Here is a 144179-nt window from a genome sequence, read left to right on the forward strand (position 1 = left end):
GGTGTGGGTGCATTTCCCCAAACAGACTTTGTTGTATCGGTGGGGGGAGGAAAGAAGACCACTGAGGGCCGGAACATCGCGGGGGGTGTGTGTGTGTGTGGTAGTGTGCGTGGGGGCTGTGCTTACAACTAGGCCCCCCCCACAATTGAAACCCCCCCCACCCCCCACATTTGCCTAGCCTGGGATAGCTGGAGCTACCAGGCTGAAGATTGTTATTAATCACCCTGTTAAAGATCGTTAGGAGTGCCTGGTGGCTCCAGCTACCCCAGGTGAAGACATCTTCTCCCCCCACCTGAAGACCACCTCAAAGACTTTTGTGTTTTGCCATCTGGGGAGTGCACCCACCCACAGCTGCGAGGGGAGACCTGCCCTCGCAGCCCCCCCCCCCTTCCCACCCCCTCTCTCTTTCTCCGTTACCCTCTGTTTCTCCCCCCTCTCTCTCTGAGGCCCCTTTTCTTCCTAATTTAAAAAAAAAAAACAAAACCCAATCAAGACAACTGAGCAGAGGGAGCAAGGCCTCTCCCCAATTGTCAACGAGGGGAGAGGTACCTCGTTAAGAGCTCCTCTGCTCAGTTAATTTACGAGGCCAATTAAGACCATTAAGGCCTGTGACTTTGGGGTGGGTGTAGCCCTTAAAGGGACCCCGTGATGGCGACCCCATCCACGCCGGTGGCAGGGCCAGCAAGGACGTATGCGCAGGTGGCAACCGCTTCCACGGCCCCTCCTGCGCCACCCGCTGCCCTGCCACCATTTAGATTAATTACTAGAAAACACGGGGTCAAGAGCTACACTCACCCCACAATGACCATCGAGGAGTGCGTGCGGGCGATGGCTGGGGTAGTCGGCCCCTCGGCCATTGTCGCAGCCTCCAAGATGTCTGGGAAGGCCGTGTTCTTCCTGGGGTCGGAGCGGGCGGTGTCCCTGGCCCTCGAAAGGGGGCTCACGGTGGGCGGGACGTTCCTGCCGGTGGATCCTCTCGAGGCCACCGCGCAGAGGGTCATCGTGTCGAACGTCCCGCCCTTTGTTCCCGCTGAGCTCCTCCTCCCTCACCTACAACAACTGGGGGAGGTAAGGTCGGGGATCAACCCCATACCGCTCGGCCTCAGGGAGAACAGCCTGCGCCACGTGTTCTCCTTCCGCCGCCAGCTCTTTGTCCGGCTGGCGCGGGAGGACACGACGGAGGGAGATTTTAATGTGGTGCACGAGGGGACTGCCTACCGCGTCTTCTGGACGTCGGACGGCGTGCGGTGCCATGCCTGCAGGGAGGTGGGGCACGTTCGCAAGAACTGCCCCGCCTCCAAGGCCGCCAAACCATCGAAGGCGGCCAAGGCTGGCGCCGCCGCCACCCCTCCCCCTAGTTGCGTCCGCGTGCCGGGAGCCGTAGGTGCGCGGGCATCGTCGGAGGCCTTTGTTTTCAGGGCCTCCGGCGGGGGGGAGGGAGAGCGTCCGAGCGGAAAGAAGGCGCGGAACAAGAAGAAACATCTAGAGGCGGGTCCCCTCAGTGCGCCAGAAGGATTGACCACCGCGCTCGGCCCAACCCAGCCACCGGCGAGCGCGGGGTGCCCCGAGCCCGTGCCCGAGCCCTTGACCAATACCGCAGAGGGGCCCGGGCGCGGGCAAGAAAAGGAAAAGGGGGGGGCGGAGCGGGAGGCCTCGGCAGACATGGAGGTCTCCCTGACTCCGCGCGCCCCCAGGAACAAAAAGAGGCACCGCCCCAATGACGCGGAGGGGGAACAACATCCCTCCGCGGAGGAGTCGGTGCCCGCCGCGTGTCCCGCGTCCCCCACCAGCGCCCCCAAATTGCGCTGCAGGCGCGAGGAGTCTTTCCCCGGGGAGGGTGAGACAGTTGAGGCTGCCCAGCCTCTGCCTCCCGGGGATGGAGTGGAAGATCTGCCTGTCGTGGGGGGCGTGGGGACCGCGGAGGAATGCGTAGCCGCCGGGCCGGGCGTCCCGGGGACTGAGGCGGGCGAGGCCGAAAAGGCCGAACCTGAGCCCGCCCAGCTATTACCCAACTTCCCCCGGGAGTTGCTCGACCCGGCAGAAACAAAATATATTGATTTTAATGAAACTGTAGATGCTGGGCCGGGGGGTGGCAGCGGGGAGGGGGAGGAACACCCACCCTCGCCCCTTACTTTGGAGCTGGAGCACTTGGAGGGCCTGGGGATTTCCTATGGCCGGGTCTCTCCTTGTTCTCCGGTTCCTGGGGCGGAGGGGGAACCCCTTCCGCTGTCATTTCCCGACCCAGCACCATTTTTAAAAGAGCCCAGTGGGGACTCCTCTGCCGACGATCCTGGGGGTGGGATCGGGGCAGTGCCAGGGCCGGTTGGAGCGGCCGGTTCATTTGCCGTACCTTGTGCGGTCGATGGGCCGGCTGCTGGCGGCCACCTCCCGGAGGAGGACGGGGACTCGGTGGGGGACGCGGGTGAAGACCTAGAGACCACCGCCAGTGAGGCGGTGGATCTGCTCGCGGCCGCCGCTGAGGCCCTCCTCGTTCCTGCAAAGGAACTCCGGGACTTTTTGGCCCAGAGCCGGGGTCGCCGCGACCAAGCCCGACTGGCCCTGGAAAAATGGTCCGAGCCGGAGCTGATCAAGGGGTCCGTCCGCGCCGCCGTTAAAACCTTGGCCGCGGGCGGGCCCTTGACAAAGGAGCAGCACCTTGAGCTGCGCGAGCTCGAGGGACTCCTCGCTGGGCTGCGGAGGGAGCGGAGTTCAACAAAAGACTCCGCTCCCTCCCCCACAATAGGTTAAGGTAGAGGTTGCACTATGCTTTTGCCATGAAGATAACCATAGCCAGCCTCAACATCAACGGCGGCAGAGGGGCACGCCGTAGATTTGACAATTTTTCGCTCCTGCGGGAGGGGAAATATGCGGTGTGCTTCCTGCAAGAAACCCACACCGTTCCGGGAGACGAAGCCACGTGGCTCCTGGAATGGCAAGGAGAGGTCCGCATGAGCCACCTCACCGCCATTTCTAGTGGGGTGGCCATCTTGCTGGGCCCGCATTTTCAGCCGGAGATCTTGGGGGTCGAGGAGCCCGTGCCAGGCCGCTTGCTGCACGTAACGGTTCGCCTGGGGGACGTGCCGCTCCATCTCGTGAACGTGTACGCCCCTCATCCCGGCCCGCAGCAAACGCGCTTCTTTGAAGAGGTGTCCGCTCTTCTTGGCTCCGTCGACGTCGGCGACTGCATTGTCCTCGGGGGGGATTTTAACTGCACCCTCGAGGCGAGGGACCGCTCCGGTGCCCCGCAGTGCATGACGGCGATGGAGAAGTTGAGGGACCTGGTCGGGTCCTTCGACTTGGTGGACGTCTGGCGAAATCTCCACCCCGACTCCAGCGCCTTTACTTGGGTGAGGCCTGGAGTTGGATGGTCTAGAGTCGACCGCCTTTACGTGTCTCGGGCGTACGTTTCCTGCGTCCCGGCGGCCTCCATGCGGCCGGTGCCGTGTTCGGACCACCACCTGGTGTGGGCGGAGCTCGCTTCGCTCCGCGCGAGGACGGGGTCCGCGTACTGGCACTTTAACAACCGGCTGCTGGAGGACGAGCGGTTCCAGGACTCGTTCCGTCGATTCTGGTCCGACTGGAGAAGGAAGCAGGGGGGCTTCCCCTCCTTGAGGCTATGGTGGGACGTGGGCAAGGCTCACGTCCGCGTCTTCTGTCAAGAGTACGCGAGGGGGTCGACCAAGAGGCGGGCGGCCAGAGTCGGGCGCCTAGAAAAAGAGGTGCTCGACCTGGAAGCCCGTCTCGGTCAAGTCGTCCAGGACCCGGCCCTGCGGACGGTGTACGAAGCGAAGAAGGCCGCGCTGAAGGACCTGCAGCTCGTCGGGTCCCGAGGCGCGTTCGTGAGGTCGCGGATCCGGTTCCTGCGGGATCTGGACCGCGGCTCCCCCTTCTTCTACTCGCTGGAAAAAAGGCAGAGTGTCCGTAAGCAGCTCTTGACGCTGCTGGCCGACGACGGCTCTCTCGTCTCGGATCCGGAGGGCGTCAACAACAGGGTCCGTGAATATTACGGGGCTCTGTTCTCTCCGGATCCGTCCAGCGAGGAAGCGCGTAGAGTTTTGTGGGAGGACCTGCCAAAGGTCGGCCCGGAGGGCGCCGAAAATCTGGAAGCTCCGCTAAGCTTGGCGGAGCTGACCGGTGCCCTCGCCCGGCTCTCGAGGGGAAAATCCCCGGGGCTGGACGGGCTGACCGTGGAGTTCCACAGGGCGTTCTGGGACGTCCTGGGGAGCGACTACGCGCGGGTCCTGGGGGAAAGTCTGGCGACCGGGGAGATGCCCCTCTCTTGGCGCAGGGCAGTCATCGTCCTGCTGCCTAAGAAGGGCGATCTCCGCCTCCTTAAGAACTGGCGCCCGGTCTCCCTCCTCAGCACGGACTACAAAATCTTCGCCAGGGCGATGTCTGCTCGCCTTGGTGCCGTGCTGGACCACATGATCCACCCCGACCAGTCATACACGGTCCCGGGCCGGACAATCCACGACAACATCCATCTGGTCCGGGACCTCATCCATTGTTCCCAGGAGGCTGGTCTGTCGGTCGCCTTCCTATCCCTCGACCAAGAGAAGGCGTTCGACAGGGTGGATCACGACTATCTGCTCGGAACTCTGCGCGCTTTCGGGTTCGGGACGCATTTCGTCGCCCGGATCCGACTTTTGTACGCCGCCGCGGAGTGTCTGATTAAGGTTAACGGGTCCTTGACGGCGCCCCTTCGCTTTAGGAGAGGGGTGCGCCAGGGATGCCCCATGTCCGGCCAGTTATACGCCGTTTGCGTGGAGCCTTTCCTGCGCCTCTTGCGGACGAGGTTGACGGGACTGGCTCTGCAAGGGCCGGGCGTGGAGGTCGTCCTCTCGGCTTACGCCGATGACGTGCTCCTCGCGGTAGAGGATCCCGCTGACCTGCGGAGGATGCGTGAGTGCCAGGAGATTTACTCGGCCGCGTCCTCCGCCAGGATCAACTGGGAGAAATGTTCCGGACTCCTGGTGGGTCAGTGGCGGGTGGACTCCCTGCCGGAGGAGCTCAGGCCTTTTGCCTGGAGCACGACCCATCTCCTCTATCTGGGAGTCTACCTTAGCCCCGACGAGGAAGCCTGGCCGGCGAACTGGCAGGAGCTGGAGGCCAAGGTCGCCGCTCGCCTAGGGCGCTGGACAGGACTGCTCCGAGTGCTGTCCTACAGGGGTCGAGCGCTAGTCATAAACCAGCTGGTGGCCGCAATGCTGTGGTACCGGCTGGTCACTTTGACCCCTCCCCCTGCGTTTGTCGCCAAGATACAGAAGAAGCTGGTGGACTTCTTCTGGAACAACAGGAAGCACTGGGTCTCTGTCGCGGTCTTGAGTCTCCCGCTTGAGGAGGGCGGTCAGTCGTTGGTGTGCGTCAGCGCCCAGCTCGCGACTTTCCGTCTTCAGACCCTGCAGAGATACCTTTACGTCGAGCCCCCTCCTAGGTGGTGTGCTCTGGCGAGGTATTTCTTCCGCCAGCAGCTCGACCTCAATTATGACACGCAGCTCCTGTTTGTGAACTTGGGGGGTGCCAGGACCGCCCTCCGGGAGCTGCCTGTCTTTTACAGGGAACTCATCAGGGTCTGGAACAAAGTCTCCACCAAGCGCAGCTCTCCGCCGGCTGGAGTGGCGGCCGTCCTGCAGGAGCCGCTGCTCGGGAATCCGTACCTCCACGGCCGAGGCTTCATGTGGCGGTCGGAAGAGAGAGCTGTGGCTGGTGAGGTGACCAGGGTCAGGGACCTGCTCGATGGCGGAGGAGCGGGCTGGATGGCGCCAGTCACGCTGGCGCGGCGCCTAAATTCTGCCAACGTCCGCCGCGCGGCCGATGCCATCGAGTCGCTAAAAACAGCTCTGGGCCCTGACTCCGTTAGGTGTATCGAGGAGGCTCAAGCACGTGGGGAGATCCCGTCCGAACTGACCCCCGTCCGGACGGAATTCCTCATCGGCGCCAAACCCCGGAACCTCCCTCGGGGACCGGCGCCTCACAACTTGAGCCACCTCGGGGAAATCCCCTCCGTGCCTTTCAGTTCCGCGCGGAGGGGTTTCCTGTACGGGCTGCTCCTGCACACCCTCAACTTTGCCATCCTCGCCGGCCGTCCGGACACGCCATGGCGCACCATCTTGCCGTCCGGAGGAGGCGGGGGTCCCCGATGGAGGGCACTCTACGCAGGGGTCCTCCCACTATTCATCGGGGACTTGGCCTGGAGGGTGGTGCACGGAGCAGTGCCGTGCAATAAATTTTTAAGCCGGTTCACGGACTCCCAGGCCGCCTGCAATTTCTGCGGTCTGGAGGAGTCCGTGTTCCATGTTTTTATTGAGTGTACGAGGTTGCAGCCCCTGTTCCATTATTTGAAGGGGCTGCTCCTGAAATTCTGGCTGCACTTCAGTCCCACACTCCTGATCTTTGGGCACCCTGAGCGGAGGGGAGCGGGTAGGTCCGAGGGCCTCCTCGTAGGACTGCTCCTGGGCACGGCCAAGGGTGCCATCAGCCGGTCCAGGCAGCGGGCGGTCGAGGGGGTCGTTCAACCTGACTGCCTGCCTCTCTTCCGCTCTTACATCCGGTCCAGGGTGTCCTTGGAGATGGAGCACGCGGTGTCCACCGGTACGCTCGCGGCCTTCCGCGAGAGGTGGGCACCGGAGGGACTGGAGTGCATCATCACGCCCGGCAACCAAATTTTAATTTGATTTTACGTTTTAAAGTTTAATTTGTTTTAATTGCCGGTGCTTTTAGTGTCCCCCTCTCCTTTTATAGGGGGCACTGGAAAAAGGAAAAATTTGATTTTAGTGCCCCCAAAAAAAAACACAAAAAAATAAATAAAAAAGGGGCCTTGTAAATGTCTTGTGTGTGTCATCCAGGTCGGGTGGCACGGATACATGTTTTATGTTTTTGCAGGTGAACTCCAAAAAGAGTTTCATGCACAAGGACCCCCAGGTCCCTCTGCACCGCAGCATGTTGTAATTTCTCCCCATTCAAATAATATTCCCTTTTACTGTTTTTTTTTCCAAGGTGGATGACCTCACATTTTCCGACATTGTATTCCATCTGCCAAACCTTAGCCCATTCGCTTAACCTATCTAAATCTCTTTGCAGCCTCTCTGTGTCCTCTACACAACCCGCTTTCCCACTAATCTTTGTGTCATCTGCAAATTTTGTTACACTACACTCTGTCCCCTCTTCCAGGTCATCTATTTTATATCGTAAACAGTTGTGGTCCCAGCACCGATCCCTGTGGCACACCACTAACCACCGATTTCTAACCCGAAAAGGACCCATTTATCCCGACTCTCTGCTTTCTGTTAGCCAGCCAATTCTCGATCCATGCTAATACATTTCCTCTGACTCCGCGTACCTTTATCTTCTGCAGTAACCTTTTGTGTGACACCTTATCGAATGCCTTTTGGAAATCTAAATACATCACATCCATCGGTACACCTCTATCCACCATGCTCGTTATATCCTCAAAGAATTCCAGTAAATTAGTTAAACATGATTTCCCCTTCACGAATCCATGTTGCGTCTGCTTGATTGCACTATTCCTATCTAGATGTCCCGCTATTTCTTCCTTAATGATAGCTTCAAGAATTTTCCCCACTACAGATGTTAAACTAACCGGCCTATAGTTACCTGCCTTTTGTCTGCCCCCTTTTTTAAACAGAGGCGTTACATTAGCTGCTTTCCAATCCACTGGTACCTCTCCAGAGTCCAGAGAATTTTGATAGATTATAATGAATGCATCTGCTATAACTTCCGCCATCTCTTTTAATACCCTGGGATGCATTTCATCAGGACCAGGGGACTTGTCTACCTTGAGTCCCATTAGCCTGTCCAGCACTACCCACCTAGTGATAGTGATTGTCTCAAGGTCTTCCCTTCCCACATTCCCGTGACCAGCAATTTTTGGCATGGTTTTTGTGTCTTCCACTGTGAAGACCGAAGCAAAATAATTGTTTAAGGTCTCAGCCATTTCCACATTTCCCATTATTTAATCCCCCTTCTCATCTTCTAAGGGACCAACATTTACTTCAGCCACTCTCTTCTGTTTTATATATCGGTAAAAGCTTTTACTATCTGTTTTTATGTTTTGTGCAAGTTTACTTTCGTACTCTATCTTTCCTTTCTTTATTGCTTTCTTAGTCATTCTTTGCTGTCGTTTAAAATTTTCCCAATCTTCTAGTTTCCCACTAATCTTGGCCACCTTATACGCATTGGTTTTTAATTTGATACTCTCCTTTATTTCCTTGGTTATCCATGGCTGGTTATCCCTTCTCTTACCGCCCTTCTTTTTCACTGGAATATATTTTTGTTGAGCACTATGAAAGAGCTCCTTAAAAGTCCTCCACTGTTCCTCAATTGTGCCACCGTTTAGTCTGTGTTTCCAGTCTACTTTAGCCAACTCTGCCCTCATCCCACTGTAGTCCCCTTTGTTTAAGCATAGTACGCTCGTTTGAGACACTACTTCCTCACCCTCAATCTGTATTACAAATTCAACCATACTGTGATCACTCATTCTGAGAGGATCTTTTACTAGGAGATCATTTATTATTCCTGACTCATTACACAGGACCAGATCTAAGATAGCTTGCTCCCTTGTAGATTCTGTTACATACTGTTCTAAGAAATAATCACGTATGCATTCTATGAATTCCTCCTCCAGGCTACCCCATGCGATTTGATTTGACCAATCGATATGTAGGTTAAAATCCCCCATGACTACTGCCGTTCCTTTTTCACATGCCTCCATTATTCCCTTGATTATTGTCCGCCCCACCGTGAAGTTATTATTTGGGGGCCTATAAACTACGCCACCAGTGGTTTTTTCCCCTTACTATCTCTAATCTCCACCCACAATGATTCAACATTTTGTTCATTAGAGCCAATATCGTCTCTCACAACTGCCCTGATATCATCTTTTATTTAACAGAGCTACCCCACCTCCTTTCCCTTCTTATCTATCCTTCCGAATTGTCAGATACCCGTATGTTTAATTCCCAGTCTTGGCCACCCTGCAACCACGTTTCTGTAATGGCCATCAAATCATACCCATTTGTAATGATTTGTGCCGTCAACTCATTTACTTTATTTTGAATGCTGCGTGCATTTAGGTAGAGTGTTTTCATCCTAGTTTTTAAACCATGATTTTTAGTTTTGACCCCTCCTGCAGCCCCTTTTTATTCATACATATTGTCCCTTCCTATCACCTTGTGCTTTACACTTACCCCAGTGCTACTCTGCTCTGTTGCCTCCTGCCTTTTGCATTCTTTCTTGGGGTCCTGTCATTCTGCGCTCTCACCCACTCTAACTAGCTCAGAGCCCTCTCCTGGGTTCCGAATACTCCTCGCGTTGAGGCACCGAGCTTTCAGGCTTGCCTTTTTATTACACTTTGAACTTTTGAATTTTGCTGTACAGTGGCCTTTTTTGTTTTTTGCCTTGGGTTTCCCTGCCCTCCACTTTTACTCATCTCCTTTCTGTCTTTTGCTTCTGTCCCCATTTTGTTTCCTTCTGTCTCCCTGCATTGGTTCCCATCCCCCTGCCATATTAGTTTAACTCCTCCCCAACAGCACTAACAAACACTCCCCCTAGGACATTGGTTCCGGTCCTGCCCAGGTGCAGACCGTCCGGTTTGTACTGGTCCCACCTCCCCCAGAACTGGTTCCAATGCCCCAGGAATTTGAATCCCTCCCTGCTGCACCACTGCTCAAGCCACGTATTCATCTGAGCTATCCTGCGATTCCTACTCTGACTAGCATATGGCACTGGTAGCATCCCGAGATTACTACTTTTGAGGTCCTACTTTTTAATTTAGCTCCTCGCTCCTTAAATTCGTCTCGTAAGACCTCATCCTGTTTTTTACCTATATCGTTGGTACCTATATGCCCCATGACAACTGGCTGTTCACCCTCCCTTTTCAGAATGTCCTGCACCCGCTCCGAAACATCCTTGACCCTTGCACCAGGGAGGCAACATACCATCCTGGAGTCTCGGTTGCAGCCACAGAAACGCCTATCTATTCCCCTCACCATCGAATCCCCTATCACTATCGCTCTCCCACTCTTTTTCCTGCCCTCCTGTGCAGCAGAGCCAGCCACGGTGCCATGAACCTGGCTGCTGCTGCTCTCCCCTGATGAGTCATCCCCCTCAACAGTACCCAAAGCGGTTTTTCTGTTTTGCAGGGGGATGACTGCAGGGGACCCCTGCACTACCTTCCTTGCACTGCTCTTTCTATTGGTCTTCCATTCCCTATTTGGCTGTGGACCCTTTACCTGCGGTAAGACCAACTCACTAAACGTGCTATTCACGTCATTCTCAACATCGTGGATGCTCCAGAGTGAATCGACCCGCAGCTCCAATTCCGCAACACGGACCGAAGGGAGCTGGAGGCGGATACACTTCCCGCGCACGTAGTCATCAGGGACACCGGAGGCGTCCCTGATTTCCCACATAGTACAGGAGGAGCATAACACGTGTCCGAGCTCTCCTGCCATGACTTAACCCCTAGATTAACTTAATTTGGCAACATCAATTTTAAATGTTACTTACTGATATAGAAAAGCAAAAAAAAAAACTACTCACCAATCACCAGCCAATCACTTACCCCCTTGGCTGTGACGTCACCTTTCGATTTCTTTTTACTTTTTTACCTTCTGTCCCCATTGCAGCTGCACCGGTACGCCTCTCGCCGACCCCGGACTCGTGCTGCTCCGAGCTCCCGCCTCCTCGACCGACTGCTCGAACTGCCCGACTCCCGCTGGCCTTTATAGGCCTCTCGCCGACCCCGGACTCGCGCTGCTCCGAGCTCCTGCCTCCTCGACCGACTGCCCATGTTTAAGATGACAATCGAGAGGTTGCAGGAGGGGGCTTTAATGAGTCAGTTGGGATACAAATACCCTAGGGTTGTCCTTCACCTCAAGAATTATGCTGAAGTAGTCGAGGGTTTTGGTTGGTAGCTGTGAAGCATGCTGAAACTTGATATGAGGTAGTGAGAATGGGATAAAAACCCATGGGGGCAACATGAGAGGAAGAGGTGACTGATTTTGACGGAACAAGGGCATCAATAACTGAGTGGGAGAATGGTTAAATAATACCAGATATTTCCTTCAAGGAACATCTGCTGTGAGAATAAGATCCGATGTTAAATAAAGCATTACAGATTTGTAGGGTGGCCAAAACCATAAGATTGATCTCAGTAGATCATGAAACGTTAGTCCAAAGCCACACTCAATCTCGTCCTGCTGTGCCTCTCATCACATCCCAATCACTCTGCCTTCCCTACCCTACTCCTGCACATCCTTACTGACACGAACTTACCTTGCACCTCCACTCATCCCTCTTTCTCTGTGCATTATCACATTCTCATCTCACTAGCCACCCCTCACACTCACCCTCATCCTTAGTGTAATCATACCAACTAACAACACATGAGGGTAGGCACTGGGGTCTTTTATGCAATGTTCATGTAAAGTTTATGTTAATTGATGTCAAACACTGACACCTTTATTTTCATTACTTTGCCTTTTTGAACAGATTTGTGTGCACCTTTGGAAGTAGCTTTGTGAGTTGCAATAAATGATGAGACGTGACGGTACCGCCCTCCGCATGTCAGGCACGCGAACAATATGGCCTGCCCAGCGGAGCTGATCGAGTGTGGTCAGTGCTTCAATGCTGGGGATGTTGGCCTGGTAAAGGACTCTAATGTTGGTGCGCCTGCCCTCCCAGGGGATTTGCCGATCTTGCGGAGATGTCGTTGGTGGTATTTCTCCAGTGACATTGTAGGGATGCTTTATGGTGTTGGTGTGGGGTGGTGCCAACTTGGCGCATCATGTGGCAGCCAGGGTGTACAGCATCAAGTGAAGTAAATCTGTCCATGGTAAGTCCATCCCTGGTCTCCCTGGCAGCAATGTGGTCGGGTGCTGATGCCCTGTTTCCGGTGCAGCATCAGTTGATTGCAGAGAAGGCTGGTGTTGTTGTTGGTGATGCTGGTGTGCCTGGTGCTGCGTGTGTTGGGGCTGATCGTGGTGGGATTCTGAGGACCAAGGTGAGAGAGTATAAAGGGCACCCATGCTGCTACAATAGATGGCAGGTGACGTAGAGATGACAGAAGCAATCTGTCAATGGTGAGAGAGGCAGTGAGGTCAGAGTGGATGGAGACTTGTGTAAAGGCTTGCAGCATGCTGACTCTGTTGTGGAAATGCAGTGAGGAAGAGCTTGTGGCTGGGGTAAGGTGGGAGCTTTTGCTGTACATCTGAAGCTGCCAACTCAATGGCCACTGAACTCCCACCTCAGCTTGACAGATGTGGTTCACAAGCAGTATGAGTCCCGTGGGCGAGAATGTAAAATCAAAATGTGAGCTCAAATGCATTCTTAATGATCTCTAAACAAGATCATAATTACCGGAATTGGTTTTCCTGCCGCTGTGTGTCAGGTTGGCTCAGCGCTGACAGACCCGACTTCAGGAAAGGCGTGTGGCGGCAGCTTCTCAGCGGGGTCCCGACCCACATGAAAAAAACTCACATTCCCACCCAACCCGACCAGCGCCCACTGACCCCCCGGGAAATTTCAGCCATGGAGACATTAGTCAAGAAAGAAATCGAGAAATATTAGAATGAAAAATGTAAATAAATATTTATTAATGCTAAAGGCATAAGAGGCAAAAGGAAATTACCCATGTTGCTCAGCGATTGGGACAATGTGCATAAATTGCAGCAAAATAACTTTGTACAAGATGTTAAAAATAATAGAACAGGTAAAATCAAACATACTCCGTAAGAAGAAGCTGAAGAAGCTTTATGTGGCTATTGCAGACAATGTTCCCTCTAATTTGTTTTAGGCTGCACGGTCCCTTTAAAGGGCTACATGGCCCATTCAAACTTCAGTGCATGCGTGGTTTTTCCATTTAAAGGCCGGCTGGGCAGGACCTCCAGACCATTGCGTGGCTGCGTAGCTTTAAGAGAACGTTGATTGTCGATGGTCCATGTGATCTCCTGGCCTGGCTTTGATCACCCGACGGGGTCAGAGAGGACGTTTACGGAGTATTTTTTCACTTTATTGGCCCTTGGTTTTCCTGTTTTTAATAGGAGCTCGATAGGGTTGTCATAGGGAAGATGTTGCCACTTGTGGGGGAGTCCGGCGAGACGGAGAGGCCGTTTAAAATGTCGGCCGGTGCATCAATGCCAGGACTAGAGGCCGTTCTGTTGCCAAAGGATGAAAGGTCAGTGACAATAGGTTCACCGATGTTCAGTTTAGGATCTGCCAGGACCACTCGGCTCCAGGACTCAGTACAGCCTTAGTCCAAACATGGACAAAAGAGCTGAATTCCAGAGGTGAGGTGAGAATGACTGCATCAAGGCAGCATTTGACCGAGTGTGGCATCAAGGACCCGAGTAAAATTCAAATCAATGGGAATCAGGGAGAAAAATCTTCACTGGCTAGAGTCATACCTAGCAAAAAGGAAGACGGTTGTGGTTGTTGGAGGCCAATCATCACAACCCCAGGACGTTGTTGCAGGAGTTCCTCAGGGCAGTGTCCTCAGCCCAACCATCTTCAGCTGCTTCATTATGTGTGTGTCAGCTATAGCTCAGTTGGTCACACCCTCGCCTCTGAAGGTTGTGGGTTCAAGTCCCATTCCAGTGACTCACGAGTGCCTCACCTCCTGACCCTCCAAATCCTTTCCACCATCTACAAGGCACAAGTCAGGAGTGTGATGGAATACTCTTCATTTGCCTGGATGGGTACAACTCCCACAACATCAAGAAGCTCGACACCATCCAGGACAAAGCAGCCCACCTGATTTGCACCCCATCCATCACCTAAAACATTCACTCCCTCCACCACCGGCGCACCGTGGCTGCAGTGTGTACCATCGACAAGACGCACTGCAGCAACTCGCCAAGGCTTCTTCGACAGCATCTCCCAAACCCGCGACCTCTACTGCCTAGAAAAACAAGGGCAGCAGGCGCATGGAAACACCATCACCTCCACGTTCCCCTCCAAGTCACACACCATCCTGACTTGGAAATATTTTGACGTTCCTTCATCGTCACTGGGTCCAAAACCACATGGATTGCAGCAGTTCAAGAAGGCGGCTCACCACCACCTTCTCAAGGGCAATCAGGGATTGCCAATAAATGCTGGTTTTGCCAGTGATACCCAAATCCCATGAATGAATATATTTTTTTTTAAGACTTACATAGTTACGATTGGCTCCAACAGTATCTGAGGCAGAAGTTGGAGTTGATCAGAACTCAAAGCGGAACAAGATGAGTCCTTTTTATAAAATATATTTGGATTCTGCAATTGCTGTGAGAAATTTACCTCAAAAGCACCAGACTTCCATCCTCAGTAACAGGGATTTATTGAGAGTAAATGATTGCACAGTAACCTGGATTATCCTGCAGTACAAGAATATGGGAGGAGGGCCTGAGAATATAGAGACAAAGTGGGAGCTGACCTGTCTGGCTATTTTCCATAGTTTTGCCTACTCTGGGTCTGTCTATGTCTGTTTGCAACTTCCTGCCCCCATCTGCACTACTTACTGTCCCATCTAATTTTGTGTCATCCGCAAATTATTCCTTCATCCAAGTCACTGATATATATATTAGATGAAGCATTGAGGCCCCAGAACAGATCCCTGGGGACACCACTTATCACATCCTGCCATCTGAGTACCAACCCTTTATCCCCACTCTCTGTCTCCCACCTCCAATTCTCTGCTAATAATCTTTCGTGTCGAACCTTATCGAATGCCCCTGGAAGTCCATATCGATAAAATCCCTTCTCTACCAAATTAGTGACCTTCTCAAAAAATTCAACTGGATTAGCCAGACGTGAATTACCCTCAGCCATGTCAGCTGTCTCTGATCATCTCATTTTATTAAAGTGCTCAGTCACTCTCTCCCAATGACAAATTCTAGTCGCTCCCCCACACTGACAAGTCTGTGGGCACCTGTGTAGTCAGAAATAGATCTCATACAGAATAAAATGAATAAAAAAGCTGCAACTAAAAAATCAAATCTAAAGTGTTTATGCTGTGAACTTATACATTGTTCTGTCACATAGTTAAATAGTTGTCAATTAATCAATCGCAACATCTGATCGATGTCACATGTTCAGAAGCCTCACCATGATGTTATTTCCCATGTTTTAGTTACTGTAATGAGAAGGGAAATTGAACGCAATCCTGTACTAGAGGGCCTTCGACTGGAGTGCTATGTGTCCAAAGCAGTTTAAGCTCGCGTGCCTCATTCGCCAGTCTCACTGTTTCCTGGTACTGTCATTAAACACAGTCAATGTCTGGAAAAATCCCAAATCCCATATTATCATCATCATAGGCAGTCCCTCAAAATCGAGGAAGACTTGCTTCCACTCCAAAAGTGAGTTCTCAGGTGACTGAAGAGTCTAACATGGGAATTACAGTCTCTGTCGCAGGTGGGGTAGACAATGGTTGGAGGAAGGGTGGGTGGGACTGGTTTGCCACACGCTCCTTCCGCTGCCTGCGCTTGGTTTCTGCATGTTCTCGGCGACGAGACTCGAGATGCTCAGTGCCTTCCCGGATGCTCTTCCTCCACTTAGGGCGGTCTTTGGCCAGGGATTCCCAGGTGTCAGTGGGGATGTTGCACTTTGTCAAGGAGGCTTTGAGAGTGTCCTTGTAACATTTCCTCTGCCCACCTGAGGCTTGCTTGCCGTGTAGGAGTTCCGAGTAGAGTGCTTGCTTTGGGAGTCTCGTGTCGGACAGGCGAACAATGTGGTCCGTTCAACAGAGCTGGTCGAGTGTGGTCAGTGCTTCGATGCTGGGGATAATGGCCTGATCGAGAACACTGACGTTGGTGTGTCTGTCCTTCCAGGGGATTTGCAGGATCTCGCGGAGGCAGCGCTGGTGGTATTTCTCCACCGATTTGAGGTGTCTACTGTAAATGGTCTACGTCCCTGAGCCAGAATGGTGGGTATCACTACAGCCCTGTAGACCATAAGCTTGGTGCCAAATTTGAGAACCTGATCTTCGAACACTCTCTTCCTCAGATGGCTGAAGGCTGCGCTGGCACACTGGAGGTGGTGTTGAACTTCGTCGTCGATGTCTGCCCTTGCTGATAATAGACTCCCGAGGTATGGAAAGTGGTCCTCGTTGTCCAGCGCCATGCCATGGATCTTGATGCTGTCCAGTAGGGTTAGGTTGGTGGAGGACCTGTGTCTTACAGATGTTTAGTGTAAGGCCCATGCTTTCGTACACCTCGATGAAGATGTTGACGATGTCTTGGAGTTGAGCCTCTGAACGTGCGCAGATGCAAGCGTCGTCCGCATACTGAAGTTCGACGACAGAGGATGGGACGGTCTTGGATCTGGCCTGGAGGCAATGGAAGTTAAATAGGTTCCCACTGGTTCTATAGTCTAGTTCCACTCCGGCGGGGAGCTTGTTGAGTGTGAGGTCGAGCATTGCAGCGAGGAAGATCGAGAAGAGGGCTGGCGCAATGACGCAGCACTGCTTGACCCCGGTCCAGATGTGGATTGGGTCTGTGGTGGATCCATTGGTCAGGATCTCTGTCTCAAAAACCATGAGTTCCAAATTCCTCTGTAATCTCGAAGCTCTTTGTAATCCAAAAATGCCTCTGTAATCCTAAATGCCTCTATAACCCTGAATCCATCTATAATTTTAAATCTATTTATATTCCCAAATCTCCCTATAATCACAAACACCTCAAACTCACAAGTAACTCCATTTCAGATGTCCATTATTCTCCATCCAAGGTATCTGCCATTCCACCAATCACACCCTATCTAGACTTATCTTTTTCTAACTTCTGCCATTACCATCATCCCTTTTGTCTCTCAAATCTCTCCTGCCTTCCACCCTATCACAGACCTTTCCTTTTGTTCCTTCCTCCCCTCCCCCTCCTCTTTAGGAATCTGTTAATTTCGAACACTCGCCAGTTCTGACGAAGGGTCACCGACCTGAAATCTTAACTTTGTTTCTCTCCATAGATGCTGCCTGACCCGCTGAGATTTCCAGCATTTTCTGTTTTTATATCTGTCATTGTCTGTCTTTCCTAGGTAGCCATTGCTATCCACGAAACTGGGTATCCACAAAAGCAACCTGCACTTCTACACCACCTTTAATGCAATAAAACATCCCAAGGGCATGCATTACTCTCTATGTGCAATGGCTCAACGCGTTAACCATTGGCTGCTGTGCTGTGGAGCCTGAAGGTACTGACTCCTTGCTGATGCTTTCACTGCCGTTGACTGCACTTTGGTACTTAGCTCAAGTTAATGGTTTGCATGTTGACGATAAGTGTCAGAAGTCTATTTGGCCATGAAGGGCATCACAGTCTGAACATGCCTTTGCCTGACACCCAGCAGGAGCTACTGGATATTCATCAAGGATGGGCTAACCCCAGTGTATTTACCCACTCAGGGTGAAAGAACTAACTTGCATTTACATAACGCCTTTCATAACCGTAGAATGTTACAAAGTGCTCCCGCTCCGCTAGCGTTACTTTGCTGAGGCGCGGCAGAAACCCCTATTTATGCTGAAAATAAGGAATTTCACACCCTTGCCTTTTTGCTTTTAAAATGGAACTATCTGTTGAAGTGTTCAGTAAGCCTTTTTCTGCTTGTTTATAAACAGATAAAAAAAGAAAGACTTTCATTTACATAGCGCCTGTCACAAACTCAGGATATCCCAAAAGGCTTTACAGTCAATGAAGTACTTTGGAAGAGTAATCACTGTTGAAATATAGGAAACGCGGCCGCTAATTTGTGCACAGCAAAGTCCCACGTACGTATAGATAATGGCCAGATAATCTGTTCTATTATTGACGCAGGTTAAGGGATTTGAACATGCTTGTTCATTATGCTGTACAGTACTTCGTAGAGTGACAGTGTGAGTGACCCGTTACGTGAGACTAATCCCATTCACACCCAGTCTAACTTTCTTATTCACCACACTGCAACTTGTTGAACAAAAAGTGCTGGGGGCAGACAAATAATTCGGTTTGGTCCCGCACAATGCATTGTTCACAGCACACTGCAGTGGAGGCTGGATAAACACACTGGGCTCAGCTTCTGGTGCATGCTGGAGGTTTCATTGCATCATTTTCCATCCACCCCTCATTGCATAAAGAGACATGCTCTTCAGCCAGTGGGCACAAATACAGTGCCACATAGGTTGCCTACTAGTTAACTCTTTGCTCACCTCAAGGACTCAAGGATCTCGAGGAGTGACAAGACACACAAATGAGGGCTGGCCTTTGTAACTGCACCTACATTCCAGGTGAGCGAGCGATTACAGGAAATTGTCCACTTGCCATTGGTGCCGGTGCGGGGAACGGAAAAATCGATGCAGACCGTATCTCTGGATGGTCACCCAGTCTGAGCCCCGCACAAACACCAAATCATAGCATCAAACCGCACAGAAGGAGGCCACTTGGCCCATCGTGCATGTGCTGGCTCTTTGAAAGAGCCATCCAATTAGTCCCACTTTCCCCACAGCCCTGCACATGTTTCCTATTCAAGTTATTATCCAATTCCCTTTTGCAAGTTACTACTCAATCTGTTTCCACCGCCCTTCCAGATCAGAACTACTCCCTGCGTAAAAACATTCTCTGCATCTTACCCTGGTTCTTTTGAAAATTATCATAAATCTATGTCCTTTGGATGGGCCTTAAGGAACTCAGTGAAAACCGACAACAGCTTCATTTTAAGAAGGCTCTGAGATGCATATGACCACATGCGCCATTTCACATCATCTCGCCAACAATGTGCTGCGAGTTAACTCGTTTAAAACTCGTTTCAATACTTCCTTGGGCACAGGCACATTCTGGGTCAGCAGGAGGTCAGCATTCAAAATGGAGCCCACTGTTCATAAGAACATAAGAACATAAGAATTAGGAACAGGAGTAGGCCATCTAGCCCCTCGAGCCTGCTCCGCCATTCAATAAGATCATGGCTGATCTGGTCGTGGACTCAGCTCCACTTACCCGCCCTTTCCCCATAACCCTTAATTCTCTTATTAGTTAAAAATCTATCTATCTTTGACTTGAAAACATTTAATGAGCTAGCCTCAACTGCTTCCTTGGGCAGAGAATTCCACAGATTCACAACCCTCTGGGAGAAGAAATTCTTTCTCAACTCAGTTTTAAATTGGCTACCGCGTCTTTTGAGGCTGTGCCCCCTAGTTCTAGTCTCCCCTACCAATGGAAACAACCTCTCTGCCTCTATCTTGTCTATCCCTTTCATGATTTTAAATGTTTCTATAAGATCACCCCTCATCCTTCTGAACTCCAAGGAGTAAAGACCCAGTCTACTCAATCTATCATCATAAGGTAACCCCCTCATTTCTGGAATCAGCCTAGTGAATCGTCTCTGTACCCCCTCCAAAGCTAGTATATCCTTCCTTAAGTAAGGTGACCAAAACTGCATGCAGTACTCCAGGTGCGGCCTCACCAATACCTTATACAGTTGCAGCAAGACCTCCCTGCTTTTGTACTCCATCCCTCTCGCAATGAAGGCCAACATTCCATTCGCCTTCCTGATTACCTGCTGCACCTGCAAACTATCCTTCTGTCATTCATGCACAAGGACGCCACGCGGCCGATGCCATCGAGTCGCTAAAAACAGCTCTGGGCCCTGACTCCGTTAGGTGCATCGAGGAGGCTCAAGCACGTGGGGAGATCCCGTCCGAACTGACCCCGTCCGGACGGAATTCCTCATCGGCGCCAAACCCCGGAACCTCCCTCGGGGGCCGGCGCCTCACAACTTGAGCCGCCTCGGGGAAATCCCCTCCGTGCCTTTCAGTTCCGCGCGGAGGGGTTTCCTGTACGGGCTGCTCCTGCACACCCTCAACTTTGCCATCCTCGCCGGCCGTCCGGACACGCCATGGCGTACCATCTTGCCGTCCGGAGGAGGCGGGGGTCCCCGATGGAGGGCACTCTACGCAGGGGTCCTCCCACTATTCATCGGGGACTTGGCCTGGAGGGTGGTGCACGGAGCAGTGCCGTGCAACAAATTTTTAAGCCGGTTCACGGACTCCCAGGCCGCCTGCAATTTCTGCGGTCTGGAGGAGTCCGTGTTCCATGTTTTTATTGAATGCACAAGGTTGCAGCCCCTGTTTCACTATTTGAAGGGGCTGCTCCTGAAATTCTGGCTGCACTTCAGTCCCACTCTCCTGATCTTTGGGCACCCTGTGTGGAGGGGAGCGGGTAGGTCCGAAGGCCTCCTCGTAGGACTGCTCCTGGGCACGGCCAAGGGTGCCATCAGCCAGTCCAGGCAGCGGGCGGTCGAGGGGGTCGTTCAACCTGACTGCCTGCCTCTCTTCCGCTCTTACATCCGGTCCAGGGTGTCCTTGGAGATGGAGCACGCGGTGTCCACCGGTACGCTCGCGGCCTTCCGCGAGAGGTGGGCACCGGAGGGACTGGAGTGCATCATCACGCCCGGCAACCAAATTTTAATTTGATTTTACGTTTTAAAGTTAATTTGTTTTAATTGCCGGTGCTTTTAGTGTCCCCTTCCCTTTTATAGGGGGCACTGGGGAAAAATTGTGATTTTAGTGCCCAAAAAAAAAGAAAAACACAAAAAAAAAAGGGGGGAAAAAAAGGGCCTTGTAAATGTCTGGAGTGTCACCCAGGTCGGGTGGCACCGTTTAATGTTTTATGTTTTTGCAGGTGAACTCCAAAAAGAGTTTCATGCACAAGGAGGGGGCACTGGAAAAAGGAAAAATTTGATTTTAGTGCCCAAAAAAAAAACCCACAAAAAAAAACCCCAAAAAAAACAAAAAAGGGCCTTGTAAATGTCTTGTGTGTGTCATCCAGGTCGGGTGGCACGGATACATGTTTTATGTTTTCGCAGGTAAACTCAAAAGAGTTTCATGCACAAGGACCAATCGTGGAGCAGTAGAGGCGTGTCCTGCTCAGTTGGAGCTGTGAACAGTGAGAGCAGCTGCTATCAACTTGAGCTCCTGCCTGGAGAGCCCTGAGACCAGCCCAGGAAGAGAAGGAAGGAAGGGGCTTCACCACCACTTTTATCCAGAGGGAGAGGAGGAGAACAGAAAACATTTCAACAACTTTACCATTCTGCAAGGAGTTGGAGAGAGGGGGAAAAACCACAACAACATCCAGTGTGGAAGGAGGGAGACTCTACATCTTCTACAGGTGGGTGTGGGTGCATTTCCCAAAAAGACTTTGTTGTATCGGTGGGGGGAGGAAAGAAGACCACTGAGGGCCGGAACATCGCGGGGGGTGTGTGTGTGTGTGGAAGTGTGTGTGGGGGCCTTGCTTACAACTAGGCCCCCCCCACAATTGGAACCCCCCCCCACCCCCCCACATTTGCCTAGCCTGGGATAGCTGGAGCTACCAGGCTGAAGAATTTTCTCATTTACCCAATTAACATCGTTAGGAGTGCGTGCCTGGTGGCTCGAGCTACCCCAGGTGAAGACGTCTTCTCCCCTCACCTGAAGACCATCCCAAAGACTGTGTTTTTTGTGTGTTTTTGCCATCTGGGGAGTGCACCCACCCACAGCTGCGAGGGGAGACCTGCCCTCGCAGCCCCCCCCCACCTTCCCACCCCCCTCTCTCTTTCTCCGTTACCCTCTGTTTCTCCCCTCTCTCTCTGAGAACCCTTTTCTTCCTAATTTAAAAAAAAAAAACAATTAAGACAACTGAGCAGAGGGAGCAAGGCCTCTCCCCAATTGCCAACGAGGGGAGAGGTGCCTCGTTAAGGGCTCCTCTGCTCAGTTAATATACGAGGCCATTAAAGACCATTAAGGCCTGTGACTTTGGGGTGGGTGTAGCCCTTAAAGGGACCCCGTGATGGCGACCCCATCCACGCCGGTGGCGGGGCCAGCGAAGACGTATGCACAGGTGGCAACCGCTTCCACGGCACCTCCTGCGCCACCCGCTGCCCTGCCACCATTCAGACTCATTACAAAAAAACACGGGGTCAAGAGCTACACTCACCCCACAATGAGCATTGACGAGTGCGTGCGGGCGATGGCTGGGGTAGTCGGCCCCTCGGCCATTGTCGCGGCCTCCAAGATGTCTGGGAAGGCTGTTTTCTTCCTGGGGTCTGAGCGGGCGGTGTCCCTGGCCCTCGAAAAGGGGCTCACGGTGGGCGGGACGTTCCTGCCGGTGGACCCTCTCGAGGCCACCGCGCAGAGGGTCATCATATCGAACGTCCCGCCCTTTGTTCCCGCTGGGCTCCTCCTCCCTCACCTACACCAACTGGGGGAGGTAAGGTCGGGGATCAACCCCATACCGCTCGGCCTCAGGGAGAGCAGCCTGCGCCACGTGTTCTCCTTCCGCCGCCAGCTCTTTGTCCGGCTGGCGCGGGAGGAGACGACGGAGGGGTCTTTTAATGTGGTGCACGAGGGGACTGCCTACCGCGTCTTCTGGACGTCGGACGGCGTGCGGTGCCATGCCTGCAAGGAGGTGGGGCACGTTCGCAAGAACTGCCCCGCCTCCAAGGCCGCCAAACCACCGAAGGCGGCCAAGGCTGGCGCCGCCGCCACCCCTCCCCCTAGTTGCGTCCGCGTGCCGGGAGCCGTAGGTGCGCGGGCATCGTCGGAGGCCTTTGTTTTCAGGGCCTCCGGCGGAGGGGAGGGAGAGCGTCCGACCGGAAAGAAGGCGCGGAACAAGAAGAAACATCTAGAGGCGGGTCCCCTCAGTGCGCCAGAAAGATTGACCACCGCGCTCAGCCCAACGCCGTCACCGGCGAGCGCGGGGTGCCCCGAGCCCGTGCCCGAGCCCTTGAACAACACCACAGAGGGGCCCGGGCGCGGGCAAGAAAAGGAAAAGGGGGGGGCGGAGCGGGAGGCCTCGGCAGACATGGAGGTCTCCCTGACTCCGCGCGCCCCCAGGAACAAAAAGAGGCACCGCCCCAATGAGGCGGAGGGGGAACAACATCCCTCCGCGGAGGAGGCGGTGCCCGCCGCGTGTCCCGCGTCCCCCACCAGCGCCCCCAAATTGCGCTGCAGGCGCGAGGAGTCTTTCCCCGGGGAGGGTGAGGCAGTCGAGGCTGCCCAGCCGCTGCCTCCTGGGGAGGGCGTGGAAGATCTGCCTGTCGTGGGGGGCGTGGGGCCAGAGGAAGAATGCGTAGCCGCCGGGTCGAGCGTCCCGGGGACCGAGGCGGGCGGGGCCGAAAAGGCCGAACCTGAGCCCGCCCAGCCAATACCCAACTTCCCCCGGGATTTGCTCGACTCGGTAGAAACTGAAAAAATGGAAAAGTTTAATGAATCCGTACACGCTGGGCTGGGGGGAGGCGGCGGGGAGGGGGAAGAACAACAACCCTCGCCCCCTACTTTGGAGCTGAGGGACTTGGTGGACCTGGAGAATTTTCTAAACCAGGTCTCTCCGTGTTCCCCGGCTCCTGGGGCGGAGGAGGAACCCCTTCCGCTGTCGCTTCCCGACCCAGCACCAATTTTAAAAGAGCCCAGTGGGGACTCCTCTGCCGACGATCCTGGGGGTGGGATAAGGGCAGAGCCAGGGCCAGATGGAGCGGCCGGGCCGTTTGCCGTACCTCGTGCGGTCGACGGGCCGGCTGCTAGCGGCGACCTCCCGGAGGGGGACGGGGACTCGGTGGAGGACGCGGGTGAAGATCTCGAGTCCATCGCAAGTGAGGCAGTGGATCTGCTCGCGGCCGCCACTGAGACCCTCCTCATTCCCGCAGAGGAACTCCGGGACTTTTTGGTCCAGTGCCGGGGTCGCCGCGACCAAGCCCGTCTGGCCCTGGAAAGATGGTCTGAGCCGGGGCTGCTCGTCGCGTCCGTCCGCGCCGCCGCTAAAACCATGGCCGCGGGCGGGCCCTTATTAAAGGCTCAAGGCCTTGAGCTGCGCCGGCTCAAAAAGTTCCTCGCTGGGCTGCTGAAGGAGCGGAGTTCAACAAAAGACTCCGCTCCCTCCCCCACAATAGGTTAAGGTAGAGGTTGCACTATGCTTTTGCCATGAAGATAACCATAGCCAGCCTCAACATCAACGGCGGCAGAGGGGCACGCCGTAGATTTGACAATTTTTCGCTCCTGCGGGAGGGGAAATATGCGGTGTGCTTCCTGCAAGAAACCCACACCGTTCCGGGAGACGAAGCCACGTGGCTCCTGGAATGGCAAGGAGAGGTCCACATGAGCCACCTCACCGCCATTTCTAGTGGGGTGGCCATCTTGCTGGGCCCGCATTTTCAGCCAGAGATCTTGGGGGTCGAGGAGCCCGTGCCAGGCCGCTTGCTGCACGTAACGGTTCGCCTGGGGGACGTGCCGCTCCATCTCGTGAACGTGTACGCCCCTCATCCCGGCCCGCAGCAAACGCGCTTCTTTGAAGAGGTGTCCGCTCTTCTTGGCTCCGTCGACGTCGGCGACTGCATTGTCCTCGGGGGGGATTTTAACTGCACCCTCGAGGCGAGGGACCGCTCCGGTGCCCCGCAGTGCATGACGGCGATGGAGAAGTTGAGGGACCTGGTCGGGTCCTTCGACTTGGTGGACGTCTGGCGAAATCTCCACCCCGACTCCAGCGCCTTTACTTGGGTGAGGCCTGGAGTTGGATGGTCTAGAGTCGACCGCCTTTACGTGTCTCGGGCGTACGTTTCCTGCGTCCCGGCGGCCTCCATGCGGCCGGTGCCGTGTTCGGACCACCACCTGGTGTGGGCGGAGCTCGCTTCGCTCCGCGCGAGGACGGGGTCCGCGTACTGGCACTTTAACAACCGGCTGCTGGAGGACGTGCGGTTCCGGGACTCGTTCTGTCGATTCTGGTCCGACTGGAGAAGGAAGCAGGGGGGCTTCCCCTCCTTGAGGCTATGGTGGGACGTGGGCAAGGCTCACGTCCGCGTCTTCTGTCAAGAGTACGCGAGGGGGTCGACCAAGAGGCGGGCGGCCAGAGTCGGGCGCCTAGAAAAAGAGGTGCTCGACCTGGAAGCCCGTCTCGGTCAAGTCGTCCAGGGCCCGGCCCTGCGGACGGTGTACGAAGCGAAGAAGGCCGCGCTGAAGGACCTGCAGCTCGTCGGGTCCCGAGGCGCATTCGTGAGGTCGCGGATCCGGTTCCTGCGGGATCTGGACCGCGGCTCCCCCTTCTTCTACTCGCTGGAAAAAAGGCAGAGTGTCCGTAAGCAGCTCTTGACGCTGCTGGCCGACGACGGCTCTCTCGTCTCGGATCCGGAGGGCGTCAACAACAGGGTCCGTGAATATTACGGGGCTCTGTTCTCTCCGGATCCGTCCAGCGAGGAAGTGCGTAGAGTTTTGTGGGAGGACCTGCCGAAGGTCAGCCCGGAGGGCGCCGAAAATCTGGAAGCTCCGCTAAGCCTGGCGGAGCTGACCGATGCCCTCGCCCGGCTCTCGAGGGGAAAATCCCCGGGGCTGGACGGGCTGACCGTGGAGTTCCACAGGGCGTTCTGGGACGTCCTGGGGAGCGACTACGCGCGGGTCCTGGGGGAAAGTCTGGCGACCGGGGAGATGCCCCTCTCTTGGCGCAGGGCAGTCATCGTCCTGCTGCCTAAGAAGGGCGATCTCCGCCTCCTTAAGAACTGGCGCCCGGTCTCCCTCCTCAGCACGGACTACAAAATCTTCGCCAGGGCGATGTCTGCTCGCCTTGGTGCCGTGCTGGACCACATGATCCACCCCGACCAGTCCTACACGGTCCCGGGCCGGACAATCCACGATAACATCCATCTGGTCCGGGACCTCATCCATTGTTCCCAGGAGGCTGGTCTGTCGGTCGCCTTCCTATCCCTCGACCAAGAGAAGGCGTTCGACAGGGTGGATCACGACTATCTGCTCGGAACTCTGCGCGCTTTCGGGTTCGGGACGCATTTCGTCGCCCAGATCCGACTTTTGTACGCCGCCGCGGAGTGTCTGATTAAGGTTAACGGGTCCTTGACGGCGCCCCTTCGCTTTAGGAGAGGGGTGCGCCAGGGATGCCCCATGTCCGGCCAGTTATATGCTGTTTGCGTGGAGCCTTTCCTGCGCCTCTTGCGGACGAGGTTGACGGGACTGGCTCTGCAAGGGCCGGGCGTGGAGGTCGTCCTCTCGGCTTACGCCGATGACGTGCTCCTCACGGTAGAGGATCCCGCTGACCTGCGGAGGATGCGTGAGTGCCAGGAGATTTACTCGGCCGCGTCCTCCGCCAGGATCAACTGGGAGAAATGTTCCGGACTCCTGGTGGGTCGGTGGCGGGTGGACTCCCTGCCGGAGGAGCTCAGGCCTTTTGCCTGGAGCACGACCCATCTCCTCTATCTGGAAGTCTACCTTAGCCCCGACGAGGGAGCCTGGCCGGCGAACTGGCAGGAGCTGGAGGCCAAGGTCGCCGCTCGCCTAGGGCGCTGGACAGGACTGCTCCGAGTGCTGTCCTACAGGGGTCGAGCGCTAGTCATAAACCAGCTGGTGGCCGCAATGCTGTGGTACCGGCTGGTCACTTTGACCCCTCCCCCTGCGTTTGTCGCCAAGATACAGAAGAAGCTGGTGGACTTCTTCTGGAACAACAGGAAGCACTGGGTCTCTGCCGCGGTCTTGAGTCTCCCGCTTGAGGAGGGCGGTCAGTCGTTGGTGTGCATCACCGCCCAGCTCGCGACTTTCCGTCTTCAGACCCTGCAGAGATACCTTTACGTCGAGCCCCCTCCTAGGTGGTGTGCTCTGGCGAGGTATTTCTTCCGCCAGCAGCTCGACCTCAATTATGACACGCAGCTCCTGTTTGTGAACTTGGGGGGTGCCAGGACCGCCCTCCGGGAGCTGCCTGTCTTTTACAGGGAACTCATCAGGGTCTGGAACAAAGTCTCCACCAAGCGCAGCTCTCCGCTGGCTGGAGTGGCGGCCGTCCTGCAGGAACCGCTGCTCGGGAATCCGTACCTCCACGGCCGAGGTTTTATGTGGCGGTCGGAAGAGAGGGCTGTGGCTGGTGAGGTGACCAGGGTCAGGGACCTGCTCGATGGCGGAGGAGCGGGCTGGATGGCGCCAGACACGCTGGCGCGGCGCCTAAATTCTGCCAATGTCCGCCACGCGGCCGATGCCATCGAGTCGCTAAAAACAGCTCTGGGCCCTGACTTCGTTAGGTGCATCGAGGAGGCTCAAGCACGTGGGGAGATCCCGTCCGAACTGACCCCGTCCGGACGGAATTCCTCATCGGCGCCAAACCCCGGAACCTCCCTCGGGGGCCGGCGCCTCACAACTTGAGCCGCCTCGGGGAAATCCCCTCCGTGCCTTTCAGTTCCGCGCGGAGGGGTTTCCTGTACGGGCTGCTTCTGCACACCCTCAACTTTGCCATCCTCGCCGGCCGTCCGGACACGCCATGGCGTACCATCTTGCCGTCCGGAGGAGGCGGGGGTCCCCGATGGAGGGCCCTCTACGCAGGGGTCCTCCCACTATTCATCGGGGACTTGGCCTGGAGGGTGGTGCACGGAGCAGTGCCGTGCAACAAATTTTTAAGCCGGTTCACGGACTCCCAGGCCGCCTGCAATTTCTGCGGTCTGGAAGAGTCCGTGTTCCATGTTTTTATGGAATGCACAAGGTTGCAGCCCCTGTTTTATTATTTGAAGGGGCTGCTCCTGAAATTCTGGCTGCACTTCAGTCTCACTCTCCTGATCTTTGGGCACCCTGTGCGGAGGGGAGCGGGTAGGTCCGAAGGCCTCCTCGCAGGACTGCTCCTGGGCACGGCCAAGGGTGCCATCAGCCGGTCCAGGCAGCGGGCGGTCGAGGGGGTCGTTCAACCTGACTGCCTGCCTCTCTTCCGCTCTTACATCCGGTCCAGGGTGTCCTTGGAGATGGAGCAAGCGGTGTCCACCGGTACGCTCGCGGCCTTCCGCGAGAGGTGGGCACCGGAGGGACTGGAGTGCATCATCACGCCCGGCAACCAAATTTTAATTTGATTTTACGTTTTTAAGTTTAATTTGTTTTAATTGCCGGTGCTTTTAGTGTCCCCTTCCCTTTTATAGGGGGCACTGGGGAAAAATTGTGATTTTAGTGCCCAAAAAAAAAGAAAAAAAAAAAGAAGAAAAACACAAAAAAAAACTGAAAAAAAGGGGGGAAAAAAAAGGGCCTTGTAAATGTCTGGAGTGTCACCCAGGTCGGGTGGCACCGTTTAATGTTTTATGTTTTGCAGGTGAACTCCAAAAAGAGTTTCATGCACAAGGACCAATCGAGGAGCAGTAGAGGCGTGTCCTGCTCAGTTGGAGCTGTGAGCAGTGAGTGGAGCTGCTAGCAACTTGAGCTCCTGCCTGGAGAGCCCTGAGACCAGCCCAGGAAGAGAAGGAAGAAAGGGGCTTCACCACAACTTTTACCCAGAGGGAGAGGAGGAGAACAGAAAACATTAAACATCTTTATTACCATTTCTGCAAAGAGTTGGAGAGAGGGGGAAAAGACCAACAACATCCAGTGTGGAAGGAGGGAGACTCTACATTTCAACAGGTGGGTGTTGGTGCATTTCCCAAAAAGACTTTGTTGTATCGGTGGGGGGAGGAAAGAAGACCACTGAGGGCCGGAACATCGCGGGGGGTGTGTGTGTGTGTGGAAGTGTGTGTGGGGGCCTTGCTTACAACTAGGCCCCCCCCACAATTGGAACCCCCCCCACCCCCCACATTTGCCTAGCCTGGGATAGCTGGAGCTACCAGGCTGAAGATTTACCCAATTAACATCGTTAAGAGTGTGTGCCTGGTGGCTCTAGCTATCCCAGGTGAAGACGTCTTCTCCCCTCACCTGAAGACCATCCCAAAGACTGTGTTTTTTGTGTGTTTTTGCCATCTGGGGAGTGCACCCACCCACAGCTGCGAGGGGAGACCTGCCCTTGCAGCCCCCCCCCTCTCTCTCTCTCCGTTACCCTCTGTTTCTCCCCTCTCTCTCTGAGAACCCTTTTCTTCCTAATTTAAAAAAAAACCAATGAAGACAACTGAGCAGAGGGAGCAAGGCCTCTCCCCAATTGTCAACGAGGGGAGAGGTGCCTCGTTAAGGGCTCCTCTGCTCAGTTAAATATACGAGGCCATTAAAGACCATTAAGGCCTGTGACTTTGGGGTGGGTGTAGCCCTTAAAGGGACCCCGTGATGGCGACCCCATCCACGCCGGTGGCAGGGCCAGCGAAGACGTATGCGCAGGTGGCAACCGCTTCCACGGCACCTCCTGCGCCACCCGCTGCCCTGCCACCATTCAGACTCATTACAAAAAAACACGGGGTCAAGAGCTACACTCACCCCACAATGAGCATCGAGGAGTGCGTGCGGGCGATGGCTGGGGTAGTCGGCCCCTCGGCCATTGTCGCAGCCTCCAAGATGTCTGGGAAGGCTGTTTTCTTCCTGGGGTCGGAGCGGGCGGTGTCCCTGGCCCTCGAAAAGGGGCTCACGGTGGGCGGGACGTTCCTGCCGGTGGACCCTCTCGAGGCCACCGCGCAGAGGGTCATCATATCGAACGTCCCGCCCTTTGTTCCCGCTGGGCTCCTCCTCCCTCACCTACACAAACTGGGGGAGGTAAGGTCGGGGATCAACCCCATACCGCTCGGCCTCAGGGAGAGCAGCCTGCGCCACGTGTTCTCCTTCCGCCGCCAGCTCTTTGTCCGGCTGGCGCGGGAGGAGACGACGGAGGGGTCTTTTAATGTGGTGCACGAGGGGACTGCCTACCGCGTCTTCTGGACGTCGGACGGCGTGCGGTGCCATGCCTGCAAGGAGGTGGGGCACGTTCGCAAGAACTGCCCCGCCTCCAAGGCCGCCAAACCACCGAAGGCGGCCAAGGCTGGCGCCGCCGCCACCCCTCCCCCTAGTTGCGTCCGCGTGCCGGGAGCCGTAGGTGCGCGGGCATCGTCGGAGGCCTTTGTTTTCAGGGCCTCCGGCGGGGGGGAGGGAGAGCGTCCGACCGGAAAGAAGGCGCGGAAGAAGGCAAAAAATCAAGAGGCGGGTCCCCTCAGTGCGCCAGATAATTTGACCACCGCGCTCAGCCCAACCCCGTCACCGGCGAGCGCGGGGTGCCCCGAGCCCGTGCCCGAGCCCTTGAACAACACCACAGAGGGGCCCGGGCGCGGGCAAGAAAAGGAAAAGGGGGGGGCGGAGCGGGAGGCCTCGGCAGACATGGAGGTCTCCCTGACTCCGCGCGCCCCCAGGAACAAAAAGAGGCACCGCCCCAATGAGGCGGAGGGGGAACAACATCCCTCCGCGGAGGAGGCGGTGCCCGCCGCGTGTTCCGCGTCCCCCACCAGCGCCCCCAAATTGCGCTGCAGGCGCGAGGAGTCTTTCCCCGGGGAGGGTGAGGCAGTCGAGGCTGCCCAGCCGCTGCCTCCTGGGGAGGGCGTGGAAGATCTGCCTGTCGTGGGGGGCGTGGGGCCAGAGGAAGAATGCGTAGCCGCCGGGTCGAGCGTCCCGGGGACCGAGGCGGGCGGGGCCGAAAAGACCGAACCTGAGCCCGCCCAGCCAATACCCAACTTCCCCCGGGATTTGCTCGACTCGGTAGAAACTGAAAAAATGGAAAAGTTTAATGAATCCGTACACGCTGGGCTGGGGGGAGGCGGCGGGGAGGGGGAAGAACAACAACCCTCGCCCCCTACTTTGGAGCTGAGGGACTTGGTGGACCTGGAGAATTTTCTAAACCAGGTCTCGCCGTGTTCCCCGGCTCCTGGGGCGGAGGAGGAACCCCTTCCGCTGTCGCTTCCCGACCCAGCACCAATTTTAAAAGAGCCCAGTGGGGACTCCTCTGCCGACGATCCTGGGGGTGGGATCGGGGCAGAGCCAGGGCCAGATGGAGCGGCCGGGCCGTTTGCCGTACCTCGTGCGGTCGACGGGCCTGCTGCTAGCGGCGACCTCCCGGAGGGGGACGGGGACTCGGTGGAGGACGCGGGTGAAGATCTCGAGTCCATCGCCAGTGAGGCGGTGGATCTGCTCGCGGCCGCCACTGAGACCCTCCTCATTCCCGCAGAGGAACTCCGGGACTTTTTGGTCCAGTGCCGGGGTCGCCGCGACCAAGCCCGTCTGGCCCTGGAAAGATGGTCCGAGCCGGGGCTGCTCGTCGCGTCCGTCCGCGCCGCCGCTAAAACCATGGCCGCGGGCGGGCCCTTATTAAAGGCTCAAGGCCTTGAGCTGCGCCGGCTCAAAAAGTTCCTCGCTGGGCTGCTGAAGGAGCGGAGTTCAACAAAAGACTCCGCTCCCTCCCCCACAATAGGTTAAGGTAGAGGTTGCACTATGCTTTTGCCATGAAGATAACCATAGCCAGCCTCAACATCAACGGCGGCAGAGGGGCACGCCGTAGATTTGACAATTTTTTGCTCCTGCGGGAGGGGAAATATGCGGTGTGCTTCCTGCAAGAAACCCACACCGTTCCGGGAGACGAAGCCACGTGGCTCCTGGAATGGCAAGGAGAGGTCCGCATGAGCCACTTCACCGCCATTTCTAGTGGGGTGGCCATCTTGCTGGGCCCGCATTTTCAGCCGGAGATCTTGGGGGTCGAGGAGCCCGTGCCAGGCCGCTTGCTGCACGTAACGGTTCGCCTGGGGGACGTGCCGCTCCATCTCGTGAACGTGTACGCCCCTCATCCCGGCCCGCAGCAAACGCGCTTCTTTGAAGAGGTGTCCGCTCTTCTTGGCTCCGTCGACGTCGGCGACTGCATTGTCCTCGGGGGGGATTTTAACTGCACCCTCGAGGCGAGGGACCGCTCCGGTGCCCCGCAGTGCATGACGGCGATGGAGAAGTTGAGGGACCTGGTCGGGTCCTTCGACTTGGTGGACGTCTGGCGAAATCTCCACCCCGACTCCAGCGCCTTTACTTGGGTGAGGCCTGGAGTTGGATGGTCTAGAGTCGACCGCCTTTACGTGTCTCGGGCGTACGTTTCCTGCGTCCCGGCGGCCTCCATGCGGCCGGTGCCGTGTTCGGACCACCACCTGGTGTGGGCGGAGCTCGCTTCGCTCCGCGCGAGGACGGGGTCCGCGTACTGGCACTTTAACAACCGGCTGCTGGAGGACGTGCGTTTCCAGGACTCGTTCCGTCGATTCTGGTCCGACTGGAGAAGGAAGCAGGGGGGCTTCCCCTCCTTGAGGCTATGGTGGGACGTGGGCAAGGCTCACGTCCGCGTCTTCTGTCAAGAGTACGCGAGGGGGTCGACCAAGAGGCGGGCGGCCAGAGTCGGGCGCCTAGAAAAAGAGGTGCTCGACCTGGAAGCCCGTCTCGGTCAAGTCGTCCAGGACCCGGCCCTGCGGATGGTGTACGAAGCGAAGAAGGCCGCGCTGAAGGACCTGCAGCTCGTCGGGTCCCGAGGCGCGTTCGTGAGGTCGCGGATCCGGTTCCTGCGGGATCTGGACCGCGGCTCCCCCTTCTTCTACTCGCTGGAAAAAAGGCAGAGTGTCCGTAAGCAGCTCTTGACGCTGCTGGCCGACGACGGCTCTCTCGTCTCGGATCCGGAGGGCGTCAACAACAGGGTTCGTGAATATTACGGGGCTCTGTTCTCTCCGGATCCGTCCAGCGAGGAAGCGCGTAGAGTTTTGTGAGAGGACCTGCCGAAGGTCAGCCCGGAGGGCGCCGGAAATCTGGAAGCTCCGCTAAGCCTGGCGGAGCTGACCGGTGCCCTCGCCCGGCTCTCGAGGGGAAAATCCCCGGGGCTGGACGGGCTGACCGTGGAGTTCCACAGGGCGTTCTGGGACGTCCTGGGGAGCGACTACGCGCGGGTCCTGGGGGAAAGTCTGGCGACCGGGGAGATGCCCCTCTCTTGGCGCAGGGCAGTCATCGTCCTGCTGCCTAAGAAGGGCGATCTCCGCCTCCTTAAGAACTGGCGCCCGGTCTCCCTCCTCAGCACGGACTACAAAATCTTCGCCAGGGCGATGTCTGCTCGCCTTGGTGCCGTGCTGGACCACATGATCCACCCCGACCAGTCCTACACGGTCCCGGGCCGGACAATCCACGATAACATCCATCTGGTCCGGGACCTCATCCATTGTTCCCAGGAGGCTGGTCTGTCGGTCGCCTTCCTATCCCTCGACCAAGAGAAGGCGTTCGACAGGGTGGATCACGACTATCTGCTCGGAACTCTGCGCGCTTTCGGGTTCGGGACGCATTTCGTCGCCCGGATCCGACTTTTGTACGCCGCCGCGGAGTGTCTGATTAAGGTTAACGGGTCCTTGACGGCGCCCCTTCGCTTTAGGAGAGGGGTGCGCCAGGGATGCCCCATGTCCGGCCAGTTATATGCTGTTTGCGTGGAGCCTTTCCTGCGCCTCTTGCGGACGAGGTTGACGGGACTGGCTCTGCAAGGGCCGGGCGTGGAGGTCGTCCTCTCGGCTTACGCCGATGACGTGCTCCTCGCGGTAGAGGATCCCGCTGACCTGCGGAGGATGCGTGAGTGCCAGGAGATTTACTCGGCCGCGTCCTCCGCCAGGATCAACTGGGAGAAATGTTCCGGACTCCTGGTGGGTCAGTGGCGGGTGGACTCCCTGCCGGAGGAGCTCAGGCCTTTTGCCTGGAGCACGACCCATCTCCTCTATCTGGGAGTCTACCTTAGCCCCGACGAGGGAGCCTGGCCGGCGAACTGGCAGGAGCTGGAGGCCAAGGTCGCCGCTCGCCTAGGGCGCTGGACAGGACTGCTCCGAGTGCTGTCCTACAGGGGTCGAGCGCTAGTCATAAACCAGCTGGTGGCCGCAATGCTGTGGTACCGGCTGGTCACTTTGACCCCTCCCCCTGCGTTTGTCGCCAAGATACAGAAGAAGCTGGTGGACTTCTTCTGGAACAACAGGAAGCACTGGGTCTCTGCCGCGGTCCTGAGTCTCCCGCTTGAGGAGGGCGGTCAGTCGTTGGTGTGCGTCAGCGCCCAGCTCACGACTTTCCGTCTTCAGACCCTGCAGAGATACCTTTACGTCGAGCCCCCTCCTAGGTGGTGTGCTCTGGCGAGGTATTTCTTCCGCCAGCAGCTCGACCTCAATTATGACACGCAGCTCCTGTTTGTGAACTTGGGGGGTGCCAGGACCGCCCTCCGGGAGCTGCCTGTCTTTTACAGGGAACTCATCAGGGTCTGGAACAAAGTCTCCACCAAGCGCAGCTCTCCGCCGGCTGGAGTGGCGGCCGTCCTGCAGGAGCCGCTGCTCGGGAATCCGTACCTCCACGGCCGAGGTTTCATGTGGCGGTCGGAAGAGAGGGCTGTGGCTGGTGAGGTGACCAGGGTCAGGGACCTGCTCGATGGCGGAGGAGCGGGCTGGATGGCGCCAGACACGCTGGCGCGGCGCCTAAATTCTGCCAACGTCCGCCACGCGGCCGATGCCATCGAGTCGCTAAAAACAGCTCTGGGCCCTGACTCCGTTAGGTGCATCGAGGAGGCTCAAGCACGTGGGGAGATCCCGTCCGAACTGACCCCCGTCCGGACGGAATTCCTCATCGGCGCCAAACCCCGGAACCTCCCTCGGGGGCCGGCGCCTCACAACTTGAGCCGCCTCGGGGAAATCCCCTCCGTGCCTTTCAGTTCCACGCGGAGGGGTTTCCTGTACGGGCTGCTCCTGCACACCCTCAACTTTGCCATCCTCGCCGGCCGTCCGGACACGCCATGGCGTACCATCTTGCCGTCCGGAGGAGGCGGGGGTCCCCGATGGAGGGCATTCTACGCAGGGGTCCTCCCACTATTCATCGGGGACTTGGCCTGGAGGGTGGTGCACGGAGCAGTGCCGTGCAACAAATTTTTAAGCCGGTTCACGGACTCCCAGGCCGCCTGCAATTTCTGCGGTCTGGAGGAGTCCGTGTTCCATGTTTTTATTGAGTGCACAAGGTTGCAGCCCCTGTTCCATTATTTGAAGGGGCTGCTCCTGAAATTCTGGCTGCACTTCAGTCCCACTCTCCTGATCTTTGGGCACCCTGTGCGGAGGGGAGCGGGTAGGTCCGAGGGCCTCCTCGTAGGACTGCTCCTGGGCACGGCCAAGGGTGCCATCAGCCGATCCAGGCAGCGGGCGGTCGAGGGGGTCGTTCAACCTGACTGCCTGCCTCTCTTCCGCTCTTACATCCGGTCCAGGGTGTCCTTGGAGATGGAGCACGCGGTGTCCACCGGTACGCTCGCGGCCTTCCGCGAGAGGTGGGCACCGGAGGGACTGGAGTGCATCATTACGCCCGGCAACCAAATTTTAATTTGATTTTACGTTTTAAAGTTTAATTTGTTTTAATTGCCGGTGCTTTTAGTGTCCCCCTCTCCTTTTATAGGGGGCACTGGAAAAAGGAAAAATTTGATTTTAGTGCCCAAAAAAAAAACCCACAAAAAAACCCCCAAAAAAAAAAAAAAAAAAGGGCCTTGTAAATGTCTTGTGTGTGTCATCCAGGTCGGGTGGCACGGATACATGTTTTATGTTTTGCAGGTTAACTCAAAAGAGTTTCATGCACAAGGACCCCCAGGTCCCTCTGCACCACAGCATGTTGTAATTTCTCCCCATTCAAATAATATTCCCTTTTACTGTTTTTTTTCCCAAGGTGGATGACCTCACACTTTCCGACATTGTATTCCATCTGCCAAACCTTAGCCCATTCGCTTAACCTATCCAAATCTCTTTGCAGCCTCTCTGAGTCCTCTACACAACCCGCTTTCCCACTAATTTTAGTGTCATCTGCAAATTTTGTTGCACTACACCCTGTCCCCTCTTCAAGGTCATCTATGTATATTGTAAACAGTTGTGGTCCTAACACTGATCCCTGTGGCACACCACTAACCACTGATTTCCAACCCGAAAAGGACCCATTTATCCTGACTCTCTGCTTTCTGTTCGCCAGCCAATTCTCTATCCATGCCGATATATTTCCTCTGACTCTGCGTACCTTTATCTTCTGCAGTAACCTTTTGTGTGGCACCTTATCGAATGCCTTTTGGAAATCTAAATACATCACATCCATCGGTACACCTCTATCCACCATGCTCGTTATATCCTCAAAGAATTCCAGTAAATTAGTTAAACATGATTTCCCTTTCATGAATCCATGCTGCGTCTGCTTGATTGCCCTATTCCTATCTAGATGTCCCGCTATTTCTTCCTTAATGATAGTTTCAAGCATTTTCCCCACTACAGATGTTAAACTAACTGGCCTATTGTTACCTGCCTTTTGCCTGCCCCCTTTTTTAAACAGAGGCGTTACATTAGTTGCTTTCCAATCCGCTGGTACCTCCCCAGAGTCCAGAGAATTTTGGTAGATTATAACGAATGCATCTGCTATAACTTCCGCCATCTGGGATGCATTTCATCAGGACCAGGGGACTTGTCTACCTTGAGTCCCATTAGCCTGTCCAGCACTACCCACCTAGTGATAGTGATTGTCTCAAGGTCTTCCCTTCCCACATTCCCGTGACCAGCAATTTTTGGCATGGTTTTTGTGTCTTCCACTGTGAAGACCGAAGCAAAATAATTGTTTAAGGTCTCAGCCATTTCCACATTTCCCATTATTTAATCCCCCTTCTCATCTTCTAAGGGACCAACATTTACTTCAGACACTCTCTTCTGTTTTATATATCGGTAAAAGCTTTTACTATCTGTTTTTATGTTTTGTGCAAGTTTACTTTCATACTCTATCTTTCCTTTCTTTATTGCTTTCTTAGTCATTCTTTGCTGTCGTTTAAAATTTTCCCAATCTTCTAGTTTCCCACTAATCTTGGCCACCTTATACGCATTGGTTTTTAATTTGATACTCTCCTTTATTTCCTTGGTTATCCATGGCTGGTTATCCCTTCTCTTACCGCCCTTCTTTTTCACTGGAATATATTTTTGTTGAGCACTATGAAAGAGCTCCTTAAAAGTCCTCCACTGTTCCTCAATTGTGCCACCGTTTAGTCTGTGTTTCCAGTCTACTTTAGCCAACTCTGCCCTCATCCCACTGTAGTCCCCTTTGTTTAAGCATAGTACGCTCGTTTGAGACACTACTTCCTCACCCTCAATCTGTATTACAAATTCAACCATACTGTGATCACTCATTCTGAGAGGATCTTTTACTAGGAGATCATTTATTATTCCTGACTCATTACACAGGACCAGATCTAAGATAGCTTGCTCCCTTGTAGGTTCTGTCACATACTGTTCTAAGAAACAATCACGTATGCATTCTATGAATTCCTCCTCCAGGCTACCCCATGCGATTTGATCTGACCAATCGATATGTAGGTTAAAATCCCCCATGACTACTGCCGTTCCTTTTTCACATGCCTCCATTATTCCCTTGATTATTGTCCGCCCCACCGTGAAGTTATTATTTGGGGGCCTATACACTACGCCACCAGTGGTTTTTTCCCCTTACTATCTCTAATCTCCACCCACAATGATTCAACATTTTGTTCATTGGACCCAATATCATCCCTCACAACTGCCCTGATATCATCTATTATTAACAGAGCTACCCCACCTCCTTTCCTTTCTTGCCTATCTTTCTGAATTGACAGATACCCCTGTATGTTTAATTCCCAGTCTTGGCCACCTTGCAACCATGTTTCTGTAAAAGCCACCAAATCATACCCATTTGTAATGATTTGTGCCGTCAACTCATTTACTTTATTTCGAATGCTGCGTGCATTTTGGTAGAGTGTTTTCATCCTAGTTTTTAAACCATGATTTTTAGTTTTCACCCCTCCTGCAGCCCTTTTATATTCAGTGGCCCTTTTTATTTCTTGCCTTTGGTTTCTCTGCCCTCCACTTTTACTCATCTCTTTTCTGTCTTTTGTTTTTGTCTCCTTTTTGTTTCCCTCTGTCTCCCTGTATTGGTTCCCATCCCCCTGCCATATTAGTTTAACTCCTCACCAACAGCACTAGCAAACATGCCCCCTAAGACATTGGTTCCAGTCCTGCCAAAGTGCAGACCGTCCAGTTTGTACTGGTCCCACCTCCCCCAGAACCTGTTCCAATGCCCCACGAATTTGAATCCCTCCCTTTTGCACCACTGCTCAAGCCACGTATTCATCTGTGCTATCCTGCGATTCCTACTCTGACTAGCACGTGGCACTGGTAGCAATGCCGAGATTACTACTTTTGAGGTCCTACTTTTTAGTTTAGCTCCTAGCTCCTTAAATTCGTCTCGTAGGACCTCATCCCTTTTTTTTACCTATGTTGTTGGTACCAATGTGCACCACGACAACTGGCCGTTCTCCCTTCCTTTTTAGAATGTCCTGCATTCGCTCGGAGACATCCTTGACTCTTGCACCAGGGAGGCAACATATCATCCTGGAGTCTCGATTGCGGCCGCAGAAACGCCTATCTATTCCCCTTATGATTGAATCCCCTATCGCCATCGCTCTCCCACTCTTTTTTATGCCCTCCTGTACAACAGAGCCCTCCATGGTGCCATGAACTTGGCTGCTGCTACTCTCCCCTGATGAGTCATCTCCCTCAACAGCACTCAAAGCACTGTATCTGTTTTGCAGGGGGATGACCATATGGGACCCCTGCACTACCTTCTTTGTACTACTCTTCCTGCTGGTCTTCCATTCCCTAGCTGGCTGTGGATCCTTCTCATGCGGTAAGACCAACTCACTACACGTGCTACTTATGTCATTCTCAGCATCGTGGATGCTCCAGAGTGACTCCACCCTCAGCTCCAATTCCGCAACGCGGTCCGTCAGGAGATGGAGGCGGATACACTTCTCACACACGTAGTCGTCAGGGACACCGGAAGCGTCCCTGAGTTCCCACATGGCACAGGAGGAGCATATCATGTGACCCTCTCCCGCCATGCCTTAACCCTTAGATACACTTAAATTGGTAACAACAATGTTACAGTTTACTTACTGATATAAAAAGAAAAAGAAAAGCTACTCACCAATCACTTACCCCATTGGCTGTGATTCCTTTCTACTTCTTTTTTGCTTTCTCTCCCGCTGTAGCTGCATAAGCTGGGCCTTTATAGGCTGCTCCGACGCTGCTCCTGCCTCTCACCAACTGCCGCTGCCTGTGGAACACCCGCTGGGCCTTTTATAGGCCGCTCCAACACTGCTCCCGCCTCTCACCAACACCAACTTGTTCTTCAGACGAATATCCGAAAGTGGCATTTCCCTTTACAATTGTGCTACGTCTTCTGCCACACATTCTCCGCTGGGAACCTGCCCGCTTCCGAGTGGGATCTCGGAGTACCCCCCCACCACTGTCCTAAGTAAACACTGAGAAAGCCACAGCTGTCAGACTGGGGCAGACAAACCGCTGTCACTTTGTTCATCTGCAGTGTTCCTTTTCTCTCTCGATGCCCTAGATTTAGTGAAGTATAGCAGGACAGCATCTCAATTGGTCAGAAAGGTCTGCATTCACTTGTATACTGTTCCGTTCCTTCGCTGGACTTAAGTTTCCCACTAACTTTGCTTCCACAACTTCCCACCACTCTCCTCCCAAATCATATTAAAAAACTCTTTAAAACCTCTTCTCCTTTTCAATACCCTTCAATTAAGGTGAACTGTGCTTCAGCTTAAATACCAGAAGCTGTTGCAGTTTATAGCATTGTCCCAGACAATCTCCAATTCTTTATCAGCAACAACTTACATTTATATAACGTCTTTATCATCGTAAAACGTCCCAAGTTGCTTCACAGGAGCGTAAATTAACGTCGAGCCAAAATTTTGGTCAAAGAGGTAGGTTTGAAGCTGCATCTTAAAGCAGAAGAGATAGGCAGAGAGGTTATGGGAGGGTATTGCAGAGTTTAAGGCCTAGATGACTGAAGCCACAGCCAAGTCGGGCGAAGGAAATGGTGGATGCTCAAGAGGTCAGAATCAGTGGAGCACAGAGTTCTCAGAGGGTTGTAGGAGGTTACCGAGAAAGGGAGGGGCGCGGGCATGGAGGGATTTGAAATTAATGGTGAGAATTTTGTAACTGGGGCATTGCCAGGCCAGGAGCCAATGTAGATCAGCGAGCACAGAGGTGATGGGTGAACGGGATGTGATGCGAGTTAGGATATGGGCAGCAGAGTTTTGGATAAGCTCTGGTTTATGGAGGGTAGAAGATGGGAGACCGGCCAGGAGAGGATTGGAATATTCAAATAATTTTAAATGATACAGTTCAACTAAAAAAAAACTTCAAAAAGCGACAGTCAAGTTAAGGTTTCTATAACAAGCTCATATCTTTACTGCGAAACCTTGTTGTCTCAATGATTTACACAATGCTAGCAACCATAAGACTTGGGAAAATAAATCCTTGTTTGTCGGTTCTGTTGCCTTATCATTCCTTTTGATAATGCAGACGGAGTATTATTTCTCACAATATTTGAAAGAAATAAAGTATAATTCAAGTAATTTATGCATACAATCCCAAAAGAAACCAAAAACTAGTTATTAAAACAACTTCTTGTGAACTGCTGTCAATTTAAGCTGGCCTGCACTTGATGGGAAGGTGAGATGAGGTCTGTAAGCATGGGTCAGTTTCCACCGACCATACCCAGTGTAACCATTCCACCACCACCCTCAACACCACGATGTCACTGTGCTGTCCAACTGCCTATCCGACATCAAGTTATGGAACTTGTGGATGACCTAGAATGTTCTGCTGCTTAACGCTGATAAGACTGGGAGGTCCCTTCCAGAAACATCTTAACCTCTGACCCCATCAACCATCCTGGTCACTTTCTCAGGCTCAAGCCGACAGTATATCAACGATTTAGATTTGAATATAGGGAGTATGATATAGAAGTTTGCAGAAGACACTAAAATTGTCTGTGTGGTTGATAATGAAGAGGAAAATCATGGGCTGCAGGAGGATATCAATCTACTGGTCAGGTGGGCAGAGCAGTGGCAAATTGAATTTAATTCAGAGAAGTGTGAGGCGATGCACTTTGGGAGGGCTAATAAGGAAAGGGTATACACATTAAGCGGTAGACCACTTAATAGTGTAGATGAACAAAGGGACCTTGGAGTGCTTGTCCACAGATCCCTGAAAGTAGCAGGCCAGGTGGATAAGGTGGTTTAGAAGGCATACAGAATGCTTGCCTTTATTGGCCGAGGATAGAATATAAGAGCAGGGAGGTTATGCTTAAATTGTATAATACTTTGGTTAGGTCGAGGCTGGAGTACTGCGTGCTGTTCTGGTCGCCGTATTATAGAAAGGACGTGATTGCACTTGAGAGGGTGTAGAGGAGATTTACTAGGATGCTGCCTGGAATGGAGAATCTTAGTTATGAGACTGATTGGATAGGCTGGGTTTGTTCTCATTGGAACAGAGGAGGTTGAGAGGAGACCTCATTGAGGTGTACAAAATATTGAGGGGCCTGGACATAGTGGATAGTAAGGGTCTATTTCCATTGGTGGAGGAGTCTATTATGAGGGGACATAGTTTTAAGATGGTTGGTGGAAGGTTTAGAGGGAATTTGAGGGGATATTTACGCAGAGGGTTGTGGGGATCTGGAACTCGCTGCCTGGAAGAGAGGTCGATGCAGAAACCCTCACCACATTTAAGAGATGGTTGGATGGGCACTTAAAGTGCAGCAGCCTGCAGGGTTACAGACCTAGAGCTGGTAATTGGGATTAGACTGGATGACCTTTTGTTGGACGACGCAGACATAATGGTAAGTACTGCAGGGAATAGAATATGACCAGGGTGATCTCCTGGACTAGCATTGATCGCCTGGATGGGTCGGAGAGGAATTTTCCCAGATTTTTTCTCCCTAAATTGGCCTGGGCTTTTATCTGGTTTTTGCCTCTCCCAGGAGATCACATAGCTCCGGTTGGGGTGGAGTGTAGATGTTTTCAGTATAAGGGGTGTCGCAGTTGTGTGAGGCAGACTGGTTGGGCTGGGTGCTATTTACCTTTCCGTCATTGTTCATAGGTTTATATGTAACCTTTAAGGTTGCTGACCAAGGGCTGTGCGGCTCTTTGTCGGCCGGCGCAGACACGATGGGCCGAAATGGCCTCCTTCTGCGCTGTACATTTCTATGTTTCTATGTTTTCTATGTATTCAGCCTTCTCAACCCTGAGCTGAGCTTCCAACTGCACCACCACAGTCTATTTCCACCTCTGAAGTATTATTGTCTCCATCCATACCTGAACCTCCATCACTATAACTCATCCATGCCTGTGTCAACTCCAGGCTTGAAGTTTCCAATGCCCTACGCAAACTCCAATTCATTCACAGCTCTGCCATTTGCATCTTATGTTGGACTATGTCCTGCTTACTCCTGTCCTCACTGAACTCTTAACTCCTCATCCCTCACTGACTTCAAAATCCTCATCTACAAATCCCTCCATGACTTTGCTCCACTCAACCTCTGGAATCTCCTCCAACCCCATTTTCTTGACTTCACCATCCACGTTCTAACTCTGGTCTACTGTGAGTTCCCCCTCTCTCCACTTGACCATTAGTGGAAGAGCTTTCAACCTTTTTGGTTCAACACTGCAGAATTCTCAATGAAGTTCCTCTGTTATATCTATATCTATATTCAACAGTTTCCCTAAAACTGCTCCTTTAGCCACCTCCCCTTCCATCGTACACCTCCTTGGAATAAAAACAGAAAATACTGGAAATACTCAGCAGGTCAGGCAGCATCTATCAGAACGAAAGGTTATTGACCTGAATCGTTAACTCTGTTTCTCTCTCCGCAGATGCTACCTGACCTGCTGAGTATTTCCAGCAGTTCTGTATTTATTTTTGATTTCCAGCATCCGCAGTATTTTGCTTTTGTACTCATACTTGGCCAACTGTAAAGTGCTTTTTTTATTTGTTCATGGGATGTGTGCATCGCTTTCAAGGCCAGCATTTATTGCCCATCCCTAATTGCCCTTGAGAAGGTGATGGTGAGCCACCTTCTTCAACCGTTGCAGTCCGTGTGGTGAAGGTACTTCCTCAGTGCTCTTAGAGAGGGAGTTCCAGGATTTTGACTCAGTGACAATGAAGGAATGGCGATATATTTCCAAGTCAGGATGGTGTGTGACTTGGAGGGGAACGTGGAGGTGATGGTGTTCCCATGCGCCTGCTGCCCTTGTCCTTCTAGGTGGTAGAGGTCACGGGTTTGGGAGGTGCTGCCGAAGAAGCCTTGGCGAGTTGCTGCAGTGCATCTTGTAGATGGTGCACTCTGCAACCATGGTGCGCCGGTGGTAGAGGGAGTGAATGTTTAAGGTGGTGGATGGGGTACCAATCAAGTGGGCTGCTTTGTCCTGGATGGTGTCAAGCTTCTTGAGTGTTGTGGAGAGTATTCCATCACAATCCTGACTTGTGCCTTGTAGATGGTGGAAAGATGGTACATTGTTTAACATTCCTGATCACCCTGGCTTATGACCATGAAATGAGATAACAAATCAGTTTGAAATAGGCTATGTGTTATGACAGCCTCAAAACTGTCTCATGTGGTTTCAAAACACATTCTCCAATACCTGCAGCCTGTGACCTTTCTTTTAAACTTGTGCAAATTCAGTTTGTTTTAAATCACAACCCATAAACATAGCTTAATGTCAAAATCTATTCTGTGAGGAAAAATATCTTCAAATCCCAAGATGTGAAAGTGTAACACCAACAACTTTCATATATGTAGCGTCCTTAATGTAGAAAAACAGCCCAAGGTTCTTCACAGCGACATGGACAAACATGGACACCGAGTCAACAACAACAACTTGCATTTATATAGCGTCTTTATCATAGTAAAACATCACAAGGTGCTTCACAGGAGTATTATAAGTTAAGTCTATTTTCCGAATAAGGCTATTATGTGTTACTTTATCAAATGCGTTTTGAAACTCCATATATAACATCTACTGCACTACCTTCATCAACCCTCCCTGTTACTTCATCAAAGAACTCAATCAAGTTAGTCAGACATGATCTGCCTTTAACAAATCCATGCTGGCTACACTTTATTAACCTATACATCTTCAAATGAGAATTAATGTTGTCCTTGATACTGCTGATATTAAACTGACTGGACTGTAGTTACTAGATTTATCCCTCTTCCCTTTTTTGAACAGGGAAGTAATATTTAAAGTCCTCTGGCACCACTCCTATATCCAAGGAGGGTTGAAAAATTGTGGTCAGAGATTCTGCTATCTCCACCCTTGCTTCCCTCAGCAACCTAGGATGCATCCCATTTGGACCAGGTGACTTCTTAACTTTGAATGATGGCAATGCTGTGATATTGTGAGGGCCGAGCAAAAGCTTGTTTGAGGAGATGGGCTTTGAGAAGGAACTGAAAGGAGGAGAGGGAGGTTGAGAGGTGGAGGGAGTTCCAGAATGTAGGGTCTAAACACCTGAAGGCACAGCTGCCAGTGGTGAGGCAAAGGGAAAGGAGGTCAGAGGCAGAAGAACAGAGCTTTTAAAGGGGTTGTAGGAATGGAGGACATAATAGAGATGGGGAGGGGCAAGGTCACAAAGAGATTTCAATATGAGTGTGAGAATCTTAAATTGGAGGTGTTGGGGGACCAGGAGCCAATGTAGACCACTGTACTGTATTTGCTTCATGAGTTCTTGGCTTAAGAATTCAGAGCAACACATTGCTATTAAGAACTAGTTGGTTTATTAGCAATGGTTTAACAATCATACTATACATTACCAGTTCATCCAGCAGGCTCACAACTGCATACCTCATCGTGGATCCCCTAACCCAACTGGCCGGGTTTTATTGAGCCTTGTGAACATCACGTGACTGGCTAAGCTACTCACAACTCAACAGCTCTACCAGCCAGTGAGCATACTCACAGGGGCATACATTACAGCCACCAAGGACAGAAGTGGTGGGACTTGGTGTGAGAGGCCAGCCAGAAGAACACTGGAATAATTGAATCTGGAGGTGACAAAGGCATGGATGAGAGTTCCAACAGCAGATGGGATGATACGGAGGCAGAGGTGGGTAATGTCACAGAAGTGGAAGTGGGCGGTCTTTGTGTTGAATAGCACATAGGGTCAGAAGCTCAACTTGGGGCCAACAGTCTGGTTCAGCCTGAGACAATGGAGAGGCAAGAGTGTGGAGTATACGGCTGGGGCTGAATCAGTGGCAAGGGTATGGAGTTTGTGGCTGGGGCTGAAGGTGATACCTTCAATTTTGCTAATGTTTAACTGGAGGAAATTATGGCTAATCTATAATTGGATATTGGACAGGCAGTCTAACAACACGGAGGTAGTGAAGGGATCAAGAGAGAGGTCAAGATAAGGGTCCAGATTCTTCTAACAGATATCCTAATATTCTGGAATAAAGGAGTGACGCAGCACTCAAACAGTTAATGGAGGTTCCAGAAACACATAAGATTGAACCTGTTGTTTATCAGAGGGCCTGGGGTTAGTGAAGGCCTTTGGTAATTGAAAATTGCACACCCTTAATATAATTCCGTTTCCCTCCAAAGTCTAAAACTACCTTTGCATTCTGGTGAGACTTGAGGTGGGCATGGGACGGGGTCGGAAACCTATTGTTCAGTCTCACTGCCACAATTGTAATGGACCGTTTTCCCCAGAGGGCCTCGTGATCCGTATTTGAAAATCAGAAGGCTGTCAACAAAGACAGAGGACTCTAGGCCCAGACAGGCTCGCAGACATGTTAAAGAATGGGGGTGGAAGGATCTGATTACAGAGTACCATGTCTGGGGCTCCAGAGGGGATGCTAACCAGCCCCATGCAGTGGAAATGCCGTGGTTTCATTCATTTCTCCAGCTCTATTTACTGTCCTTCTCTCCTTACCACCCCGCCCCAGCTCCTGTATTGTACTCACAAAACACACATATTATTGGCCTCTTTTCAGCTCTATTAAGCTCCCTACCATGACCAGTTCCCGAGATAATTCCATGATTCTTTTCCCAAATTAATTCAAAGTAAACAGCAAAAAAGCCTTAGCTGAGAAACCTGGAGGCGGGGGCGTTTTGGGACCGATCCGTAACAGGTTGGAACTTCTACCTCAGGGATATGGGGCAGGGAGCCTTTAATGCAGGCTGGCAATCCTTGCCACGTATGGCATAGTTCAGGCACCCATCAGGTGGGGGAGGGGAGGGAGGAAGGATTTTCTTGCGACACCTTGCTGCTGCACACAAGCTTAAAAAAAAATCTTAACTTCTGTCAGATTTCTATTAGGCAAATTCCCAAAGGCAATCGATCATTCTGTGATCATTTGCTTCCTTATTTCAGTAACCCCCTTCACATAGAAACATAGAAACATAGAAAATAGGTGCAGGAGCAGGCCATTCAGCCCTTCTAGCCTGCACCGCCATTCAATGAGTTCATGGCTGAACATGAAACTTCAGTACCCCCTTCCTGCTTTCTCGCCATAACCCTTGATCCCCCGAGTAGTAAGGACTTCATCTAACTCCCTTTTGAATATATTTAGTGAATTGGCCTCAACTACTTTCTGTGGTAGAGAATTCCACAGGTTCACCACTCTCTGGGTGAAGAAGTTTCTCCTCATCTCGGTCCTAAATGGCTTACCCCTTATCCTCAGACTGTGACCCCTGGTTCTGGACTTCCCCAACATTGGGAACATTCTTTCTGCATCTAACCTGTCTAAACCCGTCAGAATTTTAAACGTTTCTATGAGGTCCCCTCTCATTCTTCTGAACTCCAGTGAATACAATCCCAATTGATCCAATCTTTCTTGATAGGTCAGTCCCGCCATCCCGGGAATCAGTCTGGTGAACCTTCGCTGCACTCCCTCAATAGCAAGAATGTCCTTCCTCAAGTTAGGAGACCAAAACTGTACACAATACTCCAGGTGTGGCCTCACCAAGGCCCTGTACAACTGTAGCAACACCTCCCTGCCCCTGTATTCAAATCCCCTCGCTATGAAGGCCAACATGCCATTTGCTTTCTTAACCGCCTGCTGTACCTGCATGCCAACCTTCAATGACTGATGTACCATGACACCCAGGTCTCGTTGCACCTTCCCTTTTCCTAATCTGTCACCATTCAGATAATAGTCTGTCTCTCTGTTTTTACCACCAAAGTGGATAACCTCACATTTATCCACATTATACTTCATCTGCCATGCATTTGCCCACTCACCTAACCTATCCAAGTCACTCTGCAGCCTAATAGCATCCTCCTCGCAGCTCACACTGCCACCCAACTTAGTATCATCCGCAAATTTGGAGATACTGCATTTAATCCCCTCGTCTAAATCATTAATGTACAATGTAAACAGCTGGGGCCCCAGCACAGAACCTTGCGGCACTCCACTAGTCACTGCCTGCCATTCTGAAAAGTACCCGTTTACTCCTACTCTTTGCTTCCTGTCTGACAACCAGTTCTCAATCCACGTCAGCACACTACCCCCAATCCCATGTGCTTTAACTTTGCACATTAATCTCTTGTGTGGGACCTTGTCGAAAGCCTTCTGAAAGTCCAAATATACCACATCAACTGGTTCTCCCTTGTCCACTTTACTGGAAACATCCTCAAAAAATTCCAGAAGATTTGTCAAGCATGATTTCCCTTTCACAAATCCATGCTGACTTGGACCTATCATGTCACCATTTTCCAGATGCACTGCTATGACATCCTTAATAATTGATTCCATCACTTTACCCACTACTGAGGTCAGGCTGACCGGTCTATAATTCCCTGTTTTCTCTCTCCCTCCTTTTTTAAAAAGTGGGGTTACATTTGCTACCCTCCACTCCATAGGAACTGATCCAGAGTCAATGGAATGTTGGAAAATGACTGTCAATGCATCCGCTATTTCCAAGGCCACCTCCTTAAGTACTCTAGGATGCAGTCCATCAGGCCCTGGGGATTTATCGGCCTTCAATCCCATCAATTTCCCCAACACAATTTCCCGACTAATAAAGATTTCCCTCAGTTCCTCTTCCTTACTAGACCCTCTGACCCCTTTTATATCCGGAAGGTTGTTTGTATCCTCCTTAGTGAATACCGAACCAAAGTACTTATTCAATTGATCCGCCATTTCTTTGTTCCCCGTTATGACTTCCCCTGATTCTGACTGCAGGGGACCTACGTTTGTCTTCACCAACCTTTTTCTCTTTACATACCTATAGAAACTTTTGCAATCCGCCTTAATGTTCCCTGCAAGCTTCTTCTCGTACTCCATTTTCCCTGTCCTAATCAAACCCTTTGTCCTCCTCTGCTGAGTTCTAAATTTCTCCCAGTCCCCAGGTTCGCTGCTATTTCTGGCAAATTTGTATGCCACTTCCTTGGCTTTAATACTATCCCTGATTTCCCTAGATAGCCACGGTTGAGCCACCTTCCCCTTTTTATTTTTACGCCAGACAGGAATGTACAATTGTTGTACTTCATCCATGCGGTCTCTAAATGTCTGCCATTGCCCATCCACAGTCAACCCCCTAAGTATCATTCGCCAATCTATCCTAGCCAATTCACGCCTCATACCTTCAAAGTTACCCTTCTTTAAGTTCTGGACCATGGTCTCTGAAATTACTGTTTCATTCTCCATCCTAATGCAGAATTCCACCATATTATGGTCACTCTTCCCCAAGGGGCCTCGCACAATGAGATTGCTAATTAATCCTCTCTCATTACACAACACCCAGTCTAAGATGGCCTCCCCCCTAGTTGGTTCCTCAACATATTGGTCTAGAAAACCATCCCTTATGCACTCCAGGAAATCCTCCTCCACCGTATTGCTTCCAGTTTGGCTAGCCCAATCTATGTGCATATTAAAGTCACCCATTATAACTGCTGCACCTTTATTGCATGCACCCCTAATTTCCTGTTTGATGCCCTCCCCAACATCCCTATTACTGTTTGGAGGTCTGTACACAACTCCTACTAACGTTTTTTGCCCTTTGGTGTTCTGCAGCTCTACCCATATAGATTCCACATCATCCAAGCTAATGTCTTTCCTAACTATTGCATTAATCTCCTCTTTAACCAGCAATGCTACCCCACCTCCTTTTCCTTTTATTCTATCCTTCCTGAATGTTGAATACCCCTGAATGTTGAGTTCCCAGCCCTGATCATCCTGGAGCCACGTCTCCGTAATCCCAATCACATCATATTTGTTAACATCTATTTGCACAATTAATTCATCCACCTTATTGCGGATACTCCTTGCATTAAGACACAAAGCCTTCAGGCTTGTTTTATTAACACCCTTTGTCCTTTTAGAATTTTGCTGTACAGTGGCCCTTTTTGTTCTTTGCCTTGGGTTTCTCTGCCCTCCACTTTTCCTCATCTCCTTTCTGTCTTTTGCACAATCCTCTGAGAAATCTGCACCCCTCTGATTCTGGCCTCTTGAGCATCCCCAATTTTAATCACTCCAGCATTAGTGGCCGTGCCTTCAGCAACAGAGGCTCTAAGCTCTGGAACTCCCTTCCTAATCCTCTCCGCCTCTCAATCTCGCTTTCCTCCTTTGAGACCCTTGTTATAATCCATCTACGTAAACTTGAAGTCATCCAAAACTCAGCAGCCCATGTACTAACCCGCACCAAGTCACAATCACCCATCACCCCTGTGCTTTCTGACCTACATTGGCTCCCAGTTAAACAACGCCTTGATTTCAAAATTCTCATCCTTGTTTACAAATCACTCATGGCCTCGCCCCTCCCTATCTCTGTAATCTTTTTCAGCTTCACAACCCCCCGAGATGTCTGCGCTCCTCAAATTCTGGCCTCTTGAACATCCCTCATTATAACTGCTCAACCATCGGTGGACAGGCCTTCTGCTGCCTGGGCCCTAAGCTCTGGAACTCCCTCCCTAAACCTCTCGACCGCTCTTTCCTCCTTTAAGATGCTCGTTAAAATCTACCTCTTTAAACAAGCCTTTGATCATCTGCCTTAATTTCTTCTGTGGCTCGGTGTCAAATTTATCTGTTTGTCTGTAACACAGTTGTGAAGCGTCTTGAGATGTTTTACTACGTTAAAGGTGCTATATAAATAAAAGTTATTATCTCTTTGACAAAGTTTTTGGCCACCTGTCGTAATGTCTGCTTATGTGGCTCAGTGTCAAATTTTGTTTGATAATGCTCCCTTGCAGCGCCTTAGGAAATGTGGCTATATTATAAGTGCTATATAAATACAAGTTGTTGTTTATGTCCTTCATGCAGCTTTTAACGGCGGTGGTTGCCGGTGAAGCACAGGCATCCCTTCTGCCCAGTGTTGCTAGGGAGCAAATGACAGGAAATCCATCCCATGATATATGTCCCTCATTTGAAGGGCATCCTCTTATGTCCGTCCATCTGGGTATGGAGCTGGTGGTGACGGATGAAGATGGTGGCTTTGATCTTCCCAATGTTTAGTTGGAGGAAATTGGTGCTCATCCAGGACAAGTGTTCTGATCGCACGGAGGCAGTAGAGGGGTTTGCAGAGGTAGAACATAAGAACATAAGAAATAGGAGCAGGAGTCGGCCATTTGGCCCCTCGAGCCTGCTCCGCCATTCAATAAGATCATGGCTGATCTGATCTTGGCCTCAACTCCACTTCCTCGTCCGCTCCCCATAACCCTTGACTCACTTATCTTTCAAAAATCTGTCGATTTTCACCTTAAATATATTCAATGACCCAGCCTCCACAGCTCTCTGGTGTAGAGAATTCCAAACATTTATGACCTTCTGAGAGAAGAAATTCCTCCTCATCTCCATTCTAAATGGGCGACCCCTTATTCTGAAAATATGTCCCCTAGTTCTAGATTCCCCCACGAGGGGAAACATCCTCTCTGCATCTACTCTGTCAAGCCCCCTCATAATCTTATATGTTTCGATAAGATCACCTCTCATTCTTCTAAACTCCAATGAGTATATGCCCAACCTGCTCAACCTTTCTTCATACGACAACCCCTTCGACTCAGGAATCAACCTCGTGAACCTTCTCTGAAGTTGGGCATCAGCCTATGTCTGACCACGGGAAGTGTCTAGTCGTGATGCTCCAAGCATCGTGAGTGTGGGGCAGGCTTGATGGTCTTTTGCTGCCTGTCATGTTCGTATGTTCCAGTGTTGAAAGTAGCTGCCAATGCATTCAACTGAAAAAAGAAAAATACTTGTATTTCTATAGCGTCTTTCACGGGCTCAGGACGTCCCAAAGCTTTTTAGAACCAATGAAGTACTTTTGAAATAAAAACAGAAATTGTTGGAAATGCTCAGCAGGTCAGGCAGCATCTATGGAGAGAGAAACAGAGTTAATGTTTCAGGTCGATGACCCTTCATCAGAATTGGAAAAGGTTAAAAGATGTAACTGAATATAAGCAAGTACAGAGGCAGGGAAAGGGGGGAGGGGAGGAAAGGGAAGGCCTGTGACAGAGTGGAAGGCAGGAGAGATTAAATGACAAAAGGGATGATGGTGCAAGGCAGAAGGAATGATAATGGGACAAGTAAAGGAACAAAAGATGTGTCTAGAGGAGCTGAAAGTGACAAAAGCAGAATCACTGCCAACACCTGCTGTCTGAATAAATGGGGGCAGAGGTTATGGTCTGAAATTGTTGAACTTGATGTTGTGTCCGGAAAGCTGTAAAGTGCCCAATTGAAAGATGGTTTGCTGTTCTTTAAGCTAATGTTTAGCTTCATTAGAATCGTATGGGAGGCTAAGGACAGAGACGGAGAATTAAAATGACAAGCGACTGAAAACTCAGGGTTACGCTTGTGGGCTGAACATAGGTGTTCCACAAAGCGATCTGCATCTAGTCTCCCCAATGTAGAGGGGACCGCATCGTGAGCAGTGAATTCAGTATAATAAATTGAAAGAAGTACAAATAAATTACTGTTTCACCTGGAAGGAGTGTTTCGGGCCCTGGATGGTGGGAAGGAAAGGGGTAAAAGGGCAGGTGTTGCATCTCCTGCGCTTGCACGGGAAGGTGCCGTCGGAAGGGGAGAGGGTGTTGGGGTGATTGAAGAGTGGACGAGGGTCTTGCGGAGGGAGTGGTCCCTTTGGAATGCTGAAAGGGGAGGGAAAGATGTGTTTGGTGGTGGAGTCGTGCTGGAGGTGGCAGAAATGGCGGAGGATGATCCGTTGAACGTGGAGGCTGGTGGGATGGAAGGTGAGGACAAGGGGAACCCTGTCGTGGTTCTGAGAGGGAGGGGAAGGGGCGAGAGCAGAAGTGCGTGAAATGGGACGGACACGGTCGAGGTGCCCTGTCAATCACGGCGGAGGGGAATCCGCGGTTCAGGAAAAAGGAAGACATGTCAAAGGCACTAGTGTGGAAGGTGACATTGAAATACTTTTGAACTGCAGTCACTGTTGTAATGTAGCCAATTTGTACACAGCAAGCTCTCACAACCAGCAATGTGATAACCAAGGCGTTGAAAATGTGAGTCAGGGGAGTTAAAAAACCTGAATCCACTTGTGGGACTGTTTCAGGCCAGTTAGTTCTTGTTCTTTAATAATGGCGATTAAAGTGCAAGGTGACCTAGCATCCCCCAAACGTCGATCCTGCTTCCAGTCGAGGTACTGAGGGGGCAGGGGGGCAAGCATTTGCCGGTGATGAGTCGACTAATGTATCAGGTACATGCCCCAGCAGCTGGGCTCAGCGAGGCGCTGGAGACTGGGAGCCCATTACCTGCCCAGCCTTTCCGATCGGGATTGGTACAAGGGGGGTGAACACAGTAAAACTGAGCAAAATCAATAGATACAGTAATAGAAACTATTTAAATCGAAGATGTTGACTGTCATGTTTAAAGCTCTCACAGTTCTGTAGTGGAGGCGTGGGGACAGAGACAGGGAAACTGACCATACAGGGGGAGACAGAGGTCTGGGATTGGAGGGAGAGAGAATGTAACTGGAGACAGTGAAAAAGAGAGGGAATCTGACCAGAGAAATGGGGAGGGAGAGGAACGGATATTACTGGGGAGAGAAAAAATGACCAGAGACAGGAGTGGGGGGCAAGGCGGGAGGAGAGATAAGGTAACCATACTGGCGAGAGAGAGATACTGACCATACAGGAAAGAAGAAGAAAGAAAGAGTTGCCTTTATATAGCACCTTTCATGACCACAGGACGTCTCAAAGTACTTTACAGCCAATGAAGTATTTTTGGATTGTAGTCAGTATTGTAATGTGGGAATCGCGGCAGCCAAATTGTGCACAGCAAGCTCCCACAAACAGCAATATGATAATCACTAGATAATCTGTTTCTGTTATGTTGATTGAGGTATAAATATTGGCCAGGACACCGGGGATAACTCCCCTGCTCTTCTTCGAAATAGTGCCATGGGATCTTTTATATCCACCTGAGAGAGCAGATGGTGCCTCTGTTTAACGTCTCATCCAAAAGACATCACCTCCAACAGTTCAGCACTCCCTCAGCACTTCACGGGAGTGTCAGCCTAGATAGGTTGTGCTCAAATCCCTGGAGTGGGACTTGAACCCACAATCTTCTGACTCAGAGGCGAGAGTGCTATCCACTGAGCCACAGCTGACACCAGAGAAACTGACCACACAGGGCGAGAGAGCGACTGAACATACAGCGGGAGAGAGAGAGACTGACCATACAGGGTGAGAGAGAGAGACTGACCATACAGGGAAGAGAGAGAGACTGGCCATTCAGTGCGAGATAGAGAGACTGACCATACAGGGGGAGAGAGAGAGAGAGAGAGAGAGAGAGAGAGAGATTGATCATATAGAGGGAGAGAGAGACTAGCCATACAGGGGGAGAGATGCAGAAACTGACAATACAGGGGGAGAGAGAGAGACTGACCATAAAGGGGGAGAGAGAGAGAGACTGACCATACAGGGGGAGAGAGAGAGACTGACCATACAGGGAGAGAGAGAGAGAGAGACCATACAGGGGCGGAGGAGAGAGAGACAGACGATACAGAGGGAGAGAGAGAGACCGACCATAAAGGGGGAGAGAGAGATTGACCATACAGGGGGAGAGAGAGAGAGACTGGCAACACAGGCAGGGAGAGACGGACTGATCATACAGTGAGAGGGACTGACCATACAGGGTGTGTGAGAGAGAGAGAGAGAGAGAGAGAGAGAGACTGACCATATGGGGAGAGAGACTGAACATGCAGGGAGAGAGAGAGAGAGAGAGCGACTGACCATACAGGGGAGCAATAGAGACTGACTATACAGGGAGAGAGAGAGAGAGACTGACCATACAGGGAGGAGAGAGAGAGAGGCTGACTATACAGGGTGGGGGTGGGTGGGGGGGGGGGGAGAGAGAGAGAGAGAGAGAGAGATTGACCATACAGGGGGTGAGAGAGAGAGACTGACCATACAGGGGGAGAGAGAGAGACTGGCCATAGAGGGAGAGAGAGAGATACTGACCATACAGGGAGAGAGAGAGAGAGAGAGAGAGAGAGACTGACCATACCGGGGGAAGAGAGAGAGAGACTGGCCATACAGGGAGAGAGAGAGAGATTGACCATACAGGGGGAGAGAGAGAGACTGACCATGCAGGGGGAGAGAGAGAGACTGACCATACAGCAGGAGAGAGAGACTGACCATAAAGGGGGAGAGAGAGAGACTAACCATACAAGGGAGAGACTGACCATACAGGGGGAGAGAGAGAGAGACTGACCATACAGCGGGAGAGAGAGACTGACCATAAAGGGGGAGAGAGAGAGACTGACCATACAGGGGAGGGAGAGAGAGAGATTGACCATACAGGGGTGGGGATGGGGGGAGGGGGGAGAGGGGAGAGAGAGAGACTGACTATACAGGGGGAGAGAGAGAGACTGACCATACAGGGGGAGAGAGAGAGAGACTGACCATACAGGGAGAGAGAGAGAGAGACTGACCATACAGGGGGAGAGAGAGAGACTGACCATACAGAGGGAGTGGGAGAGACTGACCATACAGGGAAAGAGAGAGAGAGAGAGACTGACCATACAGGAGGAGAGAGAGAGACTGACCATACAGAGGGAGTGGGAGAGACTGACCATACAGCGGGAGAGAGACTGGCCATACAGGGAGAGAGAGAGACTGACCATACAGGGGGAGAGAGAGAGACTGACCATACAGGGGGGAGAGAGAGAGACTGACCATACAGGGGGAGAGAGAGAGACTGACCATACAGGGAGAGAGAGAGAGAGAGACCATACAGGGGCGGAGGAGAGAGAGACTGACGATACAGAGGGAGAGAGAGAGACCGACCATAAAGGGGGAGAGAGAGACTGAGCATACAGGGGGAGAGAGAGATTGACCATACAGGGGGAGAGAGAGAGAGACTGGCAACACAGGCAGGGAGAGACGGACTGATCATACAGGGAGAGGGACTGACCATACAGGGTGTGTGTGAGAGAGAGAGAGAGAGAGAGAGAGAGCGACTGACCATACAGGGGAGCAATAGAGACTGACTATACAGGGAGAGAGAGAGAGAGACTGACCATACAGGGAGGAGAGAGAGAGAGGCTGACTATACAGGGTGGGGGTGGGGGGTGAGAGAGAGAGAGAGATTGACCATACAGGGGGTGAGAGAGAGAGACTGACCATACAGGGGGAGAGAGAGAGACTGGCCATAGAGGGAGAGAGAGAGATACTGACCATACAGGGAGAGAGAGAGAGACTGACCATACCGGGGGAAGAGAGAGAGAGACTGGCCATACAGGGAGAGAGAGAGAGATTGACCATACAGGGGGAGAGAGAGAGACTGACCATGCAGGGGGAGAGAGAGAGACTGACCATACAGCAGGAGAGAGAGACTGACCATAAAGGGGGAGAGAGAGAGACTAACCATACAAGGGAGAGACTGACCATACAGGGGGAGAGAGAGAGAGACTGACCATAAAGGGGAGAGAGAGAGAGACTGACCAAACAGGGGGAGAGAGAGAGAGAGAGACTGACCATAAAGGGGGAGAGAGAGAGACTGACCATAAAGGGGAGAGAGAGAGAGACTGACCAAACAGGGGGAGAGAGAGAGAGAGAGACTGACCATACAGGGGGAGAGAGAGAGAGACTGACCATACAGGGAGAGAGAGAGAGAGACTGACCATACAGGGGGAGAGAGTGAGAGACTGACCATACAGAGGGAGTGGGAGAGACTGACCATACAGGGAGAGAGAGAGAGAGACTGACCATACAGGAGGAGAGAGAAAGACTGACCATACAGAGGGAGTGGAAGAGACTGACCATATAGCAGGAGAAAGACTGGCCATACAGGGAGAGAGAGAGACTGACTATACAGGGGGAGAGCGAGAGACTGACCATACAGGGGGAGAGAGAGAGAGAGAGACTGACCATAAAGGGGGAGAGAGAGAGACTGACCATACAGGGGGTGAGAGAGCGAGACTGACCATACAGGGGGAGAGAGAGAGAGAGAGACTGACCATACAGGGGGAGAGAAAGAGAGAGAGAGAGAAAGAGAGACTGACCATACAGGGGGAGAGAGAGATGAGACTGATCATACAGGGGAGAGAGGGAGATAGAGAGAGAGACTGACCATACAGGAGGGAGAGAGAGAGAGAGAGAGAGAGAGACAGAGACTGACCATACAGGGGGAGAGAGAGAGGAGGCTGACCATACAGGGGGGGGGGGAGAGAGAGAGACTGACCATACAGAGGGAGAGAGAGAGACTGACCATACAGAGAGCAAGAGAGACTGACCATACAGGGAGAGAGAAAAAAAGACTGACCATACAGGGGGGGAGAGAGAGACTGACTATACAGGGGGAGAGAGAGAGACTGACCATACAGGAGGAAAGAGAGAGAGAGACTGACCATAAAGGGGAGAGAGAGAGAGACTGACCAAACAGGGGGAGAGAGAGAGAGAGAGACTGACCATAAAGGGGGAGAGAGAGAGACTGACCATACAGGGGGAAAAGAGAGCGTGACTGACCATACAGGGGGAGAGAGAGAGAGACTGACCATACAGGGGGAGAGAGAGAGAGAGAGACTGACAATACAGGGGGAGAGAAAGAGAGAGAGAGAGAAAGAGAGACTGACCATACAGGGGGAGAGAGAGATGAGACTGACCATACAGGGGAGAGAGAGAGATAGAGAGAGAGACTGACCATACACACGGGAGAGAGAGAGAGAGAGAGAGAGACAGAGAGAGACTGACCATACAGGGGGAGAGAGAGAGGAGGCTGACCATACGGGGGGGGGGGGGGGGAGAGAGAGACTGACCATACAGAGGGAGAGAGAGAGACTGACCATACAGAGAGCAAGAGAGACTGACCATACAGGGAGAGAGAAAAAAAGACTGACCATACAGGGGGGGAGAGAGAGACTGACCATACAGGGGGAGAGAGAGAGACTGACCATACAGGAGGAAAGAGAGAGAGAGACTGACCATACAGGGGGAAAAAGAGAGATACTGACCATACGGGGGGGGGGGGGGGGGGGGTGGAGAGACTGAACATACAGGGGGAGAGCGCGAGAGAGACTGACCATACAGGGAGGGAGAGAGAGTGACTGACCATACAGGGAGGGAGAGAGAGAGAGAGAGACTGACCATACAGGGGGAGTGAGAGAGAGAGAGAGGGACTGACCATACAGGGAGGGAGGGAGAGAGAGAGAGAGACTGACCATACAGAGGGAGAGAGAGAGAGACAGAGATTGACCTTACAGGGAGAGAGAGAGAGAGAGACTGACCATACAGGGGGGGGGGGGGGAGAGACTGACCACATAGAGGGGGATAGACTGGCCATAGACCAGGAAGAGGGACAGGGTAAGCCGGGGTTATCAGTGGGAGCGCTGTTTTATTTGCAACCAGGCCGGGCAGGCAGGGGTTAAGGGAGGAGGAGGACGCCTTTCCGTCGCTAGGGAGAGGGTTCAGTAGGAAACACAAGTATGTGACTGTAAACAACGTGTCCAGGAGTGCGAGCGGCCCCTTGAAACACCTCTCCCGAGCCGGGCCAGGGTGCACCAGCCCTGGGACACTTTGGGCAAGTTTGCGAACACGGGGGGCTCCGGGGCAGGGTCCTCGGGGCGGGTATGCTGTGATTCTGATGGTGGTTCAGGGGCACGGCCATGGCCAGCACTCACCCCATCCAGTCGGCCACCGCCACCAGCATCCGGCCCTTCAGGTCCAGCGAGGAGTACCTGTTCGCCATGAAGGAGGACCTGGCCGAGTGGCTGAAGGAGCTGTACGGGCTGGAGGTGGCTCTGCAGGGCTTCATGGAGGTGCTGGAAACGGGCTGGCTGCTCTGTCAACACGCCAACAATGTGACCAGGGTGGCTGGCGACTTCTCCCGGGACTACCCCGAGCTGCTCGCCAAACTCAAGCTGCCCCAGGCCGGGGTCACCTACACCACCAGCGCCCAGCCTGGCACCTTCCTGGCCCGCGACAACATCTCCAACTTCATCCAGTGGTGCCGGAAGGAACTGGAGATCCAGGGTAAGCTGGAGGAACGCGGGTTGACTTAGTATTGGAACTAACTTGAACCTGTTGCTTTTGACCTGGGCTGGTGGAGGGGTCGAGGCTGGTCTGTGGCTAACTTTCTTCCCAATTCTCTCCCTGCTCTCTTGCTGGGGTACAGTTCCATGCCCAAGGTACCAGCTCCCTTGGTGCCGGGTCGCCATTCCTCAGCTGTGAGTCAAGACAAGGAGTGTTGGTAGGCTATTTCACTGTGGGAGGCACCACAACTCATATTGTCCTTTCTCCCCTGGCTCTGTTCCTGCTTTTCAGCTGTTTATCTGTAACATCCCCTGCTTCTGATGAAGGTTCATCGACCTGAAACGTTAACCTGACCTTCCTCTCTCCACAGATGCTGCCCGACCAGCTGAATGCTTCCAGCACTTTCTGTATTTAATTTTTAGAGTATATGAAAAAGAAAAGAAAGACTTTCATTTATATAGAGCCTTTCATGGCCTCAGGACGTCCCAACGCGCTTTACAGCCAATAGGTACTTTTTTGAAGTGTCGTCGCTGTTGTAATGTAGGAAACGCGGCAGCCAATTTACGCTCAGCAAGCTCCCACAAACTGCAATGTGATAATGACCAGATAATCTGTTTTTAGATGTAGGCTGCGGGATAAATCTTGGCCAGGAACCAGGGAGAACTGCCCCTGTTCTTCTTCGACATAGATCTTTTGCATCCACCTGAGGGGGCAGATGGAGCCTCAGTTTAACGTTTTATCCGAAAGACGGCCCCTCCGACAGTGCGGCACTCCCCCGGTGTCAGCCTGCTCTAAGCTAGTCAGAGAGCATAATACAGTACTGCAAGGGTACATCATAAATTAGAAAATAAAAAAACAGTAACTGACCTTTTGATGGAGGCCTGGGATGAATCTAACAACAACAACTTGTATTTATATAACATTTTTAATGTAGTGAAATGTCCCAAGGCGCTTCACAGGAGTATTATGCGCTAAATATTTGACACTGAGCTGCATATATAGAAATTAGCGCAGGTGATCAAAAGCTTAGTCAAAGAGGTATGTTTTAAGGAATATCTTGAAGGAGGAAAGGGAGGTAGAGGTTTAGGCAGAGAGTTCCCGGGCTTTGGACCTAGGCAACAGAAGGCACGGCCACCAATGGTTGAGCGATTATAATCAGGGATGCTCGGGGGGCAGAATTAGAGGAGCACAGAGATCTCGGGGGGGGGGGTTGTGGGGCTGGAGGAGATTACTGAGATAGGGGGGGCGAGACCATGGAGGGATTTGAAAATAAGGATGAGAGTTTTGAAATCAAGTCGTTGTTTAACTGGGAGCCAATGTAGGTCAGCAAGCACAAGGGTGATGGGTGAGCGGGACTTGGTGCGAGTTAGGACACGGGCAGCTGAGTTTTGGATCACCTCTAGTTTACGTAGGATAGAAAGTGGGAGGCCAGCCATATAGTCAAGTCTAGAGGTAACAAAGGCATGGATGAGAGTTTCAACAGCGGATGAGCTGAGGCAAGGGCAGAAACAGGCAATGTTACAGAGGTGGAAATAGGTAGTCTTGGTTATGCTGCGGATATATAGTTGAAATCTCATTTCAGGGTCAAATATAACACCAAGGTTGCGAACAGTCTGGTTCAGCCTCAGATAGAAATTGGGCAGAGGGATGGAGTCAGCGGCTAGGGAACGGAGTTTGTGATGGGGACCAAAAACAATGGCTTCTGTCTTCCCAATATTCATTTCTGCTCATTCAGAACTGGATGTCGGACAAACAGCCTGACAATTTAGAGACCGTGGAGGGGTCGAGAGAAGTGGTAGTGAGGTAGAGCTGGGTGTCGTCAGCGTACATGTGGAAACTGACGCTGTGTTTCGAATGATGTAGCCAAGGGGCAGCATGGAGATGAGAAATAGGGGGGAGCCAAGGATAGATCCTTGGGGGGCATCAGAGGTGACGACGCAGGGGCGGACGGAAAAATGTAGCCAGCAAATAAAACAACAAATATCCATTTCTTTTTGTGTTAGTTCCCTACTGTTGATGTTTGTGAGTGCTTTGTAACTTTTGTTTACCCAGCCTTTTAACCTGTTAACTGCATGGTCCCCTGGTGGCAGAGAAGGGTATGTAGTAGAGGCACTTCTGTTCTCAGTATTATCTTGAATGGATACACAAGGATATCTGATTGGGACAAAGTGAAACAACATCTTATAAAGATCAGCACAGTAATGGAGGGTGGTTGAATCCACATATGGGCTCTAGTTATATAAGTTCTAATGTTAGTTAATAATGTCAAGCCCACAATAGCAACTTGCATTTATATAGAGTCTTTAATGTAGTAAAACAACCCTTGGTGATTCACAGGAACAATTATCAAACACAATTTGACTGCGAACCACATATGGGAATATTGGGACAGGAGACAAAAAGCTTGGTCAAAGAAGTAAGTTTTAAGGAACGTCTTAAAGGAGGAGAGACAGATAGAGAGGTGGAGCGGTTTAGGGAGGGAATTCCAGAGCTGAGGGCTTTGACAGCTGAAGGCACGGCCACCGATGATAGAGGTGAAAACTGGGGATGCTCAAGAGGCCATTGGAGGAATGCAGAGATCTCGGAGATCTGGAGGCGGTTACAGAGATAAGGAGGGGCGCACCTGTGAAGGACCTTGGGATGTTTTACTACGTTAAAGGTACTAGAAAATGCAAGTTGTTATTGTGGTTGATAAGGAGTACTCAATCCGCATAGTACATAATGGGGGGGATAACTCCCTTCCTGTAATTCAGTGTCGCAATTGAAAGGACAGCAGTCTTTGTTACTGTTTTAAAAATACTAATTCTGTTTTCAAAGTGACACACTCCTTATGAAAGGGGATTTTTCTAAGCCCTTGTTCTGTTTGCAAATGCAATGCAATCTTGGATCTCACGTCAACATATGTCATCGCAGGAGCAAATAAATTTGGGAGTCCATGTACACAAATCATTTAAAGCTAGTGAGCAGATACAAAAAGCAATCAAAAAGGCTAATGGAATGTTTTCCTTTCTCTCAATGGGGCTGGAGTATAAAGGGGAGGAAGTTATAGAGCCTTGCTCAGACCCTATCCAGAGTACTGTATTCATTTTAGGGCTCCGCACCTCAGGAAGGATATCGTTGCCTTGGAGAGGATGCACCACAGACTCAGCAGAATGATACTGGAGCTTAGAGGCTTATATTTATTTTTATCCCTCAATCAACATCACTAAAACAAATTATCCAGTCATTATCCAGTCACCAAGGTTAGCGTCCTCGACCAGGCCAACATCCCCAGCATTGAAGCACTGACCACACTTGATCAGCTCTACTGGACAGGCCACATAGTTTGCATGCCAGATACGAGACTCCCAAAGCAAGCGCTCTACTCGGAACTCCTTCATGGCAAACGAGCCAAAGGTGGGCAGAGGAAACATTACAAGGACACCCTCAAAGCCTCCCTGATAAAGTGCAACATCCCCACTGACACCTGGGAGTCCCTGGCCAAAGACTGCCCTCAGTGGAGGAAGTGCATCCGGCAGGGTGCTGAGCACCTTGAGTCTTGTCACCGAGAGCATGCAGAAATCAAGTGCAGGCAGCGGAAAGAGCATGCAGCAAACCAGTCCCACCCACCCCTTCCCTCAACGACTATCTGTCCCACCTGTGACAGAGACTGTGGTTCTTGTATTGGACTGTACAGCCACTTAAGGACTCATTTTAAGAGTGGAAGCAAGTTTTCCTCGATTCCGAGGGACTGCCTATGATGATGATGATGCTGTCTGTGGGAGCTTGCTGTGCTCAAGTTGGCTGCCGCGTTTCCTACATTACAACAGTGACTACACTCCAAGAGTACTTCATTGGCTGTAAAGCGCTTTGAGACGCCTGGTGGTCATGAAAGGCGCTATATAAATGCAATTCTTTTTTCTATTATGAGGACAGTTTTGCATAAACATGGCTTGCATTTTCTTGAGTGTAAACGATTGAGGGGGTGATCTGATCGAGGGGTTTAAAATGTTGGAAAGATTCAATAGAGTAGATACAGAGAAACTATGTCCTTCGGTGGGGGAATCAAGAAGGAGGGGACAGAATCTGAAAATGAGAGCCAGGCCATTCAGGAGGAAAATCAGGAATCACTTTTTCACACAAATAGTAGTGGAAATCTAGAATTCTCTTCCCACAAAGGCTGCAGATGCTGGGACAGTTGAACCTTCCAAGACTGAGGTTTTAGTTGGATGAAGGTACCAGGGGATATGGAGCAACGGTGAGTAAATGGCGTTGAGCTGCAAATCCCGCAAATGCCCTAATTGAATGGCTTGAGGGGCCGAATGGCCCACTCCAGTTCCCCAATGGCCCTGTGTATTTGTACGTTACACAGAGTGCTCTGTCCCCATAGTGATTGGAATTGACATGGCTCTTTGCATTCTGAAGGATCTCCGCTCAAGTTATTGCACTGTGGGGGCCCCTTGGGGTTTCTGTAAAGATAGTTTGCCGTGATCTTGATAGGTTACTGTCCTCGACTTGCAGGTTTCTGGCATGTGAGGAAGAAATTCCGGATGCCATTGCAGCTGAGGAATTGCTGTCACTGCGGGAAGCCGGTGTTGAAGCCCCAAGCAGGGGTTTATGACCGATTGAACTGGCCAACAGGTGCCTGGCTCCATTTATCAAGCAGAGTGGTGGGGAGAATTAACCTCTGTTACATCGATATCATTTCTCGCAGTGTCCCGGGTCTCCCACAGATGCCGGCTATAAATCACCGCGCCGACACGTGGGGCGGCAGGTCTGTAACTGAGATTCACAACAAGGAGATGTCCTCCTGAACTCAATGGCCTTAGAGGCCAGACAGGTTTGATCCATGGTCACACCGAGCTTCCCATCGCTGGTCTTCGTCACCTCCTGATTCATGTCCGCAACGCCACCAACGAAACCTCATCAATAACCTAAATAAACCCTCCGATGCTGGAAACACTCGGCAGGTCAGGCAGCATCTGTGGAGAAAGAGTCAGAGTTAACGTTTCAGGTCGCTGACCCTTCGTCAGAACTGGACAATGCTCATCTATATCTTCCAGCTTCGATCAAAGGTCATGTCCAGCATCTGTAGTATTTTGCTTTTGTTTTATTTATTTAGAAAGACTTGCATTTATATAGCGCCTTTCACGACCACCGGTGTCTCAAAGCGCTTTACAGCCAATGAAGTACTTTTTTCAAGTGTAGTCACTGCTGTAATGCGGGAAACGTGGCAGCTAACTTGCGCTCAGCAAGCTCCCACAAGCAGCAATGTGATAATGACCGATAATTTGTTTTAGTGATGTTGATGGAGGGTTAAATATTGGCCAGGACACCGGGGATAACTCCCCTGCTCTTCTTCGAAATAGTGCCACAGATCTTTCACATCCACTTGAGAGAGCAGACGGGGCCTCAGTTTAACATCTCATCTGAAAGATGGTACCTCTGACAGTGCAGCACTCCCCCAGCACTGCACTGGGAGTGTCAGCCTAGATTTGTGTGCTCAAGTCCCTGGAGTGGAACTTGACCCTACAACCTTCTGACTCATGGGTGAGTATGCTGCCCACTGAGCCACGACTGACACTATAATAAATGTCCTGGCCATTGATCCCACGTTGCTGCTGCGCCTCACATATATTGGCCCAGAAATTGCGGTCGGAGGCTTCCGACCTGAAACATTTCTACGCAAGTACCTGGTGGTCCGGGAGGAGCATGGGATTCCGGTGGGGAGGCCTTCTCTTCCCGTGCTGCAAAGCACGCTCCCATCCTCCAGGCAGAAGGTGCAGTCACGTGTGACTGCTCAGCCAATCAGGTACAGTATTCCACAGCTTTCCCATTAATAGCAATGGGAACTCCGTATCTATGAGCTCTCATTGCTATTCATGAGAAACACACTGAACACCATAATAAAAAATAAATAACACACTTCACATAATTAAAATTAATTGAAATTAAAGTTAATAAATGCCTTAGAAAAAAAAATATTTTTCCGATTTTTAAAAAAGTTTTGTAATTAGGGTTAAAAATAAACTTACCTTAGTGGGCAGGGTTTTTAACATAAAAATGTGTTTTTAAAATTTAATTTAATTATATTTTGTATGCTTTAAAACTCTTACGCCTGTAAAAGTAGGCTATGCGCGCCTGCTTTTATCAGGCGCAAGGGTTTTGAGGACATTTGCTGGGCAAGATATGGGCAAATCCCGCAATCTTGCCATTGCAAATGTCCTTGCTCCGGCATTGGATCTGTTAAGCTCCAGCTTGACAGAGCGGAAAAGCCGTTTTTCAGCGCATGCGCATTGCGCGCTGAAAAACGACTTTTGTGATGCCTTCCCGGGTCTGTACACACTCCGTATGAACCCGGGGAGCCGGAATTTCCCGCCATTGTGCTCAGGGAACAAGTTGGAAAGATCAGATTGGATAAGACATTAGGGTGAATGTGGACTTGGACGGGGTTGTACAACGGGCAAAGTCGCATTTATTGCCAATTATACCACACGCCTGATATTCAGTACTATTGAAGTTGATGGAAGTTGACTATCGGTCAGGGCGTGTAACGGGTGATCAGTGAGCGATCGCAGGTGTTGCATCCCTGCATCAATTGTGTTCTGACTCAGTCTGCCCCTCCGCCATTGTGCTGGATGTGCTCTCAGCTCAATGATTGACCTTCTGGATATTGTATACTTTAAAATGGGGACATTAAGAGGCAGACAGTGATAGAAATGGTTCCTACTGTGAATGTGGCTCGTTTACAGACTCTAGTGATTTACTGACGAGTTGCAGGGGGGGTGAGATGGAGGCAGGAAAAGATCGGGTGATATGGTCCAGGCTTCACTTGACTGCATAACGATTTTCTCCCTTCCTCTATTGGGAAAATCTGGTTACCCTGGTGTCAGAACCTCTCTAGTACCCCACCCCAGTGGCCCCTTATCATGTGTGAGAATGGATGGTGAACGGCAATAGGGTACATCAGAGCACAAGCAATTTCTGTCCTCATCTACATCCAAATATGTGCACATTCCAGCAGGGCTCACTGGATAGTTATCTAGAGCAAGCACCCTTCTTGACGTTTGTTTATTACTCCCCCCTCCCCCCCCGAATCACTGCCTCAGGGGCACTGAGGCCAATTGTAGTACCCCTACTGCCTCCCAACCTGAGATCAGCTTGGGACCATCCTGGTCTGTACAGCTCGGTGCTATACTAGCCAGTGCCTTTATTACCTGAGCTATTGGCATGAACAACAATTTTAAGAGAGCACTCGTGAGGGGAGGCCTCATGGGAGCAGATCGGAAGAGTTGGAGGGGGGGGGGGGTTCCGATTGCAGGGGTGAGGGCGTTGGCAAGGCAGGGACACTGAATCCAGCAGCTAACTGGAAAGGCCCTAACCTCCTGGATCCAGCAGGCCTCGCCTCCCGTTAACTGGCGGGTTCCCCGAGGCCTGTAAATCCCGACCAGCCAGAGTTAAATTTGAAATGGTGGATCACTATAAGGCACACCAGCCTCATTATAATATTTAAATTGACAAACTGCCTCCTGGGAGCAGGTTGGCTGCCTGCCCACCCCCCTCCCCCCGTCCCACCTCTGTTACAACTGGAAATTCAGATTTTTAACTGTTTAACCTCTCACCCAACCCCAACCCACACGTTATTTGGGGTTAAAATACTCGCCCAATATTTCAGTGAGTGAGTGGTCAATCGCTCAGGCTCACTGGAGAGAAAGCAGTTAGTGTTGATTTATTCAAATGCAAATTAGATAGATTTATTTCAGAAAATAACATTTTGGGATGCAGTAAATCGAGACATGAGGTGTGGTAACTGTAGCGTGCTCGGGGGGAACAGGTGATTGTGGACCTGTGGTTTCCAAAGCTCTTCCCCCATTGGGGGGTTTCTCGCCCCTTGTCTGGGTCTATTGTAGACGGATTGACAGAGATTGTTCGCTGTGATTGGTCAACAACTCCAGTATCGCTGTATCATGTGACTACCATGGTGGTAGAAGGTGACCGAAATGAAACTTGATCTTCTTTCATCTCACAATTCCCATGTTCCTATTTAAGTAATGGGGACACAGATCCTGGCCGTTTGTATTAATGCTACAGGTAAATCTCAACCAATTGATGCAGTTCAATTATCATTCAGCAAAATATCCTCAACGTTCCAATGCATGATCTGTGGGCACACAGGAAAACCATCATGGAAAGAGATAGCTGGCAGGAAAAGATTAATTATGATCTGGGAAAACTTGAAACAGTAAACTGTTAGATGTAAGAAAGTTCTCTATGTACTTTCCTGTTTATAGTGTCTGAGAGAGCAGTGAGACTGAATCTCGAGCAGTAACGCAGGATAATTATTCATGTTTAGTTATTTAGGCAAATATTTGGGGTACAGGTCTGTCACTATATAACACTGGGATACTGTACTGGTGGGGACAGGTCTGTTACTAACATCAGGGTACAGTACTTGTGGGTACAGTTTGGTCATTGTATAACACTGGAGTACATTACTGGTGGGGACAAGTCTGTCACTGTATAACACTGGGATACAGTACTTGTGGGTACAGTTTGATCACTGTATAACACTGGAGTACATTACTGGTGGGTACAGGTCTGTCACTTTATAACAATGGGGTACAGTACTAATGGGGACAGGTCTGTCACTGTATAACACTGGGGTACAGTACTGGTGGGGACAGGTCTGTCACTGTATAACACTGGGGTACAGTACTGGTGGGTACAGGTCTGTCACTGTATAACACTGGGGTACAGTACTGGTGGGGACAGGTCTGTCATTGTATAACACTGGGGTACAGTACTGGTGGGTACAGGTCTGTCACTTTATAACACGGGTACAGTACTGGTGGGTACAGGTCTGTCATTGTACAACACTGGGGTACAGCACTGGATGGTACAGGTCTGTAACTGTATAACACTGGGGTACAGTACTGGTGGGTACAGGTCTGGCACTGTATAACACGGGTACAGTACTGGTGGGTACAGGTCTGTCCCTGTATAATATTGGGGTACAGTACTAGTGGGTATAGGTCTGTCACTGTATAACACTGGGATACAGTACTGCTGGGTACAGGTCTGTCACTGTATAACACGGGTACAGTACAGGTGGGTACAGGTCTGTCACTGTATAATATTGGGGTACAGTACTGGTGGGTATAGGTCTGTCACTGTATAACACGGGTACAGTACAGGTGGGTACAGGTCTGTCACTGTATAACACGGGTACAGTACTGGTGGGTACAGGTCTGTCACTGTATAATATTGGGGTACAGTACTGGTGGGTACAGTTTGGTCATTGTATAACACTGGAGTACATTACTGGTGGGGACAGGTCTGTCACTGTATAACACTGGGATACAGTACTTGTGGGTACAGTTTGCTCACTGTATAACACTGGAGTACATTACTGGTGGGTACAGGTCTGTCACTTTATAACAATGGGGTACAGTACTAGTGGGGACAGGTCTGTCACTGTATAACACTGGGGTACAGTACTGGTGGGGACAGGTCTGTCACTGTATAGGTGGGTACAGGTCTGTCACTGTATAACACTGGGGTACAGTACTGGTGGGGACAGGTCTGTCATTGTATAACACTGGGGTACAGTACTGGTGGGTACAGGTCTGTCACTTTATAACACGGGTACAGTACTGGTGGGTACAGGTCTGTCATTGTACAACACTGGGGTACAGCACTGGATGGTACAGGTCTGTAACTGTATAACACTGGGGTACAGTACTGGTGGGTACAGGTCTGGCACTGTATAACACGGGTACAGTACTGGTGGGTACAGGTCTGTCCCTGTATAATATTGGGGTACAGTACTAGTGGGTATAGGTCTGTCACTGTATAATATTGGGGTACAGTACTGGTGGGTATAGGTCTGTCACTGTATAACACGGGTACAGTACAGGTGGGTACAGGTCTGTCACTGTATAACATGGGTACAGTACTGGTGGGTACAGGTCTGTCACTGTATAATATTGGGGTACAGTACTGGTGGGTATAGGTCTGTCACTGTATAACACTGGGGTACAGTACTGGTGGGGACAGGTCTGTAACTGTATAACACTGGGGTACAGTACTGGTGGGTACAGGTCTGTCACTGTATAACACGGGTACAGTACTGGTGGGTACAGGTCTGTCCCTGTATAATATTGGGGTACAGTACTAGTGGGTATAGGTCTGTCACTGTATAACACTGGGATACAGTACTGCTGGGTACAGGTCTGTCACTGTATAACACGGGTACAGTATTGGTGGGTACAGGTCTGTCACTGTATATTATTGGGGTATAGTACTGGTGGGTATAGGTCTGTCACTGTATAACATGGGTACAGTACTGGTGGGTACAGGTCTGTCACTGTATAATATTGGGGTACAGTACTGGTGGGTATAGGTCTGTCACTGTATAACACGGGTACAGTACTGGTGGGTGCAGGTCTGTCACTATAATGGGGTACAGTACTGGTGGGTATAGGTCTGTCACTGTATAACACTGGGGTACAGCACTGGTGGGTACAGGTCTGTCACAGTATAACACGGGTACAGTACTGGTGGGTACAGGTCTGTCACTATAATATTGGGGTACAGTACTGGTGGGTACAGGTCTGTTACTGTATAACACTGGGGTACAGTACTGGTGGGTACAGGTCTGAGGGGGTGAATTAATACTGTCAGACAAACTACACATTGGTGTGTTTCTTTTTTTTTCGTGTATGGTTACCAATAAAATAAATAAGACCGAGGTAGAATCAGACTATTTAATTGCTGCCCTGGCACCAGCCTGCCGCTGTGCCCCATGTGGTGGGACAGTTGGGTTATCCGCTGGATGGGTGCCAGTTGTTGCAGATGTTGGCACTACATGTATACTCTGTGTTAACATCGTCCCTTTACAGAAGGAGTACTGGTGGATTGAATATTCATGACACGTGTTTCTTATATCTCCAGGTGCATTGTTGAAAATAATTAATTAAATAAAATCTACTTTGGAAAGCTCCTAAGTTCAGATCCCTTCAGATCCCGAAGTAATATAAAATCACCGGGGCATCTCTGTTACTCTCCACACAGCACTTCCTGATCGCTGCCAAGCCATGTAATGAGAGCCAAGCTGAGCGACTTAGTCACCCTGAAGTTTTGCTCTCCCACGCGTAGCGGTGAGCCAAACAGCAAGAAAGACGTGGGATGGACTGGAATCTCATCCTTTCCCACCTGGGCACTGAGCGGGGCCTGGGCACTGAGCGGGGGGCTCTGGGCACTGAGCGGGGCCCGGGCACTGAGCGGGGTCTGGGCACTGAGCGGGGGGTCTGGGCACTGAGCGGGGGGGTCTGGGCACTGAGCGGGGGGGTCTGGGCACTGAGCGGGGGGGTCTGGGCACTGAGCGGGGGGGTCTGGGCACTGAGGGGGGTCTGGGCACTGAGCGGGGGAGTCTGGGCACTGAGCGGGGGGGTCTGGGCACTCGGGGGTCTGGGCACTGAGCGGGGCCTGGGCACTGAGCACTGAGCGGGGGGGGTGTCTGGGCACTGAGGAGGTCTGGGCACTGAGCGGGGGGGTCTGGGCACTGAGGGGGGTCTGGGCACTGAGTGGGTGGGGGCCTGGGCACTGAGCGGGGGGGATCTGGGCACTGAGTGGGGAGGGGTCTGGGCACTGAGCGGAGGGGTCTGGGCACTGAGCGGGGGGGTCTGGACACTGAGCAGGGGGTTCTGGACACTGAGCGGTGGGGCCTGGGCACTGAGCGGGGGGGGGTCTGGGCAATGAGCGGGGCCTGGGCGCTGAGCGGGGGGGGATCTGGGCACTGAGCGGGGGGGGGGGGTCTGGGCACGGAGGGGGGGCCTGGGCACTGAGCGGGGGGGCCTGGACACTGAGCGGGGGGGTCTGGACACTAAGCGGGGGGGGGTCTGGGCACTGAGCGGGGGGGGTCTGGGCACTGAGCGGGGTCTGGGCACTGAGCGGGGGGGTCTGGGCACTGAGCGGGGGGGTCTGGGCACTGAGCGGGGGGGGTCTGGGCACTGAGCGGGGGGGTCTGGGCAGTGAGCGGGGGGGGTCTGGGCAGTGAGCGGGGGGGTCTGGGCACTGAGCGGGGGAGTCTGGGCACTGAGCGGGGGAGTCTGGGCAATGAGCGGGGGGGTCTGGGCACTGAGCGGGGGGGTCTAGACACTGAGCGGGGTCTGGGCACTGAGCGGGGGGGTCTGGGCACTGAGCAGGGGGGTCTGGGCACTGAGCGGGGGGGTCTGGGCACTGAGCGGGGGGGGTCTGGACACTGAGCGCGGGGGTCTGGACACTGAGCGGGGGGGCCTGGGCAGTGAGCGGGGGGGGGGTCTGGGCAATGAGCGGGACCTGGGCGCTGAGTGGGGGGGGATCTGGGCACTGAGCGGGGGGGGTCTGGGCACTGGGGGGGGGCCTGGGCACTGAGCGGGGGGGTCTGGGCACTGAGCGGGGGGGTCTGGGCACTGAGCGGGGGGGTCTGGGCACTGAGCGGGGCCTGGGCACTGAGCGGGCCCTGGGCACTGAGGAGGCCCTGGGCACTGAGCGGGGGAACCTGGGCACTGAGCCGGGGAGCCTGGACACTGAGCTGGGGGGGGGGTCTGGGCACTGAGGGGGGTCTGGGCACTGAGGGGATCTGGGCAGAACACAAACAGGACGATCAGGAGCGGAGCAGCTGGTTGGTGAGACTCTTCCCCGCCCCAATTTTCCTTCTGTTGATTTAAAGTGGAGCAAAATTGAGTGATCTCTGTAAGTGGCCTCCTACATTCTACCCTATGAAACTAGAGCTGATCCAAAACTCGGCAGCTCGCGTCCTAACTCGCACCAAGTCCCACTCACCCATCACCCCTGTGCTCGCTGACCTACATTGGCTTCTAGTTAAGCAATGCCTCGATTTCAAAATTCTCATCCTTGTTTCAAATCCCTCCATGGCCTCGCCCCTCCCTATCTCTGTAATCTCCTCCAGCCCCACAACCCCCCGAGATGTCTGCACTCCTCTAATTCTGCCCTCTTGAGCATCCCTGATTATAATCACTCAACCAATGGTGGCCGTGTCTTCAATTGCCTAGACCTCAAGCTCTGGAACTCCCTGGCTAAACCTCTCCGCCTCTCTACCTCTCTCTCCTCCTTCAAGACACTCCTTAAAACCTACCTGTGACCAAGCTTTTGGTCACCTGCGCTAATTTCTACTTATGCGGCTTGGTGTCATATTTTTAGCACATAATACTCCTGTGAAGCGCCTTGGGACGTTTCACTACGTTAAAGGCGCTCTATGCAAACCAGTCCCACCCACCCTTTCCTTCAATCACTGTCTATCCCACCTTTGACAGAGACTGTAATTCCCATATTGGACTGTTCAGTCACCTAAGAACTCACTTTTAGAGTGGAAGCAAGTCTTCCTCAATCTCGAGGGCTTGCCTATGATGATAACTACATGTTATTGTTGATGTAGTTGTTCAGACCAGGCAATGCTCAATGCCGAGGTGCTGAAGTCTGTAATCAGCCCCATGGAGGGGTCCCTAGACGATCAAAGGGAGAGGGTGCGGGGGCGGGGAGTAAAGGATTTTTTGCACCAGTATATATGCTTAAACACTGCAGTGTGGGAACACAATTCTTAAATGTAGTTTCATTAATAAAGCTTACAATATTCTGTTTCATTTGAAAGACCTAGTTTGTCCGACAGCACTTTTAGTATCCGGTGCTTCTTTGATACCAGAGATTAGAAAACTGCTTTTTTGCCACACACCAGTAGATAATGGAGATGGACTCTCAACAAAAGGAATTAATACTCACTGATAAAGTCATTACGATAATCTAGATGGTAGTGAAAGGGGTTGCGTATTACTGGGATACGTATACCTGTACACAACAAGCACCGGTGACACCAGCAGCAATCAAACGCCCTGCAGAACACCATTTCGAAGGAGAGCGCGGGAGTTTTCCCCTGTGCCTAGGTGAATATTTATCCCTCAACCAATCTCACTAAAACAGATTAACTGGGCGTTTATTTCATTGCTGTTTGTGGGACCTTGCAGTGCACAATTTGACTGCCGTATTTCCAACATTACAACAGTGACTACACTTCAAAAGTACTTAATTGGCTGTAAAGCGCGTTGGGACAGCCGGAGGTTGTGAAAGGCGCTATAGAAATACAAGTCTTCCTTTAGAACACAGCGTTCTCAGATGTCCCACTGGAACTTCGGCTGGAAGATTGGCAGAAACCCTAGGAACACCGCCGTCAGTGGCCTTGCACCGATTCTCCGAGGTTCCCGCTGATCCTCCACCAAAGTTACGGTAGGAGACCACCCTCAGCCCCCGCCCCCCCCCCCCGCGGACATTCTACACCTGTGGCTCCGCTCTTCTGGACGAGGTTGTGTTGCAATATAATGGGTCAGGCTCGAAGAATGGTGGCTGGAATGTTAGATGGCTATCCTGTAGTATTAGCTGTGGTTCAGTGGGCAGCGCTCTCGCCTCTGAGTCAGAAAATTGTGGGTTCAATTCCCACTCCAGGGAGTTGAGCACACAACAATCTAAGCTGACACTCCAGTGCAATGCTGAGGGAGTGCTGCACTGTCAGAGGTGCCGTCTTTCAGATGAGACATTAAACCCTGTGCTCTCTGAAGTGGACATGAAAGATCCCATGGCATTATTTTGAAGAGGAGCAAGGGAGTTAACCCGGTGTTCTAGCCAATATTTATCCCTCAAACAACATAATAAAAAGACAGATTATCTGGTCATTATCACATTGCTGTTTGTGGGAGCTTGCTGTGTGCAAATTGGCTGCTGCGTTTCCTACATTACAACAGTGACTGCACTCCAAAAGTACTTCATTGGCTGTAAAGCGTTTGAGACGTCTGGAGGTTGTGAAGGTGCTATATAAATCCAAGTCTTTCTTTCTTAGTTTCACTAGATGGCCCTGAGGTACTCATTTCTTGTCGCTGTCATAAACCAGCTCATGCCTTGCTGGAAGGCCCACCCTCGGGAATGCTGCACCAGAGAATGACGGGGGCTGGCTCTGTACTGCCAGTTCCCCAGTTCGACACAATGAGCTCCTGATTTCAATCTGAACACTGGGCATTTGCCGAGTTGAGGCCGCATTCTACCCCACAGGAAGGGGGAAAGTATCGAACCAGAAGTTCCATGAAATAATTCCATTTTAGTCATTCCTGTGGGCAGGCTGGGATATGATCCTGACATTGAACAGCATTCCCTTGTCTTTCTTTTGCTGGAGGACAAGAGGGGGTGGGTGTGGCACTAAATCGTATCTTGGTGAGAAGCCCACAGCCAGGAAAGCCCTTATGTGAATGCCCAGAGTCACCTGGAGCAGAAAACCTGAGCAAGGCCACAGTCGGATTATTGGAACAGGTTGCACATGGCCGCTGGGTCATATTATAAGCATCCTCTGCCTTGGGGAATAGATGGAGGGAAATTAAGGAGAAACTTTAAAGTTTAGCGTTCCCCTCCCCCCATTATGTTTGTTTTCTTCCCTGCCTTAGGGTTGCCAACTCTGGGTATATTCCTGGAGGTGTCGTCACATGACCTGCTGTCGCCACCCCACACTGCCGCCATTGGTTGCCCGACACGTCCCAAACCAATTGGAAAGCAAACAGACTCTTTAACCTCGATGTTAGCCCTCCCCCCCTCGATGGGCAGTAGGCGGTCGGGGGGACGGGGGAGGAGGTTAAACCCTAAAAAACGCAAAAAAGTGACCTCTGCCCGACAAATATGCACCAGCTGCCATATTTATGGCGGTGGGTAGCGGGGCATGTGAATGTCCTGTCTTGGAGACGCATTAACCACTTCATTATCACAGTGCATTTGAGAGCCTGATTTAAATGTAATAGTTGCCGGCTGGATTTCCGGGGCTCAGGAAGCCCGGCTGTGAAATGGAGGCGGGAGCTGACGGCTCCGGAAAGCAAGTGTTTTTAATGGCATTCCTTCTAGGCCAACCCCTCAAGGAAGCCTTTTGCTTCCCGTCCGCCAATCCCGGCCTCTCTCATGCCCCGCCTCCTCCCCAAGCCCCGATTTGCAGCCCGCACAAACACAATCTATTCCCTTCATCATCTTCTAAACCTCGATTGAATCACTCCTAGGTCTATGCTTCTCTAAAATGTAGAGTCCTAGCTTCTTGAATCTCTCTTGGCAACGAATTCACCCCCTTTATTTTCATGGTTCAGTCATCCAAGAAACCAGTCACACCATAGATTGCAGTTCTACAGGCCAACACAGGAGGGCGCTGCAACGTCACCTCAAAGCATGGCCAATGAGTGATTAACACTACGTGTACTGATCTTCCTTTGTAGTTTCCAAAAGATCTGGATTGTCCAGTATGTTTACCACCTGTGCTCTCACCTCTGAATCAGAAGGATGTGGGTTCAAGTCCCACTCCAGAAACCTGAGCACAAAATCTGACACTTCAGTGTCTTACTGAGGGAGCGCTGCACTGTCGGAGTTGACGTCTTTTAGATGAGATGTTAAACTGAGGCACCGTCTGCCCTCTCAGGTGGACGTATTTTGAAGAAGAGCAGGGGAGTTATCCCCAGTGTCCTGGAAAATATTTATCCCTCAATCAACATCACTAGAACAGATTATCTGATCAATTATCTCATTACTGTTTATGGAAGCTTGCTGTGCGCAAATTGGCTGCCGTGTTTCCTACATTACAATGGTGCCTACACTTCACAAAGTACTTCATTGGCTGTAAAGGGCTTTGGGCGGTCGTGAGGTTGTGAGAGGCGCTATAGAAATGCAGGTCTTTCTTTGCACGATACCTTGCTGGTGGCTTTGTTTTGTCACGTTATTTTGCTGGATAGGTGTGACTCTGGGGTTCTGCTCCCAATACAGATGTGCTGATGTTTGAGACGGAGGACCTGGTCCTGAGGAAAAATGAAAAGAACTTTGTGCTGTGCCTGCTGGAGGTGGCGAGGAGAGCCTCCAAGTTTGGAATGCTGGCCCCGGTCCTCATTCAGATGGAGGAAGAGATCGAGGAGGAGATCCGCGAAGAGATGGATTTACCGCCCGAGGCCATCCCGTCAAGGCCCAAACCCCAGAAGCAGCTGTGTGACTTCAAAAACTTGGATGAAATGGTGAGTGTTGTCCCTGGCGCTCAAACTCTGCTGCACAAAGACCACCGAGCAACAACACCTGCTCTTCATAGAACCCTGCAGCGCAGGAGGAGGCCATTCGGCCCATCGAGCCTGTGCCGGCCCTTTGAACGAGCTATCCAATCATTCCCACTCCCCCTGCTCTTTCCCCACCAGCCCTACAAATGGTTTCTTTTCAAGTATATTTCCAATTCCCTTTTGAAAGTTACTATTGAATCTGCTCCCACCGCCCTGTGCATTCCAGATCACAACTTGCAGCCTCAAAAAAACATTCTCCTTATCTGCCCCCAGTTCTTTTGGCAGCCATCTTAAATCTGTGACCTCTAATTACCGACCCTGCAGGCAGTGGAAACGGTTTCTCCTGAGCCACTCTATCAAAAACCTTCATCACTCCATCAGAACACCTCTATTAAATCTCCCCTTAACCTTCTCTGCTCGAAGGAGAACAATCGCAGTCTCTCCATGTAACTGAAGTCTCTCACTCCTGGTACCATTCCATTGGCAAGAGACTATATCCTGATGTAAAAGGGCGAAATGCCCTGCATGGTATGCTACCAAACAGGTTGGGGAGATTCCAGTGCCAACCTTGAGCTGTGCTAATCGAGCTGACCAGGCACATGTGGGGATGCTTTGGTTAGGCCCAATTCCCCTGGGCTAAGGAGAGGAAGTCAGCCAGCTTTCTGACTTCTGAATACTGTTGAGTGAACTCTGCCAGGAAATTAACCCGTGTCAACATTGAGCAAGGATGCTTGAGGGATAGGATGAGATTTCCATGTGATCTTCCTTTGGTAGAATAGCTGACCATCACTTACTGTCCAGAGATACAGGTGCAAACCAGCTGCTTGGGCGAAGTACTGGAGGGTTGATAATGAATGTTGCACCCAACATAGCCCAGTACAGGTAGGACTGTACCCCAACATAGCCCAGTACAGGTAGGAATATAGCCCAGTACAGGTAGCACTGTATCCCAACATAGCCCAGTACAGGTAGCACTGTATCCCAACATGGCTCAGTACAGGTAGGAATATACCCCAACATAGCCCAGTACAGGTAGCACTGTATCCCAACAAAGCCCAGTACAGGTAGGAATGTACCCCAACATAGCCCAGTACAGGTCGCACTGTACCCCAACATAGCCCAGTGCAGGTGCATACGTACCCCAACATAGCCCAGTACTGGTAGCACTGTATCCCAACACAGCCCAGCACAGGTAGGAATGTACCCCAACATAGCCCAGTACAGGTAGCACTGTACCCCAACATAGCCCAGTGCAGGTGCATACGTACCCCAACATAGCCCAGTACAGATAGGAATGTACCCCAACGTGACCCAGTGCACATTGGACTGTTCCGTTACTTGAGCCAGCACCCGAGGAGCTGTACCCCAGCATGAGCCAGTACTTGTGCAACTGTACCGTAACACCAGCTGGTGCCTGTGGAAATGTACCCCAACATGAGACTACAGTCTTAAGAGAAGAAATTTATGGTCCCCTCTAGGATCATTTAGATTTGAGACTCTTTTAGAAGCTGAGGGCTTATAAGGACATATTGGGTCGACATCCCTCCGATAATGGCCTTGACATGGTTGGGGAAGGGGGCAGTTGGACGTTGAAGGTAATGGTGTGCCTCAGGGATCTGTGCTAGGACTTCTCCTGTTTTCTGTTCCTATAAATGACTTGAACGTAGGCACGAGGAAAGTGACTGAAGTCCACTGATGATATCAGACTGTGAGCATGGCAAACAGTAAGAAAGAATGCAGATGGATATAGACAGGCCATCAGAGTGGGCAGATAAGTGGCAGTGCAGTTTAATGTAGAGAAATGCGAGGCACTGCATTCAGGAAAGCAGAACCATGAAAGGGAGTCTACCTGGAGTAAGATTCTTCATTGAATGTAGCAACAGAGAGATCTAGGGGAGCAGTTAGAGAGAACGTGCAGGTAGAAAGGGCCATAAAAAGGCAAATGATATTCTTTGGTTTAATCATCGAGGTATTTTTATATAAAAGCAAGAAAGTAATGTTGAATTTGAACAAGCCATTGATTAGGCCACAATTGGAGTATTTTGTGCAGTTCTGGGCATCCACGGAAAGGCTCCTACGATGATAGCACGAAAAGGAGGCTACAGTAATGGCATATAGGAACATGTGAACGTAGGAACAGGAGGAGGCCGTTCAGCTCTCAGCTTGTCGCACCGTTCAATTAGATCGGGGCTGATCTGTATCTTAGCTCCATTTACCTGCCTTGGCTCCATAACCCTTAATACCCTCCCCTGATATCCTTCCCTATTACCCTTCCCTCATACCTTTTCATAACAAAAACCTAGCAATCTCAGTTTTTACATTTTCAGTTGACCTGTAGCCTCAACAACTTTTTGTGTGGGGGAGCGTTCCAGATTTCCACTACCCTTTGTGTGAAGAAGTGCTTCCTGACATCACCTCGAAAAGGCCGAGCTCTAATTTTTAAGACTGTACCCCCTTGTTCTGGATTCCCCCACCAGAGAAAATAGTTTCCTTTATTTATCCTATCAACCGCTCTTGAAGAAAAGAGTTCTCCTAATGAAGAAAAAGCTGAAACATTAGGGCTTTTTCCATTGGAACAGAAAAGGTTAAGGGGATCTAATAAAGGTTGAGAATGGTTTCGAGAGGGTTAATAGTGAGCGCAGGTTTTCACTTGGTTGGTCAATGAATAACAAGGTGAGGAACCATGAAGCAGGAATTTGGAACGTCTTTTTCAGACCAAGTGTTAGAAAAACAGGCCACCAGAAGTGACCATCAAGGCAAAGATTCTAACATTATTTAAAAGACAATTGGATAAATATTTGAAAAGGAAGAATTTAAAAGGGTTGGGGAAAGTGCAGGGAAATGCGACTGGAATAGATAGCTCCAGGTGAAGAACTCACACAAGCATGATGAGTGCAATGGCCTCTTTCTGTACTGTAGATTCCCGAAACATTTGCCATTGGTCCCAGAGAGGGCTTGAGGTGTGGAACCCATACCTCAGTATGATCAAACACTGTCAAGAGAATAGGGGGGGGGGGGAGGTGGGAACAAAGAAGGAGTAAAATTGGAGATGTGGCATTTTTTTAATAAGCAAAAGCGCAGATTTATTTATACAACCTGTCATTAGACAGGCTTTAGGACCCTGGAACCACCATTTGAATCTTTGATCGCCAGGGTGCATAAGAAGGCCAGTGGGTTCCAGTCAGTCTTTAAGATCGAGAGTATGACTGATGGCACTTGTCGGAGGCCCAGTTGGTAGGACTAGTGAACGGACGTGGCTTTCAGTCCCACTGCAGGATTTAAGCACGCCACTCCTGCACCATCACCTCCGATGTCCCCTAACAATGCCTCTTTGCCCCCACCACTCCCATCTTCCTCCTTATTGACATGCTGACTCTTGTTGAAATCTTTCCATACGTATGCTGATGACACCCAGCTCTACCTCTCCACCACCTCTCTTAACCCTTCGACCGCCTCTGTGCTGTCACTGCTTATCTGACACCTTGTCCTGTCTTGTCTGACATCCAGTCTTGGCTGAGCCTCAAGTTCTTCCATTTAAACAATGCGAAGACCAAGACCACTCTGCAGGCCCCACCACACATCCTGGTCCTCAGCACCGAGTCCAGCCCCCTCCTTGGCCACTGCCTCAGGCTGAAGCAAGCAGTTCACAACCTTATGTCCTGTTTGATCCCAAACTGAACTTCTGACTGCCTACGTCGAGCTCTGTAACCTCTACTGCCTCCACTCCTATCTCATCCCATCTGCTGCTGAAACTCTCATCTGTTCCTTTGCCACATCCAGACTCAATTACTCCAATGCTCTCCTTGCCGGCTTCGCTTCTTCCATGAACTTCAGTTCATCCTTGGCTTCACCCGTGGCTCAGTGGGTAGCACTCTCGCCTCTAAGTCAGAAGGGCTCAAGACCCGCTCCAGGGACTTGAGCACAAAATAATCTAGGCTGACACTCCAGTGCGGTGCTGAGGGAGCGCTGCACTGTCGGAGGTGCCGTCTTTCGGATGAGACATTAAACCGAGGTCCTGTCTGCTCTCTCAGGTGGGTGTAAAAGATCCCGTGGCATTATTTCGAAGAAGAGCAGGGGAGTTATCCCTGGTGTCCTGGCCAATATTTATCCCTCAATCAACATAACAAAAAGAAACCAACTGATTATCTAATCATTATCACATTGCTGTTGGTGGGAGCTTGCTGTGCGCAAACTGGCTGCCGCGTTTCCCACATTACAACAGTGACTACACTCAAAAAATGCTTCATTGACAGTAAAGCGCTTTGAGTCGTCCATGGTGGTCATGAAAGGCGTTATATAGATGCAAGTCTTTATTGCTTTTCACCGCAACACTATTGCTTGTATCCTAACTCACACCAAGTCCCGCTCCCTCACCACCTAGTGGCCATTGACCTACATTGGTCCCCAACATCTTTAATTTAAAATTTTTGTCCTTGTGTTTAATTTGCTCCATCACCTATCCCACTTTCTATTACTACAACCTTCTTCAGCCCTACACCTCCCTCCCAAGCCCTTGATTCTGCTAGCCTGCAATTGCCCATCTCTTGCCCCCATCAGTAGCTGCTGTGCCTTCAGCCATTCAGGTCCTACTCTCCGGAATGCCCTCACTTTTTCCTCTCCCTCTCCCTCTTCAAGACCCTCCTTATAAATAAGAGGCTAGAAATTTAACTCATATGCGCCTCCGGTTAGCACCCCGGTGGGGGGGTGCTAATGGGGCACAAATGCGTTAGCGACCGGGCACAGCACTGTTAACGCCTCCCGCCATATTGGGCGAAAGTTTAACGGCAGCGCTGCGGCTTTGCGCCCCGAGCTCTTGCGCCCGGAGATTGTGACATCATCGCCGTGCACATTGGCCCCATTAGCGCCCCGGCCCCGAAATTCACTTCTGCCCCCTGTGGCAGCGCCGGGCGCAAACACCGACAGGAGGCGTGGCTCGAGCGGCCAGCCACTACCGGGGCGGTGATTCAAGGCCAGGTGGCCCAGTGAAAAATGTTATAAAAATGACGACCTTGTTGCTGCTCCTGATGCGGTTTCTCTGAGGGTTCCTGGCTGCGATCGCTCAGCCTGAGTGCCGGGCTGATCGTGCAGCACCCCCTCTCCATGCCGGTCCAGGTCAGTCACTTTTCCTTCTGCAGAGCCAGCAGCGTGGGCCCTTCCCTTTAAGGGAGGGAGGGGACTCGAACGGTGCAGCACTACACGGCCCAGTGTGCATCACTGCTGAGGCGTCCGCCACGTTAACACCCCCGGAAGGCAATGGGGCACCTGATTTAGCGCTCCACTTCCTTCCGGGGGCCGCAACCCGAATTTGTGAAGAGGGCAGGGACTTCAGCGCCTGGCACTAAGCCCCGCCCCTCCCGACTGTTCCTGCCCCAAACAGGGCGAGACTCAACTTTGGCGATCTTTGACTAAACATTTAGTCACCCTTCTTAATCCCTCCTTCTTTGCCTCGGTGTTCATTAACCTCACGCCTCTGGGACATTTTTTAATCTTATTAAAGGCACTACGTAAATGCAAGTATCTTTAGTTGGAAGCTAGGCTGACACTTCAGTGTAGTATTAAGCTTGTACCAAAGGTGAATTATGGATGATAAAAACTGAGGCTTGTTTAGGTGGACGTTACGAGAGGTTGTGGCGTTATTCAAAGAGCAGGGGAGTTCTCCTGGTGTCTTGGGGCAACATTCCTCTCTCCACTAGCACCAACAAAAGCCAGTTTAACTGATTTCGTCTCATGTGCGATTTGTGGAACCTTGTTGTGCACAAATCACCACCGTGTTTACCCAAATAACAGCAACTGTAACCGTGCTGAGGTAATCCATTGTTTATGAAATGCTTTGGGATGTCCTGAAGACACGATGAGCCGTTACGGTGTAAAGATTCTGCTTCTTCGAAATAGTGCCGTGGGATCTTTTATGTCTACCTGAGAGATGGCAGACGTCTCGGTTTAACGTCTCATCCGAAAGCCGGCACCTCCGACAGTGCAGCACTCCCTCAGCACTGCACTGGAGTGTCAGCTTAGATTTTTGTGCGCACGTCCCTGGAGTGGGGCTTGAACCCACAACCTTCTGACTCAGAGGCGAGAGTGCTACCACTGAACCATTAAAATCTCGGGGTTGGGTGTGGTGGGGGGGGGGGGGGGGGGGGGGCGTAATTTTACGTATTATGCTTTGCACAAGCTGCAGGGGCCGCGAGCAAAGTTTTTACCTCGAATGAATGCATTTGTTTCTCTTCTTTCTGAACATTGGCCACGGAGAGTTCTCATGAATCAGAAAGGATACAAGAATGGAGGGTGGAAAGGCTATTGAGCCCATCAATCCCATCCCCTCCACCAGCCAGCTGCAGCCTGCTCGATCTGGATCAATGCAGTCAGGTTCGGTATGACAGTTCAATGCCGTCAATGTCAATCAAGGCTGCTGAATCGACTCTGAACACAGTTCGAAGGGCCGGACGGCCTACTCCTGCACCTATCTTCTATGTTTCTATGTTCCATATAATAATAATAATAACTTTTAGTTATAAAGTGCCAAGCGGGGGCCCAGCAGAAAATTAAACTCAATGACTGCCAGTTATATCATTTTTTGGAGTCATCTTTTGATTGTTGCTAGATATCTGTGCAGAATATTTCGCTCTGTATTCAAGGTGTAAAGAACAATAGGTTGAGAATTCCAAGAACAGAAATGCTAACACAGGCATAATTTATTGATTTAGTTCCCCTCCAGTTACACAGTCGTACCGTTTCTATTACATCCCAGCTCTAAGCAATCTCTTTGTCAGCTGTGGTTTAGTGGTAGCTGTCTTGCCTCTGAGTCCAACGGTCGTGCATTCAAGCCTCATGCCAGATACGCGAACACAAAATCCAATCTGATACCCCAGTGTTGCACTGTCGGAGGTGCTTTGTTCCGTATGAGATGTTAAACCGAGGCGCTGCCTGCCCTCTGGATGTGAGCCCTCTGTCCCCATGGCACTATTTGAAGAAGAGAAGGGGAGCCCGAGCCAGCATACTAAAACAGATGAACTGGTCATTTATTGTGGGACCTTGCTGTGCGCATATTGGCTGCCTTCATTACAACAGTGGCCACACTTCAAAAAAGTGCTTCGTTTGTAACGTGTGTAAAGGGACACCTTGAGGTTGTGAAAGGCGCTATATAAATGCAAATTCTTTTTTTAACACCCGGCAGGTGTGTCACCTGGTGAGTCGCTGTACCTGTCCTGATCAGTTTCCCATGGTCAAAGTCTCAGAGGGGAAGTACAAAGTGGGAGACTCCAACACCTTGATTTTCGTGAGGGTGAGTGGCAACAGATATTCAGGTTCTCAATGTTAAAGGGGAGCCTCTCCACGGATAAGCCTGCATTATCCATCCTACAACATTACACATGAATAGACCACCTCAATTATTTTTCATTCTCAACGCTTTAAGATATAGGCCCGGATATATTCCAAAGGGAGTGAGATGTGGCCCTTACGGCTAAAGGAATCAAAGGTATGGCGAGAAAGCAAGAATGGGGTACTGAAGTTGCATGATCAGCAATGATCATATTGAATGGTGGTGCAGGCTCGAAGGGCCGAATGGCCTGCTCCTACACCTATTTTCTATGTTTCTATGTTTCACGCGGGAAGTTGTGCCAGAATTTATACCATTTTCTAGGCCGATCTTACCGACCGGTACTTTTGCCAACGTACGGATCAGGACCTGAGGAAAAAGGGGCGTGTTTGCCATACTCTCCACATCCCTATTTATGTATGAAGATTAATGCCTGAAGCCAGCGAACCAGGATTTATGCATATTGGGCGCATATTTCAGAAAATGCAATTGCTCAAGCTTTTCAGATTTGAATGTAACGTATTCTGATTCCATAAAAATGCATTCAAGAGAAACAGAACATAGCTTGGATGGTGTGGAATCGGTATGGGTGGAGATACGGAATACCAAGGGACAGAAAACGCTAGTGGGAGTTGTGTACAGACCACCAAACAGTAGTAGTAAGGTTGGGGACAGCATCAAACAAGAAATTAGGGATGCATGCAATAAAGGTACAGCAGTTATCATGGGTGACTTTAATCTACATATTGATTGGGCTAACCAAACTGGTAGCAATGCGGTGGAGGAGGATTTCCTGGAGTGTATTAGGGATGGTTTTCTAGACCAATATGTCGAGGAACCAACTAGAGGGCTGGCCATCCTAGACTGGGTGATGTGTAATGAGAAAGGACTAATTAGCAATCTTGTTGTGCGAGGCCCCTTGGGGAAGAGTGACCGTAACATGGTAGAATTCTTTATTAAGATGCAGAGTGACACAGTTAATTCAGAAACTAGGAGTCCTGAACTTAAGGAAAGGTAACTTCGATGGTTTGAGGCGTGAATTGGCTAGAATAGACTGGCAAATGATACTTAAAGGTTAACGGTGGATAGGCAATGGCAAACATTTAAGGATCACATGGATGAAGTTCAGCAATTGTACATCCCTGTCTGGAGTCAAAATAAAACGGGGAAGGTGGCTCAACCGTGGCTAACAAGGGAAATTAAGGATAGTGTTAAATCCAAGGAAGAGGCATATAACTTGGCCAGAAAAAGCAACAAACCTGAGAACTGAGAGAAATTTAGAATTCAGCAGAGGAGGACAAAGGGTTTAATTAAGAGGGGGAAAATAGAGTACGAGAAGAAGTTTGCCGGGAACATAAAAACTGACTGCAAAAGCTTCTATAGATATGTGAAGAGAAAAAGATTAGTGAAGACAAACGTAGGTCCCTTGCAGTCGGATTCAGGTGAATTTATAATGGGGAACAAAGAAATGGCAGACCAATTGAATAAATACTTTGGTTCTGTCTTCACGAAGGAAGACGCAAATAACCTTCCGAAAATACTAGGGGACCGAGGGTCTAGTGAGAAGGAAGAACTGAAGGAAATCCTTATTAGGTGGGAAATTGTGTTAGGGTAATTGATGGGATTGAAGTCCGATAAATCCCTGGGGCCTGATAGTCTGCATCCCAGAGTACTTAAGGAAGTGGCTGTAGAAATAGTGGATGCATTGGTGATCATTTTCCAACAGTCTATCGACTCTGGATCAGTTCCTAAAAAGGGAGGGAGACAGAAAGCGGGTAATTATAGACCGGTTAGCCTGACATCAGTAGTGGGGAAAATGTTGGAATCAATTATTAAGGATGAAATTGCAGCCCATTTGGAAAGCAGTGACAGGATCGGTCCAAGTCAGCATGGATTTATGAAGGGGAAATCATTCTTGACAAATCTTCTGGAATATTTTGAGGGTGTAACTAGTAGAGTGGACAAGGGAGAACCAGTGGATGTGGTGTATTTGGACTTTCAAAAGGCTTTTGACAAGGTCCCACATGAGAGATTGGTGTGCAAAATCAAAGCACATGATATTGGGGGTAATATACTGACGTGGATAGAGAACTGGTTGGCAGACAGGAAGCAGAGAGTCGGGATAAACAGGTCCTTTTCAGAATGGCAGGCAGTGACTAGTGGAGTGCCGCAGGGCTCCGTGCTGGGACCCCAGTTCTTTACAATATACATCAGTGATTTGGATGAAGGAATTGAGTGTAATATCTCCAAGTTTGCAGATGACACTAAACTGGGTGGCAGTGTGAGCTGTGAGGGGGATGCTAGGAGGCTGTAGGGTGACTTGGACAGGTTAGATGAGTGGACTAATGCATGGCAGATACAGTATAATGTGGATAAATGTGAGGTTATCTACTTTGGTGGCAAAAATGCGAAGACAGAATATTAAATGAATGGCGGCAGATTAGGAAAAGGGGAGGTGCAACGAAACCTGGGTGTCATGGTTCATCAGTCATTGAAAGTTGGCATACAGGTACAGCAGCGGTGAAGAAGGCAAATGGTATGTTGGCCTTCATAGCTAGGGGATTTGAGTATAGGAGCAGGGAAGTCTTACTGCAGTTGTACAGGGCCTTGATGAGGCCTCACCTGGAATATTGTGTTCAGTTTTGGTCTCCTAATCTGAGGAAGGACGTTCTTGCTATTGAGGGAGTGCAGCGAAAGTTAACCAGACTGATTCCCGGGATGGCAGGACTGACATATGAGGAGAGACTGGATCAACTGGGCCTTTATACATTGGAGTTTAGAAGGATGAGAGGGAATCTCATAGAAACATATAGGATTCTGATTGGACGGGACAGCTTAGATGCAGGTAGAATGTTCCCGATGTTGGGGAAGTCCAGAACCAGGGGACACAGTCTTAGGATAAGGGGTAGGCCATTTAGGACTGAGATGAGGAGAAACTTCTTCACTCAGAGAGTTGTTAACCTATGGAATTCCCTGCTGCAGAGAGTTGTTGATGCCAGTTCATTGAATATATTCAAGAGGGAGTTAGATATGGCCTTTACGGCTAAAGGGATCAAGGGGTATGGAGAGAAAGCAGGAAAGGGATACTGAGGGAATGACCAGTCATGATCTTATTGAATGGTGGTGCAGGCTCGAAGGGCCGAATAGCCTACTCCTGCACCTATTTTCTATGTTTCTATGTGCAGCTCTCACTGAAGAAAAATGTAAAAGAAAATCGCTTTAAAAAAATCGCCACACAGCACCAGGAATATGACTTTGGGCCCCTTAGAACATAACATAAGAAATAGGAGCAGGAGAAGGTCATTTGGTCCCTCAAGCCTGCTCCGCCATTCAATAAGATCATGGCTAATCTGATCTTGGTCTCAGCTCCACTTCCCTGTCTGCTCCACATAACCCTTGACTCCCTTATCGTTCAAAAATCTCTCTATCTCCACCTTAAATATATTCAATGACCCAGCCTCCACAGCTCTCTAGGGTAGAGAATTCCACAGATTCACGATCCTCTTGGAGAAGAAATTCCTCCTCATCTCCATTTTAAATGGGCGACCCCTTATTCTGAAACTATGCCCCCTAGTTCTAGATTCCCCCATAAGGGGAAACATCCTCTCTGCATCTACCTTGTCAAGGCCCCTCAGAATCTTATACGTTTCAATAAAATCACCTCTCATTCTTTTAAACTCCAATGAGTATAGGCCCAACCTGCTCAACCTGTCTTCATAAGACAACCTTTCATCCCAGGTTCCTCGATTTTTGGTGCTGAAAGTCGGCATTACGCCAAACTTAGGCCATTGTTTTGGCTCGGTTTTTCAGGGAATTTCAGGCATCACGATCAGATTCAAGTCTATGTTTTGACCTGTTGCTCTGCAGTGAGGTAATTGTGAAGGTTTGACCTTGTGGTTTTTAGTGTCTTGTTTTTGCGGATTGTAATTAGTGAATTGCAATTAGTTCAGCTGAATGTGTAGCAATTCATCATGCACATGGGTCTCAGAATTTCATGCTAATTAATTGAATATGATTTACTGCTTTACATAAAATTACATGGAATGTACAGCACAGAAACAGGCCGATTGGCCCAACAGGTCCATGCTGGCGTTCGTGCTCCACACCACCATACAAAATTGGAAACGTTCAAAACACTTTGAAACATACAAAATTCTTACAGGGCTTGACAGATGCAGGGAGGATGTTTCCCCTGGGTGGGGATTCGCGAACCAGGGGTCACAGTCTCAGAATAAGGGGTCGGCCATTTAGGACTGAGATGAGGAGAAACTTCTTCACTCAGAGGGTGGTGAATCTTTGGAATTCTCTACCCCAGAGGGCTGTGGCGTCTCAGTCTTTGAGTATATTCAAGACAGAGATCGATAGATTTTTGAATATTAAGGGAATCAAGGGATATGGGGATAGTGCAGGAAAGTGCAGTTGAGGTAGAAGATCAGCCATAATCTCATTGAATGGCGGAGCAGGCTCGAGGGGCCGAATGGCCTACTCCTGCTCCTAATTCTTATGTTCTTACGTTCCTCCCACCCTGCTTCACCTTACTCTATTTTCAGAGTTATGTTGCGATCACTAATTTTCTGTTGTTTTCAGTTTCCGAGCACACTGGCACTTGGTAAAGCAGTAAATCATATTCAATTAATTAGCATGAAATTCTGAGACCCATGTACATGATGAATTGCTACACATTCAGCTGAACTAATTGCAATTCACTAATTACAATCCGCATAAACAAGACACTAAAAACCACAAGGTCAAACCTTCGCAGTCACCTCACTGCAGAGCAACAGGTCAAAACATAGACTTGAATCTGATCGTAATGCCTGAAATTCCCTGAAAAACCGAGCCGAAACAATGGCCTAAGTTTGGCGTAATGCACAAACCAAACACACTCCACCATTAGGCACCAAGGCTAATCTCGGAGCGAAAATCAGGCAAGAAACCCTGAACTGACTGCAAAGCTAAGTGAGCTCTGACTCTGGGTTTACACTGCATTTACACTGTGGCTGCCACATCCGTGTGAAGCAAAATCACACTGATGGTACCGCTGTAGAGTAAATGCACCTTCAATATCGCGACTGAGCCAAAGACAGAAGCCTAACCTCAGAGATCAGCTCTTAGTTAAAACCTCAAGCCGAACCATCAAGTAATTGAAACCCCTCGATTAGATCAGCCCGTGATTCGATATTTATTCTTCATGTTTGCCACTGATTTGCAGAATGAAATGAAAAGAAGTAAAGACAATTCAATACTTAGTCTCTTTGCATTCATTAACCAGCATCTAATGCAATGGTTGTGGAACAAACCCAGGTTATTTAGATCGCTGCAATGGCACACCCAGCCCAGTTGACCCAGCCCAGTCCTCCTCACTAACATATGGGGACTTGTGCCAAAACTGGGAGAGCTGTCCCACAGACTGACATATTCACACTCACAGAATCATACCTTTCAGCCAATGTCCCAGACTCCTCCATCACCATCCCTGGGTATGTCCTGTCCCACCGGCACGACAGACCCACCAGGTGTGGCAGTACAGTGGTATACAGTCGGGAGGGAGGGAGCCCTCAACATTGACTCTGGACCCCATGATGTCTCATGGCTTCAGGTCAAACATGGGCAAGGAAATTTCCTGCTGATTATCACCCACTGCCCTCCCTCAGCTGATGAATCAGTGCTCCTCCATGTTGAACATCACTTGGAAGAAGCTCTGAGAGTAGCAAGGACATGATTCCTTCCCTAAAGGACATTAGTGAACCAGTTGGGTTTTTATGACAATCCGACAGCTTCATGGTCACTTTTGCTGATACCACTTTTTTATTTCCAGATATTTGAAAACTGAATTCAAATTCTCAAACTGCCATGATGGGATTTGAACTAACGTTCTCTGAATTGCTTAGCCCAGTAAAATATCCACAACACCTTCGAACCCTTGACATACATCAAATCACAACGGGGTGTTGGTTTCTTCATATAACTCACCCTCCGTGCTTGAACTTGAGCCCATCCAAAGCTCTGCTGCCCGTATCCTCTCGCCAAGTTCCATTTAACTATCACCCCTCTGTGCTCACTGACTTACATTGGCTCCCGGTCCAAAAGCACCTCCGCCTTAAAATTCTGATCTTTGTTTTCAAATGCCTCCATGTATTCACCTCTTCCTGTCTCTGTAATCCCCTCCAGCCCTACATTCCCCTGGTGCTGAGGGATTGTAAGAACTGGGTGTGGTCGAAGTTAAAGAATAGCGAATCGCCTTCAGTGTGAACCATTCACACACACGCTATGACATACATCTGTAAATGGGACTGTATCATTGTTCCATGCCCTATTGTCACTCCTATGCCCCAGCCTCACTGTTGTACGAAGGAATTGGATGGAGTTAATGTGCCTCTGTGGAGAGTACAAGGGCTTTGAATGATAAGAGAGTCAAGGGTTATGGGGAGAGGGCAGGGAAGTGGAGTTGAGGCCAAGATCAGATCAGCCATGATCTTATTGAATGGCGGAGCAAGCTTGAGGGGTCAAATGGCCTACACCTCCTATTTTCTTATGTTCTTATGTTATGTTCTAGATTACAGGATCACTCCTTTAACACAGTCACAGTTATCACCATCATCCCTCTCTGTTCCATCAAAGTGGGTGACAGATTTTTTTTGTACATCAAACACCATTCCATATTTTGATACTGAAATTCTGTGTCCGACTCCTACCTCGAGTTTGACACATATTGATTTCAGGCACTAAAAACGGTTTGTTCTAAAAATGGAGAAGTTAAATTATAAAATAATTTTTGTAAATGTTAAAGATAAGAAATAATTATTCTCGGGCCTCACTCCTGATTTTCTTTCTGCCTCTTTGTTTTGTAGATTTTACGGAATCATGTGATGGTGCGAGTGGGCGGGGGATGGGACACCCTGGAGCATTACCTCGACAAACATGACCCCTGTCGCTGCACATCGCTCAGTAAGTGCCCGTTGGTCAGGAGCTGCTGACTAAAAATAAGGGGTAGGGAGACGGGAGGACTGACATGCAGCAGTAAATGCGAAAAACCGTCTTCTGTTCCAAATTCCAATCGCTTTGCTATCCAGTTGACACTTTAGAAATTCTTAGTCATTCAACTCAAATAACTGCCCAGAGACATATATCGCCATTCCTTCATCGTCGCTGGGTCAAAATCCTGGAACTCCCTCCCTAACAGCACTGTGGGATGACCTTCCCCATACGGATTGCAGCGGTTCAAGAAGACGGCTCGCCACCACCTTCTCAAGGGCAATTAGGGATGGGCAATAAATGCCGGGCCTTGCCAGCGATGCCCACATCCTGAAAATTAATTTAAATAAAGACCAGTGTAAGGGAACCAATTGAAAGATCCAGCTTACTTTGGCCTGGTTGTGATCTGCAAATACCCAGGGGAAGAAATTCGGGGCATTTGCGCTAACGGGACACGGCCCTGCTACCAACTCCCGCAAAATTCCGCAAGAGTTTAGCGGCGGTGGTAACCGGTAGCGCCCCGCTCCGTTGTGCCGGCGATGACGTCATCACCGTGCGCAGCGATCCGTTTTCTCCCCGGAGCAAAATCGAGGCGGTACCGAAGTTCTCCCCCTCTGTTCAGTAACCCTATCACCTTTCACCCTTCACCTTTCACCCTTCTTCAGGCATTAGACCTCTTACCGCCATCATTCGACTGAACGGGGGCATGGGGGGGGGGGGGGATGTAAGGTGGGGGTGGGGGGGTGTCAATCCGTTGCTGCCCAATTTGTGCCCCCAGCGTAATTGAATTTTATCTCCCGCTAATCAGAACCAGTCGGCATGGATTTCTAAAGGGAAGGCCGGGCAGAACCAATCTTCGAGAACTCTCTGAATAACAGATAAGGGCATTGCATTGGATGTGTATATATTAATTTACAAAAAAACACTTGATATGTTACTACTTAAGAGATTTATTACAAAGATAATGGAACGTGGAATTAAGGAGGATCGGGAGATGGGTTAAAGAGCAAAGGAGCTGGGAAGTTTCTTAGACTGAATCGATGCTGTGACGGTGTTTGACAGGTGCGGTGAATGACTAGGGTAGAGGAGCGGAGAGAGATTGGGGCACACGAGCGACATGATCGGGGATCAGGAGAGGCGCAAGTTTGGGGCCCAGAAGAGGCGAGGCCTTGGGCAGCATGGGTCAGCCCACACTGCGTGCAGCAGAGCTGGTCTCCAGTCATCTTGGTTAACCCTTGCCACTGGGCCAAGACCTAACTCTGTCAAGCCCATGTGGTGGCTGGTGTGCAACGGCCACCACACGTTAAAAATTCCACGCACAGACATCTTCCACCCTTCAACATGTAGTTTGCGACCTGGAATATCAGGTCCTCATTGAAACACCTGTGAACTCATCCTTTTTTGGTGTGGAAGCAAGTCATCCTCGATTCGAGGGACTGCCTATGAGAGAGAAGACAGGTGTCTGCATTGTGCCGCTGTTATCTATTATATATACATCAATCATCTGGAGATAGCAATTGAGAACAATGTTGAAATTACCCATAACTAAATTATGGGTATGACAAATTATGAACAAGACTGTGGGCTCAAGTTTCAGCCTGAGTTGCTCCTATTTTTTTGGAGCAACTAGTTTAGAATGGAGCATCTTAGAATTTGCAATTCTCGGCATTTAGTTTGCTCCAGTTCTAGTGAGTTAGAATAGTTTCATTTTAGAACAGATTTTTTTTCAAAAAGGGGCGTGTCTGGCCACTTAGGCCTGTTTTGTAAGTTTAGGCAGCGAAAACTTACTCCAAACTAACTTAGAATGGAGTAAGTGTAGATTTTTGTACGCTCAGAAAAACCTTGCAAACACTTTATAAATCAGGTGTAAGGAACGAGAGATGGGGGGGGGGGGCTGGGGGGAGTTTACAAGCATTAAACACTTCACTTTTACAAATAAAGAGCCATCATCAATAATAAATGATAAATAAATGAATAAATCAACCAATAAATCAATCAAAAATAATTAAAAAATAAAAATAATAAAAAATCACTCAATAAATAAAACATTATTTCTACTCACCTACTGCAGCACCAGGGAGAAGAGAGAGGGGGGAGAAGAGAGGAGGTGGGGTGGGGGAGAAGAGAGAGGGTGGGGGAGAAGAGGGGGGGAGAGAAGAGGGGGGAGAGAAGAGGGGGGTAGAGACTATGAATGGGGGAGGGGGAAGATGAACGAGGGGGGGGGAAGATGGACGGGGGGTGGGAGATGAACGGGGTGGGGGGGGGAAAGATGAATGGGGGGGGGAAGATGAATGAGGGGAGGAGGGGGGAAGATGAACGGGGGGAGGAGGGGGAAAGATGAACGGGGGGAGGAGGGGGAAGCGAAGAAGCTGAACGGGCCCCGCCGAGGACTTCAGATGCCGGCCGCTGCTGCCGACTCTTCGGGCGGGGCCCGGCCCCAGCGACAGACCAGGCGGGTGGGCCCCGCCACTGACGAGATAAGCGGTGTCAGGCCACTCGGCCGGGGATAGGAGCGATGTCCCTTCGGCCAGAGATAGGGTCGTCGCCCGGAGACAGGACGCGCTGGGAGGGCCAGGAGTTAGTGCGCACGCGCGCAGCCTCCACTGCGCATGCGCGCGGCTGCCGGCACTGTTTTTGGTGCGGGGCTGTAGCTCCGCCCCCAGCAGCTCCTGCTGCGCCACGCCAAGGTGGAAACGGGCCTACAGCTATCTGAGAATTGCGAGGTTAGTATTCGGCGCGATTTTTGTTCTACAAATTAGGCGGGACTCTCCGATATGCGCCGTTCTAGTGCGTGTCCGAAACTTGAGCCCTGTGAGAGGTGTAGGAAGGTTGATGTTGGCAGGATGGGCAGAGCGTTGGCAGATACAGTTTAATGCAAAGAAATGTGGAAAAAAGAAGAGGGGAAGGCAGTGGAGCTTAAATGGTAAGATTTTAAATGGAGTAGAGGAACAGAGGAACTTTGGTGTGTAGATACACAGGTCTTAAAGGCGGCAGTACACGTAGTTAAGGACATAAAAAAACGATGGGACAGAATCCATGGTTTTATATCTATAGGCACTGAATATAAAAGGAAGGAGATAATATTGAACTTGTACAGGACCTTAACTAGGCTGCAGTTGGAATATTGTGTGACGTTTTGGGCACCCTATTGTAGGAAGGATGTAAAAGCAATGGGAGTGTAAATTGACTAAGATGTTACCAGGGATGAGGGATTACAATTATGAAGACTTGCAAAGTTAGGACTTTTTTTTAACTAGAGCTGAGAGGCTAGAGGGATGAGCTGAGGGAGATCTTCAAAATTATGAGGGGTTCAATAGCAATAGATTGTTTCCTCTGTTCAGTGAGGCAGTAATGGAAAAGCACAACTTTAAGATAATTTATGCGCAATGATTGGGTTCCGCGGCACACCCAGTGCCCCAACAATTTCAGGAACACTGGCACACACCCGGCCACACAGACACAGCTGCCACACAGACACAGATTACAAACAGACATGATCACAGACGCTATCGCCAGGGATTCCCTCGGGGAAGGGGGGAAGCTCCCCGATTGGTCGCTGTAACATTAGTGGAAACTGCGTATATAATATATGCACCTGTGAGTATGCTCACAGGTTTGTCAAGCTATTGTGAGTCCTCCCTCTATTTATCGGGGACTTGGCCTGGAGGGTGGTGCACGGAGCAGTCCCGTGCAATAAGTGTTTAAGTCGGTTCACGGGCTCCCAGGCCGCCTGCAATTTCTGTGGTCTGGAGGAGTCCATGTTCCATGTTTTTATTGAATGTGCGAGGTTGCAGCCCCTATTCCATTATTTGAAGGGGCTGTTCCTCAAATTCTGGTTGCACTTCAGTCCCACACTCCTGATATTTGGGCACCCTGTGCGGAGGAGAGCGAGCAGGTTGGAAGGTCTCCTCGTTGAACTGCTCCTGGGCACGGCCAAGGGGGCCATCAGCCGGTCCAGGCAGTGGGCAGTCGAGGGGGTCGTTCAGCCTGACTGCCTGCCTCTCTTCCGCGGTTACATCTGAGCCAGGGTGTCCCTGGAGATGGAGCACGCAGTGTCCACCGGTACGCTCGTGGCCTTCTGTGAGAGGCAACCAAATTTTAATTTGACCGTTTATATTTAAAAAGTTTTATTGGTTAATATGTCGGTTCGAGAGCCCCTTTAATAAGGGGGCCTTTGATTTATTGTTTTACACCAAAATAGTTGTAGAGCTGTTGCGAGAGGTGGGCACCGGAGGGATTGGAGTGCATCATCACCCCTGGCAACCAAATTTTAATTTGACTGTTTAATGTCCAAAGTTTAATTTGTTAATTTGTCGGTTCTAGTGCCCCTTTAATAAGGGGGCATTCGGATTTATAGTTTAATTAAAATAGTTGTAGAGCTGTTGAGTTTGGAGTGGCTTAGCCACTCACGTGATGTTCACAAGACTCAATAAAACCCCAGCCAGTTGTGTTCAGGGGATCCAAGATGAGGCAGGTGGTTGTGAGCCTACTGGATGGACTGGTAATGTGTAGTGTGATTGTTAAACCTTTGCTAATAAACCAACTAGTTCTTAATAGCAATGTGTTGCTATGAATTTTTAAGCAAAGAACCCATGAAGCAAATACATTACAACGGGTAAACGGCGTGAACAAGATTTATGCTGATTCCCCAGTGAAATTCCTGTTGATCGGCTATTGAGTCACCCAGATGCCAATAGATTCACAATGATCGACTAATGACGTCATCCATTGAATCCTTAACAGCTCACAAGCAGGTGTCCAGATTCAGCAGCCCGCACAGGTCCGCCACCCCTGTCCACGAGATCAAGGCTCGCTTGCCACCGAGGACAGAGCAGACCAACAAGCCGCAGACAGCGCTCATCCTGTCAAGATCTCAAAGTCCCATGCCTCCGGTGGAGTGGAGACGACCCACGCCGTCTGCTCTTTCTCTGAGGAGCCACAGTGCTGCCGTCCGGCCCCCATCGCTAGATGTTCCCGCCACCTCTGGAGGCAGCTCAGCCACAAGGAGGAATCCTCGGGATAAGTCCGAGCCACGGCAACTCTTTCCAACCAGGTAGGGGAATAGAATCACGCTTTAAACACAGTAAGGATGGCTGTTCTACTGAGAGAGGTCTATTGAATAGCAACGGCACCCTGCTGCTTTCGATCGGCGTATTTTCATACATCGCGATATATTTAGTGTAAGTCTTCACCACATTCTGTTTGTTAGAACTTTCATGACCTCAGGTCGCCCCAAGGCGCTCTAAAACCAACGCAGTACTTTTGAAACGTACATGTCGGATATGTAGCGGCCAGTTGCACACAGCAAGCTCCCTGAAACAGGATTGAAACAACAGATCATCTCTTTTCGGTGTTGGTTGAGGGATAAACATTGGCTTAGGACACCAGCAGTCCGAAATTGACCTCCGAACGAAACGGGGCACACCCACTGATTCCTTTGGCGATTTACCGTCCCAATCGTTGGGGCGGTGTTTCAAAATTATTCTCTGGCGGGGCGGTGAAGCGCATCTGTGGCGGGGCGGGCGGACTCATGAGTGCCGCGCTGACCCATGGTAATTTCCCACACGGGGCGAAAAGGGGTCGGCACATAGCTGACGGGGAGGGGGGGGGGGGGCACACAAACGGGCCGGGAACGTCCACCGCCCCCAAAATGAAGGAGGGCAATTTTGCAAATATATCTTTTTTTTTTAAAGCTGCAATTTCAGCCCCCAGGAGAATTCTCCTTCTCTTCAAATAGTGCCACAAAGGATGCTCTGATGATGGGACTCTATGTGAATGTTGACTGTACGTGGTATATAAAGCTAACACGAATCTGCTGTCAATGAGAAATCCAGCACTGAAAATTTCCCACTGTGATGATAACACTACAGGACGTGTGATGGGCTGGGCCTTCCACCCACCCGACTAGCTCGACAATGGCCTAGATTTTGCGTACACCATCGTAAGCATTGACAGTGTCCCTAATTCAAATTTTACAAGTTCATGTGAGGGTGCGCAGGACTGTTTGGGAACTCACTTGCTCAAATCTGCTTCTTAAAAGAAGATACATTTTTTTAAATGCCTTTTTTGCATATCGTGTCCGCGCCAGCCGACAAAGAGCCACACGGCCCTCGGTCAGCAGCCCTGAAGGTTACCTATAAACCAATGAACAATGAACAATTGGCGAACAGGTAAAGAGCACCCAGCCCAACCAGTCCGCCCCACACAACTGCGATACCCCCTGCACCACAACATTCTACTCTCCACCCCAGCCATGTGATCTCCTGGGAGAGGCAAAAATCCAGATAAAAAAACCCAGGCTTTTTTTTGCTTTTTGGCCCCAAGTATGAGTTGATTTTGTTTCATTTTATCATTTCTATGCTTATTTCCTCCCCGCAAACCCCCCCCCCCCCAATACTTGTCTTCATTACCCTCGGTTACTGCAAATTTCAACGTGGCACCGTACAAAACGGTCTCGACTGGTGTTGTTTTGGGGGTTCCAAACACATTGAGGTAGAAGAATTCATCAGGGGCAACAGGAACAGGTACAATAACCCTTGAGGCACGATGGCCTTGAGCCACTACCCTGGGACCCGCACCTGGACATGTCCTCATCGACTCCTCCTCACAAGACTGCGTGGCACAGAGCTATGCCGCCTGCTGGCCTGTGATTGGAGATGGCCCTTTGTAGAATTGATGGGCATCATGGCGTGACACTTTCATGCTGCCACACCCACCCATGCCACCCTAGCAAGCATCTGCTGCATGAGGTAGTGCACACACACATCAGTGAGAACTGTCATGTTTCCAGTGGACAACGTCTTCATCACGTTTCCTGTGGAAAGGTAACAACAGCTGACAGCTTTCAATAAGAAACATTTGAGACATAGGATTATATGGACAGGAGTAGGCAATTCAGCCCCTCGAGCCTGTACTGCCGTTCAATTGGCTGATCTGTATCCATTTACCCACCTTGGTTCCATAAGCCTTAATACCCTTGCTGAACAAAAACCTATCAATCTTAATTTTGAAATGTTCTATTGCCCCCAAGCTCAACAGCTTTTGGGGGAGAGAGTTCCCGATTTCCACCAACCTTTGTGTGAAGAAGTGCGTCATGACATCATCCTTGAACTGACTAGCTCTAATTTTAAAACTTTTCCCTCTTGTTCCAAACTCCCCCACCATTTAAGGAGGGATATACTTGCATTGGAGGCAGTTCAGAGAAGGTTCACGAGGTTGATTCCTGAGATGAAGGGGTTGTCTTACGAAGAAAGGTTGAGCAGATTGGGCCGATACTCATTGGAGTTTAGAAGAATGAGAGGTGATCTTATTGAAACGTATAAGATTCTGAGGGGGCTTGACAGGGTCGACGCAGAGAGAATGTTTCTCCTCGTGGGGGAATCTAGAACTAGGAGGCATAGTTTCAGAATAAGATTCCATTTAAAACAGAAATGAAGAATTTCTTCTCAGAGGGTTGTGAATCTTTGGAATTCTCTACCCCAGAGAGCTGTGGAGGCTGGGTCATTGAATATATTTAAGGTGGAGATAGACAGATCTTTAAATGATAAGGGAGTCAAGGTTTACGGGGAACAGGCAGGGAAGTGAAGTTGAGGCCAAGCTCAGATCTGCCATGATCTTATTGAATGCCGGAGCAGGCTCGAGGGCCAAATGGCTGAATCCTGCTCCTATTTCTTATGTTCTTATGGCTACCCTTTAAATCCTTTAGTCATCTTTAAACACCTTAATGATATTATCTTCTATGGTCAAGGAAATACAAGCCTAGTCTATGCAACTTGTCTTCATAATTTAACCCTTTTAGCCCCAGTATTGTTCTGGTGAATCAGCGCTGCTCCCCCTCAGTGGTCAATATATCCTTCCTCGGGTGCTGAAGGAACTGAACCACAGCTTTATATAACTGTACCATACCATCCACCCCTTTGTATTCCAGCTCCCTTTAGATAAAGACCAACATTCCATTTGCTTTTGAAATTATTTTTGTACATGTCCACGAGTTGTACCCTTGAATGTCAAGTGCACTTGAAACCCATATGAGCAGTAGGTCACTCTTCACATCAAACCCACGGCCTTCCTGAAAAGAAATATTTGGCACTTAATGTTCAGGTAGCATCTTAACACGGGAACATCACCATGCCCAAAAGCAAACATTAATGGGCTGGATTTTCGGCTTTGATGATTTTGGGGCGGTAATGGTGGTGGGGCGGTAAAGTTTGTGCCTCGGAACAGTTTGCACCTCAGTAAGTAACATTGGGCAGCTGGGCCCTGAGTCAGAGGGCGCAGCGCTAAGGGACGCGTTGTACACCTCTCTCGGGCGCTAGGATGGGAACCTCCCGAGTTAACGAGCCGGGCTGGGAGCGCTCTGAGAGACGCCTGGGGAGAAAAAAAAACCTAAAATAAAACCCACAAAAACATTCCCAATACATTGCCCATGCTACCACAACACAAATCGCAAACAAATTAAAAGAAAAAGCAATCACACTTACATTAGGGTCTATTACTTACCTCCATGCTATCGGTATCATTGGACTGCCTGATTTCCCAGGCGGTCACTCCGGGGCGTGCTGTGGGGCGGACGGGTCAGGCAGGAGTTCAAACTCGCAACCAGGGGCGTTGCACACCGGGCGCAGCTCTCCCGGGCTCAACCGCCCGCCCAGAACACCTCACCACCACCAGTGCCGCCGCTCCGGGGTGAAAAACGGAGCGGAGAGGACCCGGAAATCCATCCCAAATTGCATATAAAATTACCCTGGCTTTATACCCACATCTCTCTTTTTGCCAAAGTTAGTGAATGGAAGGAATAAAACCATATTATAATTTTTATACCCACACTACCCATCCCAATAGGATGTTAAAGCTAACTGATGAGCCGTTATCGGTGAGAGAATTAATTATCTTACATTATGAAAGAATGAAGCTTTCAACTGTGGAGCATTTATTTTTATATAGCCGCGACTCTCTGTGGGCTCTGATTGAATGCAGTTAACGACAAGGAACAGCAGCTCTTTGAGGTTATTTTCCAGGAAGCTGGTGATTTCCCTGCGAGATTGTTAAGTTTAATCATGCCACCGCTCATTCTGTTAATAAAACGTCCAATCTGTGGGGGACGTAACCTCCAGCAACAAGAAGATGAGATGAGACAAAGTTCCAAGTGCGGCCTTGCCCCGGCAGTGCTGTGATGCTGCTGTTTTCCTGTGTACGAGTGCCTGAGCCTTGATTTTCTCTCTGTCCTTCTGTTGTTTCCTGTACAGTTCTGACCTCTCAATCTCCCGACTCCCACAACTATTATGTTGAGTGCAAGATACAGTTAGAAACAGAAGTGCAGTCTGTAAATGTCTAAAGGTTTCCAGATCAAAGGCGCTCTTTGCCCTTCCCAGCATGACAGGCAAGCCTAAGTCCATTAAGGAGACATTGCTGCCTGAATGGGAAGTTTGTATACATACTGAACTCCTGACAGCCATGTCAGCTGTGGCTCAGTGACTAGTACCCTCACCTTTGAGTCAAAAGGTTGTGGGTTCAAGCCCCACTCCAGAAACTTAAGCACAAAAATCTAGGTTGGTACTCCACTGCAGTACTGAGGGAGAACTGCACTGTTGGAGGTGCTGTCTTTTGGATGAGACATTAAACAGGTCTGCTCTCTCGCTCATGTAAATGATCCCATGGAACTATTTTGAAGAAGAGCTTTGGCCAATATTTATCCCTCACTCAACATCACAGATAACAGATTATCCGATCATGTTCACAATGCTGTTTGTGGGATTTGCTATGTGCAAATTGGCTGCCACTTTTCCTGCATTAAAACAGTGACTGCACTTTAACAGTACTTCATTGTGTGAAAGCATTGATCATACACGCGTGCCACACACACACACACACACACGCGCGCCAAGCACACGCGCGCGCCACACACACGCGCGCCAAGCACACACACACACATGCGCACCAAACACGCACACACATGCATGCCAAACACACACACACACACACACACACACGCGCGCCAAACACACACGCGCGCGCGCCAAACACGCACACACACTCACGCGCCAAACACACACACACGCGCGCCAAACACGCACACACACGCCACACACACACACACACTCACGCGCCAAACACACACCGCCCCCCCACCCACTGCCCCGAGTGGGCCTATCTCGATCACCCTGAGCACCCAAACGTCCTTCCAAACCAACCCGTCTCAGTCCTGGATGAAATTCACACAATGAATCTTAATCCATTGAGGATCAGCCTGCCCCAATTGGTGAATCCGCTATTTCGATTTCAAGTCAGCAAGCAGAAATAAACAAACCGCTGAATAAACTTTTACATACGTATTGGTATTTCTGATTTGCAGGAATGGCTTTATTTAGAAATTAAACTATGTTTTGTGGGGGTGGGCGAGTCCAAGCATTTAGAAGTGAGTGTGGGAATCTAGCTAAAGGGGCCAAGCTAAATTGAACCAAAAGGAATGATCGTAGGGGTCTCAGGGACAGGGGACGCAAAGGAACAAATCTTTCTAACTAGACGTGGAGCCATAAATGGGGACCTACTGAAAGTAAACATGAATGACAGGGTTAGTTTTTCACATAATTTTCTCCCATCCTGACCTGAAGCTACAAGTCTTGGTTTAGATGGTGGCTGCCCTGTGGTACATGAGAACATAAGAAATAGGAGCAGGAGTAGGCCATACGGCCCCTCAAGCCTGCTCCGCCATTTAATATGATTATGGCTGATCCGATCATGGACTCAGGTCCACTTCCCTGCCCACTCTCCATAACCCCTTATTCCCTTATCCTTTAAGAAACTCTCTATTTCTGTCTTAAATTTATTCAAATACCCAGCTTCCGCAGCTCTCTGAGGTAGCGAATTCCACAGATCCACAGCTCTCTGAGAGAAGAAATTTCTCCTCATCTCAGTTTTAAAAGGGCGACCCCTTATTTTAAGATTATGCCCCCTAGTTCTAGTCTCCCCCATCAGTGGAAACATCCTCTCTGCATCCATCTTGTTCATCTGTCCATCCTTCGTGTGAACCTGCATACTAAGTACTGGCATGCTATGACAGCTGAGCTGACCTTGTGCTCCTCAGTGCCCTCACAAGTACAGCAGTTTTTGGCTCCTGTTAGTTTGCTCTTCTTAGGGTAGGGTGCTGACACCAATTGTAGTGATTCGCCCAGCAAGCTTTGACACCAATGAAGTCATTGGAGACCAGAATCTAACCTGAGGCCTTCCTGATCTGTGAAGAGTGTCAAACATCATACCAGGGTCGACAGACTCTGCAGGGCACACCCACCTCACTGATATCTGCAAGTAAATATCTCAAAAATTAGTAAAATGCAGCATTATCATATTATGGGCGAGGCATTGGGAGCATTTGCAAATGACCTCGACGCCCGCCATATTGGACAGGAGTTTAGCGGCGGCACTCAGCATTACGCCTCGATCTCCTGCGCCCGGAGGTCATGATGTCATCACCGCGCGCGCCGCCCCGTTAGTGCCCCGGACCCGAACTTCATCTTTGCCCCCTGTGGCAGCACCGGGCGCAAACACCGGCAGCTGCAGGAGACACGGCTCGGGCGGCCGGTCGTGACCGGGGCAGTGATTCAAGGCCAGGTGGCCGAGGTAAGTAAAAAAACAAAATTACCATTATCGTTGCCGTTTTCTTCGCGGGTTCCTGTCTGCGATTATTCAGCCTGGCACGCTGCCTGAGTCCCGGGCTGATCACGCAGGATCGCCGTGGTCTTGGTGGTCCAGGTAGGTGATTTTTAAATTGCAGAGCCTGCCGCGATGGCCCTTCCCTTTAAGGGAGGGAAGGTCCCCTTGTACACGGCAGTGCTGCACGGCCCAGTGTGCAATGCTGCCAAAGCCTCCGCCCGCCTTCATGCTTCAGCGCTCCAAGAGGGAAGTGGAGCGCTTGATTTATCGCTCCATTTCTGTCTTGGAGCGTTGGGCCAATTTTTTGAAAGCCGGGAAGCAGTAGCACCTGGCGCTAAGTTTCCCAGCATTCAAAAATTACCGCCCCCAAATGGGGCAATAATGAATTTCGTCCCCTATAAGTCTTAGATTGTATTTCGATTTAGAATTTAGATGGGGAGGTCCGTGATCACAAATCAATTTGAAAAGGGGTCCTTCAACCAAAGAAAGTTTGTGAACTGATCTGGAGCAACAAGTTTCTAAAAACTTTGCTTGTGTTCCGGCAGTGGGAGTGCAACCCCTGAACCTTTCCCATGGTTAAAACACTGCCGAGACCAATAAGCAGTGGATGGGATGGGTAACGTGATGATGTAATTCGACTCATCGCCCACCTTTCTCATTTGAGATCTGTCTCTACAATCACATGTCTCTAAAATAAAAGTATTGGATTGTGTTTAGTGTTTGTGTTTGTGTTTATCAGGCCTGGATACCTGTGGTCCCACCTCACCGCTCAAACAATGGCGGAGCGTGAGATCTGAAGCACCGGGACTTCCTGGGCTCGGGCAATTTGCATATTGGTGCTGGCCCATAGGCACCGATGGGGCACTTGTAATATAATGGGGTGGGAAGGGGCAGGAAGATGCACCACTGCTTCGCTGCTTGGGGACAGAACAGGCAGGTCCAGATTAAAATAAGGCAGGAAGTCAGTTTACCAATTGCCTAAAGCTCCTTGGCTTTATTGTCCCAGACCCTCAAACCAGCCTGAAAAAGTTCTGTGGGTCCCATTTCCATGCAGGGGAGTGGGCGGAGGGGACGCACCGCAGGCGGGACTTCCAGCGGGCACTACCAACCAGCCAGTCCTGCTTCCGTTTGTGAGAGCAGGTCGCCAGGGGGTGGAGGCATTCCTTCAGTACTGCACTGGTGTGCCAACCTCGAGGCTTGGCGTGGGGCTCAAACCACAACCATCTGACTTGGGGCCTACAGTGCTACCAGCTGAGCAACACTGACACTCGACTGTCATTTTTCATCATTGTTATCCACCGTATAACTCGCAATAGTCAGCATAATGATACTAGAATTCCGTTTGCTCTGAGTTGCCACGGTTTACATGTACCTCGGCAATGAGGAAATGCTGCGCCAAAACCCTGCCATCTTCATGGCATCTCTTGGCATTTACAGGGATAGAGATTTGCCCAGGCCTGCCTTCAGGCCCAGAATCGGCATTCCATAGCCCAACCGGGATGGCCGAGGCCTAGTCGCGATTGGGCAAAAGGCCTCGTTTCAATGATTTCGGTGAGCTGCCAGTGCCTGACCAATGCGCCTCCACAGGCAGCTCGCCCATTTGAAGAAATGAATATCGGGCCTCTTTACCTCAACCAGCAGTGGCCCGAAGGTAAGTCCCGGGAAGGGGTGAGGGAGCGGCAATAGGTAGGTTGGTGGGCAGTGGCGGGAGGGGGGGGTGGGCAGTGCAGGGGTGGGTGGCCATTGGGGGTGGGGAGGGTGGATGGGCAATCGGGTGGGGTGGGCTGGGCAGTGGGGGGGGGGCAAGGCGAGGTCCGTGGGCAGTGGGGGGCAAGGCGGGGTCTGTGGGCAGTGGGGAGGTTGGAGGGTGGGGGGGCAATGGGGGGCGGGGAAGATGGGTGGGCAGTGTGGGGGTGGAGTGGGCAGTTGGGGGGGTGGGCAGGGTGGGGTGGGCAGTGGGGTTCAAGGTGGGGTCTGTAGGCAGTGGGGGAGTAATGGGGGGGCAGCGAGGGTGGGCTGCCTGGTTACATATGGATGGGGTGGCCTGATGTTAGCAGTCAACCTTCTTCCTCCCCGGTTCACAACAATAGATTTCGAGTAAGCATGCGACACTTCGTAGTGGGGTAGATGGAACAGACTTTATCGATAAACAGCAAAGGTGATCAGCCTCGCTGTTTACACAGTGTGGCTTTTCGGTTACAAGTTCGATCTTTCAAGTCCTCTGAATTATTGTTGCAAACCATGCTCTTTTATACAACATATTTTGACTACATCAAAGGAAAACGTCATAGATAAGACTACATGACGTATCTACTCCCGGGTCCATTGAAAGCAGACGATTCATGTAAACACTTGTAGTAGTTTAGTTCAAAGCTACTTCCCCTAAACAAGACTTCCCGATGTAACAGTCCCCGAGCCTTTTGAAGAAAAAGCTTTACCAATTGTTATCTGCAGCTAATGGATTTTCTACCCATGTTTTATTATGCTAAAACTAAAGTTACATTTTATTATCTTAAAACTAAGCCATAACCACTCATGAATGACCTCTTTACTAACACTGATTTCCGTACATTAACACTTTACGTATCAGAAAACAAGCAATGCATTCCTTGAACACTTCAAAGTAATCCTGTTTATATTGGAAAGTTTTATTGCTTCATAAGAACATAAGAAATAGGAGCAGGATTCAGCCATTTGGCCCCTCAAGCCTGCTCCCCCATTCAATAAGATCATGGCTGATCTGATCATGGACTCAGCTCCACTTCTCTGCCTGCTCCCCACAACCCTTGACTCTCTTATCATTCAAAATTCTGTCCGTCTCCAACTTAAATATATTCAAAGACCCAGCCTCAACAGCTTCCTGGGGTAGAGAATTCCAAAGATTCACAACCTTCTGAGAGAAGAAATTTCTCCTCATCTATGTTTTAAGTGGGCGACCCCTTATTCTGAAACTATGCCCCCTAGTTCTAGATTTCCCCACGAAGGGAAACATCCTCTCTGCATCTACCCCGTCAAGCCCCCTCAGAATCTTAAACGTTTCAATAAGATCACCTCTCATTCTTCTAAACTCTAATGAGTATAGGCTCATCCTGCTCAATCTTTCTTCATAAGACAACCCCTTCATCTCAGGAATCAACCTCGTGAACCTTTCTGAACTGCCTCCAATGCAAGTATATCGCTCCTTAAATAAGGAGACGAAAACTGTATGCAGTACTCCAGATGTGGTCTCACCAACACCCTGTACAGTTGTAGCAAGACTTCCCGACTTTTATACTCCATCCCCCTTGCAATAAAGGCCAACATTCCATTTGCCTTCCTGATCACTTGCTTTATCTGCATGCTAACTTTGTGTGTTTCATGTACAAGGACCCTCAGCTCCCTCTGTAATGCAGCACTTTGTTATCTCTCTCCATTTAAATAATAATTAGCATTTTTATTTTTCCTACCAAAATGGATAACCTCACATTTTTTCACATTATATTCCATCTGCCAAATTTTTGCCCACTCTCTGAGCCTATCTATATCCCTTTGCAGATTATTTGTGTCCTTCTCACAATGTACCCACCTATCTTTGTATCATCAACAAATTTGGCTGCATTACACACGGTCCCTTCATTCAAGTCATTAATACCGATTGTAACTAGTTGAGGATAGTTCATAACATAAAGGAGTTCGAATGTTAAACTTTTAACTCTCATGATGTCCAACACATGAAAGGTTCACATATTGGTAACCGTGCTGTGCAATTGGCAGGGGCACTCCAGCGCCTCCTGGCTTCACAGCAACGATTACTGATTTATTTATCTTTAAAAAAATGTGCCTCGACAATTCGTTGGTGGCCGCAGAGACCACTGAAGAATCTGAGTGGAGCAGGCCCGACACCTACTCTGCTGATCACCAACCGATTCTGCGAGGCAGCCTAAAGCAGGCGTTACACTGCTCATTTACATATGTAACAGGGCCAACACCCATTTGAGCCGGCCGCCCTCAACGTCTGCAAAGCCGCCTGCACCAATATGGCGGCACCCGTGACGCAGGCCCAATTCCGGCGCTGGACATTGTGTGGTGAAATTGTTCCTTTCCACCGCCCCCCACCTCGTTTTCCACCTGGAGCAGATTCTACCACATAATCTTACTCGCTCAACAATTTTCTCAAGTTAATCACTGGGAAAGATTTACATGTGTTTTGTTTCACTTCCGACTAATGGAAACGTTTCTGATTTATCGTTTAGGCAAAAAGATCGGCCATCTACTCCTTCTTACCAGATATCACCCAACATTAACAGTGCCAGAGCCAACTCCAACACCCCCACGGCAGCTAGAACTGGCAGAGAGACAAGCAGAGCTGTGTCGGTACTTTCAAAGCCATGCCATGCAGCTCAGGACAACAAGCGGGGCATTGTGCCCACAATGGACCACAAGAAAGTGCCAAGTCAACTTACCATTCCGCAACGAGCTGATAACAGGCTGAACCGCAGTTGGACTAATGCCCAGCTCGTTCAGTCCAAAGTGGACCAAAGCAACTCAAATATAAACAGGCAAAGCACCAGTTCCCTTTCACAGAACCACAAACCTACTTCAGAAATGAGCTCCAGAATCTCCAAAGGATCAGCAAGGAGCCATTCGCCTGCACCTGGCCGACTGAGCAAGTTCTCAGACGTTCAGGATGCTGGTAAGACATGCGAGAGGAGTCAAGTAACTCAGCGACCTCTGACCCCAGCCATTACCTGGCAAGAGAGCTGTTGGCAAGAATCGAAAAGCATTAGAAAGCCATTAACTGATCGAGCAAAGAAATCGATTCAACAAAGAAGTCAAGTTCGATCACAAACCCCAGACCCTTACAGCATAAATAACAACAACAATAAAGGCACCAACGATGACAGGAATGAGGTGTGCTTATTCACACCCCCACCCATTGATCCTGCACAGGAGTCCGAACTGTACAAAACCCTGGAAGATGAAATTGTGTCCAATATGAAAGCTCTGGCGGTGGATTTCGATGAGGACAGTGGGCTCAATATATTTTCTTCAGTGTCCAGTTTGCCCGGTTCTTCAAAACAGAAGGAATTTAAAAGACTCGACTCTGTGAGTCCTTCGAGGTATTCGGTTTTCTCCATCACAGGTGGAGCCAGTCATGTTGACAACATTAATAAACCTTACAGCTATAGTAGTGTGGCTTCACCCCATTCAATGATAGCCACTCAGAATGGCAACAGTTTCAACGCTGTTCTTGCTGAACTTGTTAGCGGAACGCAGAAGCTCAATCGTGTGGACATTGAGAACTGGATAGCAAAGAGCCCTCCAGAAATGGTAGCCCCTGATCCTAGCGCCAATCTGCAGCCTGCGGTTTTGAGCTCCACGGAAACCAGCCGACCCGACAGAATTGAAGAACAAAGCGCAAAATGTACTGAAATTGGATCAACATCTGTTCAGTGCAACCAACAGAACACTGGCTTTAAGGCCACAGATCCGGGCACTGTGAAGAGTCATACAACGATGGCTCAGAATGATATCAATGTTCTTGAGGTGAATTCCATATCCACAATTGAAGGATCTGATACCAATTCATCCTTTGAATGGCCAGATCCACCCATCACGCTACAGAAGCCCAGGGTTCAACAGGGAAGGCAAAAGAGGTCACTGAAAAAGCCAGAGAGGGTTCCTTCCATCTACAAGCTGAAGCTTCGGCCCAAAATACGCCCCAGGCGAGACAACAGACCCGAGAAGAAGCCATCGAAAATCCCAACTCCGTTATCCTACAGACAGGCGGACAAAACATTGAAAGGCGCGACAAAATCTGGAAGCACCCACAAATCTCTCAAAACCAAGATTGCAAAATCTAAAGCTCCGGGAAAACAGATCCCAACTTTGTACTTCACAAAACCTGAGGAAGATCTTGGTTCAGGGGAAGACCTTTGGCCTCCTCAGCACAGTGTCTCACCAAGAGGCAGAACTACGGTGCAACAATCTATCACAGAGGACACTGAACAAAGAAAAGAAGATGAAGAGTCGTGGGTTTAAAAGTTTAAAAAAAAATCTCTCTAACATCTCAACCTCAAGCAATTCTTCACCGGTCGTCGATATTTTTCTGTGTATTGTTCTTTTGTTTAACACCAACATTTCAATTCCGAGTACTTGACAGCATGACAGAAAAACAATGCTGCATTATACACTTGTCACTTTGAAAGTAAACAAATTTTCTAATGAAGTTAAATGTGGTGATAATTGCATAAAGCAAAGGTACAAGAAAACAAGAACCAGAACACTTACATAAGAATTGCACTATTTAATGCTAATTAAACCTAATAGATATGGGAGAGGGTGCTGATCTCAACCAGAATAAGGTAAAATATTTCACTCAACCAGAAGGGCATTGGGTGAGAAACATTTTGTGGGTCATAAATTCATGTATTTATTCATCATTATTTTGTAAAATGATCAGTTTAAGTGACTCAATTATTGTGTTGCATTCCAAGAATAATTGTTTACAACTTTTGATTATATTTGTAATCGTTTACAAACCATTTCACAAATGATTATAATGAGCTTAAAACGACGTCAGTTGCTTTCTAGGAATGGCTGGAGTTTGTTAGGTTTTTAAGCCTTGCCTCAGCAGACTATTTCTGATTTTTTTTTTATTCCCACATTGTTTTGTTGAATATTAAATCATCATTTAGCACCTGTTTTCATATCGTAGTAAGAATCTGCTGTGCCCAGTGGTCTACTGGTTCTTTGTCTGATACCTTGATCTCTAGTCCATCCCTAACGTCACCAAGTGTGGGCCAGGGCAGAACGTTGGGATATGTGGGTGAATAACCTTAAAATTAGAGTTATGCCTTTCAGGGTGTGAGGAAGCACTTCTTCACACAAAGGGTTGTGGAAATCTTGAACACTCCCACAAAATGCTATTGAGGCAAAGTCGATTGAAAATTTCAAAACTGAGATTGACAGAAATATTCAGTAGGTCAGGCAGCATCTGTGGAGAGAGAAACAGAGTTAATGTTTCAGGTCAGTGACCCTTTGTCAGAATTGGAAAAGATTAAGAGATGTAACTGGATATAAACAAGTACATCGCCGGGGTAAGGCCGAGTGGAAAATCGCAAAAAAAAATGTTCCTCGTGCCGGTGATCAGCAAGGCTGAGACGTCCCACATCGCTGGAACAAGGCTCATTTATTTTAGCCTTAGCCACCTAGTGGAAAGTCTAGCCCAATGTTTCAGGTCAATGAACTCTGACGAAGGGTCATCGACCTGAAACATTAACTCTGTTTCTCCCTCCACAGATGCTGCCTGAGTATTTTCAGCATTTTCTGTTTTTATTTCAGATTCCAGTATCCGCAGTACTTTTGTCTGAGATTGATAGATTTTTGTTCAGGTTATTGAACCAAGGCAGGTAGGTGGAGTTACTATACAGATCAACCATGATCAAATTGAATGATGTAACAGGCTCGAGGGGCTGGAATGCCTACTCGTGTTCCTATGATCTTATGATATACAAGTGCAAGGAGGTTATACTGATGCCATGCTGAGCATTATTAAGGCCTGGGGTGCTGGCTATGGTTAGAAGGAATGACCTCCTGTGCTCTGTGTAGTGAAGTTATGAACACACTTATGATTTTGCTACATCTTATGTTTTTATTTGTTCATAGAATGTGTGTGCCACTGGTAAGGCCGCCACGTATTGCCCATCCCGAATTGCCCTTGACAAGGAGGAGGCGAGCCTCCTTCTTGAACCGCAGTGTCAACCACATTGCTGTGGGTCTGGAGTCACATTATAGGCCAGACCGGGTAAGGAAGGCAGATTTCCTTCCCTAAAAGATATTAGTGAACCAGTTGGCTTTTGACAACAATCCAATAGTTTCATGGTCACCATTACTGACATGAGCTTTTTATTTCAGATTTACTTAATTAACCAAATTTAAATCTCCCAGCTGCCGTGGTGGGATTTGAACACGCATCTCTGGATCATTAGTCCAGGCTTTTGGATTATTAGCCCAGTAATATAACCACTATGCTACTGTACAAGTCATGTCTAATACATATCATCCCATTGATCGGAAAGCAACTAAGGGATAAAAATTCCAATGGGCCATTCCTTGGGAAAACAGCTCATTTCTCATTGCATATATCCTTCAAATCGATGAACACCAATTCATCCTTTTGCAAGACAGTAATAATGTGAAATACTCCCAAATTTCTGATTTGGCTACAGATTAAGAAGCAGAAAAACAAAGCAAATGGCTTTATTTAAATATCGTCGATGCATAGCAGCATTTATCAGGGGTCTCCGCGATAAAGCAGCCTTCAGTGTGATGTTCTATTATTAGTATCAGTGGCTAAGGGAGAGCAGAGCTGGAGATTACTCGCTCTAATGGACAGCGTGAGTGCTGAAGGCCCTTACAGACTTCACTCGCCTTGATCTTCACATCTCAACCGTGCTGTCAACAGCAGGAAGCATTCATACAGATAAGATGTGTGGTGAACAGGTTACTCTTTTTTGTTTGTACGGCAACAGTGCAGAAAATAAGTATTTGTAGTAATAGGACCAGTTGTCTTTGCATTGCGTTGGATTCTATCGTTATCAATGCATTGACCCCTGCCCCGCACCCCAACCCCCACAACACACTGGAGATTTTCAATTCTTCCACTGTATTAAAATTTTAATGTTATTTTTGTTGTCGTGTCTTCGAGAATTTTTTTTGCCATCTAAATCTTTTATGGAAGAGGAATAGACAATCATTTTTTCAATAAAGAGATTTTTCATTTAAACGTATGTGTGATTTAATGTGGAATTTAACAACTTTCCCATTACAAATTCCTATGTTAACATTTACAATGGGCACTGCCTATGTAAACGTGTCATGCTGTAACGAGTGGAGGTGCTGCAGCCTTTCAAATATGTAGGGGTGGAAATTCGGTCCTGTGCCGCCCCTCTTAGCGCCCGGAGGGGCAGCAATGGCGGCAGAAAGCACTTGCGCCCGGACAGCCAGCTTGCAGCGCCCTGCCGAGACATTCGGTGCTGGTATCGACGGATGGGGGGTGGGGTGGACAGAGCAGTACTGTCCGAGAGAGGCGAGCCGGTTACACCCACTTGTTCTGGACTCCCCCTGTTTGCATAGTTTGGTTTTTCTACCGTATTTGCCAAATGTTATCACAGTTACCATCTGCAAGTACCAGGCCCAAAGTCTCCAATGGGTGGTGGTGAAGAAGGGCAACAGGTGGGCCTGGGTGTAAAGTTCCCCCACTTGTCCGGCCCGAGTGCTGCTTGGCACACCTGCTCCTCACCCATTTGCCCAGTCCCAATACATCTTGGCTCACCTCTCGTATCCCAAACCCAGCTGCTTGCCCACCATACCAAGGTGGTTCCTGGCCTGCCTGCTCACTCACCTGGCCTGAAAGCTTGGCAGCCTATCTGCCACCCTTCACGCACAGGTTTCTGCCATACTATTCGACCGTGGAATGCAAGCGACGCTAGCAAGAACTGCATTCATTCATAGAATCATAAGAATTTACAGCACAGAAGGAGGCCATTCAGCCCATCGTGTCCCTGCCGGCCGACAAAGAGCTGTCCAGCCTAATCCCACTTTCCAGTTCTTGGTCCAGTAGCCCTGTAGGTTACGCCACTTCAAGTGCACATCCAAGTACTTTTTAAATGTGATGAGAGTTGCTGCCTCTGCCACCCTTTCAGGCAGTGAATTAAAGACCACCACCACCCTCTGGGTGAAGGCATTTCTCCTCAAACCCCCTATAAACCTTCTACCAATTACTTTAACTCTATCTTCCCTGGTTGTTGACCCCTCTACTAAGGGAAATAGGTCCTTCCTATCCACTCTATCTAGGCCCCTTATAATATTATACACCTCAATTAGGTCTCCCGTCAGCCAAAGAAAACAAACCCAGCCTATCCAATCTTTCCTCGTGGGTAAAATTCTCCAGTCCAGGCAACATCCTCGTAAAGCTCCTCTGTACCCTCTCTAGTGCAATCACATCTTTCCTGTAATGTGGTGACCAGAACTGCACGCAGTACTCTAGCTGTGGCCTAACTAATGCTTTATACAGTTCAAGCATAACCTCCCTGCTCTTGTATTCTATGCCTCGGCTATTAAAGGCATCCCATATGCCTTCTTAACCACCTTACCTACCTGTCCTGCTACCTCCAGGGATCTGTGGATAGGCACCTCTGTTCCTCTACACTTCTCAGTGGCCTTGTTAGCCCTCCCCAAATGCATTACCTCACACTTCTCTGGATTGAATTCCATTTGCCACTGTTCTGCCCACCTAACCAGTTCATTGATATTTTCCTGCAGTCTACAGCTTTCTTCTTCATTATTAACCACATGGACAATTTTTGTATCATCTGCAAACTTCTTACTCATACCCCCTACATTCAAGTCTAAATCATTGATATATACCACAAAAAGCAAGGGACCTAGTACTGAGCCCTGCGGAACCCAACTAGAAACAGCCTTCCGGTCACAAAAACACCCAACCTATGAACCCAACCTTTTGCTTCCTGCCTCTGAGCCAATTTTGGATCCAACTTGCCACTTTGCCCTGGATCCCATGGGCTATGACTTTCATGACCAGTCTGCATGTGGGACCTTATCAAAAGCCTTGCTAAAATTCATATACACTACATTATATGCACTGCTCTCATCGATTCTCCTGGTTACCTCCTTGAAAAATTCAATCAAGTTAGTCAGACAGGACCTTCCCTTAACAAGTCCATGCTGACTGTCCTTGATTAAGCCGTGTCTTTCTAAATGAAGATTTGTCCTGTCAGAATTTTTTCCAATAACTTTCCCACCACTGAGGTTAGGCTGACTGGCCTGTAATCAGTCAGTCGATCCCTCTCTCCCTTTTTAAACAACAGTACAATGTTTCCAGTCCTCCGGCACCACACCTGAAACCAGAGAGGATTGGAAAATGATGGTCAAAGCCTTTGCTATTTCCTCTCTTGCTTCTCTTAACAGCCTGGGATACATTTCGTCCGGGCCTGGAGATTTATTCACTTTTAAAGATGCTAAACCCCTTAATATTTCCTCTCTCATTACATTTATTTCAACTAATATTTCACATTCCTCCTCTCTGATTGGAATGTCTGCATCGCCCCTGTCTTTTGTAAAGATGCAAAGTATTCATTAAGAAGTATACCCATATCTTCTGCCTCCACACACAGGTTACCTTTATGGTCTCTAATAGGCCCTTTCTTTAGTTATCCTCTTGCTCTTAATGTATTTATAAAACATCTTTGGTTTTCCTTGAGTTTACTTGCCAATATTTTTTCATGCCCTCTCTTTGCTTTTCCTAATTTCCTTTTTAATTTCAACTTTCTATACTTCTCCAAGGTTTCTGCAGTATTGAACCTTCGGTATCTGTCATAAGCTTCCCTTTTTTTCTTTACCCTACCATGTATGCCCCTTGACCTCCAGGGGGCTCTAGATTTGTTACTCCCACTCTTTTTCTTTAAGGGAACATATTTGCTCTGAACCCTACGGATCTCCTTGAATGCCTCCCACTGCTCTGACACTGCCTTCAAGTAGCTGTTTCCAGTCCACTTTGGCTAAATTACATCTCAGCTCAGCAAAATTAGCTTTTCCCCAATTGAGAACTTTTATTCCTGGTCGATCTTTGTCCTTTTCCATAACTACCCTAAATCTAACTGAATTGTGATCACTGCCACGAAAATGATCCCCCACTGATACCCCTTCCACCTGCCTAGCTTCATTCCCTGAAACTTCATCCAGAACCGTCCCTTCCCTTGTTGGGCTTGCTACATACTGGCTAAATATTTTGTTTCTTTAATCAATATTGCGACCCCCCCACCACTCCTTTTTTACCCCCCTCTCTATCTCGTCTGAAAACCCTGTCACCAGGAATGTTGAGCTGCCATACCTGCCCTTCTTTCAGCCATGTCTCAGTAATAGCTATAATATCGTACTCCCTCGTGTCTATCTGTGCTCTCAACTCATCTGCCTTATTTCCTAAACTCCTTGCACTGAAGTATATACCATTTAGCATTGCCAAACTACCTTGTTGTCCATTTTCTAGCCTTTGTTTCCTCTGCTTTCCAAACTGGCTTACTAATTTCTGCCTTCCATTTCCAACTTGGCTTATCTCCCTTCTAAATCTACTCTCAGGTTTACATCTCATTGCCAAGCTAGTTTAACCCTCCCTAACAGCACTAGCAAACCCCACCCACCCCTCTGCGAGGATATTGGTCCTGACTCTGTTGAGGTGCAACCCATCCGGCTTGTACAGGTCCCACCTCCTCCAAAGCGGTCCCAATGCCTCAGAAATCTAAAGCCCTCCCGCCTGCACCATCTCTCCAGCCACGCATTCATCTGCTCCATCCTCCTATTTCTGTACTCACTAGCATGTGGCACCGGGAGTAATATGGAGATTACTACCTTTTCAGGTCCTGCTTTTTAATCTCTTTCCTTGCCCATTCTGAGTTGGCCTGAGGCAGTGTGATGCAGTCACCATGGCAGTGCTGTGCAAAGGGCTGAACGGCAACTCAGAAGTTGGATTGAGAGAGCAGTGGATGCTTTAAAGGGAGCAACTTGGTTTAAAGAAGTTGTAGATTACATTTATACAGCACAGAAAGAGGCCATTCAGCCCATCGTGCCTGTGATGGCTCTTTGAAAGAGCTCTCCAATTAGTCCCACTCCCCTGCTCTTTTCCCATAACCTTGCAAATTTCTCCCCTTCAAGTGCTTATCCAATTTCCTTTTGAAATTTACTATTGTCATGACGCGTGTCGTGGGTGATGTGGCAGCTTCCATTACAGCACAGGGGTAAGCAATGCAACTTCTTAGTCATCATATCATAGTCAGTCCCTCGAAATCGAGGAAGACTTGCTTCCACTCAAAGTGAGTTCTCGGGTGACTGAACAGTCCAATACGGGAATTGCAGTCTCTGTCACAGGTGGGTCAGACAGCCGTTGAAGGAAAGGGTGGGTGGGGAGTCTGGTTTGCTGCACGCTTCTTCTGCTGCCTGCACTTGCTTTCTGAATGCTCTCGGCAACGAGACTCGAGGTGCTCAGCGCCCTCCCGGATGCTCTTCCTCTACGTAGGGCGGACTTTGGCCAGGGATTCTCAAGTGTCGGTGGGGTTGTTGCACTTTATCAAGGAGGCTTTGAGGGTGTCCTTGAAATGTTTCCTCTGCCCACATGGGGCTCACTTGCCGTGTAGGAGTTCCGAGTAGAGCGCTTGCTTTGGGAGTCTTATGTCAGACATGCAAACAATGTGGCCCGCCCAATGGAGCTGGTCGAGTGTGGTCAGTGCTTCAATCCTGGGGATGTTGGCCTGATCGAGAACGCTAACGTTGGGGCGTCTGTCCTCCAAGGGGATTTGCAGGATCTTGTGGCGACATCATTGGTGGTATTTCTCCAGCGATTTGAGGTGTTTACTGTATGTGGTCCACGTCTCTGAGCCATACAGGAGGGCGGCTATCACTACAGCCCTGTAGACCATGAGCTTGATTCCAGATTTGAGGGCCTGATCTTTGAACACTCTCCTCCTCAGGTGGCCGAAGGCTGTGCTGGCGCACTGGAGATGGTGTTGAACCTCGTCGTCTATGTCTGCCCTTGCTGATAATAGGCTCCCGAGGTATGGAAAGTGGTCCACGTTGTTCAGGGCTGTGCCATGGATCTTGATGACTGGGGGGCAGTGCTGTGTGGTGGGGTCAGGTTGGTGGAAGACCTTTGTCTTACAGATGTTTAGTGTAAGGCCCATGCTTTCATTTAGTGCTGTAATGTAGACAATGGTTGGTGGTATTAAAGCTCTGATTGCTTTCATGCATTCTCAGCTGGAGGCCACTCAAGCTCTGACTGCTGCCGTCATCGCTGGGTCCACCACAGTCTGCCGGGGATCTCACGATATCGCCGCAGGCCACCAATTGTGCTCCAGCAGATTGGTAGGGATGATGAGATGCAGCTCCAGGGGAGTGGCAGTGGGTCAGTGGAGCAGGAACTTGCTGTCCTCTCTCAGGATGACAGCATTCCTGCTCCCACCACTGCCACTCCACCATTGCATTTGTTGCTGCCTGTCTGCCAGCCAGCCCAGACCACTGCTGCCCAGCCTGAGGTGTTGCAGTCTGCAGCCGGGCCTTCCAGGCCCAGAGCTGGTCGAGGGCATCCTGCAAGGCCATCTGCAGTCTCTGGCCCTGACACACAGCAGCCTTCCACCAGCCCTGCTGCAGCCACTGGGGAGACACTACGTAGGAGCACTAGATTAGGAAAAGGCACTGTAAAGAGGGGAAGTAAGGGTTTGCACTATGATGATTAGTTAATATTGATGTATATATGTGGTTACTGAATTTAGATGAATTTATTATTGGAAGGTTGCCGGTTTGGTGCTGTAATTTCAGTTTTGGGGTGTGGTATGGAATGATGGGGATGTGCTCAGCAACCAGGAAGTGGCCTCAAATTCACTGGAACCGAAGTCTGATGAGGTGGTCACGGACCGCCCTTCCACAAGGCCGATTCGGTGGCTGCCTCCTCCCGCGCTGCTGTCCGTGCTCCTATTCCTCCTCCTTTTCCCCACCTCCCCCTCCCCATCCTCCTGAGGTGGGGGAGCTATGCCTGGTGGCAATGCCTGCGCCCGCATGATGCCAAGTTGTGCAGCATGCAGCAGGCAACGACGAAATAGGACACCCGCTCAGCCGAGTGCTGGAGGGCTCCTCCAGAGCGGTCAAGGTAGTGGAACTGTTGCTTGAGCACTCCGATGGTCTGCTCAATGATGTTCCTGATGGCAGCATGGCTCTCATTATAGGAGTGCTGGGTAGGAGTGCTGGGGTTGTGGAGGGGAGTCATGAACCAGGTGGAGAGCGGATAGCCCTTGTCTCCGAGCAGCCAGCCACGAGCTTGATGTGGTGCCTGGAAGTGAGCTGGCACACCGGTCTGGTGCAGGATAAAGGCTGCTGCCAGGATCGCGGGCATTGACGGTGAGGATTCTGCGTGTGTGGTCACACACCAACTGCACATTGAGTGAGTGGAAGCATTTGTGGTTACGGAAGATCTCAGGATTGTGATGCCATGCCCGCAAAGCGCCATGGGTGCAGTCAATGGTGCCCTGCATCATGGGAAGCCAACTTTCCTGGCAAAGCCACATGCACGCTCGTGCTGCTTCTCTCTGGTGATGGGGAAGGAAATGTAATCCCATCTCCCTCTGTACAGAGCATCTGTGACCTCCCGGATGGAGAAATGGATGGCAAACTGCGATATTTAGATATGTCTCCTGTTGCACATTGGAAGGATCTGCTAGTTAGAAATTGAACGCGATGGTGACCTTGACTGGCACTGAGAGGGCTGTGGTCACCCAGGTCTGAGACTGGCCGTCTGATTGCAGGCGGTGGCAGAGCTCTGTGACCATGCCCTTGGTGAAGCACAGCCTTCGAACACACTGCTCCTCAGTGACATTGATATAGGGGAACTGCTCTTGGAATAGCCTGGGAGGGTAAGGCCTCCTGTTGTGAGCCCTGTTGGCCCTCCTCCCTCTGGCTACCTTTTGCTGTCTTTCTCTCTGCCTCCACTGCCTCCGACATTGACGCTGGAGGGCGAGGTCCAGTGCCAGTACAGCCCCCATTAATGAATGGAAATGTTGCACTGTGTAATCTGAGATCTGTTATGTATGTAAACATTGTAACTGTGTAAGACTTGCCACCAGAGGGCGCAACTGTTGGAGGCCTAAGAGTCACCTGCACACCTCATGCAAGGGAGTATGAAAGATTGTCTGCCATGCTGCTTACGCACTCTGGAGTTGTATCAAAGAGACTAAGGCCACATCAGTTTTAGCTCACAGTACTCAGTCTTGTGGAGTTCTTCCATACTTAACAAGCTCAGTGAAAGTGAATGATTTTTTTGAGGCAGAAGACTCCTTAAAGTGAAAAATGCTGAAATCACTCAAAGCACCTCTTGGCTTGTGTGAAACTGACAAGGCAGCATTCTTTGCCGACTAAAGATAAACCGGATGTTGAGGACTTTAAATAGCGCTCCTCCAGCGGCCATCCATTGCACACCGCCTCCTCCACCTGCCATTGCTAACAGCAGGCGCTCGGGCGTGTGGGGGGGGGGGGTGGGGGGGTTGCTGAGAGGGAAGTTCTGATCTGGGGTGTTGCGCACAGGATGACATCATGATCACCGGGGCGCTCGGGACCGAAGTGATAAGTCTTAGCGACAGTGCAAAAGCGGAAGGGAATTTCGCGGTCGTTGCTCAATTCGCCGCGCCCAGTCATATACCCATTTACGCCCCATTATCACCCCCTGGAAACACTAACGGGAGGCGCCAAGGAGGCCAATTTCTCCCCCTAAGAGTATAATTGGGGTAGAAGAGCAAAGGGAATTAGGAGTACTGATAGACAAATCCCTAAAAGGTACGAGACAGGTTAATAATACTAAAAAAAGGGTTCATTTTTAGAGGGATAGAATTGAAAAGCAGAGAAGTTATGTTAAACTTGTATAGAACCTTAGTTAGACCACACCTGGGCCCCGAAATTCGTCAACTGCCGCTCCCGCCCGTTTCTCGGTGTTACCCGGGCAGTCCTTGCTTTTTTTACTGCCCGTTACTCCTGGGGCCGATTGAGCGGGAGATTCATCCCGGTTTTCTCAGCGGGAGCGGCAGCAGAAGGTAGCGGGCATCGCCGGTAAGTGCAGGCCACGGGACTCGGGAAAGATCGGAGGCCGTGTACTGCACATGCGCGAGATTTGGGATTTTTTTTTCTTTCGTTTTTTTTTTGACGGAATCAGCTTCCACCACCTTTTTGGGGCAGTGCGTTCCGGATCCCGATAACTCTCAGGTGGATTTAACCCCTCATCTGCCCTCTGGATCTTTTTGTAATGATTTTCATACCATGAATCTGGTTTCGAGTGTGTGAGTGTGCTGTTTATTCTGTACCTGTCAATCTGTGGTGGAAGCTAGTTCCGTCAAGAGAATGAGGATTTTTATTTCACTCATTTTTTTAACTAATAACTACAACAAAGCAATGGTGCGAATGTCACTAATGCGGAAAGATGTAAACATTACAATGGCCAAGGATGAGAGAAGCGTCATTTTGGTAGGGAGACATCTGCCTTTCACAACAAGGATGTATTTTTTGCCTTACAGTTATGATGCAACTTATTAATGGGTCCTGATTGTTATGTATGCAACACTATGTAACCAGCATTCTACCACCACCAGAGGGCATATCTGCTGGAGTCCCAAGGGATCCCAGCATCCCTTGGGAGCACTGTATATAAGCAGGCTTCCCATGCTGTACCAGTACTCTGGAGTTAGAATAAAGAGACTCAGGTCACACTTATTCACATCTACAGTACTCAGTCAAATTACTTTATTAGAGACATAACAACTGGCGACGAGATAATGAACCATCACGTGAAAATGCAGAGAATTGTTGGTATTCTGGAGAAATTCTCAGAAGGGGACGATTGGGAGGCCTTCATGGAGCATCTCGACCAATACTTCGTGGCCAATGAGCTGGAAGGGAGTGTGAACGCTGCCAAACGAAGGGCGATCCTCCTCACCATCTACGGGGCAACAACCTATGGCCTCATGAAGAATCTTCTTGCTCCGATGAAACTAACAACCAAATCGTATGAAGAACTGTGTACACTGGTCCGGGAGCACCTAAATCCAAAGGCCAGGAAGTGGTGAGCTACGTCGCCGAACTAAAGCGCCTTGCAGAACATTGCGAATTCGATGGATTCTTGGAGCAAATGCTAAGAGACTTTTTTGTGTTTGGCATTGGCCATGAGGTTATCCTTTGCAAACTATTGACTGTTGAAACACCAAACCTGAGCAAAGCCATAACGATAGCCCAGGAATTTATGTCCACCAGCAATAACACCAAACAAATTTCACAGCATAAAGATGCTTCGGCAAGTACTGTACACAAAGTAACGTCGTTTTCAGGCAGGAATGCATATGGCAGAACGTACATGTCTGCAGCTGCATGACCTCAGATGATTCAGAGTCCACCATCAAGCGTGAATGCGAGGCAATTGACACCTTGTTGGTGCTGCGGAAGTGATCATCAAGCCCATCAATGCTGCTTCAAATACGATGCGTGCAAAGGCTGTGGAACAATGGGACACCTCCAGCGAATGTGCAGATGAGCTGCAAACCCTGCAAACCACACATTGCAGAGGAAGACCAATCCATAGCGGATCAAACTGAACTCGAGACTCAAACCGAGGAGGCAGAAGTGTATGGGGTACACACCTTCACCAAGAAAAATGTCCACCGATCATGTTAAAAGTTGAACTGAACGGAATTCCAGTATCCATGGAATTGGACACGGGTGCGAGTCAGTCCATCATGACCAAAAAGGCCTTTGACAGGCTGTTGTGCAACAAGGCACAAAGGCCCAAGCTGAGCCCTGTTCATACCAAGCTGAGAACTTACACTAAAGAGCTGATCCCTGTAATTGGCAGTGCAGCAGTAAAAGTCTCCTATGATGGAACAGTACACGAACTACCACTATGGATTGTACCAGGAGATGGCCCCACACTGTTCGGCAGAAGCTGGCTGGGAAAAAGCCATTGGAACTGGGACGATATCCGAGCGCTTTCGTCCGTCGACAATGCCTCATGTGCCCAGGTTCTGAGCAAGTTTGAGCCAGGCATCGGAAATTTCTCTGGGGCGAAGGTGCAGATCCACTTGATTCCCGGTGCACAACCCATCCACCACAAGGCATGTGCGGTGCCATACATGATGCGAGAGAAAGTGGAGATCGAGCTGGATAGGCTGCAATGAGAGGGCATCATCGCACCGGTGGAGTTCAACTAGTGGGCCAGTCCGATTGTTCCGGTTCTCAAGGGTGATGGCACGGTCAGAATTTGTGGGGACTATAGCGTAACAATTAACTGTTTTTCGCTGCAGGACCAGTACCCGCTACTCAAGGCAAACGACCTATTTGCGACGCTGGCAGGAGGGAAGACGTTCACCAAATTGGACCTGACCTCGGCCTACATGATGCACGAGCTAGCGGAATCTTCGAAAGGCCTCACCTGCATCAACACGTACAAAGGTCTGTTCATCTACAATAGATGCCCGTTTAGGATTTGATCGGATGCGGCTATTTTTCAAAGGAACATGGAGAGTCTGCTAAAGTCGGTTCCGCGCACCGTGGTTTTCCAGGACGACATATTGATCACAGGTTGGGACACCATCGAACACTTGCAAAACATGGAAGAGGTTCTAAGTCGGCTAGATCGTGTGGGACTCGGGTTGAAACGCTTGAAGTGTGTTTTACTGGCACCAGAGGTCGAGTTCTTAGGGAGAAGAATCGCGGCAGACTGCATCAGACCCACCAACGCCAAGACGGAGGCCATCAAAAATACGCCGAGACCACAGAACGTGACAGAGCTGTGGTCGTTCCTGGGACTCTTCAATTATTTTGGTAATTTCCTACCCAGGTTAAGCACCTTGCTAGAACCTCTACACGTGTTGCTATGCAGGGAAGATAACTGGGCATGGGGGAAATCACAAAAGACTGCTTTTGAGAAAGCCAGATATCTGTTATTTTCCAACAAATTGCTTGTTCTGTATGACCCATGTAAACGTGCTAGCTTGCGATGCGTCTTTGTACGGGGCCAGGTGTGTGTTACAACAAGCAAATGAATCGTAAACATTGCAACCGGTCACTTATGCGTCCAGGAGTTTGTCCAAGGCTAAAAGGGTCGACAGCACGATTGAAAAAGAAGCTCTGGCATGCGTTTACGGGGTAAAAAAAAATGCACCAGTATCTGTTTGGGCTTAAGTTTGAGTTTGAAACTGACCATAAGCCACTCATATTGCCATTCTCAGAGAACAAAGATATTAATACCAATGCCTCTGCTCGCATCCAAAGATGGGCGCTCATGCTGTCTGCATATAACTATGTAATTGGCCACAGGCCAGGCACAGAGAACTACGTTGATGCCCTCAGTCGGCTACCATTGCCCACCACCAGGGTGGAAATGGCACAGCCTGCAGACTTGCTCTTGGTGATGGATGCATTTGAAAACGAAAAGTCACCCGTTACGGCCTGCCAGATCAGGATCTGGACCAGCCAGGATCCTTTACTGTCCCTTGTAAAAAACTGTGTCCTCCATGGGAGTTGGTTCAGCGTTTCAGCATGGATGCATGAAGAGATCAAGCCACTCCAGAGGCGCAAAGATGAAATGTCCATAGAGGCAGACTGTCTTTTGTGGGGCAATCACGAGGTTTAGCCTAAGAAAGGCAGGGAAATGTTAATTATCTACCTAGACAGTACCCACCCAGGCATAGTAATGATGAAAGCTATAGCCAGATCCCATGTGCGGTGGCCCGGCATCGATTCACCACATCCCATGTGTGCGCCAATGCAACACTTGCTCTCAACTGAGCAATGCACCCAGGGCGGCACCACTAAGTTTGTGGTCATGGCCCTCCAAACTGTGGTCTAGGATCCACGTTGACTTTGCTGGCCCATTTCTAGGCAAAATGTTTTTGGTTGTTGTGGATGCTTATTCAAAAATGGATTGAGTGTATAATAATGTCTGTAAGCACGTCCACTGCCATCATCGAAAACCTACAAGCCATGTTTGACACGTACGGCCTGCCTGATGTCCTTGTCAGCAGCAATGGGCCGTGCTTTAGCAGCGCTGAATTCAAGGAATTCATGACCCGCAATGGGATCAAGCACGTCATATCTGCCCCGTTCAAGCCCACATCCAACGGCCAGGTAGAATGGACAGTCCAACCATCAAGCAAAGCTTGAAACGCGTGTCGGAAGGCTCCCTGCAGACCCGCCTGTCCCGAATCCTTCTCAGCTACCACACTAGACCCCACTCACTCACCGGGGATCCCCCTGCCGAACTGCTCATGAAAAGGACACTCAAAAGAAGACTCTTTCTAGTCCACCCTGATCTCCATGATCATGTCGATGGCAGGTGGCATCAACAAAGCATGTACCATGATCGCGCAAATTTGTCACGTGATATTGAAGTCAATGACCCTGTATTTGTACTCAACTATGGACATGGTCCCAAATGGCTTGCTGGCACTGTCATAGCCAAAGAAGGGAGTAGGGTGTTTCAGGTCAAACTCGCAAATGGACTAACTTGCAGAAAGCATTTGGACCAAACCGATTCACGGACAGCCACGAGCAACCTGAAGAGGACACCACCAACTTCGACCCTCCAACACACACACAAGTGGCAACCGACATGACGGTTGACCACGAAGCTGAACCCATCATCCCCAGCAGCCCAGCAAGGCCAGCTGCGCAGCAGCCCAGCAAAGGGCCAACCAACTCACCTGTGTTTGTACTGAGACAATCGACTAGGGAGCGGAAAGCCCCAGATTGTCTCATCTGTAAATAAGTGTACTATTGACTTTGGGGGTGGGAGTGATGTTATGTATACAACACTATGTAACCAGCATTCTACCACCACCAAGTTCCAGAACTTGGAGGCCAGACATTGTGGTTGGGAATTGTTAGATTGCTCAAGCTATTTTGTGGGGGTGGGGGGGGTTGTGTGGAAGAATAGGGCCATCACAGCTGAACCTGACTCTGTCCTCATCTGATGGTCACTCAAGTGCACTTTCCAGCAGAATTCACTAGATAGCAATCAGGAGTGGAAAATGTGGCTCAGTACTTTTTCCTTACTGGCTGGTGGAGCAGAGACCATTGTAGTGAGCACTACTACCACTCAATAGACAATCAGACCTGGGATGTACTGTTCTGTACGGCTTAGCTCCAATGTCCATACCATCCGTTCAAGATCCAGGTAAGACCACCTTGTTCACAACGGTCTTTCTGGCGAGCGGTAACAACCGATCTTAGTGATGATACTGCCATTTTGGGGATTTTCCCACGGGAAGGCAGTATGGACTACCGCCGGCGGTACTTCTCTGATGAATTTACCGCCAGGTGATAGTTGGGCGGTAGATCGATGGTAGGTGATTTTTTTTTTAACCAAACTGGGATTTTTGGGCGATAGCTCGGTGGGAGCTAGTGTGATGAATTTCGGCCCTCGGGAGTACTGTGCACAGTTCTGGTCTCCATATTATAACAAGGGTACAGATTCACTGGAGAAGCTGCAAAAAAGATTTACAAGGATGATACCTGAACTGTGAGGTTATAACTATCAATAAAGACTGCACAGGCTAGGTCTCTTTCTCTGGAAAAGAGAAGACACTGGTGACCCAATTGAGGTCTTTAAAATAATGAAAGGCGTTGATAGAGTAAGTGTTTGCATTTGTGGGGGGGTCCAAAATTAGGGTCCATAAATATAAGATCATCAGCAATAAATCCAATAAGGAATTCAGGAGCAACTTCTTTACCCAGAGAGTGGTTAGAATGTGGAACCCGCTACCACAGGGAGTAGTTGAAATGAGCAGCATAGATGCATTTAAAGGGAAGCTAGATAAGCAAACGAGGAGAATGGAATAGAAGGATGTGCTGATAGTGTTAGATGAAGTAGGGTGGGAGGAGGCCCTTGTGGAGCATAAACACCAGCATAGTCCAGTTGGACCGAATGGCCTGTTTCTGAGCTGTACATTCTATGTATAAGAACATAAGAGATAGGAGCAGGAGTCAGCCATTTGGCCCCTCAAGCCTGCTCCGCAATTCAATAAGTTCATGGCTGATCTGATCTTGGCCTCAATTCCACTTCCCTGCCCACTCCCCATAACCCTTGACTCCATTATTGTTCAAAAATCTGTTTATCTCCACAGTAAATATATTCAATGACCCAGCCTCCACAGCTCTCTGGGGTAGAGAATTCCAAAGATTCACGCCCCTCTGAGAGAAGAAATTTCTCATTTCCGTTTTAAATGAACGGGCCCTTATTCTGATACTATGCCCCCTAGTTCTAGATTCCCCCACGAGGGGAATTATCCTCTCTGCATCCACCCTGCCAAGCCCCCTCAGAATTTTATATGTTTCAATAAGATCACCTCTCATTCTTCTAAACTCCAATGAGTATAGGCCCAACCTGCTCAACCTTTCTTCATATGACAACCCCCTCATCTCAGGAATCAACCTCGTGAACCTTCTCTGAATTGCCTCCAATGCGATGTTTCCAGTTATTCTACTGGAATCAAAAGGCTGTTAAGGTGACTACAATGGCTGGAAGCACAAAATAATTCATTAAAATTAGTTTGCTGGAACTTAGCATGACCTTCTCGAGAAAGACGTAGGGCTAGAAATTCGGTGCATTTTCCCGTCCCGTTAGTGCGCCCGCCATATTGGGTGGGAGTTTAGCAGTGACACTACGGCTTTGTGCACCGGTTTCCTGCGCCCGGAGATCGTGACGTCATGCCACGTGCGTCGCCCCGTTAGCACCCCGGCCCCAAAATTCACTTCCGTCCCCTGCATCAACACCGGGCGCAAACACCAGCAGCTGGAGGAGGCGTGGATTGGGCGGCCGGCCGCTACTGGAGCGGTGATTAAAGACCTGGTGAAACACAAAAACATAGTAAATAGGTGCAGGAGTAGGCCATTCGGCCCTTCGAGCCTGCACCACCATTCAATATGATAATGGCTGATCGTTCACCTCAGTACCCCTTTCCTGCTTTCTCTCCAAACCCCGATCCCTTTAGCTGTAAGGGCCATATCTAACTCCCTCTTGAATATATCCAATGAACTGGCATCTACAACTCTCTGTGGTAGAGAATTCCACAGGTTAACAACTCTCTGAATGAAGAAGTTTCTCCTCATCTAAGTCCTAAATGGCTTACTCCTTATCCTTAGACTATGTCCCCTGGTTCTGGACTTCCCCAACATCGGGAACATTCTTCCTGCATCTTACCTGTCCAGTCCTGTCAGAATTTTATATGTTTCTATGAGATCCCCTCTCATCTTTCTAAACTCCAGTGAATAGAGGCCCAGTCGATCCAGTCTCTCCTCATATGTCAATCCAGCCATCCCGGGAATCAGTCTGGTGAACCTTCGCTGCACTCCCTCAATAGCAAGAACATCCTTCCTCAGATTAGGAGATGAAAGCTGAACACAATATTCCAGGTGAGGCCTCACCAAGGCTCTGTACAACGGCAGTAAGACCTCCCTGCTCCTCTACTCAAATCCCCTAGCTATGAAGGCCAACATACCATTTGCCTTCTTCACCGCCTGCTGAACCTGCATGCCAACTTTCAATGACTGATGTACTATGACACCCAGGTCTCGCTGCACCTCCCCTTTTCCTAAGCTGCTACCATTCAGATAATATTCTGCCTTTGTGTTTTTGCCACCAAAGTGGATAACCTCACATTTATCCACATAATACTGCATTTGCCACGCATTTGCCCACTCACTTAACCTGTCCAAGTCACCCTGCAGCCTTTTAGCATCCTCCTCACAGCTCACACTGCCACCCAGCTTAGTGTCATCTCCAAACTTGGAGATAATGCACTCAATTCCCTCATCCAAATCATTAATGTATATTGTAAATAGCTGGGGTCCCAGCACTGACCCCTGCTGTGCCCCACTAGTCACTGCCTGCCATTCTGAAAAGGACCTGTTTATCCTGACTCTCTGCTTCCTGTCTGCCAACCAGTTCTCTATCCACGTCAGTACATTACCCCCGATAACATGTGTTTTAATTTTGCACACCAATCTCTTGTGTGGGACCTTGTCAAAAGCCTTTTGAAAGTCCAAATACACCACACCTACTGGTTCTCCCTTGTCATCTCTACCAGATACATCCTCAAAAAATTCTAGAAGATTTGTCAAGCAGGATTTCCCTTTCATAAATCTATGCTGACTTGGACCAATCCCGTCATTGCTTTCCAAATGTGCTGCTATTTCATCTTTAATAATTGATTCGAGCATTTTCCCCACTGCTGATGTCAGGCTAACCGGTCTATAATTATCTGTTTTCTCTCCCTCCTTTCTTAAAAAGTGGTGTTACATTAGCTACACTCCAGTCCATAGGAACCGATCCAGATTAGATAGACTGTTGGAAAATGATCACCAATGCATCCGCTATGTCTAGGGCTACGTACTCTGGGATGCAGACTATCAGGCCCCAGGGATTTATCGGCCTTCAATCCCATCAATTTCCCTAACATAATTTCCCGCCTAATAGGGATTTTCTTCAGTCCCTCCTTCTCACTAGACCCTCAGTTCCGTAGTATTTCTGGAAGGTTATTTGTGTCTTCTTTCATGAAGACAGAACCAAAGTAGTTGTTTAACTGGTCCGCCATTTCTTTGTTCCCCATTATAGATTCACCTGAATCTGACTGCAAGGGACCTATGTTTGTTTTCACTAATCTTTTTCTCTTCACATATCTATAGAAGCTTTTGCAGTCAGTTTTTATGTTCCCAGCAAGCTTCCTCTCATACTCTATTTTCCCCCTCTTAATTAAACCCTTTGTCCTTCTCTGCTGTATTACAAAATTCTCCCAGTCCTCAGGTTTGCTGCTTTTTCTGGCCAATTTATATGCCTCCTCCTTGGATTTAACACTATCCTTAATTTCCCTTATTAGCCACGGTTGAGCCACCTTCCCCGTTTTATTTTTATTCCAGCCAGGGATGTACAAGTGGCGGAGTGAAATAATAAACTTATCCGCTTGATGCCATTCCTGCGGGGGTCCTGGCCACGATCACTCAGCTCGGTAACTCTTCCTGAGTGTCGGGCTGATCGCACTGCAGCCCCCCTCCCCAGTGGCCCAGGCAGGTCCCTTTTCCTTCTGCCGATTCGGCAGCGCGGGCCCTTCCCTGTAAGGGAAAGAGAGCCCAGTGCGCAACGCTGCTTATGTGTCCGCCCCGTTAGCACCCCAAGAAGGACATGGAGCGTTTGATGTAGCGCTCCACTTCCTTTCGGGGCGGTAACCCGAATTTTTGGAGAGAGGCAAAACTTCAGGGCCTGGCACTAAGTCTCGCGCTTCCCAACTGTTACCGCCCCCAAACAGGGCCCTAACGAATTTCACCCCTTTTGGCCAAGAATGTTCTGGATCAGGGCATCTTGCAGTGTGCTTCTGTTTGTTAGTTTTTTTCAGCACCTTTCAGCTCAAAATGGTTTCTGCTGGGTGTGCGAGCTAAGCACAGCACAACAGGGCATCAAGCAACTTGGTGAAGGGCGGGACCAGCAGTCTATCTCCTTAACCCAATGAGATTTAAGGATTGAGAAAAATAACGAATGAACGATGGAGAAAGAAATAGAATGAATTAGGATCAAATTAGATACAAGAAGAAGACTGGATTAAGAGAGAGAAAAGATACAGAAAGGAAAATCTGAAAAAAATTAAAACATTTTAAATTCTAAAAAATCTCAAGAAACAATTTACTACCTGCAGGAATGAGACTCCACTGTTTCAATTGTTCCCTTTCTGGGCCGGAGAGGTTGAGTGGCAAAGCAGGAACAAAAGGGTACTTTGTTGTTAAATGCTAGTCCTAACTTTCCGCAGCAAGTTTGCTTCTGTCTCACTTTTCTTGACCCCTCTACTGTCTCTAATTTGTCACACTGCTGGTCCGACAGCCAGTACTGGATGATCAGAAATTTCCTCCAACTAAATATTGGGAAGATCAAAGTCATTGTCTTTGGTCCCGGCCACGAGCTCCGTTCCCTAGCCAGCAACTCCATCCCTCTACCTGGCAACTGTCTGAGTCTGAACCAAAGCGTTTGCAAAATTGGTGTACTTGACCCAGGGATGAGCTTCTGACTGCATATCCTTGCCATCACCAAGGCCCACTTGCCTCCGTGACACTGCCTGACTCCACCCTGTCTCAGCTCATCTACTGCTGAAACACTCATCCATGTCTTTGTTGCATCCAGACTTGACTATTCCAACGCACTCCTGGCCAGCCTTCCACATTCCACCCTCCATAAACTTGAGGTTGTCCAAAACTATGGTGCCCGTGTCCTAATTCGCCTATTCACCCACCACCCCTGTGCTCGCTGACCTACACTGGTTCCCGGTCCAGCAACTCGCATCCAAAAATCTCATCCTTGTTTTGAAATCCCTCCATGGCCTCGCCCCTCCCTATCTCTGTAATCTCCTCCAGTCATACAACCCCACAAGATGTCAACCCACCTCCAATTCTGGTCTCCCGAGCAAGCCCGATTTTAATCACTCCACCATTGGTGGCCGTGCCTTCAGCTGCCGAGGCCCCAAGCTCTGGAACTCCCTCCCTAAACCTCTCCGCCTCTCTACCTCTCCTTCCTCCTTTAAGGCACCACTTCTTTGACCAAGCTTTGATCTGCCCTAATATTTCATTATGTGGCTTGGTGTAAAATTTTGAATGATAACGCTCCTGTGAGGCACCTTAGGATGTTTTATCATGTTAATACAACATTGGTTGTGGCCCATTTTCAGAACTATAACCGGTAGTGCGCTGACAGCATGTGCCAACTGGGAGGCCTGGTGTAGCCCGAACAGGGTCCTCCCGCCGTACGTGCCTCCACGGGCAGCTCTTAACGTTGATTTTATGGTAATTTATTATATAAATGCAAGCTGTTGTAGCAGTTGTTTCTTTCTTTGGGGTATAAATTGCCCCCTGCCCGAAACGGGGCGCATGCACCCCGATTCACCGGTTTTTACCGCAGCTGGGTTGAGGTCGCCTCTTGAGCGACATTCCGCTCTTTGTTTTTTTTAATTCGGATCCAGGTGTCGCTCCTAATGGGGGCGGTGACACACCTGAGGGGCGGATACGTGGCGGTGACACACCTGAGGGGCAGATACATGGCGGTGACACACCTGAGGGGCGGAAGTTGGGTGCGGGGAGCAGAGTAACCACCGCGATGTCGTCATCACGGCACCATGTCATCACGGCTCTCCCCTTCACTTAAAGGGGAGAGTCTCTGTGATTTTAAAACTTCGGTCCACTGGGCCACCAGGGAAGGTTTCGGCCGGGCCAGCGGCCTGGCACCCAAGCGGGGGGGTGCCCGGCTGCCTGTTGGCGGTCTGGCTGAACCTGGGGGCATAATTGTCGGGTCGACATGGCAGTTGGCTGACAAAAAAATATGGCGGCAGCGGCAATGCGTCCTCCCCTTTAAGGGAAGCTGCACCACCGCTGCAGAAGGCCACAGCCTCACTGGACCACCGGGAAAAAACAGGTTTTGGCACCACCGGGCGGGCCGAAGATTTTCAGAGCGGAATTTTGCCATCGGGGGTTTAGATTGGCGGTGCGCAAGGTGATGACATGCTTACCGCGGATCGGCAGCAGCGGAGCACTCGGGAGGGCAATTGGGCTAGCGGCGGCCATGCCCCGAAAAGTCGGTGGCCACTCCACTCCGCAGCATGGCCGCTAATTTGTGGTGGTAATGGGCCTTAAGAAGAGAGGCAATTTTGGCCCCTTTGTCTCTGTCCGGTGTCCCACATACTCCATGTCTGTACAACTGTCCCCCTCTCACTTTCTCTCTGTCTCTCTCACAATCTCTTGCTCTCATTTCCTTTGTCTCTCAATGGGGCAGACATTGGTTGTGGCCCATTTTCGGGTCTATAACCAGTGGTGCGCTGACAGCGTGTGCCAACTAGGAGGCCTGGTGCAGCCTGAACAGGGTCCTTGCGCCGTACGTGCCTCCACGGGCAGCTCTTACCGTTGATGCTTACGCCGCAGCGACCGCTTAAGAATCCCGAGCGGAGCAGGCCCGGCTCCTCAATCTAACCCAATTGCTGCAGGGCTCTCATTTATATATGTAAAGGGACCAATGCTCGTTTTAGGTAGCCGCTTAGGACGCCCGCAAATCTGCCTTTACCAATATGGCGGCGGCCTTAAATCAGATGCAGATCGGGTGTGAGACTTTGCGGCCTGAAACTGGTCGTGTTTGTCCCTGTTTTCTGCCCAGAAAACGGTCTCAGTGAGGAGCAAGTTATTTCTCTGCCTTTCTCTCTCATTCTTTCTATCTTTCCAACGCTGTCTATCTCTCTCACACACCAGTGATACTGATAATGAGAAAAGTTCTAAGACTTACCTCAGAAACCTGCTGCATTAAAAAAAATTCTCCCCACCTCCCCTCTCTTTCTTTTGCCAATGACCTTAAATCCATTTCCCCTTGTTACCGAACCTCCTGCCAGTGGAACAGTTGCTCCCTATCTACTCTATCTAAACCCCTCATAATTTTGAACACCATTATTAAATCTCCCTCTGCTCTGATTCTCCAGTCTCTGCACGTACCAGAAATCCCTCATCCCTTTAACTGTTCCAGTAAATCTCCTCTGCACTGTCTCCAAGGCCTTGACATCTTTCCTAAAGTGCGGTGCCCAGAATTGGCCACAATACTCCAGCTGGGGCCTAACCAGTGATTTATTTGCTGGGAGTATTCTTCAATCCCTCATATTTTATGTTTTCTCTCACACATCACATGCTCTATTTCATAATAAAATCATTCAATTTCATTGCGAATAATAAATTGGAATCGTTTAAAAAGAAATTGACTGTAAATTATTTTCAAAGAGCTGGTAATCTATATATTAGAATTCTTCATTTAGATTTGCTCCCCGCTGCTGTGAATGCTGCACAGTGCTTACACAGTGTCGGAAACCAACAGCTGCCCTATCAATTTACATCCTGGGGAATGGGCTGACGAGGCCAGTAGGGTGAGAGATATTCTCCCAAGGAGTGCATCAGCAGCCGAGCCCAGCCAATGGGGCCAGATCCCACACAGCCAGGGCTCTGCAAAATCTTGATTTCAAGTTTGTGGCCTGGGCCATTTCAGGCAGCAGCGAGCGAACTATCTCTCTGAAAGAAAGACTTGCATTTATATAGTGCCTTTCACGACCACCAGACATCTCAAAGCACTTTACAGCCAATGAAGTACTTTTGAAGTGTAGTCACTGTTGTAATGTGGGAAACGCAGCAGCCAATTTACGCACAGCAAGCTCCCACACACAGCAATGTGATAATGACCAGATAATCTGTTTTTTTGTTATGTTGATTGAGGGATAAATATTGGTCAGGACACTGGGAATAACTCCCCTGCTCTTCTTCGAAATAATCCATTCAGTTTATTTTTAATAGTTTATTTTTAACACTTTTGAAACATATATAAAAAAAGATCAAAAAAATATTTTTCTAAAACATTCAATTTCGATTACATTTTAAATAATTAAGGTGTTTTTTAAATTTATATATTGTGTTTCTGTGTTTTGGGGGGTGTCCCCATTCATAGTAACGGGAGCTCCGTACACACGGATCTCCCCATTATGATCAATGAGAAAATTCATTCCAATTGGTGGTCCAACGCACGTGATTCCAGGAAACACTTACACTTCTGGGACGTGGGGCCTCTGCGCTGGGCTTCACATCAAGGCCTCCGAGCGCATGTGTTCGTTCCTCCAGGACCACCAGGTATTTTCAGCATTTTTTGCGATCGGAGGCGTCCAATCGGAGGTCTGGATAATCAGAGCAGAGGCTGTTAAGGGAGATTTAATAATGTTGTTCAAGATTATGAGGGGTTTTAATCGAGTAGATGGGAAGCAACTGATCCACAGGCAGGAGGTTCGGTAACCAGAGGACACCGCAATTTATGGGCCTTTGTTTAGAAAACATTTAACATAACAGTTATGTGAAAAAAGCTTTCGAAATTTGTCCTCTAACTTTTTACAAGAAAATTTTGAAAAACAACAGCTGCTAGAGGCTCGGGAAATATATTCCATCAGTACAGCTGACTGAAAGGTACAGATGTATCCTGGGAAATTAGGTACACTTCACAGTGCAGTCGTGCCTGGTTGTGTCTAGAACCTGAAAAGGAAGGATCTTTGTGGGTCAGGAAACTAAATTATAAGGGGGGTTATTTTAACCAAAGGTTGAAAACGTGCTAAATGGATGCAGTGCTATTAAGACGAACCTGTCTGGATTTAACACACAATTGTGGTCCTAATTGCTGATTATTATTATTTGTACATGCCTGGAGGCGCTAGTCATATACCTGCAGGTTTAGCACTCATTATTAGATGAAATTTTCGTGAGGCAGTGCAAGTGGGCACCACACACCCACTTCCACTGAAGGTGTGGAGTGTGCTGGCCGGCACACAGCGGCAGGTTTCAGGATAGTTCAGGAACCAAGGGAGAGGGGCGCACAGGTACTGGAGATCCTGGTGGATGTCCAAGCACTACCATTCTGCTGATGACTAATATAAGGTGGAGTAGCTCAGCACTTACTCTTTTTCAGCGCGGTCCTCAGAGAATTTCTGGAATAAGTGTTGATGGAGTGTTGGCAAAGGCTTGACAAAGTGTCACAGAAAGTTTCTCGCTGTGTTTCAGAGGACCTTTTCACAGCTCCAGCAGCACGTGAACATGAAATCCCTTTAAGTAGTGCTTGAAATTGACACCAACGCCGTGTTTACTCTCAAACAGCGGGTCGCTGTTCGGAGCGTGCGTTAGTTAAAGCACTAGCCACCAAAATACAATGGAGTCTCTTTAATGAACGCCACCAGGCATTTTAAATGTTTAATGAGCCTCTGGATGGCTGTTCCTAGTGCTGGCTTCAACTCCTTTACCAAGATGGTGGCTTGCCCTGACCCGGGCTAAAAGGCATTTCAGCTTAAGACCCCATCTTGCCCATTACTTTACCTCTTTAGCGCCTAAAATATTCGGTGAGAATCACCCCGAAATATCTCTCACCAGGGAGAGATTTTCATGGCTTTGTACAGAATAGCCAGCAGTGGGAGTATGTCACATTGACCAGATCCCCACCTACAATACCCTTCTCATATAATCCTGCAGCGACCATCATCAGCTCCTGTTGGCACAAAGACAGACCAGAAACTGAATAAAGCATTGGTGTATTAATAAAAGAATCAATACCAGGAAGTCATTTCAGGCCAGTAACCTAATCTAAGGACTGAAATGGTACTTGTATACAGATTGAATGTCACCCTCTCGATTAGACTCCAGTCTGCAGCTCAGTCCCAGGTATTCATTATTCTATGTGTAAACCATCTAAACTCCTCAATTAGATTCCAGCCAGTAACGCACTCCCAGGTATCTATTATTCTATATAAACTATACCAGGTATCTGGAACTCTGTATACAAACTAGCCATTTCTTTTAATGTGTTGTGACAAATAATTTAAAATTGGTCACTATTGAAGATGAATCCCACAATAAGGTAAAGAGTACACATAGGATTAACTATGAGCTTGATTCCACCTGAATATTTAAAGTAAATGTCAGGACGTTGGAGCCGGGACCTAACACAGTGGGGATTATAAATGGCTAATAGAAGATGGAAGGGATTCAATCAAGTGGCTATGCTGATGTCATGCACCACAAAAATGAAGTTCAATCGTTTTATGAAAGTCAAAAGCACAAGGTTGAATGATTGCCTTAAATTTACTGCCAGATATTTCCTGTTCTGTGTAACATGCAGTTTTCTGAGAAGTCTTGAGTTCATTTTTGGGCTCGGGGTGGGTGTCGAGTGCAGTCCCTGTGCCTGAAGGCTGAGGCCTGAGTCGCACCCAATATTGGGCCTCGGATCATATTTCCATGAAGTGGGTGTGATGTGGAACCTGAAAGCAAATAAAACACCAGTCCGTAGCTCATTCCTGGGTATTCATTATTCTGTATATAAACTATGTGAACGTTTGACTAGATTTCACCCTATAACTCATTCCCAGGTATTCATTATTCCATCTATAAATGATCTAACCTCTCAATTAGATTCAAGTCTGAAACTCACTCCCAAGTCTTCATTATTCTATCTATAAACCATCCAAACTCTTCAGCCTGTAGCTCACTCCCAGGTATTAAGTTCGTGAAGTTCGCCGCGGCCCACAGGGAAGTGAGGAGGGCAGGGTGACTGGGGCGTGTGGGGTTGGGGCAGTCGGGGGTGGGGGGGGTGTTGCTGGCTGGGTATGGGGGAATTGGTAGCGGAGAGGAGGAAGTGACCCATGTTTTTTTTAATGTGAGGATCGCGAGGAACACGCCTGCTTTAAACTGGGAATTAATCACCCTATACAGAGCCTCAGTCATCATCATAGGCAGTCCCTCGGAATCGAGGAAGACTCGCTTCCACTCTTAAGTTGAGTCCTTAGGTGGCTGAACAGTCCAATACGAGAACCACAGTCCCTGTCACAGGTGGGACAGACAGTTGTTGAGCGAAAAGGTTGGTGGGACTGGTTTTCCGCACGCTCTTTCCGCTGCCTGCGCTTGATTTCTGCATGCTCTCGGCGATGAGACTCGAGGTGCTCAGCGCCCTCCCAGATGCACTTCCTCCACTTAGGGCGGTCTTTGGCCAGGGACTCCCAGGTGTCAGTGGGGATGTTGCACTTTATCAGGGAGGCTTTGAGGGTGTCCCTGTAACATTTCCTCTGCCCACCTTTGGCTCGTTTGCCGTGATGTATGTGTCCATACGTTAATCCAACTGAGACTTGCATATGGTAACAGAGGGCTGGGGTTCTCTCTCCCACCTGTCACAAGGCAATGGCCTTTGACAGTGTTATGTATGTAATAACTCGATAGACTGAATACTGTAAACTAACACAGGCACAAACCTGGCTCTGCTTTATTAGGGCCCAAAGTGATCATATTACATTCTGGCTTGCCTTTTATACCTGGCCTGCACACCAGTGCACACAGCCCAGTGACCTCCGACAGTCACGCCACCTGGTGGCTAGCAACCCCAAGCATACATACATGACAGACAGGGTGAGACAGTGTACAGGGTGACATCATGTTGCAATCAGAGTTGTTATAAAAAAGGAAAAGGTCCTATTCAATATAAAGTCGGATCTCAAGGAAAGATAATCCTTAATCATAACCTGCTGAATAGCCTGATTCCTCCTCCTGAGCCAGGGCTTGTTGCTGTCTCTTTTCCACATCATCATCATCATGGGCAGTCCCTCGAAATCGAGGAAGACTTGCTTCTACTCTAAAAGTAAGTTCTCAGGTGGCTGTACAGTCCAATACGGGAATTACAGTCTCTGTCACAGGTGGGTCAGACAGTGGTTGAAGGAAAGGTTGGGTCGGGAGCCTGGTTTGCCGCACTCTCCATTCGCTGCCTGCGCTTGGTTTCTGCATGCTCTCGGCGACGAGACTTGAAGTGGTCAGCACCCTCCCAGATGCTCTTCCTCCACTTAGGGTGGTCTTGGGCCAGGGACTCCCAGGTGCCGGTGGGGATGTTGCACTTTATCAAGGAGGCTTTGAGGGTGTCCTTGATGTAAAGTCCTGTCTCCTCAGTACAGATTCACATGAGGCATGTAGTGAAGTCAAGATCACTCTGGAACTGCACCTTTATTTTACAGCTCTGGAATGCTGCACTTGCCTGAGACCTGCCCTTATATACCCGTCTCTTGCAAGTGCACCCCTGGTGGTAAGGTATGCTGGTGGTTACAGGTCATATCTTATTTCAGTTATCTATAGCATGTTAGGATACAGTTATATATAATAATGTAAGATACATGACATCACCCTCCCCCAAGGTCTTATTGTCTTTATAGGTTCAGTCTCTCAGGTGGTCTACGCTCTCGCTTGGAGCGTCTGAGTTGTGGTTCAGTTGTTTGCCTTGGTGTCTATTTTTCTTTGGGTGTGGTTGCTGGTATCTCGCCTGGGCTGTCTGTTTCGATTGGTGTGATTGTTGTTGACTCGCCTGGGCTGTCTGTTGGGATTGCCCTTTCCTCAGGTTGTTCCCTCTGTCTGTCCACCAGGTGTGGTGCGAGTTCCACATTGCAGTCTGCCTCTGGTTCCGCAGTGTTGTTGGTAAATCTGCTTTTGACTTGGTCTACATGCCTCCGGCAGGTTTTGCCATTGTCCATTTGTACTACCAGTAGCCTGTTTCCTTCCTTGCCCGTTACTGTCCCTGCAAGCCATTTGGGACCCCTGCCATAGTTTAGTACAAACACTTTGTCCCCTATCTCATTCCATCTCCCCCTCGAATTTCTGTCATGGTACTCAGTCAGCTTACGGCGCTTTGCCTCAACGATTTCGTACATGTCTGGGAGGACTAATGCGAGCCTTGTTTTTAAAGTCCTTTTCATCAACAGTTGCGCGGGGGGGATCCCAGTCAATGAGTGAGAACGAGATCTGTATGCGACAGGCGACCCTGCAGCATGGGACCTTGGATTTTAAGCATGCCTTTGTTGTAGAGAGTCGAAAGATATATATAGACTTAGGCATTAGGCACCTGCTGGATATTTAGAACTCACATAAGCTTAAATGGACACACACATAAAATGGCTGCCCAGGCATTATGGGAAATCAGGTAGTCAAACTGTGAACTGTTGAACGTTCACTGACCGAGCAATAACCCTGTGAGGCCCACTGTAGGAATGCCTGGGAAGACAGAGATAAGAAGGAAACCATCTCCTGTGAACAAGGCCATGAAACCAATTATTTCAGGAAGAAAGATAAGAGGGAAACCATTTGCTGTAAACAAGGCTATATACCAATTATTTCTCCCAGATGAAAGAACTAGGGAGAGAACCTATAAAGCCATCAATCAGCCCAAGCTGACAAAAGATGAACACATGGTTCCTGAGACATAAGGGGAATTCTATTGGGTTAAAATAACCTATATGTAATCTATAATCATTGTGATTGGCTTGTGTCCAGCCGTGATGGGCTGTGTAGCTGTAGTAAAATGTTTTGTAACTGTTGTGAAACATATAAAGGTGCATGTAATCCTTTGTTCTGTGAAGAGAAACCTGGATACGGTCCTGAGTTTTTCCTTCCCGCTGAGCGTAATAAAAGCTGCTTCAGCATTGGAACCGACCCTGAGTGTTGAGTGATTCTTCTAAGAAAACACTAACGCTAACACCTTGTTTAATGATTTGCACTGCTCTCTCTGCCTGGCCGTTGGAGGCCGGCTTGAATGGTGCCGTCTTGACGTGATTTATGCCGTGGTCAGTTATAAAGTCTTGGAATTCTGCGCTGGTGAAGCACGGACCATTGTCACTGACCAATATGTAAGGGATTCCGTGCGTTGCAAACATGGTTGCGAGGCTCTCCACAGTGGTGGAGGCTGTGCTCGAGTTTAAAATGGTGCATTCGATCCACTTTAAAAATGCATCTACAACTACGAGGAACATTTTGCCCATGAATGGGCCCGCATAGTCTACGTGCACCCGCGACCACGGTTTGGTAGGCCAGGGCCAGGGGCTCAGTGGAGCCTCCCTGGGGGCATTGCTGAGTTGGGCACAAATGGTGCACCTTCGTACGCAGAGCTCTAGGTCCGCGTCAATACCAGGCCACCAGACGTGGGATCTGGCTATGGCCTTCATGAGAACGATCCCCGGGTGCTCGCGGTGGAGCTCCCGGACAAATGCCTCTCTGCCTCGCAGAGGCATGACTACTCGGCTGCCCCACATCAGGCAGTCTGCTTGTAGTGATAGCTCATGCATGCGCCTATGAAAGGGTTTTAATTCCTCGGGACAAGCATCGCAAGCCTCTGCCCAGTCACCGGTTAGGACACATCTTTTTACTAAGGATAACGTGGGGTCGCTGGCCGTCAAGGCTCTGATTTGGCGAGCCGTCATGGGGGAACCTGTGGACTCAAAGGCATTGATTGCCATGACTATCTCACAGTCCTGTTCATCAGACACTTCTGTGGTCGCCAGGGGTAGCCTGCTGAGCACGTCGGCACAGTTGTCTGTGCCTGGTCTGTGCCTTATGGTATAGTCGTAGGACACCAGCATGAGTGCCCACCGTTGAATTTGCGCCGAGCCGTTGGCGTTTATTACCTTGCTCTCGGATAGGAGGGACGTGAGGGGCTTGTGGTCGGTTTCTAATGCGAACTTGGCCCCGAAAAGATATTGGTGCATCTTTTTGACATCATACACGCACACGAGCGCCTCCTTCTCTACCATTCCGTACCCGCGCTCCGCCCGCGAAAGTGACCTGGAGGCATAAGCTATGGGTTGTAATTTGCCCGCACTATTGACATGTTGCAAAACGCACCCGACCCCATACGCTGACGCATCGCATGTGAGAACTAGCTTTTGACCTGGGTCAAAGAAAGTCAAAACACTGTTGGAACACAGAAGGTTGCGTGCCTTATTGAAGGCGCGTTCCTGGGCGTCTCACCAAAACCCTTTTCTGAGTAGCACATGGAGAGGCTCCAGCAATGTGCTTAAGTTCTGCATAAAGTTCCCAAAGTAATTGAGTTGCCCGAGAAAGGCGCGCAGTTCTGAGTCATTCCAGGGCCTGGGTGCCAGGCGAATTGCTTCTGTTTTGGACTCTGTTGGGCAGATTCCATCAGCGGCAATCCTTCTGCCCAAAAATTCAACCTCGGGTGCGAGAAACAGGCACTTGGATTTCTTGACTTGTAGGCCTACCCGATCCAACCGCTTTAGTACTTCCTCCAAATTACGGAGATGGGAGTCGGTGTCCCTGCCCGTGATAAGTATATCGTCTTGAAATACAACCATCCCCGGGATGGACTTGAGCAGACTCTCCATGTTGCGCTGGAATATGGCAGCTGCCGACCTGATGCCGAATGGGCATCGATTGTACATGAAAAGGCCTCGATGTGTGTTGATGGTGGTGAGTAGCTTGGATTCCTTGGTCAATTCTTACATCATATACGCAGATGTGAGGTCTAATTTTGAGAAAAGTTTACCTCCAGCCAATGTGGCAAATAAGTCCTCCGCTCTGGGCAGCGGGTACTGGTCCTGTAGGGAGACTCTGTTTATGGTAGATTTGTAGTCCCAACAGATTCGTACGGATCCATCTGGCTTCATGACTGGGACGATGAGACTTGCCCAGTCGCTAAATTCCACAGGTGATATAATGCCTTCCCGCAGAAGCCTGTCTAGTTCGTGTTCAATCTTTTCCCTCATCACATAGGGTACAGCTCTGGCCTTGTGATGGACTGGTCTAGCATCCTGTGTGATGTAGATTTTGACTTTGGCACCTTTGAAAGTGCCCACACCTGGCTGAAAGCAATGTTCAAATCGCTTTATAACTGTTGAGCAGGAGGTCCGTTCCTCTAATGACATGGCATGGACATCATCCCATTTCCAGTTTAGTTTTGCCAGCCAGCTTCTCCCCAGCAGTGCTGGGGGGTCTCCGGGGACAATCCACAGTGGGAGTCGGTTCACTGTCCCTTTGTGTGTGACAGAGAGCATGGCGCTGCCGAGAACTGGTACGATTTCTTTGCTATAGGTCCTTAGTGTGGTGTCGACCCTTGTGAGTTTTGGTCTGTCTCTTTTATGCGGCCACAGTTGTTCAAATTGTTGAGCGCCCATGAGAGATTGACTCGCTCCCGTATCCAGCTCCATGTTGACAGATATCCCGTTGAGTAGGACCCTCATCATTATAGGAGGCGTCCTGTTGTAGGAGCAGTGGCCATTGATCGTGTTGACCCACTGTACACCGGTGTCCCGGGTACTGTCCCCACCATCTTCTGGTCCGCTTTCCGACCCATCCGATTTGTATACCAGCCGAGCTGCTGTTTTTTTGCACATACGGGCCAAATGCCCTGTATATTCACAATTTCTGCAAACAGCCTGCTGAAATCGACATCCCCTTGCCGAGTGCCCACCCCCACACCTCCAGCACAGACCTGTTCCATTGTTCAAAGAGTTTGCAAAGAATGAGTTGCGTCTGGCTGATCTCTCTTGAGCTTCTCTCAGTTTGTAGTTGATTGCTCGCATTGTGAGTTGATGAGGTGTGAACGGCTGTTCCTGTGGCCCTTGATGGCTTCTAACTGCTGTCGAGAACCTGTCTTCCCGGTTTTGTCTGTGCGTGGGGGTAGTAGCTTGTTTAGTGCTGTGAACTTTTTGTTCCAATATTTCGTTAGTTGTCGTACCTTGTTTCTTCTTCCCCTACCAAGAATGTCTGTGCAACCAGTGCTGCTGCCTCTAAGGTCAGGTTCTTGGTCTTTATGAGCTTTCGGAATATGCCTGCGTGGCCTATTCCTTCAATGAAAAAGTCTCTCAGCATTTCTCTCCTCAGTTCATCGGAGAACTCACATAAACTAGCCAACCTCCGAAGTTCCGCCACAAAGTCGGGTATACTCTGGCCCACACATCGTCTGTAGTTGTAGAACCTGTGTCTGGCCATGTGTAGGCTGGCTTCAGGTGGTCTCTTACCAGTGTGCTCAATTCTTCAAATGACTTGCTTGCTGGTTTCTCGGGTGCCAACAGATCCTTCATTAAAGCGTATGTTTTCGAGCCACAGCTGATCAAGAGATGGGCTCTTCTCTTGTCTGCTTTATCATCGCCTAACCAGTACAAAACTTTGCTGGAGCCTTTTTATAAAGTCCTCCCAATTGTCTCCCGCATTGTACTTTTCATCTGATCCGTTGTTCGCCATTCTGTGGATTCTGTAATCCCGTAACCCGTCGCCACTGTAAAGTCCTGTCCCCTCAGTACAGATTCACACAAGGCATGTAGTGAAGTCTGGACCTGCACCTTTATTTCACAGCTCTGGAATTCTGCACTTGCCTGAGACCTGTCCTTATATACCTGTCTCTTGTAAGTGCACCCCTGGAGGTAAGGTATGCTGGTGGTTACAGGTCATATCTTATTACAGTCATGTATAGCATGTTAGGATACAGTTATATATAATAATGTAAGATACATGACACTTGAAACTTTTCCTCTGCCCACCTGGGGCTCGTTTGCTGTGTAGGAGTTCCAAGTAGAGCATTTGCTTTGGGAGTCTCGTGTCGGGCATGCGAACAATGTGGCCCACCCAACGTAGCTGGTTGAGTGTGGTCAGTGCAACGATGCTGGGGATGTTGGCCTGATAGAGAACACTGACGTCGGTGTGTCTCTCCTCCCAGGGGATTTGCAGGATCTTGCGGAGGCAGCGTTGGTGGTATTTCTCCAGTGATTTGTGGTGTCTACTGTACATGGTCCATGTCTCTGAGCCATACAGGAGTGCGGGTATCACTGCAGCCCTGTACAACTCCTATAAAACCTAGTAAGCCTCTCTTGCTGTTAATACTGGTAATGTAGCAGTTGATGTCAAACAGATCGATCTTGCCTTTGCCTGGTTCAGGGAGATGTTACAATTCAGAAATGCCTTCCTTGATGAGGTTTAGCCTCCTCGCACATTGCTCCTCGGTCACATCACAGAAGCTCTGTCACCAGCAGTCACACACACTACCTGATGGGTCCTGATCCGCCCGCAGTCCTTGCACCTCCCTCACTCTCCATCCTTCTCCTGTCACAGCATAGCCAGCAAGGCGGTGATGCAGCCTGCTGCCTTCGTGCTGCTGAAGGAACTGAAACACGAGAGTCAGTCATTTCAATGTCTTCCCCTCTTCTCCCGATTGTACCTCTGTTGATCCTCTCCACTTATCTCCTCGCCACCTGATGCAACATGCGCTGGAAGTAAACCGTATGCAAATGTGCACCTGCAATGATCATTTTAACAAGCTCTTAACTAGGCAAAAGAAAATTGTTAACACCAGAAGTGCTCATCAGTTTGTGTATGGAGCCATGTCATTCCCAGAAGGAATTTCAGGAGTTGGAGCAAAATAAAGTGCGACCTTTCCACTTGTCCTTGTTCTAACACACAGGGAAAAGCCTCAAACATTGTTCACTGCTGATGTCGTCGAAAAAGTGAGATTTTAACATCAACAATAGAAAGATAACAGTCAGAATAATAAAATGTTATTTATTTTTATACAAGCAGGGATCCCATACAATGACCATTTTGATGATTAAATAATATCTTATTGAATAATTTATACCCAAGTGCCCATCGATTACGGCTGTGGGATGGAAACAGGTATTTGCCCTTCCCAGAATCCTACACACTGCTCACCCAGAGGTCAAAGGGCAGTAGACATTTTCCTGATGGAAAGTGTTTTTATCTATTGACATAAAGGATCTGAAAAGTGATTTAAATAAAACTACCCAGTTTCCAACCGGGGCCCAAAATTCACCACCATTTAGCTCCATTGTTTTGGAGCTAACAGTGTATTTTGGAGCTAAATTAATTTTGCAAGTTTCGCCAAATCGGCCGTCCTTAACAGATAACGGCCGATTTTTTTTTAAGTACCGTTTTCCTGATGTCACTTGGGGTTAAACCCATAAACGCCATTCGTCCCCGTTTTTGCAAGTTTCGTCAATAAGGATTTTTTTAAGGACAGCGCTAAGGACCACTTTTTAAAACCTTAACATACCAAGTCGGAGTCCGATCGAAATCGGCGTTAACGGGGGTTTAGGATTGATTTGTTGTGTTCATCTGTATTTATTATAATCCAATTGAATGTAGTGGTGCAATATTATCTGTGAATTACTTCATTATAAAAGAAAGTTATTTTAATTTTAGGACTTAATATTTACTGTGATAAAACACTCGGCAGGCCATTTGGCCAGGGATAGGGGTGGACGCTGAGGGCCTTTTCGCCAGGGATAGGGGCGGATACAGTGGGCCATTTGCGAGCCGTCGGCTCGGACGGGGAGTTCCCATTTCAGCATCAAAACACTTCCAGGGCAAGGATAGAGAGTAAAGCCTCTACACAATTATATAAAAGTAGCCCTCAGCCCACATTTCCTTTCTCTGGGAACCAGGATAAGACAGCTCCTGCTCTCCCATTGTGCCTCACGTTACCCTGGAAACCTAAATGCTTGGCCATGCGCAGAACGGGCCTCACTTTTTCGTCGCAAAAAATTAGCTCCGCCCTCAAAACCAGGTGTTTCTGCGCTGCGGCCAAATGAAAAATAATTTTGGCGAAACTTCGAACTTTTTTTTGGCGTTATTACGGACTAAAAAAACGGTCTTTAATCCGAAATAATGCCCCAAAAAAAAGCAATGTGGAATTTTGGGTCCATTATATCATACAACTATATAGCATAACAGTTCGTAGTAAGGATCAGGAATAACCTGGTGCAAAAATCTTGCTGAATCTTCAGCTTCTTCCAGCAGCTGAAATTGTGAACAAGCCTGGTTGAAATGACTGCGAGTCTGTAGATAGTTGGGGTGATTCTGTAGTCTGGCACTGTCAACAGAGAGCCACACTCGCGGGGAGTACAACTCGGGGCATGTAGCGCCTCTACAATTTCCTGACGTGCTTTGCCCATGAGTTCCGCTCCACATCGGGAGGACCAGATCAGAGCATCACTCCGATGGTGCCTCGTCTGGGTTTGCAGCTACTTCAAGCTACAATTTATTTCCCCAGCCTGTCCTGAAGGCGTCGGCTCTTGTTGGAATACAGCTCCGTGGGCACTCAAAGCTTTTAGTAACTTGCCCAAGAGGCTATCCTCATGTGGGAGCCTAGACTTTCTACCAATAACCACCCAATTTACAGATGAGTTGATAGAGGAAATGAATGAATGAACATGAATTTATACAGCGTCTTTCACCACCTCAGGGTGTTCCAAAGCGCTTTACAGCCAATGAAGAATTTTTGCAGTGTAGTCACTGTTCTAATGCAGGGAAACATGGCAGCCAATTTGTGCACAGAAAGGTCCCACCAGCAGCAATTAGATAATGACCAGGTAATCTGTTTTAGGTATTGGCTGAGGGATAAATATTGGTCAGGACACTGGGGACAACTCCCTTGCTCTTCCTCGAATAGTGCTATTCTGGGAAACAGCAACCAATATTCATACAGCGGGTATTGACCCACCATCCAGATGGACGGAATTGTGGGGTGCATGGTGCATTAAGGACCAACACCTCATCACTGACCCAACAGCAGAGGTCCCTGGCTTCGATCTCCCTCGGAGACAGTGGGCAGTGCCCGACCTAATCCGCACGGGGCATGAACGATACGGTCACCTGCACCACACGTGGAAGATGAGGGATGACACGAGGTGCGACAATGGCTGTGAGTCCCAGACCACGGAGCACATCACATCAACCTACCCACTGAGATCTGTTGCAGGAGGCACCTCATTTCTCCACTCGACATCTCAGGAGGCCATCGAACGGAGAGCCAAACTCGACATCCCATTATAAGCTTTTCCTGGCATACGGAACAGCAAGTGGCATGGAATCTTTTATGCCCATCTGGGAGGGCAGATAGGATCTCGGTTTAATGTCTCACCAAAAGGACTCCCTCAGCACTGCACTGAAGTGCCAGTCTACATCATGTGCTCACGTCTCTAGGGTGAGGCTTGAACCCACGAAACGGTTGACCAGAATTCTGCTCATTTTGGCTATCACCCGATTTTGCGTATTTCCAATGGGCGTAGGAAGCATTTGCCTGAAAATGGATGGATTTATTTAAAGGAGGTCCGTAATGAGGCGATTCCTTGGGGGCAATTTCCATCCGTGTGCAGTAAATGAATGAGCGGCGGGTAGGTGTGCAAGGGGGAGTCAGTGTGTGGGGGGAGTAGTGTGGGGGGGTCAGTGTGGGGGGGAGTCAGTGTGGGGGGGAGTCAGTGTGG

The 144179-nt window shown here is 49.8% G+C and overlaps 1 protein-coding gene across 1 annotated transcript; it reads left to right on the forward strand.

Annotated features, from left to right (window-relative positions):
- Positions 1–57590: 57590 nt before the first annotated feature.
- On the forward strand, positions 57591–107061 carry LOC139227049 (GAS2-like protein 2A). The gene is made up of 6 exons (XM_070858130.1): positions 57591–57957; positions 74767–75008; positions 82219–82326; positions 89214–89310; positions 94081–94390; positions 105219–107061. Exons 1-6 carry the CDS (start codon positions 57591–57593, stop codon positions 107005–107007), a joined length of 2913 nt encoding a protein of 970 aa, XP_070714231.1. The 3' UTR covers positions 107008–107061.
- The last annotated feature ends 37118 nt before the right edge of the window (positions 107062–144179 follow it).

The sequence above is a fragment of the Pristiophorus japonicus genome, chromosome 16 (genome assembly GCF_044704955.1).
Source record: "Pristiophorus japonicus isolate sPriJap1 chromosome 16, sPriJap1.hap1, whole genome shotgun sequence".
NCBI lineage: Eukaryota > Metazoa > Chordata > Chondrichthyes > Pristiophoridae > Pristiophorus > Pristiophorus japonicus.

Excerpts from the sequence above, each read along its gene's own strand:
- LOC139227049 (XM_070858130.1), top strand. The coding sequence starts at position 57,591 with ATGGCCAGCACTCACCCCATCCAGTCGGCCACCGCCACCAGCATCCGG. Across the intron at positions 57,958-74,766 it reads GAAGGAACTGGAGATCCAGG|ATGTGCTGATGTTTGAGACG; the intron begins GTAAGCTGGAGG and ends CTCCCAATACAG. Across the intron at positions 82,327-89,213 it reads ACACCTTGATTTTCGTGAGG|ATTTTACGGAATCATGTGAT; the intron begins GTGAGTGGCAAC and ends TTTGTTTTGTAG.